Here is a 137563-nt window from a genome sequence, read left to right on the forward strand (position 1 = left end):
TCATCCTCTGCCGCCGCCTCCTCCTGTTGTCACCAATCTTTCCCAGCATCAGGGTCTTTTCTAATGAGTCAGCTCTTTGTGTCAGGTAGCCAGAGTATCGGAGCTTCAGCATCAGAAAGGATGAGATGGCTGGATGGCATCATGGACTCTTTGGACATGAATCTGAACAAACTCCAAGAGACAGTGGACAGAGGAGCCTGACGTGCTGCAGTCCATGGGGATGCAAGGAGTCGGACACGACTTAGCGACATGATCCAGCAATCTCACTTCTGGGCACAGATCTGAAGGACATGAAATCACTCTCAAACAGATATGCTGCTGCTGTTAAGTTGCTTCAGTCGTGTCCGACTCTGTGCGACCCCATAGACGGCAGCCCACCAGGCTCCCCCGTCCCTGGGATTCTCCAGGCAAGAACACTGGAGTGGGTTGCCATTTCCTTCTCCAATGCGTGAAAGTGAAAAGTGAAAGTGAAGTCGCTCAGTTATATGCCCCCTTCAAATTCATTGCAGCAGCATTCAAAATATCTAAGACGTGAAAACAACCTAAGTATGGGTGAACAGAGGAAATGCAGTATATAAATGAAGTATATGAACATCGTCATAAAAATGAGGAAATCCTGCCATTTATGACATGAACTTCAGTTCAGTTCAGTTCAGTCGCTCAGTCGTGTCCGACTCTTCGCGACCCCATGAATCACAGCACGCCAGGCCTCCCTGTCCATCACCAATGTTGAGGGTATTAAGCTAAAGAAAAGTAAGCCAGACAGATGGACAAGAACTGCATGATCTCACTTATATGTGGCATCTAAAATAATCAAACTTATAGAAACAAAGACTGTATTGGTGGTTGGCAGAGGCTAGGGAGTGGGGGAAATGGGGAGATTTTGCTCAAAATATAGAAACGCATAGTTACATGATGAATACATCTGGGGTGTGTAATGGACAGCACACTGACTAGTAAATAATACTGTATCGCATACCTGCAGGTTGCTAGGACAGCAAATCGTACATGTTCTCACCACACACACATGTAACTAGGTGACCTGATGTTAGGCAACCTTATTGTGGTTATCATCTCACTGTATATACCTATATACCGAGCAAATTATCACATCGCATACTTTAAACTTATTTGATACCATTTCATTTATCTCAATAAAACTCCTCAAAATGATTTGCTAGACTTGAAAAAAAGTTATACACTTTGACCAAGAGGGATTTGAGGCTGGTTCAGTATCCAAAAGTTATTAATGTAAAGTACTACATTAAGAGAATGAGTAAAAATGCCACACATGATCATCTCCATAGTCACACACACACCAAGCATTTGCTGAAATCCAACAACCTTTCAAGATAAAAACACCCAACAAAACAGGAATAGAAGGGAACTTTCTCAACCTGATAAATACAAGCCCCCCCAACCCCGGCCCATTTAACATCATATGTACCCTGTGGTCAAAGACTGGATGCTTCTCTCCTAAGAGCAGAACAAGTCAAAGATATCTGCTCTGCTACTTTAAAAAAAATTTTATTTTGGGGGCTACACCATGTGGCATTTAGCATCATAGTTCCTGACCAGGGATTGAACCCAAGTTCCTTACGTTGGCAGAGTGGAGTCTTAAGCACGGACCACCAGGGAAGTCCCTGCTCTGCTACTTCTATTTAATGTTGTGTTAGAGGTTCTGGCCTGGGTGAGAAGAATTAAGTGAGAAGAAATAAAAGGCATCCAGACTGAAAAGGAAGAAGTACAACGAACTGTATTCCCAGAGGTCCAGCATCTCATATACAGAAAATCCTAATGAATCCTCCAAAAGACCGTTACAAGGTTGCCGGAAACAAAGTCAAGGTCAGTGAAACCCCCCCCCGGGTCACCCTCTGTCCCTGCTCTTTCTGTGAACTCACACCCTAGCCATCAGGGGATGGTCTCCCTGCTTGCTTCCTTGTCCTTCCTACCACCTACTCTTCACCCCGCAACCAGAACGACCTCTCTAAAGGGCCAGTCACATCCTTCCTCCCCATGTTCAAAGTCCCTCATGGACTCTCCAGCTGGCCCTAGTGGTAAAGAACCTATCTACCAATGCAGGAAACCTAAGAAATGGTCAAGCCCTGGGTCTGGAAGATCCCCTGGAGGAGGGCATGGCAACCCACTTCAGTCTTCTTGCCTGGAGAATCCTATGCACAGAGGAGCCTGGCGGGCTACAGTTTATGGGGTTGCAGAGTCGGACACAACTGAGTGCGCTCGGCTTCCCATCTCAGAGAACTGGGTCACAGGTTCTTCCTGTGCAGGATCTGCACCACCCCTCCCCCACACCTCTTTCCTGCCAGCGTCCCTGGATCCCGGTTCAGCCCCTTCCCTTTTCTTCCATACCAGGCACTCCTGTCACAGGGTCTCTGCACCTGCTGTCCCCCCGCCCAGACCCCAGCTGCCCGGGTATGCGCCTGCTTGCCCTTCAGTTCCTGCAGGTCTTTGCTCAAATGCCCCCTTGCAGCTTCCCTCACCTGCCCATCCCCAGATCCGTCTACCCTTTCACCTCCCACAGATGCAGGCACACTCTTTCAGCTCCCTGGGGGCTGAGAGTTGGGCAGGGATTTGTGTTTTGTCCCCTGCTGTGAGCCAGCGTGAGGCTTCTGCCTGCACAGGACTGTGTGTGGCTGGGTCCTGGAGCCTGAGTCGCTTGACGACCTGGGTCTTCTGTGGCTGAGGACGCTGGGTGAAGTGGAGGCTGGGAGCCGTGGTGACCTTCCTCCCAGGCCCCTGACTCATAGAAAACTGTCTCTTTTCTGCTGTCCTCCAGGCCTTGGGCTCCAGAAGGCTGATGTTTGGCAGAGAAACCAGCAGCCCTTTCTTCAGTTCAGTTTCAGTTCAGTTCAGTTGCTCAGTCGTGTCCGACTCTCCGCGACCCCATGAATCATAGCACGCCAGGCCTCCCTGTCCATCACCAACTCCCAGAGTTCACTCAAACTCATGTCCACAGAGTTGGTGATGCCATCCAGCCATCTCATTCTCGGTCGTCCCCTTCTCCTCCCGCCCCCAACCTTTCCCAGCATCAGAGTCTTTTCCAGTGAGTCAACTCGTCGCATGAGGTGGCCAAAGTATTGCAGTTTCAGCTTTAGCATCAGTCCTTCCAATGAACACCCAGGATCGATCTCCCCTAGAATGGACTGGTTGGATCTCCTTGCGGTACAAGGGACTCTCAAGAGTCTTCTCCTACACCACAGTTCAAAAGCATCAATTCTTTGGCGATCAGCTTTCTTCACAGTCCAACTCTCACATCCATACATGACCACGGGAAAAACCATAGCCTTGACTAGACGGATCTTTGTTGGCAAAGTAATGTCTCTGCTTTTTAATATATTATCAAGGTTGGTCATAACTTTCCTTTCAAGGAGTAAGCGTCTTTTAATTTCATGGCTGCAATCAGCATCTGCAGTGATTTTGGAGCCCCCCAAAATAAAGTCTGACACTGTTTCCACTGTTTTTCCATCTAGGGCTTTCTAAAGTGTTAGGCGGTGAGGTCCTTAGCTGAGCATCACTTACACAGGAGGTCTGGCCATGTTATTAGCCCAACTACAAGCCCTTTGGTGGTGACTTTGTCAGGACGGAGCCAGCCCCTTTTGGAAGACGTGCCTGAGGCCCGACCCCAAGGAGAATTAGACTTAGTAGAATTAATTAGAATTAGTAGACTCGTGGGTGAGGAACGTGCAGTTTGTCTCAGGTGTCCGGACGCCCACTTTCCCCGGACTGGGCCCTGGACTCCATAGCTAGTGGCCACGCGGGGCGCTCCCAGGCGCGGATGGTCCAGGCAGGCTCCAGAAGCTGCAGAGGGAGGGGGTTTCCTTGGCTGCCAGGGCCGCTGGGTGGGGTGCGGGGGCGTGTATTCCAGAGGCGGCTCTCTCGGCGTGGCGTCCCCGGGCTCCCAGCACCCTGAGGTAGGAGGCGCCCTCAGGCTCTTTGGGTTACTTGACTGGGGGCGGTTCTCTGGGAACCGAGGTCCACTATGGGGGGAAGGCGGCTCCCCCGCCGCGATCCCAGAGTTGGCGGGGGAACCCCGGGGCTGCTCTGGGGCGCGGGGCCGCAGGCGCCGAGCGCTTCCTCAGGTCGCCGTTGGCCTCCACAGGCGCTCCGCCCTTCGGGCGGCGGCTGGGGTCCAGCGGTCCGGACGACCCAGCGCCGGGGAAGGGGGAGGCGCGGCCCAGACAAAGGGATGCTGAGGGACCCGCCGGGGCCTGTCCGCCCGCGCGCGCGGCTGCGCGACTCCGCGCCCGCGGAAAAGGGCGGGGCCTCGGGCGGCACCCACTGCGCCTGCGCGGAGGGGCGCGGCGCGCACGGGCCGGCGGCCGCTGCGCCTGCGCAAAGGGGCGGGGAGAGCGCGGGCCGGCGGCCGCGCCCACTGCGCCTGCGCCGGCCTCGGCGGGGTGTGTGTGTGCGGTGTGCGCGCGCTCCCGCCGGTGGGCCGCCTCCTCAGCCGCCGCCGCCGCCGCCCCCGGGTCCGCGCACGCGCCCCCCGCCCCGGCCCGCGGCCCCCGCTCCCCGCTCCCCGCCCCGGCCCCGCGGGCCCCGGCTCGGCCGCGCAGCATGCAGCAGCAGCACCCGCGGCGGCGGCGACGGCGGCGGCTCTGAGGTGAGGCGGCGGCGGCGCGGGCCGGGGCGGCGGGCCGGGGGGCGCGCGGGCGGCCGGTGACCGGCGGCCCCGCGCGGGTCCCGGGCGTGGCGAGGGGCGCGGCGCCTTTGTCCCGCGCGGCCCGGCGCGGCCCGCGCTGCAGCGGCCCTTTTGTGTGCAGATGGTGGACGCGGGCGGCTGCCCGGCCGGGGAGGGCTGGAGGAGGATGGAGGCCGCGCCCGACGGCGCCGTGGACATCGTGCCGCTGGACCGCTACGACCCGGCGCGGGCCAAGATCGCCGCCAACCTGCAGTGGATCTGCGCCAAGGCCTACGGCCGAGGTGGGCCGGGCGCGGGGGAGGGGCCGTGCCGGCCTTTGTGCGGTGTCCCCGCGCGCGGCGTTGGGGGGCGCGCGTCCCGCAGGTGCGCCGAGGGTCTGCGCGCCCCCCTGCACACCGCGGGCCGCAGGCGGTCCTGTGCGGGCGGGAGTCCCGGGCCGAGACCCCTGTGGCCCCTGCCCTTCTCCAGTCTGTCCGGATCCCAGGTGTGGGATTCCCTAACGAGCGTTCGTTTCGGATGGGTCGGGCTTCATCCGAGTGGCTCCCTTCGGTTAATTCCCGTTTTTAAGAAGTGGTAACCTTGTTACTGGTTAGGCCTTAAATATGCTTCGTGGATTTGAGACGCTGCTGTTCTTCCAGCTCTCGCGGGTTTACAGGCCCGAGTGATTCTCCTGATTATTGCTTGGCTCCGAAGGCTTTCTTTGATTTGTTTCAGGTGCAAAATCGAGAGGGAGTTCTGTGTCATCTTTCTTATCATTTGAAGCATTCGTTTGAAAATTGCCTTTGTTCTGGGGAAAACGGTTCTTGTTTGTGGAGTGAGATAGAAAGGGAGACAGACTCTTTTCAAAAAGAGTCTGGTTGACCGGTTTTGAAAACTTGCTGAACGGGGCGGTTCCCGGTGACAGGATCTCACCGGTTGGAGTGGCCTGTGCTGTGGATGGAGTCGGTCAGGAGCACAGACACGCCCTGCAAGTCCTGGGGAGTAAAGGCAGGGCCTCGTTTCAAGTTGGCTTACAGCTACAGAGAGAGCTTCTCTCCCCCTGCCCCCACTCCTTATTTTGTGGTTTTCAGCTTAACAGTTCTTTTTTATAGTTCCACCAAGCTTTATTCAGTTTCTGTATAGTACGATGGGGAAACAGTGATTTGGGGGAAAATATGGAATTGGTAAAAAGCATGCATGAAGTTTTTGGGACTTCCCTGGCAGTCCACTGGTTAAGAAGACCCTGTACTTCCAATGTAGGCAGCGTGAGTTCAGTTCCTGGTTGGGGAACTAAGACCCTGCATGCTTTTGGAGCAGCCAGGGAAAAAAAAAAAAAAAGCCTGTATGAAGTTTTAGAGTATGGGGTAAGGAATGGGTCATCCTACAGCGGCTACTCAGGTGTCCAGCAGTCAGTTTAAGGAAAAGGACGTGGCTGTTGAACTTTGCAGGGTAGTGGGTCCCCAGTCCGTGGCCTCCCTTTACACCTGCCTCATGTCTTGCGCTGACTGTTGGTTTGCTTTTCTTTACGTGTACCACGTATTCTTACACCACTGGACTCTCTTGGTTTAGTTCTTTGTGTTTTTACGCCTGTCGCAGCGATTGCTTTATCCTCATCAGGTTCTTGGATTCCTCCTCGCGTCCTCCTGTGTCTCCCTCCTTGCTTTTCCAGTGCTGTGTAGTATTTCACAGGAAGCCTGTTCACCGTTGCCGGGCGCTGGCTGGCTGGCCTCCAGTTCTCCTGTGCTTCGGCACAGCGCGTTCTCCGGCATGGCTCTTGGGGCGCATGTGCAGCGTCACTCCTGTGTGTATTTTTAAGATTTTTGCATATGGGGTGGGACTGAATGCTATACAGACACGAATGGTTCTAAAAAGCCCTCTCGTTGTTTGCTCTCCAATTCCTTAAGCTTAGTGAATGCGTTTTTATCCTGTTGCATTTAGCTTTGGCATCCAGCGTGGGATTTGTCAGCTCTCTGGCAATAAATATGCATCTCTCTCACTGTCAGGATTGGATTAGTGTGGCTTTATTTCCAGGACCAAATCACCCTTTATTACTTGTTGGCGCTTCAGGTAATTAATTCGAGAGCAATATGAAAACTGGCTGTAAAATTTTGAGATGACTGGGGGCATGTATTTATAGAGCAGAGCGTGAGCAGGGGCTGAAGGAGACTGGAGGCCATCTGGGGTTCTGAGGCTGGGCCGTGTGCTGCCCGTCCGCTGCCTCGGTGCGTCAAACACTAGATTTCGGGAGGTGTGCCTTCCATTCGTTCTTGCAGAATGAGGATGCTTTTCCGGTCTGTACTGTGGCATGGGGGGTCACAGCTTGGTGGGAGGTCGCGGGGTCTTGTCTTTCAGGAAACTGTGAGGCGGGGATTTTGGTAGAGGACCGTGTGGATCTTTCCCCCCAAACTCTCTTCTTTGTCCAAGGGCCTGTTCTTTGTTTCATCTTCTGGACGCCTCCATGCTCATCTCTAGCTTGGTTTTCAGTTAATTAGAAGTGATGGTTTCAGTCTGCATGCTTTGCTTGTCAGTCAGCTTTTGAGGGGGATGATGGTGAAAGTGACTTACATCTTTGCTTGTTACACAATTGTTCATTGAGTAGCTACACTGTTTGCATAGGAACCGAAAGCATGTGAACTCTCCAGGGCGACGTGCTCTGAGGCCGCCGTGTTGCATGCACGCCTTTTGGGACTTGGGTCTCCCCGGGGCCCGCCGTCTGCCGTTTGTAGTAAGTGGGGAGGCTCAGGCGAGCTCACCCTTGGCCGGGCCTGGAGGTGGCATATGGTTGTGCAGAAAGGCTTCCTCCAGTTTTCCTCATCTGTGCCACAGCCAAGAACTGTGGGCTGGCTTGTGCTTTTATTTTTAGGTTCTTCTCCTCTTTTTGGGGGGTGTAACTCTCGTTTCATTGACAGTGTCTTAATGATTTCTTCAGAAATAACATATTGGACGTGTTGAAAGTTATTCACTTAAAAGAGTCATTAGAGTAGAACCTGCTTAGCTGGAATGTTTTTGTGATGTCCTTTTGGGTGAAAGTCTTTGTTGGTCAAGTTTAAAGGGGTGACTTGACGGTTATTTTACAGTACAGGGTGCTGGACTGGAGCTACTGCATTCCTGGCTTTTGATTTCAGTCCATGACCTTAGGAACCTTAAAGGTATTCAGGCCTGAGTCTCAGGGACAGTGTGGGAGTAACAGCTTCTGCTGTCTCCTGAGGACAGTGTTGAGAAAGTAACCCATGGAAAGCACTGAAAGGCACTTGGCTCTTTGGAGGTGTCCTGCTGTGTGACCAAGGAGCCCTGGAAACCAAGTTGCAGCTCGCCACAAGCTGGGCTGCCCTGAAGCAGGCGGCCCAGGCCTAGAGGCCACCAGGGCCCGCCTTCCCTTTCTGTTGGCAGCCAGGGGGATGGGAGGGGCCGCCGGTCTCTCTCGAGCCCACTGCTGGTGAGGGGCTGGCACTCCGGTCTCTCAGCACAGTCTCTCTGTTAACTGCTGACTTGGAAACCACGCTGTGGGGCGGGAGACCGGGGTAGCCTTGAGCAGGGTCTTCGGGACCAGGCCGCTGGTTGAGTTGAGCCCAAGGCCAGCTCGGCGCCTGATGTTAGGAGCCGGACCCCCTCCCTGTGTGCTCCAGGGGGGTCACCACTTTCCTTTGTTGTCTGACATCTGGCTGAGAGGGAGCACGTGGTCAGCACTCCTCCAGGCCCCAGAGCTGGGAATGAAGTGGCCGCTGCGTCCATCCCGGGACTGGCTTGGACGCGGCCGCTCGAGTCACCTGGGAAGCCCTCGTTCATGAACAGGTCGGCAGGCTTATTGTTGTTGACAAGTTTGTTTGATATGATGATTTGTTCGGATGATTGGTTTCTGAGTTTTTCAGGAATATTTTTTAAACGTATTTAGAGAATCAGAGTCTAATTGCTTTCTAGCGTTGTTCGTTTCTGCTGCACGACAACGTGAATCAGCTGTGTGCACATGTATCCCTTCCCTCCTGAGGGTCCCTCCCTAGGTTCTGGGTTTTCATAGTCTTTTGTTTTTAGCGTGGGATCTGGGTGCCGCTGAGACGGGAGGTGACAGGGCAGCCTGGGTGCGTCTGCTCCGCGGGCACTAAGTACTCGGGGGTCGGGGCGCTGGCTGACAGTGTGGCCTGGCCCCCCCTCTGCTGGGCGTGCTGTGAACTGCCCGCGTCTGAGGTCAGGGTGGTTACGGTTGTCCCGTTCAGAGTCTGCGCTCACGCATCTGTCGGGTTGCTTAGAGCGCTGGGAGCGCCTTAGAAAGAGGTGGGGTAGGACGACTCCTGTCCTGGCGGCTGTCCGTGGTTGGATTTTTATTTCTAAAGATACAACCACTTGTACATGTTCTCTTTTCTCTCCTGATGCCACAAGTTAAACACGAACCAGAGAATGTAAATCTGTCTTTAAGTTCAAACTGTCCCCATCATTAGAATCAGAAGTCAGTCACCGTCGTGCTTTAGGCTGTTAAGTTTGTGTAAGTGTTCTTACAAAGAGCCCTGCGTATTTTCTTTGTGTTCCATTTATCCTCCTAATTGCTCACAGGCGTCCAAGCTGATTTTCTGGCGGCGGTATCCCCGTTGTATGTACCAGTCTCCTTTTTCACTTCCTACATTGAAAAATTCAGATGGCCGTCATTTTTCATCTAATGTAAAAGTGACCAGGGTGGAGCCAGTATCATGTTCATTTAGCCAGTAACAATCTCAGCTATCACGGGCATGCTTGTGTTTTGCACTGTAGCAAATACAAGGGGAGGAGTTATGTGGGGTTCTCTCCTTATTTGCTGAAAACTCACATGAACTGTTGACATATACAAAGGAAAATTAAGCAATGAATGATGAAAAATGGCAGCCTGTCCTTAGTACAGGACCTGTCTCAAGGCGGAAGATGGAATTGTCAGGTGTTCCCATGGACCCAAGTGCCAGGGCTGCAGGGCGCCGTGGTCCCTGTGGGGGCTGCTTGGAGTAGGGGGGCTTCGTGGGGAAGTGGGATTTGAGGGATGGTGGATATTTGGGTAGTCCCCTCCTGCCCCAGGAGTAGAGGGGAGGGCATCTGGCAGGTTCTGTGCAGAGGTGGAAGTGTTTGTAGGTCTGAGTCGATTAACCTTATTGTGACAGAGGATTTGTGGACCAAAATAGTAGGTGATTAGTGTGGAAAATAGTGTGGGCCAGACTGTGCGCGGGGTTCCCAGCTGGCTAGGGATTTCTTTCCCGATGGGTGCCGGGGAAGGTCTTTGCGTAGGGGTGATGGGTTGAGAGCTATCCTGGCAAGTCTTCTGAAGGCTGGAGCGGGTAGGGGCTGTGTCAGTGCAATGCCCAGGAGCCGTGTCTCAGGCCGTTCTGGGGAAGGTCTTTGCGTAGGGGTGCTGGGTTGAGAGCAAGCCTGGCAAGAGTCTTCTGAAGGTTGGAGCGGGTAGGGGCTGTGTCAGTGCAATGCCCAGGAGCGGGTAGGGGCTGTGTCAGTGCAGTGTCCAGGAGCTGGTAGGGGCCGGGTCAGTGCAGTGTCCAGGAGCGGGTAGGGGCCGGGTCAGTGCAGTGTCCAGGAGCGGGTAGGGGCCGGGTCAGTGCAGTGTCCAGGAGCGGGTAGGGGATGGGTCAGTGCAGTGTCCAGGAGCGGGTAGGGGCCGGGTCAGTGCAGTGCCCAGGAGCGGGTAGGGGCTGGGTCAGTGCAGTGCCCAGGAGCGGGTAGGGGCTGGTCAGTGCAGTGCCCAGGAGCGGGTAGGGGCTGTGTCAGTGCAGTGCCCAGGAGCGGGTAGGGGCTGGGTCAGTGCAGTGCCCAGGAGCCGTGTCTCAGGCCGCTCAGGCTGCTGTGACAAGACACAGACTAGCTGGCTCAAGAACAGCAATTCTTCTCGCGGTTCAGGAGGGTGGGCATTCAGGATCATGGTGCCGGTAGACTGGGCCTCTGGTGAGAGCCTGCTTCCTGGTTCGTAGGTGCTGTCTTCTCGCTGTGCCCTCGTGGCAGGGGGGTGAGGGAGCCTCGCCGGATGGGCTCACACCCCATTCATGGGGCTCCACCCTCATGACTTAATTGCCTCCCCAAAGCCCGGTCTCCTAACACCTTCACCTTGGGGCGATCAGGTTTCGTTCCATGAGTTTTGGGGGACACATACATAAAGCCCATTGGAGGACGCATACATGAAGCCCATAGCAGAGCTGATGTCGCTTTGACCTGAAGCACCAAGGTCTTGGCCCGTTTGTCTGCAGTGGGGATTAGGTAGGTTGAGTCAACAGATACTGAGAGGGCGGAGTCCCCGGGACTGACTGGACGATGAGGTGGGGCGGGAAGTGGGCAGGCAGAGGCAGGGTCAGCTGGGCGGCCGCCGGACCCCGCAGGACCCTTTAGGAGTATTTCTAGTCTCCATTTCCTGGAACCCCCCTGCCTTCGTGGCTCTGTTGTCACAGAGAGAGGACCTTTGAGTTTGTTTCTGTTTCTGCTTTCTCTCCTGTGCCCTTGCCTTGTCCTCTCTGTGACAGTTCATGCTAATGCTTCGGACTCAGGCAGAATTAAACTTGAATCGGTTCAGCTGAGCCTTACGTTGTGGCCTGTGGGCCCTTGGTTTCCTTCTCAGGGTTCACGGAGTGCCAGCCGTGGGTTTCACACACACAGACCTGTGCTGTGAGACCAGGAGACTGTAGTCCCTAAGAGGAGCTGGCGCAGTGGCAAAAGCCGGAAGGGAGGGCGAGCAGCTCCCCTGAGGGAATCTGGAATGTTCCATTCAGGAAAGTGAAGCCGAGTGTGTGGCTCAGGTGGGTGAGAACCAGGCCAGGGAGGGCGGCAGTGCCGCCTCCCCCAGGCTGAGGGAGAGGCTGGGGTTCTGGTTGGGCTGGAATGTGAGTTTAGCGCCTGTAAGATGACTGTGGATTGGAGAGACTGCCTGGGGCCAGATCTTGGAATGCCTGAAATAGCTGATAGTTGTTTTTGTTCTTGTATGTGAGTCGGGGAGCCGCTGAAGCTTAGGAGGGGAGAGATGTATATTAAACCTTGGTTTCTTAGAGAAATCTCTGTGGGATGGGTTCTGGTTGAGTATACAGTGAAGAATCTTATCTTGGACCTTTGAGAGAGCCAGTTTCACATCCAGTACAATGCACACATTTGTGAGAATATGCAGTCTGATGACTTTAAATCAGTGTGTTCACCCCGTGCTGGGCCACAAGCAAGGTAAGCCATTTTCATCACCTCCAGGGCTTGCCTGGAGCCCCTGCAGTCAGTCCTTTCCCAGAGCGTCCTGGAGGCTGGTTTCGCATGCATCAGGCGATCGTGTCTGCCTCCGTTTACCCCTCATAATGCTCTGGAGATGCGTCCACGCGGAGAGCCCTCTCTGGCTTAGTGCCGGAGGTCGTCTTCACTGTTTGGCTCTCCGCATTTGCTTGTTCACTCACGTGTTGGTGGACAGACATTGGGAATGCTCCCGGCTCCGTCCACTGCGGACAAAGCTGCTGTGCGGCGTTCATGAGCACCCAGGTGTGTGTGGGCCTGTGTCTTCATTGGTCCCGGCAGTTGCCTGGGCACGGAGTTCTGGGTCACGTAAGTGTGTGTAACTGCTCGGTTGTTTTCCGCAGCGGCTGTGTCATCTTTTATTTCCACCAGCAGAGCCTGGTGTGAGAGTTACAGTTGCTCTGAAGGCTTGCCAACACGTGGCACTGTCAGTCTTTTCAGTGGAGGCCGTTCTGGTGGACGGGTTATGACACCTCACTGCGGTTTAGGTGTGCATTTCCCTGCTGACTAATGATGATAAGTCTTCTTTTTTTTAAGTATGCTTATTGGCCAGTTGAATCTATTTTCTGTGGATATGCCTTTTCCGATCTTTGGCAAATTTTTCTTAAAAATTAAAGTTTTATCTTGAGAAAATTGTATACTAACATGTAGTTGTAAGAGATCATACAGAGAGGTCCTGGGCACACTTTACCAGATTTCGCCAGTGGTAACTTCTTGCACAGCCATAATATAATGTCACAACTGGGATAGTGAGGTTGTATAATTAGATGTTGAATGTTCTGCTCCCACAAGGACCTCTTCTGTTACTGTTTCCCTTTTATAGCCACATCTCCCTCCCTTCCTTGCTGCTTGTTTGAGATTTATTTTGCCCCTATTTCTTTTTTCTTCATCTAGTTTCTTGAGGTAAGGACTCAGACTATTGATTTGAGATCTGTCCACTTTTCTAGCGTAAGCATTTAGTGCTATGAATTTTCCACACGGTACTGCCTTAGCTGCATCCCACATATGTTGATAAGTTATATTTTCATTCAGTTCTATGTATTTCTCTTTATTTCCGTGATACTGCCTATCTGATTCATGAATTATTTAGAAGTGTGATTTCCAGTTGTGGAAATTTTCCTGTTGTGTGTCTTTGTTACTATTTCTAGTCTGATTCCGTGTGGTAAGATAGCATACTCTATGATTGCCCTTCTTTTAAACTTGTTAAGGTCTGTTATACGGCCCAGGCCGAAGAATTGATGCTTTTGAACTGTGGTGCTGGAGAAGATCTTGAGAGTCCCTTGGACTGCAAGGAGATCCAGCCAGTAAATCTTAAAGGAAATCAGTCCTGAATATTCCTTGGAAGGACTGATGCTAAAGCTGAAGCTCCAATACTTTGGCCACCTGATGCGTAGAACTGACTCATTGAAAAAGTCCCTGATGCTGGGAAAGATTGAAGGTGGGAGGAGAAGGGCCAACAGAGGATGAGATGGTTGGATGGCATCACCGACTCGATGGACGTGAGTTTGAATAAGTTCTGGGAGTTGGTGATGGACAGGGAAGCGTGGCGTGCTGCAATCCTTGGGGTCACAAAGAGTCAGAATTGACTGAAGCAACTTGGCATACATAATGTTCCACTTTATCTGTAGTAATTTTCTTTCTAATACTTTATCAGATGTTAACATAGCTCTTCCTGTTGTTTTTTTTAAACTATTTGCCTGATATAAGCCTTTTCTGTCCCTTTACTTTCAACCTTCTTATATTGTTGAATTCAAAGTAATTTTCTTGTAAATGACATATAATTGTATCTATTTTTTAATTCACTCTGCCAATCTCTGTCTTTCAATGTACTTAGAATATTTACTTTCAGTGTAATCGGTGCTATGTTACCTCTTAAGTCTGAGATTTCATTATTTGTTTTCTGTTGTTGCTGGGTTTGTTTGCGTGCTGGTTTTGTTTTTTGGGCCTTCTTACAGGTTACTTGCCTCTTTTTTAGGATTCTGTCTCGTCATTTTGGGGTGTATCTGTGGAGCTATCTTAGTGGCTTCTCTGGGTATGGCAGTGTGCATGTGTGACTTCCAGCAGTTGACAGGTATTAGTTTACCGTTTTGAATGAGGTGTGGAAACCTTTTTTCCATTTAGGTTCCTTTGCTCTCCCCACTTTTAAAAGAAAGTAAAAGTCATCATCGTCTTGGGTACCTAGAGGTGTGGATCTTGTCTCGTCGGATGTCATTTAGGAAATTCACAAGGAGAAGGGTCGTCCACTGTTTTACGCATGTTACCTGCTTCTTTACATTATTTTTCTTCCTGGTTCTCCAGGGTTCTTCTTTTTTTTTTTTTAAATCATTTTCTTTCTATTTGGAGAATTTCCTTTAGCCGATCTTTTAAGGTTTGCTAGAGACATCCCCCCCACCCCAGCTAATTTTCTTTTGTCTGAGAATGTCTTTAGTTCTTCAGTTCCTTAGGGATCAGTTCAGTTCAGTCGCTCAGTCGTGTCCGACTCTCCGTGACCCCATGAATCACAGCACGCCAGGCCTCCCTGTCCATCACCAACTCCCGGAGTTCACTCAAACTCATGTCCACAGAGTCGGTGATGCCATCCAGCCATCTCATTCTCCGTCGTCCCCTTCTCCTCCTGCCCCCAATCCCTCCCAGCATCAGAGTCTTTCCCAGTGAGTCAACTCTTTGCATGAGGTGGCCGAACTGTTGGAGTTTCAGCTTTAGCATCAGTCCTTCCAATGAACACCCAGGACTGATCTCCTTTAGAATGGACTGGTTGGATCTCCTTGCAGTCCAAGGGTACTCTCAAGAGTCTTCTCCAACACCACAGTTCAAAAGCATCAATTCTTTGGCGATCAGCTTTCTTCACAGTCCAACTCTCACATCCATACATGACCACAGGAAAAACCATAGCCTTGACTAGACGGACCTTTGTTGGCAAAGTAATGTCTCTGCTTTTTAATATGCTATCTAGGTTGGTCATAACGTTCCTTCCAAGGAGTAAGCGTCTTTTAATTTCATGGCTGCAGTCAGCATCCGCAGTGGTTTTGGAGCTCCAAAAAATTAAGTCTGACAGTGTTTCCACTGTTTCCCCATCTATTTCCCATGAAGTAAAGGGACCAGATGCCATGATCTTAGTTTTCTGAATGTTGAGCTTCAAGCCAACTTTTTCACTCTTCTCTTTCACTTTCATCAAGAGGCTTTTTAGTTCCTCTTAACTTTGTGCCATACTGTTGCCCGATGTGGATGTTCTTTTCCTCAAGCATGTGGAAGGTGTGCTGCTTCCCCTGCCCCCATGGCTCGGAGGAGGAACACGCTGCCCATTGAGTTGTATTCTCTTTCTTTCCAGCTGCTCCAAAATATTTTGTCTTGAGTTTTCATAAGTTTGGTTATGCAGTGTCTTGGTGTGGATTTCTTTGGGTTTATTCTATTTGGAGTTCATTCAGTTTCTTGAAATCTGTGAACTTATATCTTTTGCCATATTTGGGAAGTTTTCAGCTCTTGTTTCCTTACCTACTGTTTTAGCCCTGCTCACATTCTTTTCTGAGACTCCAGTGATGCAAATACTGGATCTCTTGATACTCTTCCACAGGTCCAAGACTGACTCACTTTGGTTTTGCGTGTGTTTTCTCTGTGATCCTGTGCTCTGTTATCGCCACTTAAACCATTGAGGCTGTCTGTGCTGTGCTTAGTTGCCCAGTCGTGTCTGACTCTGTGTGACCCCATGGGCTGCAGCCCGCCAGACCCCTCTGTCCATGGGATTCTCCGGGCAGGAACACTGGAGCAGGGATCTTCCTGACCCAGGGATTGAACCCGGGTCTCCCGCACTGCAGGCAGATTCTTTAACATCTGAGCCAGCAGGGAAGCCCAGAGGCTATTCAGTGAGTTTTGAAACTCTATTTTTCGGTTCATTTTTCTGGTTCTTCTTAGAACTCCTACGGTGAATTGTTTTCCAGTTTTCATTTGTTTCAAGAGCACTTGTGCTTGCTTGTAGTCTTTTTTCAGATGGCTGTTGTGAAGCCCTTGGTCAGATGACTCCACCGCCAGGCTCACCTTGCTGCTGGCATCAGCTGAGTCTCTTTTCTCATTAAAGTCTTGATTTTCTTGGTTCTGTGTATGATAGGTGATCTTTGATCATTTCCTGGTCATTTTGGCTGTTACGTTGGGTGACTCTAGGTGTTACTGAAGTTGTTTTTTTTTTATCATAGTAGGCAGTCTCCCTGCTTAGGCTCAGCATGCAGGTCCCGGCCCACTGTGTGGCTGTTTAAACTGCCGTTCCAGTGGCAGTTTACTGCTCAGACCTTTGTGATGCCATTTCGTTGTGTGTGGTGCGTCTGGGGTTCCCACTGCACCTGCTGGTGTTGCTTTGGGAGGCAGAGGGCAGCTCCTGGGGCTGATGGTCTGGTGCCTCTGGGTGAGGTGGGATTCTCTACCCCCAGGACGAGGAGTGTCCAGGCTGGGTGTTGCGGCAGGCTACCCCACACCTCTGAGAGTGTTTCCTGGGCTGCTTGTCATGGTGGGGTCCCACTGCTGGACTCCCCTTGTGCAGGCTGATGAGGGGGTGTCTCCGACCTGGTGGGGAAGGAGAGGCGCTTCCAGGTTGGGTGCCTGGTGGAGGTGGGTGTTCAGGCTGCCTGTCCGTGGGACTCCCTCCGTACCCCTTGCTGGTTCTGCCAGGATGGCCCGGGCCAGTAGGTGGGACTCCCTCACCTCCCTGTGCAGCAGGAACGAGCCTGCTTGACGCACCTTCTGTTTCCAGGCTGCGGGTCAGGAAGTACCGACCTGGGTCACCTTTGCTGGGTGGGAGGCGGTAAGACGCCCTGTTGCTGTGCTTTTCCAGTCTGGGGTCGTCTTCCACCTTCCCCAGTTCTCTGTGGGTTCTCCTGTCAGGTATCTCCAGGGTTTGTGGTTGTGCCCAGTGGAGAGGAGCAGGGACAGACTGGTCTGTGCATCTTGTCCTGACCAGAGGGCCGCTTCTGGCCGCTTTACAAGGTTCTCCTCCGTCTTTGGATTTTACCAGTATTACAGGAAGTTCGTGGTCTGTAGGTTTCCTCCTCCTCCTTCTTCTACATCCTGCTGGGGGAAGCGTGACTTCTGCAGGTACTGGGCCGCCCTCGCCCGTTGTCCGCCGCAGCCCTGCTCCGCCCTGTGTCCGCCCTCCTGTCCCTCCTGCGGCCGCTGTCCCTCCTTGCCTTCGCCGCTGTTTCCTCTCCTCTGTGTGTACGGCGCTGCTCAGCAGTCCAGCGTGTCCGTTCAGCCACTGTATATTTCTCTTCTGGAATTTCTTCTTGGTTCTTTTTCTAATCTGCCAAGTTCTTTTCTCTCTCTCTCTTTAAAAATAATTTCCTTTTTTCTGCCAGAATTCTTAATTTTATCCTGTGTCCTTTCATTAAGTGTAGCCATCGAAGGTCTGGCTGATACCTCCAGTCAGTGGTCCCCTGGGCCCGTCACTTCTTTGGCTTTCAGCAGTTTGATTGGGAAGTGTGTGGGCCTGGTTTTCTTCAAGTTGGTTCTGTTTGGCCTTGCTGGGTTTCCTGCGCCCGTAAATTGGTGTCTTACCAGATGTGGGTAGGTTCCGGGCACCATTTATTCACATGTTTTTCCTGCCTCAGGCTCCCCTCGGTGGGAACAGTCACCGGGTCTCTGCTTTTCATTCCATGTCTTTCTCATTCCAGAGTCTTTCTTTTTGCTCTGCAGATGGATTATTTCTGTTGATCTGTCTTCAGGTTCACTGATTGTTTCCTCTGTTTTGTTTGTATTTTTAAAATTTAAGTTAATTTTCAATTTATTTTTATACAATTTTTAAAGGTTACTTTCCATTTATAGTTATTACAAAACATTGCCATGTTCCCTGGGCTGTACAGGGTGTCCGTGAGCCTGCTTTGTACCCAGTGCTTTTTTGTTTGCAGCCCTGCTCCCCCACCTTTATGCTGCCCGCCCCCACCCTCCCGCTGGTAACCACTCGTTTCTTCTCCATATCTGTCAGTTTGCTTCTGCTTTGTTCATCTTTCGAATCTGTCATTGAACTTCCTGTTGATAACTAGATTTTGCAGTTCTGAAGGTTTTTTTTTTTTAAGCTTTTTAAAAGTTATTTGTGTATTTATTCATGGCTGTGCTGGCTCTCTGTTGTTGTGCTCGGGTTTTCTCTCGTTGCAGCGCGTGGGGGCGCCTCTTGATTGCGGGGTGTGGGCTCTGGAGCACGTGGGCGTTAGCAGTTGGGACACACGGGTGTAGCTGCCCCACAGCGTGTGCTGTCTTCCTTGGCCCGGGATCCAGCCCTCGTCCCCTACATTGGCAGGTGGATTCTTCTCAGCAGGACCACCAGGGAAATCCTGAAGGTTTTTTTTTTTTAATAAGTTCTATTTCTCTGTTAATAACTTGTGTTCTTTCCATTTGTTTCAGGAGGGTTTCATGGAGCCTTGTTGTAATAGATGCTTTGAAGTCTTTGGTGATTCTCCCATCTGGGTCGTTTCAGAGTTGGTGTGTGTTGACCATCTTTCCCCCTGAGAATCGGTCACATTTGCCTGTCTTTATATGTTGAGTAAATAATGGATCGGGTCCTGGACAGTTTGAATAATGTGAGGCTGTTTTCTGGGTCCCGCTAAAAGCCTCTGGAGGATGTTGGTGTTTCTGGTGGCTTGTTTAGCAGCCGGATTGCAGTAAACTCCATTAGGTTCCAGCACAGACGTCTGCTTGCCGTTTGTAGGCCGTGGGTTCCGAGGCCAGTTTGGTTCTTTGGGTCTATCCTGCTTGCACTTGGCACAGGAGGGGCTCACCCATGAACGAGGGTCCCCTTTGAGGCTCCCTCCTGTCCTGGGTTCTCCGCTTGTTCTGGCCTCCCCTTGGCCGGCAGGCCAGGGCCCCGCTCCCGAACTGCCCACCCCTGCACGTGGGGAGCTGTTTCTGTCCCTGGGCCTTGCCTGGTGGAGCAGGGAGGGGCACTGGGCGCTGCCCCCGCTTTCTTTCTCTCCCGACTGGCATCTCCAGTGAAGGGTGGGTGTACAGGGCCCAGAATTAGCAGACCTACGAGTGCTTGTTTCCACGACCAGCGTGAAGAAGTGAGTGAGTTCTCAGGGGAGACTGTCAGCCACCGCTGGAGCCTCTGATGTAGCAGTTCTCAGCAGAACAAACGCTGGTGCTGGCATTCCGATCTACTTGCTCTGGGGTGGGGCTGGGCACTGCGTGTGTTTCAAGGCTCTCTGTCCAGCTGTGTCATGGAGGCCCGTAGCCTGCGTTTTCCTCCACCTGGGTGGGCACCTCCTGGGGGTCTTTGTCCCCGCGTGCTCCAGGTCTCCACTGCCCTGCCTCAGGCGAGTGAGCCGGCCTCAGTTGACAGGATGGGGCAGAGCGTGACGCATAGCAACAGGAAGGCACTTCCTTGACTGTCTTTTTAGCCTGATTGATAATAAAATTGATGGCCGATGCTTGTGTGAATTTTGTGGAGCTCCAGGCTCTGCTCTCAGTGCCGTGACTTATCCGCGTGTGGTGATTTAATCCTCGCCCGACCCCAGGAGATCGGCCTTCATAGTGTCCGTAATTTGCCCTCGAGGCGAGGTTCTGACTGGCCATGAGAGGTGCACCCGGTCAAGGCCAGGCGGCCGTGCTCGGGTCCTGCTTTCGGCCCACACGTGGTCCTGCTTGCATGAGACCGTGAGCTCTGGTCCTTCTGCGTTGAGCTGTGGCCCCGTGTTAACCACAGGCTTGTCCATGTCCTCTCGTCCTTGTGGCCTTTCCCGCGGCCACCCTGGAGTCCTGAGCCTGGATCGCTGTGGCATGGCAGACCCTGGTCTGCCCTGGCTCCCGACACTCCTGGTGAATGAAGGCCGAGGTCTCTGCAGACCTTGCCCTGCAGACAGCCGTCCCCACACCTGTGTTCCCAACTTGACGTCCTCCGGCCACCGTCCAACCAGCAGCTCCAGGAGGCGGGAAACGACTGCGAGTGGCCGGTGCGGCGGCATTTGGGGGTAGTGCCCACACGCGGGGGTCTCCTGTCGCTGCAGATGACATCCCCGAGGACCTCAGGGACCCCTTCTACATTGACCAGTACGAGCAGGAGCACATCAAGCCTCCAGTCATCAAGCTCCTGCTGTCCAGCGAGCTGTACTGCCGCGTATGCAGCCTCATCCTCAAAGGGGACCAGGTGGCCACCCTGCAGGGACACCAGTCTGTCATCCAAGCCCTGTCCCGGAAAGGGATTTACGTGATGGAGAGTGACGACACCCCTGTGACGGAGCCGGACCTCAGCCACGCGCCCATCAAGATGGTGAGTGGCCTGGGCGGTGGGGGGGTGGCCGTTGTGCCCCTGCAGCGCAGCAGAGTTGCCCCAAAACTTCAGGCCTGAGACTGCTTACTTGGTGGGATGTGGCTGGGCTGGAACAGGGTGGGGGCAGCTTCCCCCTGCGTGTTCCGAGGGCAGTGCTGCCCGACCCCGGCTCTATAAACAGAGTTGCGTTCAGAGGTGGTGACATGAGTTGCTGAGCCCACTCCGAGCTTGTTTCACGTGTGTCTATGTATTTTCATGCCAAAATAAAGAAACAGACACGCCTCTCATCCCCTGAGCGTCCCCCTCCCCATCCTTCTCCGCAGCTGTTCACCAGCCTGGCGTTTCCCGGCCAGGCTGCTCCAGGTCGAAGCCACCTCCTGGCGCCTCCCACATGGCTTTAGCTTAGGCTCTTCTCGGGCGTTTTGTGTCCTCTGGTTTTTGGCCTGGCTGGGTGTGTTTTGGGTTGGGGGGATGTTACGGGTTCTGGGAAGAAAGGGCTCCAAGGCGTGAGTTCAGCGTGCAGACCCCTGACTGCCTGGGGCCAGCGGTGGTCACGTGGCCTTGGACCCATCTTGTGTCTTTTCCCACAGCTGAGCTCTCAAACGGGGTCCTTGGAGAGGAGGACGGGGGGGGCCAAGCTGACTTGACCCTGAGGAGGGCTCCCTTGTTGGTGTGGGAAGGGTCTCCACCTGACCCTGGGCTGTGGGGCAGGTGAGGGTGCCTGACTGCTGCCTCTGCCCCCAGAGTGCCCACATGGCAATGGTGGACGCCCTCATGATGGCCTACACCGTGGAGATGATCAGCATTGAGAAGGTGGTGGCCAGCGTCAAGCGCTTCTCCACCTTCAGCGCCTCCAAAGAGCTCCCGTACGACCTTGAGGATGCTATGGTCTTCTGGGTCAACAAGGTGAGTGTGGGGGCCCTGCCGGAGGCCGGCGAGTGGCCTGAATCTCAGGGGTGCCCCGTGGGTGCGGGTCCCTTCTTCCTGAGAGCGTTACCTTCCTGTGTGTCCTGCTGAGATGCGGCCCAGCCGGAGGCCCAGGAAACTGTCTGCTGTGGTTCAGACAGACCAGCTCCTCCCGCAAGTGCAGACGGAAGGGTGAGGGGGCAGCGAAGGGGCTGCATTGCGTGGTGGTGGTCCCGCTTCATAGATTCTTGTTGTTTTTATCTCAGGCACCCAGCATGCATTCATGGACATCTCAGTTTTAGAAGGCATTTTGATTAAGAGAAAAGGGTATCTTCTTGAATGCTGTTTTCTCCTTTGCCATTTAGAAGCTCACAGTGTGACCGTCTGTACGATCCATGTGAAGAATGTACGTTTTCCATGGTGTGTGATGATGGGATTCCCTTGGAACCTGTGGTTATTAAGCCCCTCCCTGCAGACAGGTGCTGCGTGCGGGACACTGCACTCACAGAGCAGGGGGGCAGGAGCCGGGCCGCGCTCGCGGGCTTGTGCTCCGTGCGGGGAGCTTGTGCGTTCCTCACTGTACGGCTTGCACACACATCCTCTGTCATGTAGGGCTTTATCCAGGGTCAGCCGAGGAGCAGGGCAGAGCCTGGTAGGGCCTGAGTGCCGCCCCGCTGGGCTGCGCGTCTCGGGGATGATATTCTGCCAGGACGTCTGCTGAGACGGTCACCCTGCTCTTGGTTCCTCCCCTGTGCAGGGCCGGGCCTCAGGGGGGTGAGGGATGCCCGGTGGGGTGGGGTCTCTCCTCGGGCTTGCTGTGGACTTCCGGGCGTGGTCGGGACAAGGCACCTGGCCAGTGCCTGTGAGATCACCTCGCTGCAGCGGCAGCCCCTCTTACACGCCCGCCAGCTTTGCGTTGGGGTGCTGGTAGGAAGTGCCCTGTGGGAATCTGGAGGCAGAGCGGGGCCTGGCCGGGTGCGGGATGAGGGTCCCGGTGTCTACCCTCTGCCCGTCTGGGGCGCCATCAGTTTTTCCGTTTAGCCATGAATGGCTGTGTAGAGATATCGCACAGTGTTAGTTGGCATTTCCCTAACAACTAAAGGTGTTTCTGTGTATTTTGTTAGGTGTCCGTTCGGATAGTTGGCCCAGGTTTAATAAGGTGGTTTCTCTTAATGAGTTTCAAGAGTATTTTATGTATATAAAGATCTAGGGATCCAGCACTTTCTTCGGTGTATTTTCTTGTGTTTTTATTGTTTCAGCATCAGGATAATGGCCAATGTCAAAAAAGTGAGTTGGGAAGTATTCCCTCCTTTATTTTGTGAAACAATTTTTGTACAATTAGTATTATTTTGTCCTGAATTCTTTGATGGATTCACTGCTGAAGCCATCTGGGCTTGGAGTTTTCTTAGTGGGAAGATTTTAATTATGAATTTAACTTCTTCAGTGTACATGTAAGGTATATAGGATTTCTGTTTAATTTCATGTCAGTTTTGGCATCTTGTGACTTTGAAGGAATTTGTCAATTTTATTCAAATTTTGACTTTATCATCATGTTTGTGTTTCTTTGTTGTCCTTTCGTGTATGTATGATCCGTAGTGATGTCTCCTCTTGTTTCCCGCTCTTAGTAATTTCTGTCTTTTTTTCTTCCCTTTGTTGGTCTAGTTTATCAATTTTATTAATGTCCTAAAAAACCTGCTTTTGGTTTTTATTGATTTCTCCAGTTATTTTCTATGTAACGTCTCTTCTTGCCATTATTGTTTTTCTATTTATTTTGAGTTTTCTCTCCTTTCTAGGTAAAGTAAATTAGTTCTTTTCCACACTGGTTCATTTAATATAATCGTTCAAAGTTAATTACTCCTCTTTAAGCAGTGCTTTAGCTGCGCTGTGCACATTTGTATTATGTGCTGTGGTCTTCTTCCTTCTCTTTAAGATATTTTATTTCACTGGTGGGTCCTTGTTTCATCAGTGGGTTGTCTGGAAGCTTGTAGTTTAGTTCCCGTGTTTGGTGGGGTGGTTCTGGATATGTTTAGGAGCGCTGGTTTCTCATTCCGGTGTGGTCAGAGACCGCGCTGTGTGACTGCAGTCCTTCTAGGTTCACTGAGGCTTGTTCTGGGGTCCACCGAGTGGTCTTGCCAGGTGTTCCCTGTGCTCTCTGCTGTCAGCCCAGCGCGCCATGTGTGTCAGTTCAGGTGGCTGTGGGTGGGGTGCATCTTCAGGGGCTGCACACCCCGTCAGGCAGTTGCCAGAGGAGAGAGTTGGAACCTCCAGGCGTAAGCGCGCCTGTCTTGCCTTTCGGTATGTCCGTCCCTGCTGTCTGTTTTCCGCGTGTTGTTCCGTTTGCGCTTTCGGGACTCTTCTGTCCTTTTGTGTTTGCAAAGTGTCCCTTTACCACAGGTGAGGGTCCTCGCCTCCAGCCTTCTCGTGACCAGCGCGTCTCTTCCCTTCCTCTTATGTTTTTAGAAAGTTATTTATTAGTTTGCAGTTGCACTGGGTCTTCATTGCTGTGCGTGGGCTTTCCCTCATTGAGGCAGGCGGGGGCTGCTCTTGTTGTAAATCACGGGCTTTTGGGCCCCCAGGCCTAGCTGCCCCTCGGCATGTGGAATCTTCCCAGACCAGGGGTTGAGTCATGTCCTCTGCGTTGGCAAGCAGACTCTTAACCACTGGACTTCCAGGGAGCCACCTGCCTGTTATGTTTAATTTCTCCTTGTTTTTCGGTTTAAAGTGGGTTTCCTGCGGATCTCTTCTAGGCAGTTGGAGTTTTAGATGAACGGCATTTAACCCAGTGCTGGAGTTGTCTGGGTTTGCCTCTCATCTGCTGCAACATGTTTTTATTGATGTACACGAAGAAAATCTGGTTTCCCGTGGATGCATAGTGGAAGAGGAGAGAGTGTTTTCACAATCTTTCCAGATAATCATACACATCATTTTCTCATTCTACCCCAAAACTTGACTGGTTTCTTGATGGTTAACTGACATGTGGAATTCAAAACTATTATTAATGAACGTTTTTTTTTAAAGTTGAGATATAATTCACATGCTTTAAACTTCTCCGTTTTAAAGTGTATCTTTCAGTGGAATTTTAAGGTCCTCACCAGGTTGTGCGGCCGTCGCCACCAATTCCAGACATTTCATCGCCTGGTCGTGTTGGCAGTCGTGCCCTGCCGCCCCGTCCCCAGCCCCCGCCAGCCCCTCCTCTGCTTTGTGTCTGTGTGGATTTGCCTGTTGCGAACGTTTCATTTAAGTGAAACCTACATGAAACTGCAATACTTTGGCCACCTCATGCGACGAGTTGACTCACTGGAAACGATTCTGATGTTGGGAAAGGTTGGGGGCGGGAGGAGAAGGGGACGACCGAGAATGAGATGGCTGGATGGCATCGCCGACTCTGTGGACATGACTTTGAGTGAACTCTGGGAGTTGGTGATGGACAGGGAGGCCTGGCGTGCTGTGATTCATGGGGTCGCGGAGAGTCGGACACGACTGAGACTGAACTGAGCTGAGCAGGATATGGCCCCTCGTGTCTGACTCTCCATTTACCACGGCACCTGCTCGGCGCATGCTTGCTGTGGCACTTGCAATACCCGCTCCTTCCTGTGGTTGTGAGATGCCGCGCTCTTCAGCCCTTCCAGGTTTTGTTCAGCCATCCCTCAGCCGATGGACAGTTGTGTTTTCCACTCTCCGGCTGTTGTGAACTCTGCTGCTAGTGCTCTTGTGTGAGTGTGTGTGGCTGTGCTTTCATCTTTCTTCGGCTTCTATCTAGGGGTGGAATTGCCGGGTCGTACGGGAACGCTGTGAAGAGCTGGCAGACTGCCCACAGCACCTGAGGTTTCTAGCTTCCCACGTCCTTGCTAATACACACTTTGTGTTTCTTTGTTTCCAGCCATTCTGGAGGGTATGAGGTGGTGTCTCATTGTAGTTTAAATTCACATTTCCCTGATGAAGGGCTTCCTTGATAGCTCAGTTGGTAAAGAATCTGCCCTCAGTGCAGGAGACTCAGGTTCAATCCTGGGTTGGGACGATCCCTGGAGAAGGGAACAGCTACCCACTCCAGTATTCCGGCCTGGAGACTTGCATGGACTGCATAGTCCATGGGGTCACGAAGAGTCGGGCACAACTGAGTGACTTTCACTTTCCCTGATGGTAGTAATGGGGAACCTCTTTTCATGTGTTTATTGGCCATCTGTTGATCTTTTTGGAGAAACATCTATACGGATCCTTTACTCATTTGAAAACCTGTCTTGTTATTGTTGCAGGGTTTCTTTTATGCAATCTAGGTACTAGCCCAGTGAACTTTTTAATTTGAAAACCACTGTAGTAGATGACGTTCGAGAGGTCCTGCTGCTGAAGGATAATTGCTTTACACTGTTGTGCTGGTTTCTGCCATGCCATCACCATGAGTCAGCCACAGGTGTACATCTGTCCCCTCCCTCTGGAGCCTCCCTGCCACCTCCCAGCCCATCCCATCCCTCTGGGTTGTCTTAGAGCACTGGTTTGAGCTCCCTGAGTAGCCCAGTGAACTTTTTGTACTCTTGTCGTGTTGAAATCTTTCTTATACTTTTCCTGGCCCTGTTCCCCGTGATTTTCTGAGGTTGCACCTTGTCACGGGGAAAATTGTTCCACTGACTTGTATAGATCTTCCCAGTGTTGTCAGACCTCATGATACAGTATCAAAAACTACATTCATTAACATTGCATCAATCCAATCAGAAAATCCTTTCCGTGTTAGGAAGCTGTCTAATTTATGACATAATCAAATTTCCCCAAATTTTAAATTTCCAGTATTTGTGAAAAATTTTAGACATGCAGAAAAGTTGAAAGAACTGGAGAATGTCCTGTGCCCACCACGTAGATTTTACAGCTAATGTTTTTACAATACTTCCTTTATCACTTGTCCATGCATGTATACATTCTAATTTATTTCAGAATATTTTTATATTGACTTTTATCTTTTTCTTTTAAAAAGCATTTTTTCCCAACTGTCCCAGTGGTCTAATGGTTAAGAATCCACCTTGTAATGCAGATGGTGTGGGTTTGATCCCTGGTTGTGGAACTAAGATCCCACCTGCCGCAGGAGCAGCTAAGCCTGCAAGATGCAACTGCTGAGCCTGTGCGCCATGACTCCGGAAGTCCGTGCGCTGTGACTCTGGAAGTCCATGCTCCCGTGACTCTGGAAGTCCGTGCGCCACAACTAGAGAATCCTTGCGGCCTAAGGGAAGATCCCACATGATGCAACTAAGACCCCTGATACAGTCAAATAAATAAATATTAAAAAAAGGTTTTTTCCCTGTCCTTGATTTGATTTGCATGAGTTCACTTATCTGTATTCTTGCTTAACGATAAGACATTCAGTTCTGTGGCATTTCATCTGATCGTAGCTTTGACCACATGCCTGTTAGCCTTGTTAAGTGTTTTTCTTCATGGTAGTATTTTGTAATTTGCAGTTTTGATCTTATCTTTGAGTTAATAATTCCAGAAAAATGTATTTTTATTTCTGAGCGGTTGTAGTAAGTACTTCCAGGTGTCTGGCGATGGTTGGTGGTGTTACTTTGGGGGTCAGGGAGTGTGCGAGCTCCTGTCGGGTGTCCGGGGTGGGTCTCAGCCAGGCCGCGTCATCGGCGGTGCTCAGTGATGGAGGCGGTGACGTTGTGCCACCCAAGCACCGGGGTGAGGCGATGAGGCGGGAAGCAGCGCACAGGCATCGGGGGCGCCAGGCCTTTCCTCCTCTTCCGTATCATGGGCCACGGGGTCAGAGTCACAGGTCACGGGGGCTGTGTGTTTACGCAAGTGCGTACTGGTCTAAACACTACCTGCATCTGAGAGTTCGAGTTCACACAGGAGAGGTGGGGTCTGGGTCGTGAAGGAGGGACATGCACCCCACTGTTGGAAATCAGTCTCAGTTGCCTTCCTAATGTATTTGATTTCTTCCACTTTAGGTAAATCTTAAAATGAGAGAGATAACAGAGAAAGAAGTTAAGTTAAAACAGCAGTTATTGGAAAGTCCAGCTCATCAAAAGGTAAAGGGTAAATTTCATTTCTCCGGAGCGCTCCGTTGCCGTAACTCCCAGTCGTAGAGAATCGTGTCCGTGTGGGCTCCCTGCTTGTTCTTCCATTTCACTCGCCAGGCAGGGACTGGGTACCCTGGGGCCCTGCCCTGGCGGCGGGGCCTCGGCAGCCCGCTGCCCTTTCTTCCAGGCAAGGGTGGCCTCGTATTGAACTTGGGAGGGTGGCGGAGTGAAGGGAGGGTGTAAGGGTCACCTGAGGGGAGTCAGCACAGGAGGGGACGTTCCTGGCAGCCAGAGGTCCCCTTGGGGCCCTCGTGGGCCCTGCGTCCAGTGTGGGCTTCAGGAGGGTAAATGTCTCGTGTCCAGTGAAATGACACTTCCCTCCTGTTTCTCCCCTTTTGGGGGACGGGGGGGCCAAGTGTGTGTGTGACTGAGTCCCCGTTCCTCCGTGTGTGCACACCGTGGTGGCCGGGGCTGCGGTCGAGAGGGCCTCCTCCCGCCCTCTCCCGGGCCCCAGGGATGCTGTTCGCGGGCCCCTTACCCCGGCCACGCTGCCGTGAGCCCCCCTCAGCAGACAGCTTGCCAAGGCCCTCTCTGACTGGGCTTGGCACCTGTCCTCTGAGGGCCTGGCCCACACGCCTCCAGAGGCTAGTGTCGTGGTGGTGCCCGTGGAGCCCCCTGGGTCCCCTGCAGTGCAGAGCGTCCCGGGCCACGTGCGCTGGACACGTCTCGCCTCTCGGGACCAGCGCACCTCCCCTGTGAACGTGGCGTGTTGAGTGTCTCGTCTGTCCTCACGGGGACCTGCCTGCTGACTCCTCTCCTGCCTTCCTTCCCTTGCTTCCTGAGCAGTCTCCCTCCAAGTGGTACTGGAAGTTAGTGCCCGTAAGTGGACGCCGCGCGCACCCGGCCGCCCTCAGACGGCTGTCTGCCGCCATCACTTGCTTCCATTTCAAGTCGCTCGCACCTGTGTCTTTGTTTGAGTGTTCTCCCTGGTGGTTTGTTGCACTTCCTGCGGGGCAGGGCTGTCCCGTTCTGGGCAGAGTGGACCGTGGCGCAGCCCTCCCAGCTCCAGGGAGGCCTTCTGTAGCCGCTACCCAGAGCGTGGTTTGCCCACTTTCTTGGGTATACGTGACAGACAGCTTCGTGCTTCTCCTTTGAAGAGGTAGTTTCCTGCTTTATGTGATGAACCTCACGGTCAGTGACAGGATCCATTCCCTTTCTTTTTTTTTTTTTTTCTTCATTCCCTTTCTTATCAATTCTAGCAGGAATGGCCCATGGCATGATTTGCCCAGTGACCCTGGGATTTGTTCTTCCTGGTGACGTGGTCCACCGGTGACTATTCTGGAAATGGACCCAGTTTGGTACACCGTTTCCCACGGACAAATACTTGGCACTCCAAGTGCTGCCCTTTAAAATGAAGTTCTGGAGAACAAATCTTTTTGAAGCTCCCTTATTTTTGCCTGTCCCTTTAGTTTAATTGTTTGCATCAAATGGTCCTTAGGATTCGATTATAAAGGAGATGCGGTGGATATAAACTGTCAGTGGGATCTGCATGGACAGTGACAGAGTCCGCTTTGTGGCTGATGGATAATTTCACTTCTTTGAAATGTAATAATCACAAAGAGGGGGAAGGCCTATTTTTTTTTTTTGAGTGATTATGCATCTCTTAACTTGAAAACTGAAGGCCAGAGAACAAACTGTGAAAGCAGGTCCAAGGTGTATGAGGACCGTCAAGGGTGCGGGTCCCCTGGACGGAGGGTGTCAGGTGGGACGAGGGCCTCACTGGGAGACGTGGCTGGGAGCAGAGCCCTCAGGGTCTCCTCCTGGGTGGTCGGTCCCCTTGGCTGCCCCAGCGCGCAGCCCGCTCGTCGGCAGCGGGCTGAGTGTGGGCGGGCCTGGGGCTGGGAGCAGGGCCCCCTTGAGGGGCGAGGGCAGCTCCCAGACCCAAGGGGTCAGCGCTTTCCCCAACGCAGATGCACACCATCCGTCCTCTGAGACACCATCTGCTTTCCTGCATGCTGTGCTCTGCCGCGTGCTGTGTGTGTCTCTGTGTGTGCGTGTGCAGGCTGGTCGGGCGCATGCCTCGGGCTGCACGCGGTAGCCCCTGGGCCTGGCCCTGGGCGGGAGCCTGTACCAGGCGGAGAAACAAGTTAAAAGTCCCTGTGGAAACTGGTGGGAGTGGTGTGCCTTGCACGGGCCCAGGTGGGGCGTGTTCTGTGCACACGCCACTGCTAACTGCCCGGCGCTGGCCCTCCCGGGGTCACTGCCGGGGGCGTTTCCTTCAGTTGATTGACTCTCCCAGGCGGCTCCCGGAAACCCGCTGTGAACAGCACGGGCTTGGTCCCTCAAGCCGGCACTGTGCTCTCCTGCCCTGGGGAAAGCGTGGCTACAGAAATGCCAGGCTTACCTGCACCGCAGGACGTGGTCACCTGGCGGGCGGCCTGTGTGTCCATGCTCTGAACAAGGCCCAGTTACAGGGCGGCACCTGTGGGCGGGGGCTCCGCTCTGAACCCTTGTTCCCTGTCGATAAAGACAGCGGTACAGAAGCCTTGGGAAACGTGCTTATGTTTCTTATAGCGCTTCACATGGCTTCAGATTCCCGATTGCCCGCGCACTTGAGGGGCTGGTGAGTGGATCAGACAGCTTTCTGTCTAAGCTGGTTGTGGGAGTTTCTCAGACTCTGTGTGAATGCTGCCTTGTGTTTTTCATAGTGTCGAGATGCATGCTGCTGGTTCTGAGAAAGACCAGTCATGTGGGTCTTCCTGGCGCAGGGCGTTCACCACGCAACTTGTTTTTCATCCATGGACTGTGTGCAGCCCCTGGCAACATAGACGTCTCCTGCCTCCTTCCCCGGGGTGCCTGGCCCTCAGAGTGAGATGGCCCCGGCGTCCTGAGCAGCTCACCATGGTTGCCCGCTGTGGCCAGATAGCCCGGTTCCCTGGGTCTGGACGCATGTTCCAGGCAGAGGGTGTAAGCCCGACCACGAGGCTTTCCCGCGTGGTTGCTGGTATTCTGGCCGTGGTCCGGCCGGCTGCCTGGACGCTGGCCACATGCTGCCTGGACGCTGGCCGAGTGCCAGCGCCATGCAGTGACCGGCCCTCTCTCCCCTGCAGGTACGCTACCGCCGGGAGCACCTGTCCGCGCGGCAGCCACCCCACTTCCCGCTGCTGGAGGACCTGATGCGGGACGGGAGCCACGGGGCGGCGCTCCTGGCTGTGGTCCACTATTACTGCCCGGAGCAGATGAAGCTGGATGGTGAGTGTGGCCTGCGCCTCTTGAGGGGACCTGGGAGCTGGAGGGCATGTGGATCGCCGTGCAGGGGATGAAGCAGGCGGCAGTAACCCCAAGTCCTCGGCGTCCACTGGGGCAGCGCGTGGAACAGATCTGGCAACAGCATGCCTGGGCTTGGCCTGCGTTGTACCTGGTGGGGAGCCGGGGCTGGGACATATATGGTAGCGTGTTCCCTATCAGTGACTGGACTTACGTCTCGGGATGGCTAAGAGCTAGTCAGTTCCACTCCAGTGGAGGTAAAGCATCCCGAATGTGGTTTGGGAAGACAAGTGCAGAATCCAGCCTGTGGACACACCGGGAGGGACGCCTGCCGGCCTGGTGTCGGCGGCATCACCAGGTCTTGTGTGTCGCCACGGTGCCTGCACCAGGGCGTGGGGAGAGGCGTGAGTGATGCCTCGAGCAGCACCGATGGGAACAGGGATGCTGATGTGGGTTTGCTTTGCGCCCTCCTCTCTGACGTGGAGCGGGGCGGGGGCGTGAGTTCCATCTATGTCCTGACCGCCGGCTGCACAGGGAGTGTCTATCAGGCTTGTGGCTGACGCAGGGCTGACCGTGGTCCCGCCCCGATCCAAGTGCAAGCAAACGTGCTGGGCTTGGTAGTTTGTAAAACACACAGCTGACTTTGAAAGAGAGGGTGAGTTTCAGATTCCGGGTGGGATCCCCATCTTTAGTGAAAACCCTTGAATTGGCACCTGATTGCCCTGGGCCTGGTAGGCCTCTGTACTTGTGTGGCCTGGGCCACCTGCCATGGGAGCTGTGACCAGCGTTCTGTGACGACTTGGGGGCACCCCCTGCCAGTGGGACAAAACCAGGAGGCCCGTTGGGTGCCCACGCCTGGGGCTGAGGGGGATCTTTCAGGGGGAACTGGCCACCAGGCTGCATCCTGGGTGGGAAGGAGACAGATGTGCGGTGAGTTTACGTGAGATCGAGTCAGGACTCGGGAGACTTGTGGGTCTCACTTAGAGTGCCGCAGTGTGGAAGTGGGCCACCGCCGGACCCCCGCCCCCGCCCCCGCGGGAAGGCAGCAGGCAGCGAGCTGGCAGCCGCAGCAGGCAGCCTTGTGCAGACAGACGTCCAACGGCGCGCAGCACTCACCATGGAGACCTCGGGGAGAGACTGGAAGGGCGCGCTTGTGTGCGTGGGGGCCTCCCTGACCCTCGGCACCTCCTGCGGCTGCCTCACGGCTCGCTGCTTCAGTAGTTCTGACTGTGGTTTTGTCCAGCCTGCTTCTCACCTCTCCTCTGGGGTCTGGAGACAGAGGTGCCAGGAGCAGAGAGTCTGTGGAAGCACAGCCTGCAGGAGGGAGAGCTGAGGCAGAGCTTACGGACGGGCTTAGAAGCGGCACGGGGCGAGATGCTGGAGGCGCGCTCGTGGCCTACCTCGTAAGACCGCCTGATGACACGGATGGGAACAGGACGGCTGGAGGGGGCTCGAGCACAGGGGCGCAGGCCGGGCCCAGCACGCCAGCTCACAGGAGACCCGCCATCTTAAATGAGAGTGCATGGAGGCGTTCACGAAAATGGGCTTGATTAAGGCCACAGAAGAAACCCCAACCGATTCCGTCACAGCACAGCAAAACGAGAGACCGGCAACAGAAGCGCGCAGCATCTCTCTCCAGACTGCTAACGTCTTGAAGGCGTGGAAGCCAAAGAACTTCCTCTAAAGTGTCCCATGGTCTACCTCGGAGTCACAGTGGGGTTCCCTTCGGGGGCTCGCCAAGGGCAGCTGTCTATCCGTCCAGCTCACTGATGCACCCCATGCTGTCCAGGACAGCATGGAGTTTAGTAGATGTTTGTGGAGTAAATGAGCGACATACATGCCTGAATGCACGGGCCGTGGCTCAGATGGCTTAAAGGGAGACTTGTTGTCTCAGCTCCAGTACTTTAGCCACCTGATGCGAAGAGGCGACTCATTGGAAAAGACCCTGACGCTGGGAAAGATTGAGGGCAGGACGAGAAGGGGACGACAGGATGAGATGGTTGGATGGCATCACCGACTCGATGGACTGAGTAAACTCTGGGAGTTGGTGATGGACAGGGAGGCCTGGCGTGCTGCAGTCCATGGGGTTGCAAAGAGTGGGACACGGCTGAGCGGCTGAACTGTTGCCTCAGTGCATGTCCTGCAGAGCAAGGAGTGTGAACATCAGTTGCCGGGTTGATCTCAGTGCATCTGATGATAACAGAGAAATAAACCTAGAAAAGCTGAAGGGAGGAGAATGAAGAGCAGCCTCCTGGCTCTGCTGGTCAGAAATCATCCGAGCACAAGCAGGAGCCAGGCTGAGCTGCAGGTTCCGCTGTGGGGGAGGCGGTCCCCCTGACTCTGGACATGACCGCTGGTGGGAGGGCGGAGCAGGGGGTGCAGAGGAGGCCAAGCGAGAGCCCCGGCCGCCCCCGGAACCGACGACCCTAGCACCAGGAGCAGGGCGTGAGAGGAGGGATCCGGCCTTTCCCTCCCAGTGGGAGTCAGGGCCCGATGTCCCCGGCCACACTGCCCAGGGTGCTGTGTCTGGGACACACCACGTTCCCTGGGTTCCGGTGGCATGTGCTGGCCTCTCTCTTCTCTGACACCACTGCTCTTTGCTTTATGACCAACCGCTGACTGGGCTGCACAGACATCGGTCTCCTGGTCTCACTTTTAACCCCAGCGTGGTCGTCAGATGGAATTTCTGGCCCTGCTTGTCGGTTGGCAGATTGGCGTTGTGGTGCCGGGGGCCTGTCTCCTTGCGTGGGGATGGCCTCCTGGATTCTTGCTTCGTTCGGCATACCGACCCATTCATCATTCTGTCGCTTTGATTGCCCCAGATTCCTGTGTGTCTCCCTTTGCCTCAGCTAAGCACGGGGAGCTGGGCAGAGGGGCACAGGTGCTGATGCTCTGTGGGAACCTGGCACCTGGCATGGCCCACAGCCTGTTGGGTGGGGGGACGGCCAGCACAGACTGTGGGGCAAGCGCCACCTGTGAGGGGTGAATGCAGAGGGACCCCGCCGCACGTGTGCCAAATACCATGCCTTGGATGAAAGTCGTAAGAGTAGAAAAGCAAAATTTAAACACTTAGGGAAAAAAATAGGAAAACATCGTTATGACATTGGTAACGGGATGGATTATTTAAATTGCAGAACAGCGCAAGTAATAGAAAAGACTCCTGCATTTAACTGTAAAATTCACTGTGGTGACAGAGAAACACCACAGACAAAACTGAGCGATAAAATATGCCACAAACAATGTGTGAAATAAACATAAATTGACAGTGGATTGCCACACTGTTGCTTTGTAACCAGCGTACACAAAGAATTCCAACAGTCAGTAGCATTTGAAGAACCCAAGGGGAAGTAAGAGCAGGCTTTTTGCAGAAGAGGCTGTCCAGGCGAGCACACGACCCAGCACAGGGAGGGACCAGATGCTGCAGGCAGGCTGGGGGTGGACAGGCCAGGGCCAGGTGTGGGCAGCGTAGCTTGTGACCCCTTCTGGAAGGGTTCCTGGTAAAGAGAACATGCAAGTTTGGTTTTTCCTAATAGTGAAAATTGTGGAATCCTAAGTGAAAGTGAAGGTTGCTCTCTCGTGTCCGACTCTTTGCGACCCCATGAACTATACACAGCCCATGGAATTCTCCAGGCCAGAATACTGGAGTGGGTAGCCTTTCCCTTCTCCAGGGCATCTTCCCAACCCAGGGATTGAACCCATGTCTCCCACATTGTAGGTGGATTCTTTACCAGCTGAGCCACCAGGGAAGCCTGGAATCCTATATAGCTATTGGGAAGTTGTGGAAACCTCTTAAAGAGATGGGAATACCATCGTGGGAAAAGACCCTGATGCTGGGACAGATTGAAGGCAAAGGGAGGAAGGGGGCGGTAGAAGGTGAGACGGTTAGATGGCGTCACCGACCTAACGGGTGTGAGTTTGCGCAAACTCCAGGAGACGATGGAGAACAGAGGAGCCTGGCGGGCTACAGTCCGTGGGGTTGGAATGAGTTGGACACCACTTAGTGGCTGAACAGCAACAAATACAGCTGTTGAATGACGAAATCTGCTCACATCAGCATAGAACCATTTGGAGACATAATTCCGGGTCTGGGGGAAATCACAGGCCGCCACCTGCTAGGCATGGCTTGTTGTCGTGAGTGCTGTGTGCAGTCTGCCAGGCCGCAGTGCGCTGTGTCCATGATTCGTGGGGCAGGCCTCACGTGCAGACGCCCAAGCGACAGGTCCCAGGGCTTAGAGGGTGCCGCCTTAGGGGAAGGTGGGTCGGCACTGGGTGCTTTACCAAGAGAAAATAAGATCTGGATCAGAGAGGGGACGATGCTAACACTTGTTCACTCGGTGGAGGGTACCTGGGAGTCTGATCTTTATACTTGTAGTATTTCGCAATCTGAATTTTAGAGTAAAAGGAACATTTCTTAGCGGTATAATTGTTACTCAACTTATGAAGGTTTTCTCTTGAGAATTCACACTGTCAGGGTGTTGCCACATAGGACAGAATTCAAGCATGAATCCCATTCGTGTGTGAGATTTCTAAACCACTGAAAATGACTTCTTAGGAGTAAAGCTATTTTAAAGTAAGTTTCTCAATCCTGATTATTTACAGGCAGAGTTACATCGCCAGTACAGCCACTTCTAGTTTAGCCTTGGGTGGTATCTGGGTGTTCTGGTCTCTCCTGAGGGTGGGCCCATGTCCCCCTCAAGAGCCTGTTGAGTGGCCCAGCGTGGGTGTCCGTGCTGGAATTTTCTGGCTGAGGGTCTGGCATCCTGCAGAACAGCATGAAATGGAACAGTTGTCCTACTCCGGGTGCAGACAGCCAGCAGAGGGAGCCCGTGCTCTGCGGGTCTCCTGACTTCTGTGATTAGCAATGTCCCACGCATTTCCGCGGGACGAGCCTGGCGTTTTCCGTGCTGTGCTCCCCTCCCCCACCCGTGGAGACTGTCACTGGAAGGACTCGGGGGAGAAGCTTGGCTCCATGTGCAGCCGGGTCTTTCTAAACCGCAAGGCGGCAGCCACAGTCCATGCTTAGAAGCTCGGGTGCTGTCTGCCTTCAGCCGTCAGCGGTTGGCTTCAGGTCCTGGGGATGCACCTGGCTCGCTCTTGGTGTCTCCTGTCTGCATTTGGCATCATCTTGGCTGTTTAATGATGCTGTTTGCCTCTTTAAGTGTCACCTCTGTCTTCACTGAAAATGGTTTTCAGTGAAAGTTGTATATGTATGTGCGCACGCAGATCTGTGTGCATGCACATCACGAAACAGCACATCTTTATAATAAATTGTAGTTTTCTTTTTTATCTATTAGATATATGCTTGAAGGAGGTGACGTCGATGGCTGACAGTCTGTATAACATTCGGCTTCTGAGAGAATTCTCCAATGAATACCTTAACAAATGCTTTTATCTCACCCTAGAAGATATGCTGTATGCTCCTTTAGTGTTGAAGGTAATAACCAGTTACCAAAAGCACATTTTTAAAGCCACGTGGGAATGAGCTATTTACTGTGTCCTTGATCTTTTCTGTTTTTTCTTTTAGCCAAATATTATGGTTTTTATTGCCGAGCTATTCTGGTGGTTTGAGAACGTCAAACCAGATTTTGTCCAGCCCAGGGATGTTCAGGAACTGAAGGATGGTGAGTGGCAACCTTCCGTAAATAGCAGTGCTCAGGAGGTGTGGTTACAGGCTCCTGCCTTTATGCAGCAGTGGGGTTTAATCAGGGCCTTCTCTAGGGAGTATCAGGGAGCTTGACAGACTGAGCAGTCTGCCTCCGAAGTCCAGATCTGACTGGCCACCAGGACTGTCACTGGCACCGTCTTTCTTGGACCAGTGTTCTGGGGGCAGCTTCAGGCTGGGCCTGACCTCTACCCCTGAGCCCACAGGGGCTTGAACTGCAGTGACCACTGAGGCTCTTGGTCACAGTCTGGGCCCCCTGAGGGTTTGGCTGCAGGGTGTCCTGGTCAGTTCCATCCACAGGCCCAGTGAGGAGGCTGTGTGTTAGGGATACGTGTGCTCTCCCGCACCGGTGCTCGCTGCTCTAGTCTGACTTGGGTCTTTTGATTTTAGTACTTATTTTGTTAAAATATTTGTTTTATTCGTTACAAAATATGCCTCATGACCTTGAAACCAGGTTTTGTTTGTTTTTTTTTTTGAGAAGTTTGGTTTCATGTAAAAGTTTTGTTTTTAGTACTTACAAAAACGAATTTTTTTTTCTTAAAGATTCTTCTCGCTGGTGTTGTAAGTAGTGGTAAATAACAAGAGTGTTATTTTAACATTGTTTTTGCAGCTAAATCGGTGTCACACCCCAAAAGCAGCCGGCCCCCCGTTCCCATCTCCAATGCCACTAAGCGCAGCTTCCTGGGCAGCCCTGCGGTGGCAAGCCCGGCCGACCCGCAGGCCCCCGCCCCGCCACACCACCTGCAGCTTGGGGAGCCCGAGGCCCCGTAAGTCCACCCCGCCTCCTGCTCCTGCCCGTCTGCTGTTCCCATTGGGGTCACCTTTCCTCAGGGCGATGGGAAGCTGCGGGGAGTCGGTAGCGAGGACCTCCTCTGTGGGTGCTCCCCATCGCCCAGGTGAGCAGGGTAGCCTTAACACGCACTTGAATTTGCTGTGGAAACTTGAAGCCTGTGGTATGATCGGCCGTGAGCAGAGGTCAGTGTGTCTGAGCTGCAGTCCGGATGTTTATCCAAGTTTGAATTCTTGATCTTGGCACATTTTGGGTTCATTTTTGCAGTAATTAGTTTTCCCAGGGAGTCTGTGAATCTTTTGCAGGTCGGTGTGAGTTCATGCTGGTCTGTTTTTGAGTGTGAAGATCGGCAGCTGGTGCTTTTTCTCTCCCGTCCTGTCTGTTTAGGGGGAAGGCAGCCTCTGCGTTCAGCCCAGCACACCCTTTACTGCCGCTGAGGCAGAAGCAGCAGAAGACGGTACAGGGAGAGGACCCCCCGGGTGAGAAGCACCCCCCGCCCCCCGCCCTCTCCCTGGAGGGCGTTACATCATAGTTCACAGTGAGCAGATTCATCACGAGGTAGCCATGTTGGTTAAGAATACTGGCAGAATGCTTTTTGCGTTTTATTGGTGTACCTTAGAAATTATAGTCTTTACGGTGACCATGTTAAACCTAATGAATAACGTAAAGCATGGCATTATATCTTGTCAGAAACTTACACTTTGACATTCACTGGTTCTTTTAATTGACATTGACATCATTTATTGATAAAGTGAAAGTCACTCAGTCGTTTCTAACTCTTTGCAAACCCATGGACTATGCACAGTCTATGGGATTCTCCAGGCCAGAGTACTGGAGTGGATAGCCGTTCCCTTCTCCAGGGCATCTTCCCAACCCAGGGATCGAACCCAGGTCTCCTGCATTGCAGGCAGATTCTTTACCAGCTGAGCCACCAGGGAAGCCCGAGAATACTAGAGTGGGTAGCCTATCCCTTCTCCAGCGGATTTTCTTAACCCAGGAATCGAACTGGGGTCTCCTGCATTGCAGGCAGATTCTTTACCAGCTGAGCTACCAGGGAAGCCCATCATGTATTGATATTGCCATGTAATTGACATTCTCATGATTTTATGACCTGGACTGAGTATACGTTACCTATTGTCGAAACCATGGAAAATTGTATTGGGATTGATTATTTGCTTCCCTAAGCAGTTTTGGTGTGCCAAGTTATAATGCATTTCCTCGAGAAGTGGTCATTATATTGAAGGAATTTCAAGTGATATAAAACTGCTCTACTTAACGCTGCGCTCATTCACTGTTTTCTCCAAACCGCAGACCAGCGACACCGATCCAATTCCTTAACCCGAGCAGACAGTCAGCCCCGAGGAGCAGCCATAGCATGGACGGAAAAGAAAAACAGGTGACCTGTCCATGTTTCCAAATGTGTTTCTGCGGGAAACGTTGGTTAGTCTAACAGAGCATTGCCCCGAATGTGGTCTAGAGACCCCAGGGTACGTCTGTTAGCAACGCTGCTGCTTTCTGCCCTGGGCGGTGTGGGGTCCCAGCAGCATGAGTCAGTCAGACCCGAGAATCTAGCCAGAGGCAGAACTGAGGCCGCTCCTTACACTCTGCCCTGGCTTGTTTTAGAAAACATGGCCACAGCTCATGTAATGGATTTCTTATCGGAATTTTTAATCATTTTAAAAACGTCTCAGTGCAAATTCCTAGGGTGTTACATGTGGACTCGTATTGATGAATCCGTGAAAGCTCGTTGGGATCCTCAGCGTGGTTACGGGGGGCTGGGCCGGAGTGTCTGAGGATTGCTGGGCTGAAAGGCTCCTGGCTTTCCTGTGCCCAGGAGCGTTGTTCTCGCGTCCTGTAAGAGTAGGATTTTCTCTCGTGACTCGTGTTCTCGTCACTCACGAGCCTTTTGCGGAGACGTGACGTGTCCCATGGCCTCTCTCCCCACGTTGCAGGCCTGTGTCTCAGCCAGCGCCCTTCGCCCTCCACCACACCGTGAGCTGTGACATGGACCCCAGTGGTGGTGACAGCGTCAGCCTGGCCCGCTCCATCAGCAAGGACAGCCTGGCCTCCAGCGTCGTCCACCTGACCCCGCAAAACCAGCCCCAGCCCGCAGTCCTCAGGACCGATGGGAGGGGCCTCCTGAGCAACGTTGACATCGAGGATGAAGATGAGGAGCTCCTGGCCATCGTGAGGACGGACGTGTCTCGCCAGGGCGGTGACCCTGGCCCGATGGCCGGTGCCCGGTCTCCCCAGAGGCTAGCAGACGCCTTCGAGAGTAAGCCTGACAGCTTCTTCCTGGAGCCGTTGATGCCGGCCGTGCTCAGGCCAGCCAAGGAGAAGCAGGTGGTCACCAAGGAGGATGAATGTGGAGAGGGGCGGCCCCGGACCTTCACGTCCAGGAGGTCTGGCGATGGCCACCAGCCTCTGGGGCGGAAGAAGGCACCTGGCAGTCTTGTTGCTCGGGACTTGAACAGGACTTTCACCCCCATCTCCTGTTCAGAGATGTCTGCGGGCTTTGACGCCGTGCCCGCTGAGGTGGGGCCCCAGGTGGCGGGGGACACGCATGGCGGGCCTCTGGCCGGCAGCGGTTTTGATCCATCGTCTCAGGGACCGTCCGCCGATGGCTTCTTCCTTCATGTAGGCAGAGCCGACAGGGATGCAGAGGGCGGGCTCTACATGAGCTGTGCGCGGAGCCCCGGCGCCCTCGGCCCGGACAGCTGGGCCGTCCTGCCGCAGGACTCTGACTCGGACGCCGCAGACCTGGACGAGGCCGAGCGGGACTTTGCCGGCGAGGACTGGCGTGCAGTGCGGGCCGGGTGCGGCGGCGAGGAGGAGTCCGCGAAGCTGCAGCAGGACCTGCAGGTGAAGGAGCACGAGCACAAGGACGACGCCAGCGGCCGCGCCAGCCCGTGCCTGAGCGCCGCCTCCCAGGCCAGCAGCGCGTCCGCGGCCAGCGCGAGCGCCAAGATGACCAGCTTCGCCGAGAGGAAGCTCCTGCGGCTCAACAGCTGCGAGACCAAGTCGAGCACGAGCAGCTCCCAGAAGACCACGCCCGACGCCTCGGAGAGCTGCCCAGCCCCGCTGACCACGTGGAAGCAGAGGCGGGAGCAGAGCCCGAGCCGGGCGGGCGGGGACCACGCCAGCCTGCTGGCCTCCGAGCTGGTGCAGCTGCACATGCAGCTGGAGGAGAAGCGCAGGGCCATCGAGGGGCAGAAGAAGAAGGTGGAGGCGCTGTCGGCTCGGCAGCGGCTGCAGCTGGGCAAGGCAGCCTTCCTGCATGTGGTCAAGAAGGGCCGGGCCGACGCCGCCCAGCAGCCCCTGAAAGCGGGGCCCCTCGCAGGGGAGCACGCCCAGCACAACGGGGACGACTTCCTCAGCAAGGAGGAGGGCCGGGGAGCGCTGCTGGGGTCTCCGGACGTGGATGGGGAGGGCCTGGCCCTCGTCCAGCCTCATAAAGCCCGGGACCCTGCCGGCCTCCCCGAGCTAGAGCACGGCAAGGCGCTGTCGGCAGTGCTCCTGGAGGACGGGGAGGGCGTGGACATGGGCGAGTGCGACCTGTCCATCGAGAAGCTGAATGAGACCATCAGCACGCTGCAGCAGGCCATCCTCAGGATCTCCCAGCAGCAGGAGCAGCTGCTGCTCAAGTCCCCCACCGTGCCCTCACCCGGGCCCCGCAACGGCTCCCAGGACCCCAAGGCCAAGGCGGCCATCCACTTTGTTGAGCCGCTGTCTCCGACGGCCCTGACCGGCCACCGCAAGCCCCCTCGCCTCAGTCAGGGCCGGAACGCCCGGTCGGGGAGGCCGGCTGAGCTGAAGGTGCCGAAGGAGCGACAGCAGGGTTCCTCCCGGAGCAAGACCCCCACCCCTGGCCTCGAGACCGCCCTACACTTGCGGTCCTTCCCGCCCCGGACGCCCCCCGAGCCGGGCTGGGAGGGGCTCGCTGAGCCTGGGAGTGAGGCTGCGGAGAAGTGCGTCTTCGACAGCTACCGGCTGCACGACGAGAGCAACCAGCGGACGCTCGTCCTGTCATCCTCCCGTGACGCCAGCGTCCTGTCTGAGCGGCGGGGCTCCAGGGAGGGGCTGGGGGGCAGCGCAAAGGAGGCGGCGCTCAGCACCCTGACTGCGCCTGGGAAGGAGGACGTGCCGCTGGATGAGGCCCCGCGCAGTAAGGCCAGCCTCATCGAGGTGGACCTCTCTGACCTGAAGGCCCCCGACGAGGACGGGGAGACGGAAGGCCGGGACAGCTCTGTGGACCTTGGCAGCGAGGGTGACCAGAAGCCAGGGGTCGGCTTCTTCTTCAAGGTAAGGCTCGTGGCATCCGCGTCCCACGGTGGGCGGGCCATCACCCACCCTGGTTGTGCGGAGCCGCTGCTGCAGAGGCTGTGGGGGGTGGGGGCTGCGGCTCCCTGGCCACTGGGTCTCTGCAGGGACCCAGTCTCCCAGAGCAGCTAACCATGCGCCAGCAGAGCTTCTCCTCAGGCCCCGAAACAGGAATTTTGTGTGGTTTTGATGTGTCACGAGATATTTTTCTCGTGATGGTTTTCCAACCACATAAGAAAGAAAGCTTAGCTCGAAGGCTCCTCAGAGCAGGTGGTGTTTGGCCTTTGGGCTGAGGTTGGCTTCTCCCTGTTGCAGTCTGGGCAGGTGGAGAAGTTTCAGGAAACATCTTGGAGCTTTTTCTTCAGGAGGAAAGGGCAGTGAGCCGTGAGACTCTTCTCTGTCTTGAGAGCATCTCCTTCTGTCCTGGCCCTCGGGGGCAGCTGACACCGACGGAGCGGTGAGGGCCGCCCTGTCAGGACACACAGGCCCCTGCTTGGCGTTCATGCACTTCAGTTGTAAACACATTTCAGCTTCTGTTGTGGAAACGTGCATGTGGTTTTTCAGGCAAATAGAGTCCGTGTCGGCACACTGAATGCCTCTTGAATGGCGCGGCTTGTTTCCTCTTTGCATTTCAGCACCTCTAAAGGTGTGCTCCTTTCTCAGTTAAAAAGAGCGAGGAAGCGTCTGGACTGCGTTTCCTGTTCTCAGTACGTTAAGCGTGGGGCCGGGGGTCCCGCGAGGGTCCGTCCAGCCGCTCATAGGTGACGTCTGCTCTGCAGGACGAGCAGAAGGCGGACGACGAGCTCGCCAAGAAGCGGGCAGCCTTCCTCCTGAAGCAGCAGCGCAAGGCCGAGGAGGCCCGCGTGCGGAGGCAGCAGCTGGAGGCGGAGGTCGAGCTCAAGAGAGACGAGGCACGGTAGGTGACCGAGGCTCCTGCCCGCCGGGTCTGTCATGACCCAGCCCCCTGATTCTGGGCGCTTGCGTGAGCTGGACGCCCCGTCTGGTTCTTCCTGCAGGCGTAAAGCGGAGGAAGACCGGATCCGCAAGGAGGAGGAGAAGGCGCGGCGGGAGCTGATCAAGCAGGAGTACCTGCGGCGGAAGCAGCAGCAGATCCTGGAGGAGCAGGGCCTGGGCAAGCCCAAGGCCAGGCCCAGGAAGCCACGGCCCAAGTCCGTCCACCGGGAGGAGCCGGGCAGCGACCCGGGGCCCAAGAGCGCCTCTCCCCGTAAGCAGGGAGGGCCGGGGGAAGGGCCGGGGGCGGCGTGCGGGCCCTGCCTCCTCTGCTCCCTGCCGCCCCTCCAGCTGTCAGCTCCCACTTCCCTTCTCCAAAGTCGGGGCTGAGCCCTGGCATCCTCAGGTGCTGAGAGGCGGCGGGCCGGCCCTTCCCAGCCCCACACAGATGGCTGGCGTGGGGGATGCGCATCTCACAGAGGCACGCCTCGTCTTGTCTCCGGCAGCTGATCACCTGAGCCGGGCCCAGTCGGGCTCCAGCCTGTCGTTGGCCTCTGCAGCGACCACAGAACCTGAGAGCGTGCACTCGGGGGGCACGCCTTCGCAGCGGTGAGCAGGCAGGGTGCCGCAGGGGTGCTATGCGGTGTGGGCAGCGGACCATCCGCTGGCCCTGGGGCAGCTCGGAGCCACGTGGGTGCCATCACAGGAGCTAATCCCTGTCGCCCGGGCTCACCCGCTGCTGAGAGGGTTCTGCGTTTGTCTTTCTCTTTCCCCATGTTCTCCCAGCCCTGGACGCGTTTTTCCTAACCGTTTAACAGTAGTAAGTTGACGACACCCTCTTTATCCGTAAACACTTGAGTGCGCGTCTCTGAGCAGGGCGCTGCCTTGTCACCACGATCATAGACCAGCCCTGCCCGTGTGTCCGCAGTCCACGCTCACCGTGGCCGGTCCCCAGTGTCCTTCTGTGAGCCTGGCCCGTGTGGGGCGCGGTCTCGCTGAGTGCTTGTGCCCGTTCCCCTGGAACAGACCCTCGCCCTCCTGTGTCTTCCCTGGGGCTGGACGCTCTGCCCAGTACGGGTCCGTTGCTTTGCTGCCCGCCCCTCAGCAGGTTTCCCGATCCGGCTCAGTCTGTGGGTTTGGCAGGAGCACCGCGAGAGGGGCGTGTGCATGTTTCAGGGCCGCCAGTCGTGTGCGCCGCCTTGATGCAGGTTAAGGTGCTGTTTCCGCAGGCACTGGCGTTTCCCTTTGTGACAAGGAGTGAATCAGGACTCCGCCCGCCAGGCTCCTCCTTCCCCCTGGTCTGTCCCGTGTCTGACAGTAGCAGCAATGTCCGGGCCCTGCTCACCTGGCCCCACACTAGCGGGGCGGGTGCTGCCCTCCTGCTCCCCGGCGCCGCCTGAGGGTGACCCTCCCCTGCCTCGGCCCCTCGGTGCCCTGGGGTGCGTTCTTTGTGCCCTGATGCCGTGCTCCCCGCCGCTGCCGTGGCCGACAACCCTCCCTGTGCTGGCGGTGCTGCCTGGCCCGTTTCGGGGTGGCGTCCCACCAGCCGCTGCCATCGGGTGTGGAGCAGGTGTGCCTCCACCCTCGCATTCCCGCCCTGTCCCCTCCCCGGCAGAGTCGAGTCCCTGGAGGCCTTGCCTGTGCTGAGCCGCAACCCCAGCAGGAGCGCCGACAGAGACTGGGAGACGGCGTCCGCCGCGTCCTCACTCGCCTCCGTGGCCGAGTACACAGGTGACAGCCCTGCGCTCGGCGGGCACGGCGCGGAGGGGAGGGCACGGCGCTGGAGGGAGGGCACAGCGCTGGAGGGAGGGCACGGCGCGGAGGGGCGCGCCTTTGTCCCTGCACGGTGTCCTGGGCATGTAGGAACCCCAGGCTTTTAAGAGTTTAAAGTCCCGCTTTTGTGTTTTCTGTGTATCAAAGAAACCGAAATTAGAAAAGGAGTAAGTTATTACTTACTTTAACCTTTTCCTTAGTTTATTTAAAATCTGTAACTTAGAATTTTCTCATAGATTTGAACTGGCTGTTACTCTGCGTTTTCAGAAAGTTACGAACACTCCTAATTCAGCCTGTCAGCTGCTTGGTTTTATAAGATTGTTGGTGTGTGTGTGTGCGCGCGCGTGCCACAGATATTCACCTTGCACATCTTGGGCTGCTTCTCACAGGTCCCAAGCTGTTTAAGGAGCCCAGCAGCAAATCCAACAAGCCCATCATCCACAACGCTATATCCCATTGCTGTCTGGCAGGAAAAGTGAACGAACCTCACAAAAATTCAATATTAGAGGCAAGTATGAAAGTTTCACATCTAAGTTTTCATGTAGAGGAAGAGTATTTGTAAATGAAGGTATCCCTAGAGGGGAGAATCCTGATGGCTAACAGAAGGGGCCGCTGTCTGACATGCATGTAACCAGGTGTGGGGCACACAGTCCTGTCTGCTCACGCCGCTTGGCGTGCCCTGGCTCTCACTTTCAGCACAGCTCTGCGAAAGAGCAGACCTTGGACCAGCAGGGTGGAGGCGGCACTGGGGTCGGGCGGGGGCCTGAGGCAGGGTGGGGAACGGGAGCGGGGTGGGGCTTCTTCCAGGGAAGCCAGCAGACTTGGCACAGTGCGAGGGGGTGTCTTCGAGCGTCATAGACCGTGTCGGGGTGGAGACGGGGCCCCGGCTCTGAATTGGGGCCACTGGAGAAGTGGAAGTTTGGGCAAAATGCTGGTTATTTGTGTTCTCTTGATGCTTCCTCCCCGGGGGCCGCAGGTCTCAGTCACTCTTCATGGTGTGTGGCGGTGGCCTCAGCAGGTGGGCAGTCCAGTCGGAGGGTTCAGGTTAGGACTGGGTGCGTGCCTGTGGCCTCACAGAGGCTCCGGCGGGGGGCCCTGCTGGGGCGGGGCTCCTCTGCACACGGGTCACCAGCTCCTCAGTGGCCCTGCAGTGGGCACCCACGGGGCGTGCTGCCAGCTCCACTCAGACGTCACAGTGCGCAGACAGCCAGAGGGCGGCCCGGCCACCAGAAGCCTGTCGACAAAAGTGGTCGGATGGATTCTGACTAGGTCTGTGGTCAGACGGTGATGAATGGTCTGGAAAGAGTGGAGGGGGCAGCATGGGGCCCCAGGGCAGCTGCATCAGGCTTGTCAGCCAGCGGGGTCTCAATGGAAGGGGTCGTTGAGCAGAGGCCTGGAGTCGAGAGGGGTTCCGTGCAGGTTTGGGGGCTCCCCAGGCTCCAGGTGGGACTGATCCCCCAGTTTGGGCTGGAGCCAGGGAGCTCAGGGTCAGAGGTCAAGGGGTTGCTACCATAGGGCCTCTGTGGGGAGTGGCCACATGGGCTGCCAGTCTGGGACAGACTGAGTGAGCCTGGGGGCATGGCGGGAGGACCTGGAGACTGCTCTGCCTCCCGTTTGGCTCGTGTTCAGACGCAGCCTTTACGTTGTTGAAGTCGCTGGGATTTTGCCTTTTACTCGTAATTTTATAAATATGTGAATTTATTTAAAATAGTAGGAAGCCCATTAGATACTGAGAAGAATAGCACCTATTTGTGAAAAATCAGTTTTCTAAAAACAAAAGTAGAGTGAGGAGGGGCACCCTTTTACGTTACAGGGATCTTCTTGGCTCCTGGCTTCCCCCGCCACCACGTGCAGTCTCATGGACTGCGGGTCCTGTGACCACTGGACAGCTCCAGTGAACAGGGCGGTGGGGGCCCAGATAAGGTCTGAGAGGGACGGGGAAGCGTCCTCATGGTGAGTGGAGGCTCTCGGAGGGTGTCGGCACCCTGGACCAGGCTCAGAGAGCTGCAGGGTAGGAGGCTAAGCATTGTCAAGTGTGCGGGCGTCGGACACCATGTGTTTGCGGTAGCGACGCTCTGAGGTTGAGAGCCAGGTACGGCAGACGCCGTAACAAGGGGCGCCCGTCACCCGCTCCAGGACCTCTCTGTGACGGCGGTGGCGGGGACGCTGCTCCCGGCGTGAAGCCCCCTGTAGCGGCCGTCAGGGCTGCGTTCCCAGGGCTGCAGTCAGCGCCAGTCTAACCCCAGGCCCGCCCCCCTAGAGGGACCCTGGAGCGGGGCTGCACCCCACGCCGCTCCCCTGGCCCCCGGCTCTGTGGTCCCCTTGGCATTTGCCTCTCCTGGTGGCGTCACGTGGAGGGGCTCCTCCCAGGGCGGCCCTTGGGTGGCGTCTCTCACTAGCAGAGTGTCGTCAAGTCCATCTGAGGAGTAGCGACTGTGGCGCTTCAGTCCCTTCTACGCCTGAAGAGCGTCCCGTTCCCGTGCAGACTGGGGCTTGTCCGTCCGTCTGCTGAGGGACGTCTGGGTGGTTTCAGCCTTTGATTATTTTGAATAACGCTGCTGGAAACATCTGTGCAAAAGTTTTACATGGATGCGTGTTTTAATGTCTCCGGAGCCTGTCCATGAGAAGAGTTGCTGAGCCCCATGGTGACTCGGTGGCCAGCTCTTGAGCACCTGCCTCACTCGTTTCCACGGCAGCACCCCTCCCCCCGATCCCCCTGGCAGTGGGCAGCAGGGCCTGTTTCCCCACGCCCGCTCCAGCGCTTGCCTAGCCTGGCGGGTGTGCGGTGCTGCCCCACCGTGGCTTCTGTCCGCCTGTCCCCAGGGTCTCGTGGTGTTGAGCGTCTTGCCGTGGGATGTTTTCCCTGGAGACCTAGACCTCGTGAAACCTGGGCAGGCGGTGGTGGACAGCGCCCCACCGAGCACACTCCCCACCCCAGTGTCATGCTTCCTGGAGAGCTTGCCCCTGGGGTGGCGGTGAGCGGGCGGTGGGCGCATGGTCTGGCTATGGGGGGCTCACGCTCCGTGTCTCCCTGCTTCACGCCCTGCCCGCAGGAGTTGGAGAAGTGTGACGCCAACCACTACATCATTCTGTTCCGGGATGCCGGCTGCCAGTTCCGGGCTCTCTACTGCTACTACCCTGACACCGAGGAGATCTGCAAACTGACGGGCACTGGGCCCCGGAGCATCGCCAAGAAGATGATCGACAAGCTATACAAGTACAGCTCAGACCGGAAGCAGTTCAGCCTCATCCCGGCCAAGACCATGTCGGTCAGCGTGGACGCGCTCACCATCCACAACCACCTGTGGCAGCCCAAGCGGCCCTCGGCGCCAAAGAAGACGCAGACTCGCAAATGACCCCGGCGCGGCGGAGTCTGTGGACGCACCGGCTGGGTCGATATTTATTACTTTCTTCCTTTTGGGTACGAAGTGTGCAGAGTCACAGACGACAACAGAAAATGCCTCCCTGAGCTCCCGGCACCGGAACAGCAGGTGGAGCCGGGGCGAACCAGCCCGATCGGTCCCAGCAGTCGCCCCGTCCCTGCTGCTCGGAGGCTCCTGGCCGGGGCGTGTCCCAGAGCTGCCGGCAGCGGCGTCCTTTTACTTGAAGCTCTCCTTCAGTGTAAATTAAATTGATCTCCTTTGCTTCCTCGCCTCCCACCTCACCCCTTTTTGCACATGACCTGACCCTCCGCTCTTGCTGGCTGGCTGTGATCTTGTGGGATCACAGGACTGTGACTTGGTCTCGGGTCAGGGTGTTTGAATGTCTGTAGGAAAGGAGTTCATGGTGGGGAGTTGTTTTCATTTGAGAAATTGTATAATATTTATTGATTGTGTCTACTGCCAACGTTTATATCCAATTCTAAGATTTCTGGGGAAAAAAAAAAATTCTTGTTTCTTGCTGCTCAGAAAAAGTTTACTGAAAATAGCAGTTCACTAAAAGCACTGACGTCTGCAGTCTGTCTTCTGCTGGAATAACGTTTACAAGTGCGGAGGGCTCTCCCGCCACGCAGTCACCAGGGAGGCACACAGCTCTCTGCTGGCATCCACCCGGCTGGAGGCAGGCGAGCCGAGCCCACAGCCCTCTCCTGGTACGTTGTGGGTAGCACGCCCGTGATTGTTCACTTTAATAAAGACAGATTTTTTGGTAAAGTAGAATATTTTTTACTCTGAGCATGTTTCTCTTAAAAAGGTGATGATGCACTTAAGCTGACAGTTCTTTCTAGTGTTTTTATCACGTCCTCACTCGTCCTGTCCCGAGCCTGGCTTCCGGAAGAGCTTCGGGCCCGCTGGGGAGCTTGTGGTTCTCCTTGTCGACGGAGTGTTTGGTCACATCGCTTGTTCAAACACAAAATGGTCGTTGGCAGCTGTCCGGGAACCACAAGTCCACGGGACGCTCCGGTCCCCCCGCCTGATGGTCGGCCTAGTGGTGCTTCTCGGGACCAGACCTTCTGGCCCGGCCTGCACACGTGCTGCCCGTGCGACTGACCCGACTGCCGGGACATTCTGGAGTCACATATTTAGTTTTGCACATATTTTTTTTTTTCTTGGGAGTGTTACTTGAATCTATCTCAAAACTGCAGAAAGAAAAAAACACTAAAGCTTGATGGAGAGAAAAAGTTAAAACCCGTAAACTGGTAATTTCCGATGAAAAGGGGAGTGACCGTGTCCACGAGGGCGGAGGGGACACGGCGGCCTCACCCTGCCCGGTTGGGTCGTCTGTAAATAGGTAGACCTGTGCGGTTTCTCCAGTGCTGAGTATTAAAACAGTCCTGAGTGAGCTTCCTGTTACATGCCGTTCACACGTGTGCTTTATTTCTCACTGTATGTTTGAGAATTATATTATTATATTTATTTTAAGAAAGCACTAAAATGTAATAAAGTAATTAACTAATTTGCTTTTTATGACCATGTTTGTGTGAGGTGGTCATGGCTGGTTCTGTGGGTCAGCGTCCCCACTCCGCACTGTGGAGAAGTTTCCAGTGGATTCTAGCTAACTTCCCTCTTATCAAGAGAAGACGCCCTTCCAGGCTCTTCCTTGATGAAGCCAGAACCCATGACATTCCGAGCACACTCACAGCAGTCCTGCTGGAGTCAGAGGCAGTGGAAGGTTTTCAGGGAAGACTGAGGTGCTTTGGCCCCTGGGCCGGATGTCCCAGGCCTGCCTAACCTCTGGGCAAACTCTGGGTCTCCTGACGTGGTCAGTCGGCTAGGGGGCATCGTGGGGGTTGTTCCCATGCTGGGCGCCCTCTGCCAAGCTCAGCGAGCACCCGTGGCACCATGGCCCCTGGGTGCTCAGCTGGGCCTGCGCTTGGGACGTGGGGCCGGATGTGCCCCTTGGGCCCCCTGTGTGTTGCAGCGAGGGTCTGACGTGTTTCCGTGGTGGGGATTTTCGTCTCTCTTGGCTTCGGTGGTGAAGTTGTCGCTTCTGCCCCTGGGACTGGGCTGCACGCACCCTGCAGACGTTCCGCCCTCCAGGGCAGCTGCACGTTTGTCTTGTTCTTAGCACGGAGGGCCGGGCATCCCTTCCTTGCCCTGCAGAGTTCCAACCCGCCACCTGTCTAGGCAGGTGAGGAGGTTCGCGTGTGAGTCCTTGGCTGGGACCTGGGATGCCCACAGCCCAGGTGAAACGGGTGAGTGAGCCACTTACTTTATAAATACACGTGCAGAGGCGTTAATTTATTTCTACACAGGCTTGTACACACCAGACGAAGGCTGTCTTCCTGTGTGTCCTTTGACTTTGCACGTCATCGCAGATCCATGTCTGATCGGGCTGTTTGGGCCCAAACTCTGTTCTCTGGCACATGGAAAAGTAGCATAATTCCAAATTTACATCTGCGTTACACGTTTTTTTTTTTTGGTGTTGTCTTTTGTTATTTTTGGTTGCACAGCTTGAGGGATCCCAGTTCCCCGACCAGGGATTGAATCCGTGCCCCCTGCAGTGGAAGTACAGAGTCCCAACCCCTGGACCGCCAGGGGAATCCCTAGGTTGTACATCTGTTCCTTAAAACTGGGTGTTACTTGGTGGGGAAAAAGTTACCTGAAATCTCCTGTCAAGATGAACTCAGATAACCTTTCGTAATTGACGCCAACCTACTTGGCGAAAGGCAGGTTGGCTTCTGAGGAGCGGGTGTGGGCGGCCTCAAAGCAGCTCTTCTCCCAATTCGTGTTCTTAATTTCTGGCGGAGGGGCAGACGGGCCGGGCTGCTGCGTCAGGGTCACAGCCAAGCCCGTCAGTGTGGGTTGGGGGCAGAGCGCTTCACGGTGGCATCTTGCCAGGCTGGGTCTCAGGTCGGGGCTGTCTCAGGCTGCGCCCCACGGGCCTGGCATTGCCAGCAGAGTCGTGTTGCATTTTCTCTCTTTCGGGGTCTCTGTGCCAGGGCCCAAGCTGTGGATCCCATTGAGGTCTTGGGGTGTGAGGTCTCGGGGTGGAACTTGCCCCAGGAAGACGCTTGTCTCCTGGCTCCCTCCCGCTTCCTGTGCTCAGCCAGCTGAGGGGTCTATGTGTTCCCTCTTCTTTAGAAAGAGCAAGTTACCGTTTTCCAAGTTACTCTCTAAATAGTGAGGAAAAGCCACTTTGGCGGGAATGAATGATAAAGTGTAGTAAACCATACAGTCTGATCTCCACGTCTTCACGCCCATATGTAACTTGTGAGAGGTGGTTTCAGGGGAGCCCTTCTTGGCCGTGAGTTTGGGGTTGCTCCTAGTAGAGAGAGAGCAACAGCACAAAACCCGACTCTCCCATGACAGTGAAGGCTATAGACTGGCGGTGTTACGAAGGTCGGAAGCTAACACACTTGCAAGCTCGTGTCTGGGCTTGTGTTTTCATCTGGTGACTGCGGGTCTCAGCTGCACTCGGCCAGGCTACGTGGTTCCAGCCCGAGCGTGCTGCCTGGGGTTGGGGCTGCTGAGACGTACTGTCGGGCATCTATCTGTACACACGTTCCACGTTTATAGCTTGAGATGCTCTGTGATGTGACTGGTTAAATTGACATGCGTGCTGCTCTAGGGACCAAGCTTTGCGACGGGACTCGCATGCCCCAGACGATGCCTGTTCTTTGCTCATTCTGGTCGGGGGCCCGTGGTGGAGGCTTGTGAGCATCCAGGAGGTGTCAGCAGCAGTGCCAGGCAGGCTGAAGCATCAAGGTTTTGGTTTTTTTTTTCCTAATTCTCAACATTTTTTCTTATATTTTGCATTTTTTTCCCTTTCAGCTATCAATTCATTACTTTTTAAATCTATTTTTAAATTTTTAATTACAGAATAATTATTTTACAATGTTGTGGTGATTTCTGCCAGACACCAACATGAACCGGCCATACCTTCCGTTTTTGATTTTTCATACATTCCTTTTTGTTTTGTTCCACTTTGGCTGTGTGGCATGTGGGATCCCAGCTCCCCGACCAGGAATCAAACTCCCCTGCAAGGGAAGTGTGGAATCCTAACCACTAGACCACCAGGGAAGTCCCAGGACTTGAATTTAGTGTTTTTATGTTCAACCATTTGTCTCCAGTTAAACTGATAAATCTCTCTAGTCTCTTATTTTGTAAGAAATGATTTTTGGGGGGCCTTTTTTTATTCCAGGTGTTAAATTTTCATTGTGTAAAATCCTTGTTCTTTTTTTTTAAATTGAAGTAGAACATACCTACAGAAAAGTAATGAATTGCATGCACAGAACTTGATATAAAGTTTGACTGTTTATTCTCATTTTAAAATGAGTGGTTCTCAGCACTTGCCAACAAAGTCACCCCTAGAGGTTTTGCTTCTACATTATGTTGACATTTGGTCCCGTTTTATTAGTAGGAGTTGGTTAGCTGAAGCATGAGATGATGGAGGGGGAAAGCAGCCGTTTGCTGCGTGAAGTACACCCTTATTTTCGTGTCTGTCTTCACACCGGCCTGCTCAGCTTGTGGGTGCTGAGATGCCTCATCCAGGGGTTGGTCGGTGCACCAGTGGGGCAGTCCCCCTGGGGCGGGTTCCACAAGCTTCCAGCGTTAGGTGTCACTCAGCTGCTGCGGGAGAGTGTGCGCCAGGCGTCCCCTGGGCTCCCTGTCCTGGAGCCTCTAGACTGCTGACGGAAGGACTCATGCTCACTGGTCTAAGGCGTCCTGAAGTTTAAGACACCAGTGTTTTGTGTCGCCAAGAGAAGCCCTGCCGTGTGACTGTGTCATGTCATTGTCGGGGAGACACCCTGATCTCAGGCTCAGGTGTGTCTGGGGGAGGAGGCTCGGGGTGGTGTCCATGCAAGGAGACCCGGTAGACCGATGAATAAAACTAGATTTCTCTGCATCAAAACCTGACCAGAGGCCCAGAAACAGAAAACTACGGTCCAGTTCCTGCTGCCGAGCATAATGTGTCCAAACCCTGGGATAAAAATGTCAGGGGAACCCAGACGAAGACATCAGGCTCCACAGCACAGAACAGGAAGAAACGTTCAGCGTGAGGACACAGCAGTGCAATTTACGTGGCGAGCCAAAGAGGAACACCAGGGGTAGAAACAAGCTGACCACACTCGGCGTGTGTTATCCAGGATGAAAAGTGCGGCGGCTAGAATCCTCACACTCTGATAACACTCAGCAGAGATTTCCAGCAGACCCCACCTTAACAGGGAAGCGCTGGGAGCGTCCCCCGTTAGGTCAGGGTGGAGCCCGGGTCGCTGGAGGCCAGACTCAGTAGCCAAGGTTCTCCTGGATATCTGAGTTGTCATAATAAGGCATCAGGATTAAAGACAGGAAAAGAAATGCCCTAACGGTCTTCAGTAGCAGAGACATGAAGGTCCGCCTAGAAAGGCGGAGAACAGGTAGCGAGTGTTGGCACCACCATGCAAGCCAGAGCGCTCCCAGACCAGCAGGTGCATTGGGCAAGGGTGGCCACAGGAAGCTGGTCGCTTAGAGTGTCCCCCCAGAGGTGTGACAGCGGAGGTTCAGTCTCCAGCTGTGCAGATGGACCTCCACCACATGCCAAGTCCCCAGGGGCCTTTCTAGGGGGTCTCATCTGCTGATTCAGGGCTGGGCGCTGGGGACCCAGGACAAGGAGCCCTGAACATGGTGCCTGCTGTCACTCTCTCTTCTGGGCTCAGACGGACTCCAGGGCCCCAGCGGGTGAGCAGGGCCACGGGCCCCCACATGGACTGCAGCCCCCTCCACAGGGTTGGAGGCCCGCCAGGGTGTGTTGCAGGGAGCCCTTCCCATGGGACTGAGCCCGTGGGTCCTGGGGTCTCAGAGCAGATCAAGGTTGGGGGGGTTCTGCTCCTTCCTCCAGCTCAGGTCGGCACCTCCATTCCTCGGAGGGCCCTCGGTGGGTGCACGGTGGGCTCACCCAGAACCCCGTGGCTGTCCTGTTGTGTCGCTGGGCATCCCCTGACGTAGAGGAGGGTGAGCATTTTAGAGGTTGACAGCCCGCTTGCGCTTCCTTTCTGGGAAATTCTTGGGGTTTCCTTTGCCCACTTGCAATTAGGCTGCTTTAACTGGGTGGCTCTTTCCTACTGATGCACAGAAACTTTTAAAATAGTCTAGACAGGGCTTTCCTGGTGGCTCAAATGGTAAAGGGTCCGCCTGCAATGTGGGAGACCTGGGTTTGAACCCTGGGCTGGGAAGATCCCCTGGAGAAGCGGATGGCTGCCCACTGCAGTGTTGTCGCTTGGAGACTCCCATGGACAGAGGAGCCTGGTGGGCTACAGTCCACGGGGTCGCACAGAGATGGACACGACTGAGCGACTGAAAACAGACAGGAGCATTTCCTTATATGCAGAGCGTGTGTGCTGAGTCGTGGCTCTTTTTTTTTCTTTTTGCCATGCCACATGGCTTGTGGGATCTCAGTTCCCCAACCAGGAACTGAACTTGGGCCATGGCAATGATAGAGTGAAGAGGAACTAAACAGCCTCTTGATGAGGTTGAAAGAGGAGAGTGAAAAAGCTGGCTTCAAAGTCAACATTTGAAAAATGTTGAGCTTAATCGTGGCATCCAGTCCCATCATTTCACGGCAAACTGAAGGGGAAAAAGTGGAAGCAGTGACAGATTTTATTTTGTTGGGCTCCAAAATCACCAGACAGTGACTGCAGGCATGAAATTAAAACACGATCGTTCCTTGGAAGAAAAGCTGTGACAAACCTAGTGAAAATAAAAGTGAAAGTGAAAGATGCTCAGTCATGTCCGACTCTTTGTGACCCCAGGGACGTCCATGGGATTCTCCAGGCCAGAACACTAGAGTGGGTAGGCGTAGCCGTTCCCTTCTCCAGGGGATCTTCCCGACCCAGGAATCGAACCGGGGTCTCCTGCATTGCAGGTGGAGTCTTTACCAACTGAGCTATCAGGGACAAACCTAGACAGCGTATCAAAAAGCAGAGACATCACTTTTCCTAACAAAGGTCCATCTAGTCAAAGCTGTGGTTTTTCCAGTAGTCATGTATGGATGTGAGAGTTGGACCATAAAGAAGGCTGAACGCTGAAGAATTAATGCTTTTGAATTGTGGTGCTGGAGAAGACTCTTGAAAGTCCCTTGAACTGCAAGGAGATCCAACCAGTCAATCCTAAAGCAGATCAGTCCTGGGTATTCATTGGAAGGACTGATGTTGAAGCTCCAATACTTTGGCCACCTGATGTGTAAAGCCGACTCCTTGGAAAAGACCCTGATGCTGGGAAAGCCTGAAGGCGGGAGGAGAAGGGGCGACAGAGGATGAGATGGCTGGATGGCATCACCGACTCAACAGACACAACTTTGAGCAAACTCCGGGAGACAGTGAAGGACAGGGGAGCCTGGCGTGCTGCAGTCCACGGGGTCGCAAAGAGTCAGACACAACTGAGCGACTGAACAACAGCATGGTAATGAAAGCCCAGAACCCTAACCGCTAGACCACCGGGGAACTCTGTGGCTTTTTTTTAACTGTTACTCTTGGTATTTGGAATATAACCCCTTCTCTTGGTGTTTACAATTGCTGTTTTCTTGGTTAGAGATGAATGCGGCATATTTCCATGTCTTTGTTGGTCATCTTGTTTTTCTTTTGTGAAATGTCTCAAGTGTTCTGCTTCTTTTTCCTTAAAATACATATTCTGTATATTAGTTATCTTATGCCTCCAGAGCTCTGCACTCTCTTGATGGAGCTGTGATGAGCAGAGGTTCTAGACTTCTTTGGCTCCCCATCCACCTCAGCCCCTCTTCCTGAGGACCCAGGCTCAGCACCAGCTCTTGGGGGAGGCCCTGGGGGAGGGTTCCCCTGGGAAGACCCCCAGTCCACCCTGTGCAGCAGGATAGCCGGGAACCAGCCACAGGGGTTGCCTCAGCACTGAGGGGGCCGATGGGCTCCCCGTGGCCCCTCCGTCCAGACACCTGGAGCTGCTGGGCTGAAGCCCCGGGCACCAAGCTGGGCTGGAGAGGGGCTATGGATGCTGAAAGCGAGTCTGCAGTCCCTGCCTGGCATCCCAGGGGCTGTGGCCTGGGACCTTGGGACAGTCGGGGCAGCAGGAAGGCTCCCTGGGTGAGCTGTTCTCCCCTGCAGAGCCCTGGAGATAATGGGGGTCCCAGCCAGAGAAGGGATCTGCAGGGGCTGGGTGGTCTCCAGGGACGTGCCCAGGGCTGGAATGGAGGTCTACTCTGAACCCACGTGGTCACCTAGAACTTGGGGGGCTGGAGTGGAGCAGTCCTGGGTAAAGATTTTTACCTGCTTTTTCTGGGCATCCCTGAGTCCTCCAAGACCACCCTGCTTGGCACTCAAGCTTCCACTGACTTCACTGGGCCTGAACATGGCCTTGGTCAGCTGGCTGCCCTGGAGAACTCCGCCCCTGGAGGCCCCAGCCAAGCCTCTCAAGCCCCATGGGGGGCGAGGCTGGTGGTAGGGCAGTGGGCTGAGGTCCCGGACTGCATGCCTGTGTGCGCCCAGCCCAGCCAGCATGCCTGTCTGGCACCAGGGACACAGCCCTGCCCGACCCACGGGAAGCTGTAGCTCACCGATCTCACAAGAAAATGCTGCAATTCCTGAGACGCACACCCGTCAGGGGGCTCAGCTGCCAAGGGTCCTGACCCGAACTTGAGCCCCCAGAGGGAGAAGGCACCTTTGAGACCATTGGTCTGGACTGGGGTGAAGACAAGATGTGAATGTCATGGGGGTGCCTGCTTTGTGGTCGTGTGAACTCCTGCCCAGCAACTGAGCCCGTGTCCATGGTGGGTGGGCCAGCATCCTCCCGAGGCTGGGCCTCTGAGGGGCTCTCTGCTGCCTAGGGGGCCGGGGGACTGGGGGTGGGGTGGCCTGTGCCCTGCTCCTGACTGTGCTGCGCATACCTTGTCCCTTTTTCTGCCTGCTCTGCTTTTAATAAGCGCTTGATATGATTCCATCTCCTTTTGTCTCCCAGCTACTGAACGCACTTCTGAGATTCTGGGTGGGTGCCCTGAGTCTGTTCACACCTGCTCCATGTCCATCCATAAATGCTCAGCTCCGGGGGGAGGCGAATGGGCACCTCAGGGCTGGCGTTCCTAGGCCACGTCATGTCACAAGCCACAACAGCCTGCTTGTCGCTGGTGCCGTTGTTGTGACCAGCATTCTACAGGAATTAAAAATCAGAGGTGTCTCTCTCATTTTATATGTCTGAAAACCTGTCAAAACATTGAGATATGTCTTCTGCCAGTCCGGTTAGGATGCCTGGATTCAGTCTCAGGACTTTGCTGAAGCCTCTGCAGGTGGCAATGGGTGTGAGAAAGCGTCTGGGTGTTGAGCGCGTCTGGTTGAGAGCGTGGCTGGGTCTGAGCGCCTCTGTGTTTGAGAGCGTCTGGGTGAGAGTGTGTCCGGGTGTGAGTGGGTGAGAGTGCGTCTGGGTGTGAGTGCCTCTGGGTGTGAGTGCATCTGGGTGTGAGCGCATCTGGGTGTGAGCGCGTCTGCTGTGAGCGCGTCTGGGTGTGAGTGCGTCTGGGTGTGAGCGCGTCTGGGTGAGAGCACGTCTGGGTGAGAGCGCGTCTGCTGTGAGCACGTCTGGGTGAGAGCGCGCCTCGGTGTGAGCACGTCTTGGTGTGAGTGCGTCTGGGTGTGAGCGCTTCTGCTGTGAGCACGTCTGCTGTGAGCGCGTCTGGGTGAGAGCACGTCTGGGTGAGTGCGTCTGGGTGTGAGCACGTCTGGGTGTGAGTGCATCTGCTGTGAGCGCGTCTGGGTGAGCGCGTCTGGGTGTGAGCGCGTCTGCTGTGAGCACGTCTGGGTGTGAGCACATCTGCTGTGAGCGCGTCTGGGTGAGAGCGTGTCTGGGTGAGCGCGTGTCTGGGTGAGTGCGTCTGGTGTGAGCGCGTCTGGTGTGAGCGCGTCTGTTGTGAGTGCGTGTGGTGTGAGCTTGTCTGGTGTGAGCGCGTCTGGGTGTGAGCACATCTGGTGTGAGCGAGTCTGGGTGTGAGCGTGTATCTGGGTGTGAGCATGTCTGGGTGTGAGCGCATCTGGGTGTGAGAGTGTGTGTGTGAGCACGTCTGGTGTGAGCACGTCTGGTGTGAGCACCTCTGGTGTGAGCACGTCTGGGTGTGAGAGCATCTGGGTGTGAGAGTGTGTCTGTGTGAGTGCGTCTGGTGTGAGCGCCTCTGGGTGTGAGCGCATCTGGTGTGAGGGTGTATGGGTGTGAGCGCATCTGGGTGTGAGCGTGTCTGGTGTGAGCGCCTCTGGGTTTGAAGCGCCTCTTGGTGTGAGCGCTTCTGGGTGAGAGCGCGTCTGGGTGTGAGAGTGTGTTGGGTGTGAGTGCGTCTGACCCAGAGGAGACCCCATTCCTCACTGCCCATCCTGTGCACCCACACTCAAGCAGGCACCTCCAGGGATCCCAGTCGGATGCCGTCTCCCCAGTGGGGTACCGAGGGGCTGCAGCCCCTCCTGGATGGAGACCCCACTCCAGGGCCAAGAAGGTCTCCTTGGTCTCCACTCCTGCAGGGGTCTCCTCCCCTTGGGGAGCTGGCACGTGGGTGCCAGAAGAGGTGGTAGGTGCGCAAGGGAACAGCCACCGGCAGGCCCCTGGGAGCCACTGACAGCCCACGTGGATGGGCCCTGGCCCCAGAGGCCACCTGAGCCCATATCAACAGCCTGTCGCCCCGTTGAGGGCCCCTGAGTTTCCCCTCCTTGACCAGACACCCTTCCTGACCACCGCCCAGCCTGCACTGTCCCAGCAGCTCCTCCCACCCTGGGTGTGGAGACCCTCTCTAGGTGGGAGGATCCCGAGAAGCCAGTGGGGGGTGAGCTGGACGTGGGGCCTTGACCTGGGAAGGGGAGGGCCGCCCTGAGTCATATCCCTCCCTGGGGGCAGGCCACTCCAGCTGCTGTGTGGCCTGGAGCCACACCACCCGGGGGCTGGGTTGGTCCTTCCCCTGCCAGACTCTTGGGGGTACTCTGTACGAGCAAGAGCCCCCAGCTAGAACCAACAGGGGTGTCTTTGTGCTGGAGAGGCGCACAGACCTGTCCCAGGGCTCGGCCGGGCTCCAGGGAGCCCTCCTGGAACCCCTGCCTCCAGCTGACTTGCTTTCTGCTTTTGGGAAGGACCTGGGCCAGCTGCATTTTGGGGGCTTCCCTGTGGGGGTCCCAGGGGTGGTTCCTAACCCTTGGGTGGCTGGGGCAGACCCAGGCCCAGAGCATGCAACCATGGAGTGAATGCCTCACGAGGGCACCTCCTGTCTGCAGAGTGCATCCATTTAATGGAAGTTTCCAGCTCTGAGCGTGCAAACCTGGCAGCAACAGTCACAAAGGAGCCGAGCTGATGCCCGGGGCCCCTCCCTTGATAAGGAGAAGCCCCTGTCCTGGAGGCGCGGGCCGGCAGCCCAGCGGCTGCGTTGTGCTTCAGATTTCTCGTTGAAAATGGTATCAGATGGTGCGGCTGCAAAAGTTCAGCATAAAAATAGAGGAAAAGGCAGTCGTCCCAGTCTCTTCCAAAGTCATGCGCCGCGGGATCCCCAGTGCACGGCAGGGCCCCACCCTGACGCTTCTCCAGAGCCCGTCCTGCTGCGGCCAGGGGCTTGGCCAAGCTGAAGACCCTCTTGTTTTCCATTTCCTTCTCAAATGAGTGCACAGGGGACCCAGGCGAGAAGCGCGGCCCCCCACCCCATGGCTTGGCCAAGAGCCACAGGCTAGACTGGTCCATGGCTGAGGAAACATGGCGAGTTCAGGCAGGAGCGTCCCTCTCCTGTCGCGGCGTGAGCCCCCGGCCTGGGCACCCGTCCAATCCACCCCAGCCTCACCCCGCGGTCCAGCCCGGCTCCTCTCCCTCCGCCGTGGCCAGATCCGGTCACGAGTTGCGGTGCGTTTGTGCGAAGGATCAGGGTTGTATAGATTTGTAAAAACAGGTTAAAAAGTCTTCCCGCCGGTGTCCGGTAGTGCCCAGGGCAGCCCAAGCCCTCACCCGGCTAAGGTCCGCTTCCTCTGGCCCAGTCCCGGGAGCATCTTGGGGTTGGGCGCCGGGCAGGGCCCAGGGCTCACACATCATGGGCTCGCGGACTCCGCAAGGTGATCAGAGCTGTGTCTCGTCCCGCGTCTCAGGGTTGCAGGAGGCCAGTTTGTTGCTGCAACTGTTCTTCCGGCTCTGGGAGCTGCTGGCCACGTGGGCCAAGGGGTCGGAGCGGATTAGATATCTGTGGGAAGGGCGGAGGGCCCTGGCATCACGGTTTGCCCAGAAGGCCAGGTTGGATACCCATGTGGGTGCGCAGTACCAGTCCATGTGGCGAAGGGCAGGTGTCTACACGTGCCTGGGGAAGCGGTACTTACACAATGTCGTTGGGCTCCAGCCGTGTGTCGGGTGGGGGGTTGATAAGCACATAGGAGAGGGTGTTCTGGTGGTCATTCATCTCATCTGCGGAGGAGACAGGGCCCGGTGGGCGGTCACCCCTCAGCCCCTGCCCACCTCTGCTCCGCCAGGCCCTGAGGAGCTGGCAGCTCCAGTCAGCTGCAGAATCCTCCTGGCCGTAGGACCGTCCCACCCGAGCCCCATCCTGGGGAACCCAGCCCAGCCGGTCTTCCCTGACCCATGTGGGCCTCAGCCCAGCGCTGCATGGGCAGGGAGCAGCCACCACCCCTGCCCGTCCCCGCAGCTTGTTGAGTCACCAAAATCTTAGGAGAAGGTGACCCTGAATGTGGAGCACACCTATGCACACCTCCATGTGTGCAAACACCAGCACAGAACAGCACATCTGCACACACACCCAGCCCAGGCTTATTCACCCTGCCCCTGCACCCCTGCCCCGTACGGGCCACCCCCAATCCCCTCAGCTGTCAACCTTGGATTTGCCCTCTGTTTCCCAAAACCTGTCTGGCAGCATCAGCCCAGAGTCCAACCGGCTCACCCTGCTGGAGGTCCCCCCGGGCATGCACAGGGCCCGGCTGCTGCCCACCATGGGTACAGCCAGCCCAGCGTCCAGCTATAGGGGTTGCCCCGGGATGTGACCTGGAAGGGTGTGAACTGGTTCTAGAGAAACCCTGGTCACCGCATAGATGTCTCTTTGGCCAACTGTGGGGTCGGGCTGGCCACTGCCCAGCAGTGACCCTGAGCTCAGTGAGTGGCAGAAGGTGGATGGCTCGTGGCCTCAGTTTACACATCTGGGGATGCTTAAAGGCACCTCCTGACCCAGGACTAGACATTGCGGGGGATGGCCCTGATGGGGGGATGGGTAGGGCCCTGGGCGACCTCTGCCCCGGCTCCTCCCACCTCCTTCTCTCTGCACCGGCCCCTCCCTTCTAGGGAGGGCTCCCTGGCGACGGGGGTCAGGGACTCAGGGAAGGTGGGGCAGCTGCCGGTGGCGGGCCAGCAAGGGGTGCTGCGGCTCACTTCCCTGAACTGGTGAGTTCAGGGCCGAATCTGACACTGGATTCGGGAACCCCACAGCAGCAGGTGGAGCCCGGCATGCTTCAGGGGACAGCCAAATGGGGGGCAGGGCTTACAGACATCACCGGGTCCAGGCTCGTGTCCCCGCCCCTCCCACTGCGCGGGGTCACCGGTGGGCTTGGCTCTTGGAGGCGGCGCATGTCCGGGGAGGGCAGCAAAGAGCAGGGCTGGGGCAGCGGGGGCGCGGGCGGGAGCCTTTGGGGGACACTGTACCCCAGAGCACAGCCAGCAAGAACAAGGGAAACGTAGAGGCTGACGAGGGACAGGGTCACCTGTCCCTCTCACCCAGGGGCAGGGCCGCAGAGGGTGGGCGTGGCCCCTGCCTCACTGGACCCTCTGCACCCAGCCTGGGCCCTGCCTCTGCCAGGGGCGGGCGGGCTATGGGCGTTCCCAGCCCAAGCCGGGCCCAGCTTGTGGGGGCGCTGGGCTGAGAGGTGGCGGGGGGAGGCACATGGGGTCCGGCTGTAGCTCCTGGGGACTGGGTGACCCACGAGGCCCTGACCCCGACTTCCCAGGCAGGGTGGCCTCATCGCACCTGCTGCGCTCCAGGAAGGGCCTGGCGTGGGGCCGGGGCCTGGCCCATGACCAAGGGGAGAGCCCCTCTGCCTCCACACCTGGCATTCCAGCCTCCGTGGGGGCTCCTCCCTGGACCCGCAGACCAGACTCTCACCAGCCCCTGGGGGCCACACCACTCCTCTGGAACCCCTGCCCCAGAACTGTGAACTGGGTGCAGCTGGACCCCTCCCCCCAGGGGTGACTGTGCGGAAGGGCTGTGTCTACATGTTACGGCTGGAGGCGTCTCGTCCCTCATCTGCACCCAGCTGGAGGGGGGCGGGCCTTGTGGTGCTGTCCCCTGGAGGACCGCCCTGCAACCCCCTGGGACCAGCCAGTCCTCTGGTTTTAGGTCCTGGCCCAGGCACCTCTCCACGCCCACACACCAGGGGGCGGGGCTCAGTAAACAGCACCCAGTGGCCCTGTGTGTGCGGCCAACCTGCCCGTGAGCCTTGGCGAGAAGTAGGGGCTCAGCCGGCCACAGGGAGGTGGCGCCGCAGCCCTCCCACTCGTGGCAGCCCCAGGCTGACTCGCACTGGCCTAGTGGGGCATGGGTGCAAGTGAGGAAAAATGCCGGGACCCGGGGCAGGGGGTGGGGTGTGGTCAGGGCTCTGCCTCCTGGGCCGCCCTGCAGCTCCCCCGCGGTGCACCCCAGAGCTTCTCAATCCTGGCTCTTGTCTGCCCCGGCTGTCCTCAGAAACCAGCCCACCTGAGCTAACACCCACCTGGGCTCAGGAGGCCTGCACAGCTCTGAGCCTGGGGAGCTCCCAGGTAAAGAAGGGGTCCCAGCAGTGAGGTCTGGGGCCTGGACTCTGCTCTGACCCCTGCTGGGGTCTTGGGGTGGGTCTGGGGGCTGTGGGATGTCTTCTTGGAAGATACAGGGGCTCAAGCAGCACCCGAGCGCCTGGATGAGAATGTGCTACAATCAAGCTTTGTCTCAAATGAAAAGGCCCCCATCTCGTGAAGCCCCAGCTAGGGAGTGGAGGTCAACTGTCCACCTGGCTTGGGTGGCCCTCAAAGGCTCAAGGTGCTGCAGATCCTAAGGCCCCAGGCGCCAGCTCAGGTCTCACTGTGCTCCACCACGCCGGGGGTGTGGGTAATCTGGCCTGGGGTACTCCATGCTAGTGCTTCTCGAGAGCTGGGTGGGCTCCCAGGGGCTGGCTGGTGGCTGCCTGGGTGTCCAGGGCAGGGCTTATTTCAGACAACAAAGTGGGCAGAAGTGCTGGGGTGCAGGGGGCCGTGCTGAAGTCAGCAGTCGGTGGGGAGAAAGGGTCCCTGCAGTGGGGCGGCCTGGAAGCTCATGGGGCCCTGCCTGCAGGGACCCTCTCTCGTGTCTTGCCCTGTCTGGCTGCCTGGCTGGGGCGGGCGGCCACTGGATGGACCGTCGGGAAGGGTTAGCATGCCCCCTATGCCAGACTCCGGCCGCTAGAGCAGAATTACCTTGCAAATATCCCAGGTTTACCCGATTCATGACATCACTGGCTGTTAAATTTGCTACATCCTCTACGGAACACACAGGAAGAGGGACAGACAGAAAGAGAGAGAGACTGAGGTCAGCAAGCAGCGTGGAGGAGGCGGCCGGCACAGCGGGGGAACGGAGGTGCACGCAGGCCGCAGGGGCCCGTCTGTCCAGAAGAGGAGTCGGCTCTCTGTCTGCCAAGCTCTGGTGGGGGCAGGCGGGGGGCGGGGAGGCCCAGGGGAGCCCCGAGGGGCAGGGGTCTGCTCTGGGGCTCAGCTGGGCTGGAGTGTCCGTCTGCCAGAGTCTGACATGGGAGCCTGAGCAACCAGCACGCCACCCGGGACGGGGGTGACAGCACCCGCCCAGGGAGAGGGTACAGAGTGGACCAGGTATGCCATGCAGCAGGGGTGTGGCCGGGAGGCGCTGGGCGGCTCTTGCAGGTGGCGATCTCCTTGGGCAGCTCTGGGTGAAGCCCGAAGCTGCTTGGTCCCACTTGGAGGGGCTTGAGGGCCCCTGACCCAGCAGGTGAGCAGCAGGTGGAGGGGTAGGGGGAGTGGGTGCCCAGTAAAATATAGCCAGGCCCGGGGTGGGGTGGGGGGCAGAGTTCCCCAGAGATGGAGCCTAGCGGAGGTCAGAGCCTCCACCCAGTCTGGGGTGTGGATGAGGCCAGGCTGCGGTGGAGGGGCTGTCAACAGAAGCAGCATCTCTGGAGCGAGGCGGGGGGCTAGTCTCCTCTGGCCCAGCTGGGGACCCCAGCCCTGTTCATGATCAGGGTCACAAACTTTTCCCCGAATCAAGCTATGGAAAAAATCTGCCGACAACAAACGCCCTGGCAGTGTTGTCCTGAAGTCGCAGGAATGGGGTGGCCTTGCCCCAGGAGCAGTGGTGGAGTGTCCTGGTGCTGGGCCCCCTGACCTGCCCCACCCCTATCCTGCACGAGCTCCGGCTACAGGGAGGGTCCGCGCCCCTGTTCCTATCCTCAGGGGAACATGATGGGGTCCTGCGTTCCTGATCCCGGCAGGACTGGCCAGAGGTGGCCAATTTGCCCCCCAGCTGAGGTCAGTGCCTTTGGCTTTCAGGAAGCCTGGCCAGGTTGTCCCCACCCACAGCCGCCTCCTCCAACACAGCTGCCTACTGGCTCAGGCAGTAGGCATCCTTTTTCTACAGATGTGGAAACTGAGGCCCCAGAGCAGAGGGTGAATGAACCCTTCCTTGCGGGGCGTGGCGCTGGAGCTAGGGGAGCCCCCTCCACACACGAGCCAGGAGAGCAGACAGATGCCCTGCCCCTTACCGTAGCCGGTAGTGGGCAGCCCCAGGTGCTTCATGCGATTCTTGACCAGCTCTGAGAGCTCCTGCCGCTCCGAGCGCCGGTACAGGCTGAGCTGCTGTTGGCTGATCCACTCGGCTGCCGCCTTCCCCGCGTGCCGGGAGCCCTTGCGGCTCAGCCTCCGCGCCCACGGGAGGCTCTTGCGCCGCAGGAGCGGGTGCTCGGCTGGGTCGCTGCCCACCGTGTGCCGGCCGTGGGTGCTGCCGCCGCCCGTGCCCGCCCGCGCGCCCCATGGCCCCTTTGCCTCCTGAGTGTCCTCGCAGTCTTCCACGCTCACCGAGACCTGGGACTGGCCGGGGAGGAGGGGTGAGGCCTGGGAGGGGACAGGTGTCCGGGGACGGGGTGGGGGGACAGGGAAGGGGAAGGGGTGCTGGGCAGAGGACCGGGGGGACCCACGGAGCAGCTGGGGTGATGGGGAGGACAGTCACAGTTTTGGGGGTACCCCAGGCCCTTCTCTCAGGTGGAAGTCCCTTCCTCTCCCCAAACCCTGGCTCAGGCCTGTCCCTGACTTGCTGGTGAGAGGCGGGCCTCCCTCCACCTCTCTGGGGCTGCGTGTTCTGACTTTACCACAGCGGGGTGGGGGTGGGGGGAACACCCCCTCCAGGAGACTCAGTTTCCTCACCTCGGGGGCAGGAGAAAACAGGGGCAGCCCCATGGTGGGCTGGGACGCGCACAGCCTTGCAAGGCTTGGTGGGTGACGTGGGGGCCTGGGGGGGTGTGGAAGTGGGGACAGATCGGGGGAGGCAGGGGTACCAGCCAGGATGGGGGCCGTGCCCTGAGAAGCAGACAGCCTGGGGGCAGGGGGAGCCTGGGTTTCCCACCCTGGCCTCAGTTTCCCCATCTGCACCAGGGAGGACAGTGATGCTAGGAGTCCTCTCTGAGCTGCAGCTTGGCCAGAGCCACCTGGGGACTTGCTTCCTAACCAACCCCTCCAGGCCTGGGTGGGGCTGGGCTCGGGCACTCCCGTAGGCTTGAAGGGACCACTCACCTGGACCCTGACGTCGTGGGGCTGCAAAGGAAACCAGAGCCACCTGGGTACCTGTGGGGTTCCTGCCCTGACCCCCGAGGCTGTCTGAGCCCCCGTGGGCTCACAACTCGTGGGCAGGCCGCGTCGCGCGGCCCCTCGGTGCTCTCCCCTCCCCCAAAGTCCCTCAAGGAACCACGTGGGCGCCTGTGAACCTGATCCCAAATGGCCTGGATCCCCAGGCCCCCGCCCCGCACCTCGGTGGAGAAGACGTGGCACTGGGTCCTGTAGATGCCGATGGGGATCTCGGCGCTGGAGGAGCACAGCTTCTGGAAGAGGCGGCCGTAGGTGCGGATCCACAGGTCGTCCTCCGAGATCTTCATCTGCAACGCAGAGCCTGGGCTGGGCCGGCCTCGGGCCGCAGAGCCTTCGCTTGCCTCCCCACTAGGGCGCGCCTGCCCGGAGGCCAGCCACAAGCCCCGCCCCTCCACCAGCCCGGGCCCCGCCCCTCCACCCCGACCACGCCCCTCTGGCCCCGCCCCGTCCTCCCCTCCGGCCCAGGCACTTACCGCACAGAGGTAGCCGGAGCCCGGCGTGGTGTCCAAGCCCAGCAGCAGCCTGGTGATGGGGATCATGTAGTCCTTCACGAAGGACTGGAGGAGAGGGGCCGCAGTGAGGCCGGTGTTGTGGGCAGTTCCACACCCCCTAGCGGGACATGGACACCCCTGGACACCCACAGTGTCCCCTTCACAGCGTGCCAGCAGATGGAGCCAGGCAGCCTTTCCTGGCCATGGTAGCTCGCCTGGTCACGCGCTTTAGGTCAGAAGGGATCAGAAACCCAAAGGCTGCCAGGAGTGACCCTAGGCCAGCACCCTCCTGGGAGGAAAGGATGGTAATACTCAGGGGTGAACCCCTGTGGCTCCCGGTCAGGGACGGGGCCCAGAGCCACAGTCCCACTGGTCTCCTGGGGACGTGGTTCAGGACCAGACGTCAGCCAGGCCCCGGGCTGACCTGATACAGCAGTGTGTCCAGCATGCTGATGCTGAAGACGCGGCCGGCGGCAAAGGGCAGGCGGAACATGAAGGCCAGGTTGGAGCCATTCTCACGCTCCCTCTGCAAGACAGGGGAGCTCAGACAGGCTGGTGCCCGCGGCTACAGCCGCACGGGACAGGCAGCCCAGGGCGTGCGTGCACGGAGTGTGTGCATGCGTGCACACGTGTGGGGAGTATATGAACATAGGCCAGCAGATGCCCCAACACAGGGGCCAAGCACCCGGCTACGTGTTGCCCAGATACAGGGGGCCACAGTCAGGAGTAAGGACTTGGGGCCCTGCTGGCGAGAGCCAGGGGCCTGTGCTGGGGTTAATGCCCGGCCGCTGCCCCCCAGGCCCTTGACACCCGTAGCAACTTGTCCTGGAGCTCGTGTCCTGTGGGTGAGGTGGCGAGGACAGCAAGGCGTGCGCGTGAGCAGTGACATGCGTATCACAGCTCCTGCCTCCCCTGTGAGCTCGGCATCACGAGGCCCCACGCGGATTCCTTAGACCCACAGCTCAGAACCACACGCTTCCTCTCTCATGGTCTCAGACTTGGCGAGTTCGATTGGCTATGTGGGGCTGGAGTCAGCTGTTGCAGGGCTCCCGCCGGTGACCCCCTCCGCCTCAGAGACTCCTTTCCTGAATCTTTCCCATTTTCTAGAAGCCAACCATGGTCCTGGGCCCTTCCTCCACCTCCAGGGCTGGCAGGATGACCTCTGGCCTCCCTCTTGCAAGGACCCTGGTGATGGTGTGGGACCCTGGGGCGAGCCAGGGCCTCCTCCACCTCAGCATCCTCCTCAGAATCGTGTTCCCCACTCCGTGCTGGTTCTGGGACACGAGCTTTTTGGGCGCGTGTCTCCACTGCGTGAGGTCGACCTATAGCTGAGGGGTGGCTCTGAGCCCGGGAAGTCATCCTTCCCTCTGGACCAGAACATGCTCCACACAGACAGAAGGTGGGACGCAGGAGTCCTCCCGGGGCCTTCTCCTGGGGCTGCTTCCTGCTGTGGCCGCTTCCGCCTTCTAACTTGGCTGGTGGCCGGCGGGGCAGACAAACACTGGGGCAGCAGGCCTCACCTCTGTCCCTCCCCACCAGCAGAGAGCCCGAGGGCGCGCTGGCACGTAGGTGTCCTTGAGGGAACAGTGTGTCAGTTCTGAGCGGCATTTTGCTGTCCCGGAAAGAACGAATCACGGACAAGCCCTGGAATCCGACCCGCGTGGCCTGCTGACTGCAGGCCGCATGCTCCCGCCGCACGCTATGAGGACAAACGGGGAGATTCCCGAGATCATTAAAGCTGTCGGTTTCCCTTCACTAAGAACAGTGAATGGTTTGAGAAGAAAAGAGCGAGGGCGGGTCCAGGGAGACTGTTGGTGAAGGAAGGCTTGATGTTTCAGTGGCTTCATGCTGCCTGTTCTGTAGTGGCCACAGAGGGTCTGGAGGCTGTAGCCCAAGCTCTGAGGTCACAGGTCACAGCGAGACATGGGAACACATGTGGACGAGCCCTTCTGAAAACCACTGGAGGGAGCAGGGGCAGGACTGAATGGGCAGGCTGGCCCTGGTCGGGGTCACCGTCACAGGTGCCGAGGCTACGGAAGCGGTGATGCCGCCAGGAACCTGAGTCTGGGGACGGGGTGGGGGGGGAGTGGGCAGTGGCCCAGCCTCTGGGAGACCTTCCTGAGAGCCTCAGGGAGATGCAGCCGCTGCCCTCCACGCCTTCCTGAATCCCCCTGCCCTAGTGCCACTTCGATCTCGGAGAAGCACGTTGATCTGAATGCCAGAAGCGTTTCCGATGTTCCTGCAGTTTCCACTCCCGAAACAGGCCTCGCCTTGTCCAGGTCGTACGTACAGCGTGCTGGCCGCGTTCCCACCCCGTCCTCTGTGGGATCTTCCGTGTGCATAGGTTGGGGGAGGCACTGACTCTGACCATCTCTCCAGAGGGGGTGGGTCGCGTGGCTCTGTGCCCCTGTCCTCAGCCCCCAAGCACTGCACACGCCTGGCCCTGCCCACCGTGGCCATCGGCATGGCCTTCAACCCCGGGCTGCAGCCTCCCCAGGTCACACGTGCTCACTTGCTGACTTCTCTCCCCATCGCAAAACCAGAGGACGAGGTGGGGAGTGGGCCACCCCCGCCCCTGCACCTGCCGGGGAGTGCAGGCGAAGGTGGAAGGTGTGGCCAACTGGTGGTGCCTGCCACAGAGGGCAGGGTAGGGGTGGATTTGCGGTGTCTGCCGTGCAAGGGCAGTGTCTGCTGACGGACCTATTTCAAGCCCACCTGCTGAACAGGTCAGGGTGCAAGGCCCGTGGGGAACTGGCGGCAAGTGAAGACCAGTGCCAGGATGTTGGCCTTGACCCCAGTTCTGTGCTGGTCAGCCTGCCCGAGCTGGGTCAGACTGGCCAAAGCACCTGGACACAGTCCTGGCTGGGGCCGCTTCCGAGGCCCACAGTCCCAGTTTGAGCAGACGGAGGATCAGCTCACGGGCTGGTAGGAAGTGGCTCTGAGTGGGCTCCAGTGGGCTGTCATGTGGGATCCAGGCCAAGCCTCCTCCGGAGGCAGGATGGCCCGAGCTCCCCGGCTGCTGACTGAGGTCTCCGGCTACAGACCAAGGGGCTCTGGGGCCACCATGGGCCTCCTGGCAAAACGCAGTTCCATCATCCACCTGGGTTCTGGGCAGGTGGAGCTCCCGTGCTGACCCTGTCTGCTTGTGGGGCCAGGCCTGGCCTGGTGTGGGGTCAGCCACGCAGATGCAAGCTGCCCCCCGACAAGGACCTCAGTCTGGCCTCGCAGGGAACGGTCACTACCCCTGACTTCATTGGCTGGGTCTCCTCGGCAGCGGCCCACCTGCTTCCTGGTCTCACCCGGGGCCACCTGAGCGCGGCCTTGCCTCTCAGTGGAGGGCAGGACTACACTGACCCAGACAGGGGGCTGGGAAGGGCCTGGGGTCCACGAACATGCCAGGGGCGGCACCACCAGTCCCTGGTGGGTCCCCATGCCCCCCAGGCCCCTGCTGACCTGACCCTGCTGACGCCCTTCATGAAGCCGAGCAGAAAGCTGGTTCCAGCTCTGCCTCTGAGCCACTGTGTGACCTGATGCAACCACTCCCCTCTCTGATCCCGACTGTACCAGGATTAACAGTCCCTGCTGGTGTTTGAGAGAATGGACACAGCTCAGATGGGGGTGTGCTGTCAGGGCTGGTGTCACCTGGGTTAGTCATTTCTGATGTAACGAGCAGCCTTGGCCATGCACAAGGCCAGGATGGACCTTGCCTTAGGGGGACGATGTCCTCTCCTGGCCAAGGACCCTAAAGTCTCTGGGCTGCACGCTCGAGAGCCTCACCCTGGGGCTAGCACCCCGCGGCAGGAGGGCAGGCACCCACGCCCTCCAGGCCTGGTGCAGGCTCTCGGCTGGGCCAAGTCAGAAGGGGCAGTTCACGTGGGCGCAGGTGGGGAGGGGTGGTTCACGAGGGGCCACTCACCTTCTCCAGTTTGGAGAGAGCCAGAGAGTAGCTGTCCTTGGCGCGAAACTGCATGAAGCGCATGTTGGACGGGTGGGTGAGCTCGGTGGTGATGCTGAGGCTGGGGAAGAGCCTGGGGGCGGGGCGGTCCCGGTCATGGACGGGGGCGGGGCTCGGTGGTGATGCAGAGGCTGGGGAAGAGCCTGGGGGCGGGGCGGTCCCGGTCATGGACGGGGCGGGGCTCGGTGGTGATGCTGAGGCTGGGGAAGAGCCTGGGGGCGGGGCGGTCCCGGTCATGGACGGGGGCGGGGCTCGGTGGTGATGCTGAGGCTGGGGAAGAGCCTGGGGGCGGGGCGGTCCCGGTCATGGACGGGGCGGGGCTCGGTGGTGATGCTGAGGCTGGGGAAGAGCCTGGGGGCGGGGCGGTCCCGGTCATGGACGGGGGCGGGGCTCGGTGGTGATGCTGAGGCTGGGGAAGAGCCTGGGGGCGGGGCGGTCCCGGTCATGGACGGGTGGGTGAGCTCGGTGGTGATGCTGAGGCTGGGGAAGAGCCTGGGGGCGGGGCGGTCCCGGTCATGGACGGGTGGGTGAGCTCGGTGGTGATGCTGAGGCTGGGGAAGAGCCTGGGGGCGGGGCGGTCCCGGTCATGGACGGGGGCGGGGCTCGGCGTGGAGCCCCCGGCCGCCGCCGAGGGGGAGCTCGGGGCTGCCCCGGCGTCTCACCGGAACATGGTCTGCACGTTGACGATGGTCTTGGCGTCAGCCATGTAGTCCTCCTCGGCGCTCATGGTGCTCTCCTTGTCCACCACCACCAGGTTGTCCGCGTAGATGATGCCGCACTGCAGCAGGCTGTCCAGGCTGCGGGGAGACGCCCTTGGGTGCGGCCTCCCCTGCTCGGGCCTGGGTGCCCGCCCGGGGAGGAGGGGAGCAGGGTTGGGGGTCCTCCTGCTGAGAGGCGCCTTACTTGTCCACGGAGCCCTCCATGTAGTAGACCATGGGAAAGCAGCAGATGGCCTCCAGGAAGTGGTGGTCGGGCCTGTGGGCACAGCAGGTCCTGCAGGCGTCCACCCGGCCCCGCCCCCGCCCCCAGCCTGCACCCCCACACCAGCTCTGACCGAGACGGAGCAGGGGCCCCAGGACCGCGACGGCTCGGACCAGGGACGCCTTTAGAGGCCAACGGGGCTGCTCTTCATTGTCCCCGAGGGGAAACCAAGGCCCTGGGAGCAGGACAGCTGAAACTGGACCCTGAGCTCTGGGCTGGCAGGCCTCTGGGGGTAGAGGTGCTGGGGGTGCACCCTGGGGGAGGTTTATTGTCATGGGGAGGATTATGGAGTGGCATCAGGGTGTAGGAAGGGGCAGGCGGGGCGCGGCCACTCCCCCCACTCCCCGCCGAAGGTGAGGGCCCCCGTGCCCCGCCCTCTGCCCCTCACTTGTTGTCCAGCAGCAGCACAATGGGGTTGAGCTCTCGGCGCGGCCGGTAGTAGGCGCGCAGTGGCACGATGAAGTTGTACAGCCCGTTGCCCGCTGTCTCTGCTGAGACGATGATCAGCTTGTTCTTGAAGCCGTAGGCCTTGGCGTCTTCGTAGCTGTTGTGCTTGCAGCCCTGTAAGGGGAGAACGCTGGAGTCAGCCATGGAGGGCGAGGGAGGGCGCTCCAGGAGAGCCTGAGGCCAAATGGTACCTGGTGTCCCCAGGGCTATAGGTCAGCCATCCACCAGGCCCTGCAGAGCGTGAGCTGGGGCCCTGCGGGGGTGGGAAGGGGGGTGTCTGTGCAACCTGGTGGCCTCAGCAGATGCAGACACAGATGTGTTTGCATGGACACGTTTGTGTTTGTGCACATTTTGTCTTGTGTGTAACATTCTGTGGTGTGTGCATGTGTGTACACGTTTTGTATGTATGTGCACATTTCTTACGTGTATAACATTCTTTCGTGTGTGCACATCTTGTGTGTAAACACATTCTCTCAAGTGTGTATACACATTTTTGAGTATGCATGTTGTCATGTGTGTATGCATCCTCTAGTGTGTGCATTTGTATACGTGTGTGTGTACACACACATTTTGTCTTGTATACACATTCCATAGTGTGCATGTGTGTATACGTGTTGTGTGCACATTTCTTATGTGTATACATATTCTCTCGTGGGTATACACATTTTGTGTGTGAATGTTTTGTCATGTGTGTACACATTCTGTAGCACGTGCATGTGTATACACACATTTTGTCATGTGTATACACATTCCATAGTGTGTGCAAGTGTGTACATGTTTTGTCATGTGTATACACATTCCATAGCATGTGCGTTGTGTACACGTTGTGTGCTATGTTCTAGAGTATGTGTACATGTTCTAGACTGTGTGTGTGTATACATGTTTGTGTGCACGTTTTCTCATGTGTGTACCTTCTGCTGTGTGTGCACATGTTCTGTCATATGTGTATACATTCTGTTGAGTGGTGGGTACATATTTTTTTGGTGTGTGCACATTTTGTCATGTGTGTACACATTCTGTTGGGTGTGGGCCCACTTTCTAGCTCTCTGCGGAGAGGCTCAGATGCAGGGCAGCAGTGAGCACCCCAAATCCCCATCTTGTTTCTAAACGTGGTTTCCACTAACAGGAATCAGGTTTCTTGGAGCAGCAGCCAGTTCCAGGACTGGAGTAGGAACAAGAATGGGGGGGCAGGCACCATTAGTTCAGAAGCACAGACATCTTCACAGACCAGGAGACGTGTTGGAAAGACCTGGAGGTCCCATCAGCAAAACCAGGAAAGTCTGAGTGTCAAAACCAGCAGGATCCGTGCAGAAAGCCGATGTTGCAGTAATGCCCAGTGGGTTTACTCTCTGAGTGAAACAGTGAGTCCACACTGATGTACACAAATGGTTAAAAAAGGGGAAGACCCTCCTCACAGGGAAGAATGGACACAAACATGGAAGGAACTGGAACCTGCGATCCATCAACTGCAGAGGAAACGCATCAGGGGTCAGTGACGAGCAGCTTATGTGCCCAGTCCCCACGTGACATCCTGACCGCAAAGGTGGAGCTGTATTTCCTCCAGGGAGACCACGTGCTCTAAGGCGGCATCGCGGGGAGGCCTCCCGGAGGATGTGGCACCTCTGGGGGGACCAGCCCCCGCCCCGTGCAAAGGCTAAGTTGCCCCCCTTCAGGGATGCTCCCCAAATCGATGACTGCACTCCCCCAGTACAGGAGAGACCCAGGGGAGGTGGGGCACGGAGACTTGAGATGGAGGGAGGCAGGCATGACGGGCACGCAGAAGCGGGTCAGGACTGGCTCTGGACTGTGGGCTGAGGGTCCGACACCACGTTCCGGTCCTGGTAGGTGGACTGCGGTCAGGAGAGGCACTCCCTCGTCTCAGACACGCATGCGGATGCAGGAGGGAGGGGACGCGGCCCCCCAACCCCGCCAACAGAAATAGACACCGGGGAGGTGGACTTGAGTCAGGATGTCCTCAGGGTCCCTACGGCCTCCCCATCTTTGCTGTGACCCACCTTGTCCAGCCGCAGGCAGCAGAAGGGGGCTTTCACGGGCAGGAGGTGGCAGAGAGTAGGGGAGCTGCCGATGTAGGGTGAGTTGGGGGGGTAGCCCTTCACATACCTGGAGGGGTGGGAGAGACAGGAACCTCAGACATGTGCCCCACACCCTGGGTGGCCACACAGGGGTGCCAGGCCTCGCAGACCAGACTGGGCTGGAGCACTCACCCCTCCCGCCCAGGAAGCCCCAGGACCCTTTTGTTCAACCCCTAGGCAGGAAGGAGGGCTGTGACCAGGACCTGTGTCTGTTCCCTGGAGATCGGAGGAGATTCCATGCAATGCACACACACACACACACATACATGAGCTCACACAGGCCTGGGAGCCATAGAATAAACTTAAGGGGTTCCCCTACCCTGGTGTTCCCAGTACCCCAACGCCGGGGCAGATGCTGGCCCTTGGCCCCTGTTCTACTGGTGGCCAGGCTGGGCTGGTTGCCCCACAGGCTGCCCCCCACCTTCCGGCTGTCCCATCAGTGCCCAGTACAGACATGTGGGGTGGTAGGAGAGGGGCTGGCCTTCTGCTCGGCCTCCAGTTGGCTTAAGGGAGGTAGTATCAGAGGCCAGTCTGCCACCTGCTCCAAATGTGCAGGAGCCCTGTAGAGCCCCCTTGATCTTGGAGCCAGTCCCCAGCAGCTCGTCTTTAAAGTGCGTTGACTCTACCTCAGGGACAGAGGCAGGAGCAGAGAGTGGCCACAGCATGCTGACAGCCCAGCTGGGAGGGACAGGCCGTGTAGGCCTGTGACTGGCCATGGCCCTGGGGTCAGGTGCTGCCTATCTGTTTGGGATAAGGCCAAGTGGCTGAGATTCTAGGACACACTGGGGTCTTTTCCGTCTCATGATCGTAGAGGAAGATCTGGACTCAAACCCAGGGCAGCATGGCAGCTCAGCGTGGGCCAGCAGTCTCCAGGCCTGGACGGCACCTCACCCAGGGCTCCGCAGGCCGGGCTCAGAGTGTAGCTGCCTCAGTCAAGTAGGCCGTGGTACTCAGGTCTGGCTGCCCGCCCAGAGTGCCAGGTTGAGGAGGATGAGGGTTGACGGGGGTACAGCACAGACTTCCTGCCCAGGAGCTGAGTCCCCAGATTCCACTTGCCAAGCAAGGTCTCCGCAGAAGCTGTTTGGAAGCCTGGTTCAGAGCGTGGATCCAGGACCAGTGCTGGCCGGCCACCTCTTCCTGGGCACCAGGCACTCCCATGCTGTACCTCCCTGTCTCCCGTGGAAAGCATCTGTCCTCCCCCACCCCGAGACACTCACTCCACCACGGATAGCCCCTCGTCATCCGACGGCGTCATCTCGTCCTCTGACTGGTCACTCAGCAGGTCGCAGGGCAGCAGGGTCGAGCTGTCGGCCACCTCCAGCACGGGCGCAATGCTGGGCCGCCGGCTGCCCGAGCCATTCTCCGTGGGGAGAGCCAGCTTGCTGCCCCCGCTGCCCCCGCTGCTCTGTGTGGGCCGGCACTCCGTGTTCTGGAGGTCCATGGCCACTGTCCCTAGAACAGAGTGGATGGACTTGGCTGGCTGCTCCTCCCGGGCCTGTCCTGGGGGTGGGAGTTCCCTCCCAGTGCTGAGTGATGTCCCCACAGGAAGGCAGGGATGACCCCACTGGACCGACGTGCACACTGAGGCCCAGAGAGAGGGGGCTTGCCCAGGGTTACGCGCAGGCCTGAGGACCGGGGTCTCCGGGTTGGGCCCCTGCCCGCTTGCCCAGCTGGGAGCGGGCGCCCGGCCTCACCCATGGAGGCGATGATGCTGTGCACGGGCAGGCGGGACGAGCCCTCGTACAGCCCCTGCCCCGCGAAGCCCTTTCTCTTCTGCTTTTCCTCCTGCTTGAAGATGAAGGCCGAGTTCTCCTCCTTGGTGATGTTGATGTAGAAGCAGGTGTCGGAGGCCGCCAGGATGTGCCGCGGGCCCGGGTTCAGCAGGATGCTCTTGTTGTCCTCGCGCTTCAGGCCGATGAGGCACACGCCGTACCTGGGCGAACGGACGGACGGGGGTGGAGCCCAGAGCTGCCCGTCTCGGGCTCCTCGTGGGGGTCGGGACCTCTTCCCGCTGGACCCAAAGATCCACCGAGGGTCGAGGGTCGCCTCAGAGTGAGGTGCCAGGCGCCGGTCTCACGCTGAGTGGGCGTGGCGTCCGGCCCCAGGCCCCGCCCACCCACCCGACGGCGCGCGAGGCCCCGCCCACCCCGCCTCCGCGTCCCGCTCAGCGCCCGCTCCCTCCCGGGCCTGGACTGGGTGCAAGGGGCCGTACTTCTTGTGCGCGTGGAAGGCGGCATAGGTGAAGCTCTTGCCCTCGTACTCGCGGAAGAACTTGCTGTCCCCCATGCGCACGTGGTAGACTTCGTTGCCCGAGCAGCGTCCGTACATGCGCTGCCACTGTTCTGGCGAGTCCTGGCCTTCCCTGGGGCGCGGGCAGGACGTCACCCCCACCGTTGCCCTGCCTGGGCTGGCCTGGCCGCTTCCAGGCTTCCAGGGTGGGTGGAAGCCAACGTGACCCCTGACCCCGCCCCTCTCCGTCTGTGGGAAACTAGACTCGGGTGTGGCCTGATGGGTCCCTCGGCCAGTTTTAAAGAGCTGTGAACATAATGGTCCGGCTTTTAGGGGGTGTCAAAAGGTTTCAGAGTCAAGACCGGCCTCTGTGGCCTGTGGGTCCTCCGACATCTGCTTGGTCCCTCCCCGAGGGCCGCTCAGGCCCCACAGGGAGCCAAGCCCACCCTTTGGGGTGTCTTGCTAGAGAGAAGATGACACCCCCCCTCTGTCCCAGGGCAGCCCCTCACCTCCCGCTCTACGTGGGACCCCAGCTCGGGTGCCGAACACCAACACGCCTTCTCCCACAGGCCAGGCGTGTCCCCCCAACCGCCCTCCGACCCCTGCCCCTATCGCTGTTTCTAGACTCGGTGGCTCTCCTGAGCCCCAGCTTCCACTAGGCCCTCTGCTCCATGGAGCGCCCTGCCTGTGATTCCCTGCAGCCCTAAGGCCGCCCCCAGCTCCCACTCCTTGAGGGACAAGGCACCTACTGCTTCCCAGCTGGGTCCTCCCAGGTCGCCACCCCCTCCCATCTCGGGCTCCTCAACACGTCCCTTGCCCCCAGGGTCGTCTCCTCTGCCGGGCAGCACTCACTGGCCGCGGGACGTGTGCACCAGCAGGGTAATGAGGGTGGACGTGGCCGGGCAGATGCAGTTGAGCGCCAGCATGGCGTACTTGCACTCCTCCTCGCATACCACGTGCTCTGCGGGCAGGAGGCTCAGCATCACTGAGCGGCTCTCACCGTCCCCTGCGGTAGGCGCCCCCTTTTCTCCGGAGAAGGCTCCCTCCAGCGCCCCACCTTCCCGAGCCTGTTAATTCTCCTGGCCCTTCTGTGCTTGTTTCCCCCGCTTGGCCGAAAGCTCCAGGGCTGGTGGTGGGGGGACAGAGCCAGCAACACCTTTGGTCCCCCAGGTGTCCAGCATAGATCTGCTCACCTTAGAGGTGCTCATCAGACGGTGTTCCTGCCCGTCCCCCGCCCTTGGCCCCGGCCCTCACTGACCCCCAGGCTCCCAGGTGCAGCACCTGCATGGGCTCTGCCTCAACTCCACTCCTACCCCCAGCATGCTCCCCTTGGAGCCCCCCTTCTGGCCAAACGTACCTGCAAACTTGACATGAAACTTGTTCTCAGGCTTAAGGATCTGGACATAGAGGGGGCAGTTCGGGGCGAAGTCCTTCACGGCCCAGGCACGCAGGATGGTCTGGTGGTCCTGAGCAGGGAGGCCATGGTCACTGCTGAGGGCAGCCAGCAGGCTGGGGAAGGGGTTCTGCCCTGGGCACCTGCCCCCTCTGGCTGGCGGGCAGGTGGGGGGCTGGTGGCCGGGGGGCACTCACCGCTGCGGTGCGGTCCACCTCGTTCCGGCTGCTGAGAATAAAGCAGGCCTCCCCGTTGTCCATCCTGCAAAGCACCAGGTCTGGGCACCACAGGACCAGCCGTCCCTGTCTGGGCCATCAGGATCCCGCCTCACACTGACCAGCCCTGAACGGGCTGAGGATGGGCCCCTACACACCAAGGGTGGGGCTGGGGCATGGAAGGGGGGTGCACTTGGTGGCAGAGATGCTGGACCCCGCCTGCTGTCCTGTCCTCTCCTGGGACAGGCTGCCAGAGATCTGGGGATGGCCAGGTCTGCTCCCCTCATGCCCCGCCCCCAACCCTGGCTGCAGAAAGGCTGCCTGAGAAACAGTGCACTTGCCCCGGGGTAGGGAGGCCTGACGCCTCCCTCCCCATCACCCCGCACCTGCTACTTGTCCCTGTCAGGCCCCTGATTCCTGGGCTCAGGAGATGGGTGGATGGGGGCCCTGGCTACCTGGGCTCCTGCCGCCTTGGCCTCCATACAACCCACATTTCACCGTTTCACCACGAAGGTTACATCAGGCTCCGTATAAAATGGTGATGACTGGCGGGGGAATGGAGGGCCCTCCGGGGGTGGGTGGGCCCCCTCCCGGGTGTCTCAGAATGTGCTGCAGCAGATTCTGGAAAGTTCTGTTCACAACTCAGTCTCCTTACCTCAAGTCACCCTGTCACCTCGTCTTTAGAAGAATATCCACCCACAGCCTTGGCTTCCCACCCGAGGCGCAGCATAGCAACCCCCGCCTCACCCCCAAACAGCCAGGCAGGTGGGAGAGGAGCTGGTAGGCTTGCCCGGGAGGCTCTGCGGGGGTCAGTGAGGGGCCTGGCTGGCCTGGGCGGGCAGCAGGCACAAAGCTGGACCTGCCGCCCGGCAGATGGCCCCTCCCGGCTGGCGCAGTGCTCAGGGCCGCCGCTTAGGCTGGCCGGCACAGGACTGCACCCGCCCCGCAACCAGGCACTCACTTGGCCCGCATGAGGTCCTGATCCTTGAGTGCGGAGCCCTGGAGGTAGATGACCCGCTGGGACCACAGGGGGATCTGCAGGACCCTTCGAACCTGGATGTCCATCTCCGTGGGGCACAGGATGACGACGTAATAGTCCTGCAAGGAGGGCACCGTCAGCCCCTGGCAAGCTCACTGGCGCCCTGCCCACCCTGCCTTCCTACTGGTTTCAACTCCGTTCAGCCTCTCGGGACCCCCAGCCTCCTCTGTGAGGGCAGGAAGGAAAGGTAGGACGCCACAGACCCACCCGCTACAATGTGGGAGACTCTCCAGACTCCAGCCCACAGGCAGGGAAACAGAGGCCCAGAGGGCTCAGGGGGTTCTGGGTCCGGATGGGGCTGTGGGTGGAGCCTCAGCGCAGCGGTGGGTGGGTCCGTGGGCGGGGCCTCACCTGCAGTGGAGCGATGGGGGGGAGGCTTGGGCGGGGCCTCACCTGCAACCGTGGATGCGCATAGAACTCGTTCAGAAAGTCCATGAGCAGGTCGATCTTGAGGGAGCTAACGCACAGGATCACATGCTTCTCCGTCTGGGCCCGGTGGCGGCTGTAGTTGCCCCCTGACTTCTGACGCTCCATCCACAGGTAGACGAGTTCCTCAAACTGCAGGTAAAGCATGTGAGTGCCAGGTGGCCTGGGGCTCCAGGAACTGCGACAGCACAGGGCAGGACAAGAAGGCTGATAGCCAGCCCGTGCCGGGCACGAAGGGTGGAGACCAGAGCTGGCCAGAGGAGGTAGGGTGAGAATGGAGCCCCGTCCTGACCACGTCTCAGAAGGCCTTGGATATTTGCGGCACAGGTAACCCAAGGGGCCAGGTGGGGGCAGTGGATGGTCTGGCCCGTGTGTGGGGTAGCAGATATGTGGCTGGTCCAGCTCCTGGCCCCAGATGGCCAACTGACCGTTCAGTTCAGTTGCTCAGTCGTGGATGCTAAAGCATGTACTCTGGATATCCAGGTAACTACATGACCTTTGGGTCTCTGTCCACACCTGAGACACATTTGGAGAAACCTGGATGCGTCTTGGGGAGTTCTCAGCCACAGAATTAGGGACCCAGACTCCCCATGTGGAAGGAACACTTTGAGCACCGTGATTCTGAGCCCAAGTCAAGGTTGTGGGTGATTCGCGGCAGCAGCCTGCGCCTGGTGTGGCCCACACCTCCTGACTACGAGCTTTGGGTGTTGGGAACCCTTTTTAGAAATAGGACAATGACAGAGGCATAAAGGTGGGCGGGGTGAGGGGGGATGCCAGGGCCCTGCAGAGCTGTCCGCGGTGCTGACCCGCCCAGGGCCTCCCTCTACAGTCTGATTCCATGTCTGTAGGTGACAGCTAGGTCCCATGAAAGTCTCTGACTGTTTTCATCCCAAGCACTGAGGTCGTTCATTTTTCCCACATGATTTAAAATCAGTGCCAGCAGCCACCCCCGCTCATGCTCACCTGCTCTGGTCAAGGTACTATATTTAGATTGAGATCATCTCATTGAATTTATTGAGTTATTAGAGTCTAGTAACAAGACCCTGTGGCCTTGAAGCACAGAACTGGGTCCTGCTGGGAGGGGCCAGAGACCCCAGGGTGATCCCTGAGACCTGTGCAGAGTCGGGGCTCTGACAACAGACACTTGGGTTCCAGCCCCACGTGGCACAGGTGCTCAGCTCATCTGCAAAATGGCCCGACAGTGCCTGCCTCCCAGCACTGCAGTGAGGGGCAAATGGCCTAGGTGTAGAGGATCCAACAACGACCCCTGAAATCCTGTCCACCCAGAACCTCTGAATGTGACCTTATGTGGAAATAGGGTCTTTGCAGAGGTAATGCATTAAGATGAGATCAGACAGAATTAGTGAAGTGAAAGTTACTCAGTTGTGTCCGACTCTTTGCGATCCCATGGACTATACAATCCATGGAATTCTCTAGGCCAGAATACTGGAGCGGGTAGCCTTTCCCTTCTCCCAACCTAGGATCTTCCCAACCCAGGAATCGAACTGGGGTCTCCTGCATTTCAGGGGGATTCTTGACTACTGAGCCACTGGAGAAGCCCGTAAGAGATTGGATTCCTCTGGTTCAAGCCCCCACCCTTCATTTGTGGGGTGCTTTGTTCCAACAGCTATAGGAAGCACCACATGACAACTCAGCCTCGAGTGGGGAGGATATTGTCAGCTGTTGTCACTGTTACTCTGGGAGGGACATTTACTGGTTTGCGTTTTCACTGTCATCATCTGTAAGGACACTAACTAGTGAACGTGGTTTAAGGAAGAATGAAGGACAGGGGGCCTGGGTTTGATCCCCGGTCAGGGAACTAGATCCCGCATGCCACAACTAGAGATCCCGCATGCCACAATGAAGATCCCGCATGCCACAATGAAGATCCCGCATGCCACAACTAGAGATCCCGCATGCCACAACTAGAGATCCCGCATGCCACAACTAGAGATCCCGCATGCCACAACTAGAGATCCCGCATGCCACAATGAAGATCCCGCATGCCACAACTAGAGATCCCGCATGCCACAACTAGAGATCCCGCATGCCACAACTAGAGATCCCGCATGCCACAATGAAGATCCCGAATGCCACAACTAGAGATCCCGCATGCCACAACTAGAGATCCCGCATGTCACAGTGAAGATCCCGCATGCCACAACTAGAGATCCCGCATGCCACAATGAAGATCCCGAATGCCACAACTAGAGATCCCGCATGCCACAACTAGAGATCCCGCATGCCACAATGAAGATCCCGCATGCCACAACTAGAGATCCCGCATGCCACAATGAAGATCCCGCATGCCACAACTAGAGATCCCGCATGCCACAATGAAGATCCCGCATGCCACAACTAGAGATCCCGCATGCCACAACTAGAGATCCCGCATGCCACAATGAAGATCCCGCATGCCACAACTAGAGATCCCGCATGCCACAATGAAGATCCCGCATGCCACAACTAGAGATCCCGCATGCCACAACTAGAGATCCCGCATGCCACAACTAGAGATCCTGCATGTCACAGTGAAGATCGAAGAGCCCCATGCTGCAGCTAAGACCCGGTGCAGCCAAACCAAGAAAGAGTAAATAAAAAGAAAGAAGAATGCCGGATGGTAACTGGGACCATCCTTTTTCATCACTGATAGACGGTGACACTGGCTTTCCTGGCAAGTACACTGTACTCTGGATTGGGGGATGTGGGGAAGCGAGGGTGTCAGCTGGGGCTGGGGTTCTGAGCTATCGGGTGGGGGTGGGAATGGGCGTGAGGAGTTGAGCTCAAGGTCAGCAGAGGACCCCCTGGGTGGACTGGGCCCTGTTACAGCCACAGTTAGGTGCCTCCCCTGCCCCCATCCCTCCAAACCCCAAGTATCCACCATGAGGTCTGGCTCCCTACAGTCTGTGCTGATCCTTCGCTGGACCTTTTCCTGCCCTCTTAAGGGCTGCAGGGGGCAGTGCCTACAGCTGCCTGGCCCCGCCTCTGGGCCTCTACCTTTTATCTAAACACAGGTGGAGTCCTGCACTGCCCCCATAGTGCTCAGCTTGCAGATCGGCCTTGGTGACAGATGACAGGAGACAGAAAGCAGCTTCTGCTGCACCAGCTGAGGACTCCTCTCAGCCTGAGGGAGACCCTGGCAGCCCCTCCCGCTCCACACTCGGCAAAGGTCCTGGGGAGGCGTCTGAGAGTGCCACTCCCCGCCCTGTCCTGACACAGCAGCCTCACTGATTACAGACCCCCTCCCAATAAGCCATGTCCCCCGCCCCCATCGGCTCTGCTCCTGGGCGGGGCTCACCTGCAGCGGGAGCACCACCAGGGCCACGCAGATCATGATGACCACCAGCAGCTGGGACGGCCAGATCTTGGGCGTCACGTCCCCGTAGCCCACGGTGGAGAAGGTGACGATGCAGAAGTAGAAGGACGTCAGGAGGGACAGGTTGTCGCCCGCGCGCTCCAGGTGCTGAATGCCGCAGGTCCTAGAGCCAGGGAGGGGCGGCGATGGGGCCTCGGCCACCCGGCTCCCGGAGTGAGGCTCTGCCTGCCCGCGGCTCGTGGTCATTCGTCACCCATACAGCCCCGGCCTGGGCCTGAGTCCAGCCGGGCGCTTCCCGACCCCGGCCTACAGAGCTGGCACACCCAGCACGTCCCTCCTTCCCGACCTTCTTTTCTGGCCCCGAGGCTCCTTTGAGGCCCTTGGGAAATTGGCTGCAAGCGTGGACGTAGCACTGTGTGGGCTCAGTGTGAGCTTAAGGTCCGAGGGGGCGGATGTGGCCACCCAGGCTGTGAGCCCCACCTGCTACCCACCTCAGAGCCTCATCCTCACCCAGGGGTCAGACGGCATGGGGCACACGCAGGCCCCTGCCCAGAACAGAGCTGGACAGTCCTCCTTGCCACTCCCGTGGCCCCACGTCCTGTCTCCAGGCTGGGAGGTGCTGCTGGCAGGGCCTGGGGGGCCCACAGTGCACACACGGGCCCTTCCCAGGGTGAACGCACTGGCTGCGGGGAGGGGGCAGGCTGAATCACCCTGGAGTTTCCCACCCTGCAGACACCCCAGCCTGCTCCACTCAGGTCTGTGTGGTTTTTTTTTGGCGGGGGGGGAGGGAGGGTAGGAGGCACTTGGCCTTGGGGCCTCCCCTGCCCTGGCCTGGGGCAGGCATGCAGGGGGACGGGGTCTCCCCTCCTGGCCCCCCCACCTCTCACTCCAGCGGCTCCCAGACCTGATTCTCAGCTGGGCCTTGAGCCCAGGGTCCCCACCCAGCCGAGAGCCAGTGCCCCTCCCCAGGCTGTGTCCCGGACCCCGGAGAAGCTGGGCTCGGGCAGCTCTGGTTTGGAAGGCGGGCTCTGAGCTGCCTCCTGGCCCTTCGTCCTGGTCGGGCTGCCTCCTGCCACCCTGAGGCCCGCCTGGCCTCTTGGATGTGAGGGCCCAGCTCTGCCCGGGACAGGCAGGCAGCTGCCTGCAGGGACTCACCCCGTGAAGACCAGGCACAGCAGGGTGCAGAAGAGGATGAGGACCTGGTTGAACATGGCCGACTGCGAGCGCAGGATGGCGCGGTGGAAGTCATTCTGCGGGACGGGACACAGTTCTCAGCCTGGGCGGGATGGAGCCCAGGGCCCTTCCCGCCGCAGGTCCCGGACACACACAGGTGAGCGAGCAAGGGAAGGACTCCATCTGACCTCAGCTCTCTCACTCCCCGCCACGTATAGGCCAGAGGCCGTGACCTCAGCCCTGGCCCCTCCCTTTGCAGCTGGGATGGGGGTGAGCCGAGGCCTGGGCCGGTGGGCGTGTTGCTCTGGGAAGAAGTTGTCCTTGCCCAGCACAGGGGCTGCCCGGAACCCTCGGTCTCGGGGCCCACACACTCCCGCGTGCATATTCACCCTCTTCCTCCCCAGCCATGATTCCGGGGTCAGGGACAGGCCTGGGTGACCGTCCCTGGGGCATCAGGGATGGGGCTCCGGCCAGCCAGGAAGGAGGCGCGAGGGCATCTCGTGGTGACAGGCACGTGTGTCCGCCGGTCACTGGCCTCCTAGGCACCAAGGGAGCAGGCCAGCTCCCCTGGGCCAGGACCACGGCATGGCAAGCAGTGCCCCGGGGTCCTGGGGAACCTCACACAAGTGAGGCAGTGGTGGGGGTGGGGGCAGAGGGTGGCTTACGATCATGTTCTCCAGGGCGTGCTTGGCCAGCCAGCAGTTCAGAAACACGGGGATGAACAGGTTCCGCAGTGGTGGCCAGAATATCTGTGGAGGAGACGGGTCAGGGGGCGGGGGTCTCAGCAGCCCCCGCCTTGGTCGGCGGCTCACCCACCGTGATGATGAAGGGCAGCGTGTTGATCATCTCCAGGATGAAGGACACACGGAAGATCTGTTCCCAGATGTTGCCCTAGGGAGCCAAGGGGGTAGGCTTCAGAGCGGGTAGTGGGGAGGGGTCACCAGGGTGGGGCGGGGGCTGAGGAGAGAGACAAACTGAGCCAGTGGGAGGTCAGGGGGTGAGACCGGGGGCTGGAAAAGGGGTGCAAGGGGCTGGGGGTGGGGGCTGGCGGAGGGTGTCAATGGCAGGGGCCTCTGGGGCAGGGCCAGGCCTGGGGGCACTCACTTTGTAGCTGAGGTAAATGAGAAGCATGGTCTCCAGGAAGCTGATGATGGCCACGAGTACCTGGGGTAGGGTGGGAACGGAGCCTCTGAGCAGGGCCAGGGGGCAGCAGGGCCCACCCGGAGCCGCGCCCCCCAGCGCCCCACTCACCTGAATGGCCCACAGAGCCACCTTCCTCTCCACCCACAGGATGGGGGCCCTGGGGAGAGAGGGAGGTGAGCCCCAGGCCAGGGGTCCCCAGCCATCTGGGCCTCTGCTGATCCCAGGCTGTTCCTTGAGCTGGACAGTGGGCGGCAGCCTTGCCCTCCAGGGGCCGAGAGCAGGAGGGGAGGGGGGCTTCCTCCAGAAAGGAGGCCTCGGGGAGGGGTCTGTGAGACCAGGGCCTGAGCAAGGCTGCTCTGGGGACAGGCTTGGCGGCCCCAGGTGGCCACTGTTCCTGTGCCCCTGCACGGGGGCTGTGCTGGTCGTCCATGCTCTCAGGGTTCCTGACCTCAGGTCCCCTGACCTCAGGTCCTTCCTTGACTATAACCCATGTGGCTCCCTTGAGGGGAGTGACATGGGGGAAGGGTGTCCCTGCCCAGACGCAGCCTCTGGACAAAGGTTGGGGTGAGACCAGCAGGAGGGGCCAGATGGCCGAGCTCCACGCTGACCCTGCCCACCCTCCCCAGGCCCAGATGGCCAAGGCCTGACCCTTGGGGGCCCCTGCTGCAGCCGGGGTGTCGGGCAGTGACTTTCTCCACTGAGGGGCAGAGACTGAAATCCCCAGGCCTTCCTTCGAGCAGGAGTCGGGCTGGGCTCAGAAGCTGTCCTGCCCCCACTGGGCCAGAAAGGAAGGGCTTCCAGGGCCAGATGTGAAGGGAGGGCCTGGCGTGTTCCTGCGTGTCCCTACGATCCTAACCCTCTTGCCTCCCAGGGACAGGTGACCTGCCTGGGAACAGTGGCCAGGGTCTGGCAGATCCATCCTGCTGCTGTGGAGGGTCAGGACTGACCAGCAAGGCTAGGCCGGGGTGCCAGGGGAGGGGCGTGGGTGAGGGAGTAAGGCCGAGAGTGCGGCTGCGGGTTTGGGGAGGCTGGAAGGGAGAAGCCTCCATCCAGCTCAGGCAACCCCGCCGCTCTGGGGTCACCTCTCGCTGCCTGACCGTGGCACCTGCTCTCTTTGGCCAAAGGCTCATGAACCACAGAGTCAGTGGCCAACCCTCTGGCAGGCCCTCCCTGCCTGTCTCCTCTCACCCAGGGCCCCTGGGGCTGGGGGGCGTCACAGAAAGGCGCTGGGCCAACCTGGCTCCTGGTGACACCCGCTGTCACCCTCTTGTTGCTCCCAGGGTCTCAGGGGCTGTACCCCACGGGGTCACCCCAGTGTTGTTACTGCTCGGACAGGTTCTGCAGATCCCAGGAGGCTCTCTGGCTGTGACTGGGCATCTGTCCCGGGGGCCCGGGCAGCATCACCCTCTGGCCACCCCACCCTGCCCCGGACCTCCGAGCGGGAACTGGGAGGCACACTCACCAGTTGATCTCGGAGGACGACTCATTGAAGGTATAATTCTGCTTCGGGCAGCCCCAGCTGTGGAGAGACAGAGCTGGCCACCTCAGCCCCTCCAAGCAACACCCCCGAAAGGGACCGGACCCTTCCAGGATTGCCACGAGCTCAGGGCGTGTGGGGGGCACTCTCCCCAACCCAGGGCCAGGCCCCACATCTCAGATGGACATCTGAATTCTAATACTCGGGGATGAGGAAGCCTGCTCCCAACCCGCAGAGGCTGTATGGAGGGTCTCTGAGGAGGGGGGTCTCTGAGGAGGAGAGTCTGTGCAGAGGAGGGGCAGGGGGAGGGTTTCTGAGAAGGAGGGGCAGGGGGAGGGTATCTGAGGAGGAGGGCAGGGATCAAGACCATCCCCAAGGAAAAGAATTGCAAAAAGGCAAAATAGTTGTCTGAGGAGGCCTCATAAATAGCTAAGAAGAGACGCAAAAGGCAAAGGAGAAAACGAAAGAGACACCCATTTGAATGCAGAGTTCCAAAGAATAGCAAGGAGAGATAAGAAAGCCTTCCTCAGTGATCAATGCAAAGAAACAGAGGAAAACAACAGAATGGGAAAGACTAGAGATCTCTTTAGAGATACCAAGGGAACATTTCATGCAAAGATGGGCTCGATAAAGGACAGAAATGGTATGGACCTAACAGAAGCAGAAGATATTAAGAAGAGGTGGCAAGAATACACAGAAGAACTGTACAAAAAAGATCTTCACGACCCAGATAATCACGATGGTGTGATCACTCACCTAGAGTCAGACATCAGAATGTGAAGTCAAGTGGGCCTTAGGAAGCATCACTACAAACAAAGCTAGTGGAGGTGATGGAATTCCAGTTGAGCTATTTCAAATCCTAAAAGATGATGCTGTGAAAGTGCCAATATGCTAGCAAATTTGGAAAACTCAGCAGTGGCCACGGGACTGGAAAAGGTCAGTCTTCATTCCAATCCCAAAGAAAGGCAATGCCAAAGAATGCTCAAACTACCGCACAATTGCACTCATCTCACACACTAGTAAAGTCATGCTCAAAATTCTCCAAGCCAGGCTTCAGCAATACGTGAACCGTGAACTTCCAGATGTTCAAGCAGGTTTTAGAAAAGGCAGAGGCACCAGAGATCAAATTGCCAACATCAGCTGGATCATGGAGAAAGCAAGAGAGTTCCAGAAAAACATCTATTTCTGCTTCATTGACTATGCCAAAGCCTTTGACTGTGTGGATCACAATAAACTGTGGAAAATTCTGAAAGAGATGGGAATCCCAGACCACCTGACCTGCCTCTTGAGAAACCTGTATGCAGGTCAGGAAGCAACAGTTAGAACTGGACATGAAACAACAGACTGGTTCCAAATAGGAAAAGGAGTACGTCAAGTCTGTATATTGTCACCCTGCTTGTTTAACTTATATGCAGAGTACATCATGAGGAACGCTGGGCTGGAGGAACCACAAGCTGGAATCAAGATTGCCGGGAGAAATATCAATAACCTCAGATATGCAGATGACACCACCCTTATGGCAGAAAGTGAAGAGGAACTAAAAATCCTCTTGATGAAAATGAAAGAGGAGAGTGAAAAGGTTGGCTTAAAGCTCAACATTCAGGAAACTAAGATCATGGCATCTGGTCCCATCACTTCATGGTAAATAGATGGGGAAACAGTGGAAACAGTGACAGACTTTATTTTTTGGGGCTCCAATATCACTGCAGATGGTGACTGCAGCCATGAAATTAAAAGACGCTTGCTCCTTGGAAGAAAAGTTATGACCAAACTAGACAGCGTGTTAAAAAGCAGAGACGTTACTGTGCCAACAAAGGTCCATCTGGTCAAAGTTATGGTTTTTCCAGGAGTCATGTACGGACGTGAGTTGGACTATAAAGAAGGCTGAGCACCAAAGCATTGACGCTTTTGAACTGTGGTGTGGAGAAGACTCTTGAGAGTCCCTTGGACAGAAAGGAGATCCAACCAGTCCATCCTAAAAGAAATCAGTCCTGAATATTCATTGGAAGGACTGATGCTGAAGCTGAAACTCCAATACTTTGGCCACCTGATGTGAAGAACTGACTAATTAGAAAAGACCCTGATGCTGGGAAAGACTGAAGGCAGGAGGAGAAGGGGATGACAGAGGATGAGATGGTTGGATGGCATTGCTGACGCAATGGACATGAGTTTGAGTAAAGTCTGGGAATTGGCGATGGACAGGGAGGCCTGGTGTGCTGCAGTCCACAGGGTTGTCTTAGAGTCTGAGAGGCTGAACTGAACTGAACTGAGGAGAAGGGTCTCTGAGGAGGGGGAGGGGCGAGGCGGGGAGGGGCCAGCCAGGTAGGCGAACACCAGCGGGGAGCCTGGGAGGGGGCTGGGGGCTCCACCTGGGCTGCCGGCAGGGGAAGGGCTGTGCTCGGCCAGAGATGGACCTGGAGCCCTCGGGGCCTCCCAGAGGCCAGAGCTGCCGAAAGGAGGCTGGGCGGTGTGCGTGCGGCACGGAGAGAAAGCCACGCTCACGCCCAGTGTGCTGCCTCTAAGAAGCACGTTCCCTAAGTCACTCCTGAGGAGGAGCCTCCCAAGCCACCGGGATGCCCACCGCTGGGAAGGCGGCAGGGGCCTGGGCGCCATGCTGGTTCTGCCCCAGATTATAACCAGAGGCAGGGGCGCCCCTCTCATGGAGTCCCACGGTGACAGCTGGCTCCCTCCCCATTTCCTCAGTTGGCCCACTCCCTGCTGCACCTGAGCCTGTTGTTGCAAACTCGGTACCTACAGGAGCCACGAGCCACCCTTCCATCCTTCCGCCACCCACCCACCCATCTATCCTATCCATCTGACCCATCCATCCATCCGTCCACACCCAGTGTCCTCACATCACCCACCATCCACCCTCCTATCCACTCATCCATCCATCTGTCCCTCCAGCCAGCCTCCATCCATCCACCACCGTCCGTCCACCCCTTACCCATCCATCCATCCGTCCATCTTCCACCATCCATCCATCCGCCATCCATCTGCCATCATCCATCCACACACTACCCATCCATCCATCCGTCCATCTGTCCATCCATCCACCCTCCACCATCCATCCATCCGCCATCATCCGTCCACACACCACCTATCCATCCATCCGTCCATCTGTCCGTCCATCCACCCTCCACCATCCATCCATCCGCCATCATCCATCCACACACCACCCATCCATCCATCCGTCCATCTGTCCGTTCATCCACCCTCCACCATCCATCCATCCGCCATCATCCGTCCACACACCACCCATCCATCCATCCGTCCATCTGTCCGTCCATCCACCCTCCACCATCCATCCATCCGCCATCATCCGTCCACACACCACCCATCCATCCATCCGTCCATCTGTCCGTCCATCCACCCTCCACCATCCATCCATCCGCCATCATCCGTCCACACACCACCCATCCATCCATCCATCCATCTGTCCGTCCATCCACCCTCCACCATCCATCCATCCGCCATCATCCGTCCACACACCACCCATCCATCCATCCATCCATCCATCTGTCCGTCCATCCACCCTCCACCATCCATCCATCTGCCATCATCCGTCCACACACCACCCATCCATCCATCCGTCCATCCACCCTCCACCATCCATCCATCCGCCATCATCCGTCCACACACCACCCATCCATCCATCCATCCATCTGTCCGTCCATCCACCCTCCACCATCCATCCATCCGTCCATCTGTCCGTCCATCCACCCTCCACCATCCATCCATCCGCCATCATCCGTCCACACACCACCCATCCATCCATCTGTCCATCTGTCTGTTCATCCACCCTCCACCATCCATCAATCCACACCACCCATCCATCCATCTGTCCATCTGTCCGTCCATCCACCCTCCACCATCCATCCATCTGCCATCATCTGTCCACACACCACCCATCCATCCATCCGTCCATCCACCCTCCACCATCCATCCATCCGTCCATCTGTCTGTTCATCCACCCTCCACCATCCATCCATCCACACCATCCATCCGCTCTACCCACGCCTCCACCAGGCCCCGTCTGTCCATTTGCTCTCCCACCCACCCACCGTGTGCCAGCTGCTGTGCAGTGAATACAACAGACCTGGTCTCCCTGGGGATGTAAAGCCAGATGCCTCGATGTCTCTGGAGGTGGGAGAAGGTGAGATGAATCCAGAAAAATGCTCTCAAATTCCAGTTAGAGCCCTTCTCAAACCACCACGGTGGGACCTGCCCTCCCACACTCAGGATGAAGACGAGGTCTGTTCTCAGGAGCAGGTGAAAGAGTCTGGCCTGGTGACCCCGTCCCACTGCACATGGGGGTGGGGAAGATGCAAGCTTGCACAGCGACCTTTCACCCCTGCCTCCTTCCCAACTCAGCCAGCAGGAGCCCAGTGGCCAGGCCCCATCCTCCAGTGAGGAGGGGAAGGATCTGCTCTGAGGAGCTGGGGAGAAAGTGACGGACCACATCTTGACTGCAGGGCCCTCGGCCTCTGGACGCTCACCCTTAATGTGAGTGGCTGGACATTTGAGGCAGTCCCCTGCCCACGAGCCCAGAGACTGAGCAGAAGAGAAACATGTAAGAAAGGAAAGGGTTTCAGACAAACCCCAGAGATGCCGATGGCAGGATACCTGCAGCGGGGCTGACACCTGAAGATGAAGAGTTCTTGGAAATCACAAAACACAGGAGCGGAAGTGAACACCTCAGCTAGAGGGCTGGAGAGGAAGCCGAGGAAACTCCCAGAAAAAGGAGAAACAGGAGAGAGGACCACTCCCGAACCTTCTGGAGCCCCAATCTGGGTGTGAGGGAGTCGAGGGAGGCTCCCAGGGCAGATGGGGACCCAGTTGCAGACGAGCCCAGCCCTGCGTGCCCCCATCTCGGTGTCCACCAGGACCAACGTGGTGCTGAGAAGGGACCACGCCAGGCGTCCCTGAAACGTGCAGACATGGGCACAGAGAGCCAGCCCCGCCGGCTTCCAGGGCAGAAAACTGCTCCCCACCATCGGCGTGAGCAGGAGTGCGGAACCCTCCGGACAACACGAGGTGGGAAGCGCCTCGTCCAGCTGTGGGATCTCGGGCATCAGGAGACGCAGCACTGCGCCCACAGCCCCCGGGAAGCCCCGCAGCAGGCGTTCTGTGTAATGGAGAGGCCCCAGGGCCGGGAGGGGCCAGGGGAGCCCGAGAAAGGGGCTCACCTCCTTTCCTACTGAGGCCTGCTACCCCCACCCACCCAGGAGGAGCTGGGGCAGCCAGAGCCCCTCACCAAGACCCCTGGGCGCCACTGGGCGGGCAGGGAGGGGGCATCCCAGACCCTCTGGGAGAGCTCCATCTGGGTGCCGCTGCAAGTGCAGCCACCATCCACGGCAAGGAAACTAGTGTCAGCGCCAGCCTGAGGGCTGTGTCCCAGCCACGGCTCTGGGGGCAGGGGTTCCACACACAGACCCCTGTGCAAACCCCATCAGCCTCTGTCATGGCACCAGGAAGGCCCAGCCCCTGGCCCGCGGGTCACCCACCATCCGATCCCCAGGGCCGGGTCGTCCATCAGGACACGGACAATGTACAGCAGGCAGGTCAGCAGCTTCAGGGAGAAGTTGAACAGCCGGATCCTCAGGCCTGTGGGTTGGGGTGGGTGGGGGAAGCAGTGGTCAGGGCTCCTGGAGCAGCTGGGACCCTGCACCTGGGCCGCTGTACCCGGCTGTTCCAGCCAACACTGACCAGGTGGCTCTGCATTGGCGGGGGCTCTGCCAGGCCGGCCTCCAAGAGGCTCCATGCCCTCCAACCTCATAGACGAGGTGCAGAGTGTCCCTGAGCTGCTGGCCCTGGGGGCGGGCCTGGGGGTTGGGGGAGCAACCTACAGATCGAAGGGCCAGAATCCACAGGCACCACCTCTGCACCCCATCCTGCATCCCAGGTGGCCAGGCTCCTGCTGGGAAGGCAGGTGAAGGGAGCCCACAGGGCAAAGGGGAGAGCCACACGGTGGTGCCAGGGAGCCCCATGGGGTGGGGGGGCTTAGCTGGTGCCCCTGGTGGCCGTGGCTAGCCCTGCCTCCAGGAGGGGCACACTCCCCAAGGGTCCCAGCATCTCCCACCCTGAAAGGTGACAAGGATCTGAGACAAGGAGCATGCCCATCGCCCCGCCCACTCCAACACAGCCCCTCTGCCCTGCCCCGCCACAGACCCCACTCACTGGATCTTTGGTTTTTGATGAAGAACAGCTTAAGCCTCTCCTTGAAGGTGTTCTCGTTGACGTAGAACTCCACCTGGACCCTGGGGGGCAGGAAGGCATGGGCTTGGGGCCATGGGGCTCCAGCCAAAGCCCACATCCCCATGTGCCCCCAGCAGACCTGCCAGCCGGCTGCCTTCCTCCCAGCGCCCAGGGCCTCCAGGCCCCACAGACACACACACTCACGGCCCCCAGCCTGGGCCGTCATGGTGGCTGCCAGGACTACAGGTGGACTGAGTGGCCGGCCCTTGGCTCAAAACACACCATATGCTTTGCACAGAATGTTCCAGAAGCTAATGGCCAGGTGCTTTTCTGGGGGCCCTTGGTGACTGTGCCTCGAAGCCCACTGCAGCCTGTGGGATGGTCAGGGCTGGCAGTGGGGCCCCTCCAGCCGCGGCTGTTGCCTCGGACAATCCTCAGACACCCTGAGCCCTGGGTGGGTGCCCAGCCTCTGGGGGACAGACTGCACAGACTGGCAGAGCAGCCTGCTGAATGAGGTGGCAGACGGGGGAAGGGCCATCTGGTCACCCAGGGTGAGGTGGGGCCTGGGAGAACGGGGGGCTGCCCATACCTTAGGCACAGGCCCACTGTGGCCGGCCGGGGCATCATGTTCCACCATAGTGAGAACTCCGGTGTTGACGGCAGGCAAGACGGCCACGGACCTGTCACCAGGTTCTTGCGCAGGAAGGGTCTAGCATTGCCTTCCTCCGGGAAGTGGGTCTGGGGCTGGGACTGCCTTGCTCTGGGCTGGCACCTGCTGGCCCCCACACGGCCTCCATTCCAGGCTACCTCAGCCGCAATGGAGGCTGGTCTCAGGATCCCAGAGTGGCCCGCGGGCATCATCACTGTGCCCCGCCCCTTGACCAGACAGAGGCACCGGTAGCCTGGGATTTGGGATGAGGCTTTGGGCCGGAAATGCCTGGCCCAGGTTACCCAGATGTCAGGTGCAGGTGAGCCAAGCCACCCCAGGAGATGTTGTGGAGGTGGGACAAGGCCATTCAGGTGAGGCAGTGGCTCACCCATGGCTGTGTGTGACGGTCACGACACACACAGAGAAGAGGCAGGGACATCGAGCACCCTGGAGGCAGAGTTGTGCTGCCCAAGGAATCCTGGAGGGCTGCGTGGAGGAGGTGGCGGTTGAGCAGCTGGGGTGCAGGGCAGTGGTCCACAGGCAGAGGTGAGGCGCACGCTGGCCCCAGTCCCTGCTCCCCACCCCTGCCCCCATTCAGAGCGGGGGCTCTGAACATTCTCCCCCTCTGACCAGGCTCCAGCTCTGATCAATGCAGAAATTAATACCGCTGTCACCCTGAAAGTTTCATGACACTGCTCTGTCAGGGGCTGGTGACCCCATCATTTTCGAGAAGTGTTTAAAATATTCATTGTTCCCCAAAGCCTGTTCGACCCAAAGCACGTGAAACAGACCTGACGTGCCGGCAGCAGCCGTCTGCACCCACCCAGGTGGTGGACCCGAGGGAGGGGCCTTAGGCAGAGCCCCAGCACCTTCCTGACCTTCACAGACCGGGGGGCCCCAGCCTGATCACAGTGGCTGCCCCTCGTCACAGGGCTCAAGAAGGGCCCGGGGGAGTGACGGTGGTGTGGGCCTCCCCACCCTCAGGTCCGGATGCAGTGTGGTCAGCAGGGCAGCAGGTCAGGCCTCCCGTAGAGCAGGGTCCAAGCCCAGAGCACGCCTGCACACTGTGCAGCCCGGCACCTCTCTGATAGCCCTCTGTGAGAGGGGAGGGGCCCGCACCACCAGCGCGCCCGATGATACACCCCACCCCGCACACTCCTCTGCAACCCAGCACACCTCTGTGTACCCCACTGTCCGCTGTCCCCAAGCTCACGCACTGTACATCACAGCCCAGCGTACTCCTAGCAAATGTGAGCCACTCAGTCGTGTCCGACTCTGTGTGATCCCATGGACTGTAGCCCACCAGGCTCCTCTGCCCAGGGGATTCTCCAGGCAAGAATACTGGAGTGGGTTGTCATGCCCTTCTCCAGGGGATCGTCCTGACCCGAGGATGGAACCTGGGTCTCCTGCACTGCCGGCACATTCTCTACCATCTGAGCCACCGGGGAAGCCCGCGTGGCTCCTAGTACCCCAGTATATCCCTGAGCACACCACCGTACCCTGTGTCCCGCAGTGTAGATCACACCCCAGCACACCCCACTGTACATGGCACCCCAGCACACTGCACCGCGCCTCTGCAAGCCTCGCTGTACACTACACTCCAGTACATCTGTCCACACCCCACCACACCCCAGTGTACCACACTAGACCTGAACCCCAGCCCCCTCTGTAGGTGCTGCCTGGGGCCAGGTCAGTGGAACTCCTGAGGGTCCCTGGGGGGAGCTGGTCAAAAGCCTTCTCTGTGAAGGAGGGGCTCAGACAACCCAAGCTGGGCTGGGGCCAGGTCAGGGGCAGATACCCCTGAATGGTGCCCACATGTTCCGAGGGACCACATGCCCCCCACCCTCCTGCCTGCACAGCGAAGCCTCAAGGAGGGGTCCCCACCCCTCGTGCCCTCCACTTGGGCACTCCTCCCCTGAAAGTCCTTGCCTAGACCCAGGGGTCAGGATGGCTGACCTGGTGATTAGTGGACTAGGGACTGCTCCTAGTGACTGATGTGGACAAGAAACCCACATCACCTGTCAGTCCCTCCGCCCAGGCAGCTATGGACACCCAGACAGGCCTGGCCCGGGAAGTTGAGCCTGGGTTCTGGGGAAACCCACAGAGCTGCCTCCACTATTTTTTTTTGTTTGTTTGTTTGTTTTTTATTGGCTTCACCGTGTGGCATGGGGGATCTTCCCTGAGCAGGGATTGAACCTGTGCCCCCTGCACTACAAGCATGGCATCTTAACCACCGGACTGCCGGGGACGTTTGTTGCCTCCACGAGCTGTGGCTGCTCACTTCTCCCACCAAAGACGCAAGTTGCAAGCTTTCCCTTTAACCTGAAGCTTAAGGCGGTGGGTGTAATTCAACTGAGGGCGTGCTGCTGGCTCAGCAAGGCTCCTGAAGGAAACGGCCACCCGGGGGGCATGGACCATCTGGCCCGACAGACAGAGTCCTGCTCCTCACCTGCCTGGCCCCACCTGTCTCAGCCTCAGCTGCCTCACCTGGGGGACAGGCAGTGACAGGAACTGATTGCCCCGGGCATCCTGAGGGTGACTGGCAGGGCTGCTGCCACTGTGGAGAAATCAAAACAGTCTCCTCTGTACCTTGGGTTCTTCCCTGTAAAGTCGGGCTGTGCTGTGCTGTGCTTAGTCACTCAGTCATGTCCAGCTCTTTGTGACCTCGTGGACTGTATGTAGCCCTCCAGGCTCCTCTGTTCATGAATACTGGAGTGGGTTGCCATGCCTTCCTCCAGGGGATCTTCCCCACCCAGGGACTGAACCTAGGTCTCCTGCATTGCAGGCAGATTCTTTACCATCTGAGCCACAAGGGAAGCCCCCAAATCTGGCTAACCGTTGGTTTTCAGAGGAGGATTAAGTGAGAGAGGACCCCCGCCCCTGGCCCTGCCCTGCCACTCTCGCTCAGTGGTGCCAGCGATCAGGGCTGGTTCTGCTGAGTCTTGACAACACCCACCACTCACGTCACCAAGAGAAGATGGCCCCGTGCTGTAAGCCCACGTGTGTGGCCGCAGGTGGCACGTGGTGGATGGCCACCAGCTGTGGCTCGAGGCCCCTTGGTGGCCCCATGGTGGAGCTGGCTGCCAAGCCCGTGGGACGTTGCTCTGAGGAGCGGGGGTGGGGGGCTGGGCGGGGGCCAGGAGCTGGGACACCACCAAGTGCTCACATGGCGGGGGCCCTGCTAACAAGCTCAAGAGCCCTGGGCAGGGGCAGGTGAGGTGTCCACCCCTACACACCTGCTCCTGTTCAGCCACTCATTCCTTCAGCGGGTGGCCAGGGGGAAGGGCTGGGCACAGTAGAGGGACCACTGCTGCTTAGCCTGGGGCGCAGGAAGGTGTCAAGCCCTGGGCAGGCCTAGTCATGGGGCCCTGAGGCTTCTGGGACCCTGGCCTCAGATGGGCCCTGGGGTATGCCCTGGGGTTAGGCCACAAGCCCCAGGCCAAACCCACACCCCATCCTGGGACAGTCCTCAGCCCTGGTCTGTTTGTCTGGCTCAGAGCGAGCAGCTCTCTGACTGTGAGGTCAGGGACTCAGGCTGGGCAGCTCAAGAGCCATGCCCCCAGCCCCTCACCGGGCCTCTCGGGGGGCTCCTGCCAGCCTCATGCCCACACTCATGGAAACGGAGGCCCACCCAGGCCGGGTGCTGGCTCACGTCACCCAGCGGGCTGAAAGAGATGGGCCTCTGGGCTTCCCCCTGAGCCCAGGGCTCTCGAGTTTCGGGTGCCAGCAGTCAGCTCTGGCCCATCCCCACGCGGCTTGCCTTTGAGTGGCCCAGGCCCAGGCCCGCGGCTGGTGTGCAGGGTCTTGTCCATGCTGGATGGACCGGAGGGGGCCCCCTTGTGCCAGCAAAGAGGCTCAAACCCCACCCACCCCACCCCACACCCAGACGGGACCTGCCAGGCACGGCAGGTCAGGACACTGCAGCGCCACCCCGTTGACCGGGGCGCTGACCGGCGGGCTGGGGAGCGGCCTTCCAGGGATTCCCGGCAGGCGGTTCCGGTACAGATGGCCTGTGCCGGGAAGCTGCAAATGCAGGGCCAGGCAGCCGGCCCCGGTGGGAGGGTGGCCAGGCACATGGCCGCGGGCAGGCCCACCCGCCTGGCTGTGACAGCCGTGCACTCACATGGGGCCAAGGTCCGGCGGCCTCCTTCCTGGGGGCCTGCTGCAGGCTGGTGGCTGTCCAGCAGGTGCCCGGGAGCTCCAGGCAGGAGTCCGAGGAGCCCGCGGGCAAGATGGAAGAGCAGAGCCTGGGCCCAAGCGCCAACTCCGAGGCCGGCTATTCTGAGACTGAGCAGAGCCTGTGACCCGCCCAGGGGCCCAGGCAGGACAGACACGTGGCCTGCTCCGCTCCAGGTCCTGGGCTGGACCGGCAAGGAGCCGGGCTGGTCTGGTTTGGGGGCAGGGCCCTTGAGCTGACGGTGGCGCTGGGACCGCTCTGCCCCTGCCACACTCAGCCCCGTTGCAGATTCACCGGTGGAGGCGTCGGGGGGACACGGGGCTCTGCTGTAGCCCCCCCATCCCCCACTGCACAGGGTGGGGCATAGGCCAGCCTGTGGCCACAGGCCTCCTCTTTGCCAGTCACCCCTCCCGGGGTCTGGGATGCCAAGGAAAGCAAGGGCTCCAAGCTGCCAGGCAGGGTGGGCAGCGACCTCTCAAAGCAACAGACAGTGTTGTCCTGGGCCTCCCCTGTACTGGCCTGGCACCTTGGCTGGGCCAGGGCCCCGGCGAGCCTCCCTGGGCCTCTGAGGGCCCAGGGACATTTGATCTGCTGGTGACCACGCAGCTCTGGGGCTAAGGACCACAGCCTCAGCCCCTCAGGCGGCTGCAACAGTCCATTCCCCCCTCACCTCGCCAATGCCCTGGGACCCACCCCCAGGGGGCGGTGGAGGCACCGTCCCCCACTCTGGTCACCCGCTGAACTGCGACTGGGGGACGGAGGTCCAGGGCTGGCCTGGGAAATGATGCCAGAGACTCGGGCTGCAGGAGACAGTGTGGAGAAGCCCCAAGTGAGTGCTGGTGGCCGCTGCCAACGGTGTTAATTAACGAAAGAATAATCAGGCCCCACCTGGTGGGAAATCTGGACTCCTTGGGCATGAGCAGGTGAGGGGCTCCTTCCCAGGAATACGCCCGGCGGGGGTGCTGAGGGGCTTGGGTCCCCTGACCTCAAAGTAACCTCCGCGGCCCTAACTGAAGCCAGGAAAGCCTGGAGGGGCTCACTTGGGGCAGCTGGGCCAGGCGCCTGGGGTCCCGGATCTGCACAGGTGGCCGCAGTGGGCTGAAGCCCGGGTCCCCAGCGGTCACCTGCCTGCCTGTCCCCACACCAGTACCATAGCGGGGTACCCATCCCTTCCTAAGGGCTGTCGTCACCACCGTGGGGCCATGGGGTATCTGGCTCTGGACACCCCATTTCCCACTCCTAGGCCCCTTCCCAGAGAGCCACACTCCGTTCTGCCCCAAGCCTCAGCCACTGTCAAGGTCCAGCAGCCCAGGCCGTGCCCTGCTCTGGCCTGGCTGCAAGACAGATGGTGCTGGGCACGGCGGACCCTCCCCTGGGCAGTCACGGCCCGAGCCCCTCCCCCCAGGGTCTGCTTGGGGCCAGGAGGACACCTGTGAACCAAGCACTTACTGAGACAGAGAGGAGTCCAGGCTGAACTCTTCCACATGAAGCCTGGGGGTGGAATGGAGCGGACACGTCAACGCAGACAGCGAACAGATGGATAGATCGGGGAGTCTGGGCTCCCGGACACAGAGGGAGGACTCAGGCAGGGGCCGAGGGGAGCAGGGGCACGCCCATGAGCACACCTCCTGGCGGGGCCTGGCCCCTGGAAGCCCCAGAAACAGCACGGCGCCTGCGGGAGTGTGGGTACATGCACCCCGCCCCCACCCGGCAGTGGGACAGGGTGACCCTCCCAAGGGACGGCACGCAGGACGGGCCCCCGCCTGCAGCCAAGCAAGCAGCTGGACAATAGGTTCTGGAGCGCCCACTGCTCTGCTCTACACTGAGATTGCCCCAGGCCCCGTGTGACCCCAGGGTCCAAGAAGGAGCAGGTCAGCCCCCCTTCGACACCCAGGAAGCTGATGGCAGCGAGGGGCGCCCCCCACACACGGGCCACCAGCCGGACATGACAGTCGGGCTCCTTGTCGTCAAGCCTGCCCACCTCTCCTCGTTGCTCCTGCCCTCCACAGGCCCTGGTGCCACACCACTGCCCTGCCCCCTCGGCTTCCTGGTGATGAGACAGTCCGATGCTTCTTAGGGACCCCCAGGGGCACCCCCTCTCCTGGGCCAGCAACACACACCTGCTGCCCTTGAGGCCGCCTTGGCCTCGGGTTCTTCCAGACTGGCTGCAGCCAGAGGACGCCACGGTGGGCGCGGCCTGCACTAAAACTGGGAGGGAGAAGCTGGTGGGAGCATCAGGGACTGGGTGGGCGGGCAGGGCACAGAGGGTCTGCTCTTTGCTGCTGTCCCTCCTGTCTGGCCCAGCGTCTCCAGCTTCATGGGGCCTCTCCTTCAATCCTTGAAGCGAACATCTTCCAGAAGAGGAAACCTAGGTTCAGAGAGGACCGCTGCCTTCCCAAGGCCACAGGCAGGGCGGAGGGAGCCAGCCTGCTTTGCCTTGTGCAGGGCCCTCTGGGTGGGGCCCCAGGCTACATCTCCGGGTGTCCCGCGGGTGGGCCGGGTGCTGGCTGGGCCTGCAGACAGCAGGGCGGCCAGGGTTTTTCTGGGTCTGGGGTCTCTGGGAGCTTCTGGCAGGTTCTGTGTGTTGATCTGGCTCAGATCCCCTGTGGCCCAGGCGCTGCCCGAGTGCTGAGTCGGGCGACAGCTGCACCCCTGGGGGCGGGAGCCTGGCAGGGCCACAGCCTGTCCCAGCGTCAGGTCAGGGCGGACCAGGAACTCGCTGGGAGCAGGTCGCGGAGGGGGGATGAGAGAAAGGCTGGGTTCCTGGCCAGGGGGTGGGGGGCACATGAAGATGTGTATCTGCAGGGGAGGACGGGGCCCCTGGGTGAGGACTCCTGGGAAAAATACGGGGGCAGGGGGAGGGAGACTCGGGCAGGCAAGCGGGAGGCCGGCCACAGGCGAGGGATCCGGGAGGAACAGCAGGAGAGCAGGTGGCACCAAGGAGCAAAAGGAGAAGGCAGGCTTGGCCCCCAGAGCCAAGTGCACAGCCGGTCCTAGGCTGGCCAAGCCGCTGTTTCCTGCAGCCCTCGCTCTCCCTGCCTGCCGCGGCCCCCACCGTCCACAGAAGCCCCCAGGGCCCCACACGCAAAGTTGGGTCCGGAGCCCCCAGGCCGGTCCTTGGTGGGATCCAGGCTGAGAGGGGCCGTCCTGAGATCGGGGACCCCGCGTGTACGGCTGCCCCCAGCGGCCACTCACTGCAGCTGCCGCCCGGGTCTCCAGCTGATTCTGATCCCGCCCAGGCCCTGCACCACCTGCGCAGGCTCTACCTGACTCCACCCCTGACTCCACCCCACGCCCCAAGACCCCACCCCTCCTCCCTGCCTTTCACGAAGAGCCCCTGGGCTCGAGTTTCGCCTTTGTCTCCAACCCCTCCTTCAGCCCAACTCTGAGCGAGCGCCTTCCTTGGCTGCCCCTCCCGGTAAGGGTCCTAGGTTGGCGAGCCCTGCCCCTGAAACTACCCTGGGGAGGTGCAGCAGCCCCAAAGGTCCCGCTCACAGGCCTCCCCTGCTGGCGGCCCCTCACTCCTTGCCTAGGCCCTCCTGTGCCTCCCCTGCCTTCCCCGCCCTGGACCCTCTTGCCCTCTTTCTGCCCTGGGACTCCCTTGACCTCTGCAAGCAGCCTCCAGTGGGAGCTCAGAGCTCATCCTGGCCTCCGCTGCCCACTCTTCCCCTTGCCCCTGTTCCCCCCTCCACAGCGTCCAGGAGAAGGACGGCAGGGTGGCAGGGGCAGGCAGTGGGGGGCGATCTGGGCAGGGTGTTGAGAGTCGACCCCTCCCTGTGGCTCAGTCCCCTGAGAGCAGTGGAGACCCCTGCCTCTGCTGTGCTACCTCCCCGGCAGTGGTGAGGCCTCTGGGAGGCTCTGGGCCTCCCTGGCTCCAGACACTGCACGCAGGTTGGGGCAGGAGCTACAGCCATGGGCTCCTCCGGCAGAGGGCACCCACCTGCCTGCTCTGGTCTTTTCAGAATTGAAACCCTGCAAGTCCTCGTCTGCTCCTGAACCCGCCATGGCTCCCCACTGCTCCCATCCGGAGCAAACTCCACAGCGTGCACCTAATGTTTGCAGAAACGAGCTGCAGGTACTAGCCCCCGGTGCTGCTGGGCTGGCTGTGCAGCTGCTCTGAGGACCCTGCCCCTCAGGGGCGGCTTGGGGACCGAGCCAGGCTGCTCACACGAAGGGTCTGTGCAGGACTGGGGGTGGCAGGGGTGGGAGTCGGGGGAGGGCTTCCTGGAGGAGGTGTACCTGCCACCGCAGCTCCCATGCTGCACTGCGGGTTCAGATGCAGCTTGGACAGGACCTGCCATCCCTGTGTCCCTGCAGGAACAGGGACAGCAGGAAGCCAATCATTTGCAGGGGCCAGGCTCTCCGTAACCTACAGCCTCCAGGAAGGGAATGAAGGGAGGAATCTGGTCTCCAGGGCCTTGGCCAGCACTCGCCTCCCTCCTGCCCAGGGGCTGCCCATTAGCTGTGTGAGTCCAGCAGGAGTGCCCGTTAGAGCACTTAGTCTTCTGCCTTAGCAGTCTCCTCCGGCAAATGGGAATGACAGCGGGGCAGCTGCCCCCTCGGGGCGTGTCAAGGAGCAGGAGATGGGGTGAGAGAGTGCGGAGGGTCCAGAGGGCCTGTGGTCAGTGGGGAGGGCCAGGGAGGCTCCCCAGGCACCCGTGGTCTGCCATCTGCCAGACTGAGTCTCTGCCAACGCCTCATCCCAACCCTGACATGGCACCACACCCCAGCACCCCCCCGGCTCTGGCCGTGGCTGTCTCCTCTGCCCGGAAGCCGCTGCCCCTCTCCCGGTGCACCGCCTGCAGGGCCAGTGCCCCAGGAAGCCTCCACGCTCCTTGTCCCAGCCCAGCCCGCACAGGTTTTTGTGCCCACGACGTGTGCCCACATTAGGGGGGGTCTGATTCATCTCAGTTTCCCCCGCAGCATCTAGAAGGGCTCCTGGCACGGGAAAGATGCTGGCTAAGAGTTAGTGCTGCAGACTGAGCCTCAGTGTCCTCACCGGTGAAATGGGGGTGTCATGCTGCGCCCGTGCCCAAGGAGGGGCCGGCAGGACCCTGCCGGACCGCGAGGACCAGCCTCCTGCACATTTACTGCCATGGGTTCCAGGCCTCAGCCCCAGGGAGCCTGAGCCCCCAGCCTGCGCCCCAGCTCCCATCTGCTCTGCGGCCGCCCTGGGCCTCACACTGCTTACCTCTGGAGCGGGACACAAACGCTGGCCCTGCCTCACCCCAAGTGGCTGCTGGGGACCAACATGAGTGTAGCCTCCAGCGGGACAGGGCTTGGGCAGGGGTCAGCAGGTCCCCACCTCCTTTCTCTCCTCCGATTTCACCTGCAGGCCCACTGTGCTCAGCCTCTCGGGGCAGGAGGGAGCAGGGGTCCCACAGGCGGACGGGAGACACAGCGGGCGGGGCGCTTGGGAGGGGGTCCCCAGGGGAGACCCCAGCCGTCCCTCCCCTCCCCGGGGCTGCAGGCAACGCGGCAGGTGCAGAGGAGCGGAGCCCGTGCGGGAAGCGAGCGCAGAGAGCAAAGCCCCTCCCTCGGCGCCCCGCGCCCCCGCCCCTACCTCTGGCCCACGTCGCTGCCCACGGAGCCCCCGCCGCGGGCCGGCAGCAGCGGGCTGAGCCCGTGCGGCTCCTCGGGGGCCGAGGCGCCGGCCGGGGCGCCCCCCGGGCCCGCCTTGCCCTCGGACGGCGAGCGCGGCAGCTTGGCCCGCGCCATCCTGCCGGAGCGCGCGGCGGCGGCGGCGGGAGGCGGGGGCGGAGCGGGCGCTACCATCTCCGCGCGCCACCCTCTCCGCGCTCCCCGCGCTGCCGCCGCAGTGGAACGGCCGGAGCGGGGGCTGGGAGGCTGGGGGGAGGCTGGGGGGCGGCCGGGCTCCCTCCCGCTGCGACCGGGGGGCGCCCCGGCTCGGCCCCCTCCCCATCCCGGGAGCGCAGAGGGCGCCCCGGGAGCGAGAGTCTCTGCGCCCCGGGCATCGAGGGGTCTGCCTTCCCACCGAAGGAGTAGTAATAGTCACGCTGGCCCGCACGGCGCCGGGGGAGGGGAGCAGTAGTAGCGCCGTGGCAGCTGGTGGCTCTTGGCCGGTCATCTCCGCAGGCGGGGGCTGCTGGAGGAGGGGACCCCAGGCGGCCTGTGGGTCCTGGGGACCCGGAGCCACGCGCACCTCCCAGCTCCCACCCCTGCGCCCAGGTCGGGTGGGCCCAGCCCCACAGTAGTGGGGGGGCGCCGCTGTCTGTCTTCCCTCCCGCAGGCACTCAGGGGTCGCCCCTGCCCCCACCCGCTCCCCCAAAGCGTCCAGGTTGTCCACGAAGTCCTCCTTTACCTGTACCGGCACTCGAGGCTCCATTCGGCGCGGGACATGGGATCCCAGACGCGGAGGAGGCAGCTAACAGTCCCGGAGCCCGGTCTGCACCCGACCCCCTCCCTGCCCTGCACCCGACCCCCTCCCTGCCCGGTGAGCTCAGACCATCTCACGGAATAGACAGCTTGAGGAAGTATGCAGATTTCTGTCCGTTTACAAAGCGGGGAAACCGAGGCGCTGAGGGAGGAAGTGGCTTCCGCCCGCGGGAGACCAGACAGGAAGGCAGGGAGAGGCCTCCCAGCTGACAGAGACTCTGCTCCCTGTTGCCACATTATGAGGCTTTTCTGCCCAATTCCTTCCATTTTTGCAGACGAGGGAGGCCCGGGACTGGGGGGCGGTGGGGGGTAGAGGTGACTCGCCCAGGTGTTGGTGCTGGGAGGACCCAGGTTGTGGGCTGGCTGCCCTGGAGCCCAGCTGGGTGCAGGGTGCTCAGAGGACAGCTATGCAAGTTGCCTGGGGGCTCCAGGCCCTCCTGTCCGGTCCAAGCCCTGATGCCAGACCGGAGGCTCCAATATGGCCAGCTGGCCGGCCTCTATTGCTTCACCCCTCTGTGGTCCAGCAAACCACCAGGGCCTGGCGCGGACAGAAGGTCTGTGAGAGGAAGGTGGGCCTCTGTACACCCAGCTCCTGGCTTGGCCTCCCCCCAGACAGTGCCAGTCAGGATGAAGCCACTGGGTGATCTCAGCAACACTGATACGTGCACTTCCCTGACCACCTTCCATGTCCTGTCCCGTCCCCTGTCCCAAACCTCCCCCGACAACACAGGAGGCGGGAGGGGATAAACTGATGTTAGCCCCTCCTTGCCCCTCCTGTGGAGGGGATGACATGGGAGCGGCTGCAAAGAGGGAGGGCTTGAAGCACCTCCGGCCTACTGGTGAGTGAGACGCTGCAGTGCCTGTAAAACAGGGCCAGCAGGACCGTGGGCACGGGCGGTACCCTCTCTGGGGCCCCGCTGAGGCCTCTCTGCCTGTGTGTCCATGTGAGCCAGGCTGGGACCTGGGACCCTTTGCTGAATTGCTTTCACCTGGACACACCTCTCCTTCAACAACAAAATACAAAGAGACTAAACAAGGCTAAAAACAACTGCGTGCATGCTCAGGTGGGACAAATTATGAACAAAAGCTAAAGAAAGACCAAAAACCCAACGGCCACATCTGAAGAGCCGAGAGCAAAAGCAGGGTGTCAGGAGCAATGCCTCTGTACTCAATACCACCAAAAAGGGGTGGGGAGCCATCTAAACCATCCCCTCTGGCCCATGTCCTGGACACACGCCTACCCTCACCCCATATAAGGACCCTGGGGCGTGCTAAGTCACTTCAGTCATGTCTGACTCTTTGCAACCCCATGGACTGCAGTCTGCCAGGGTCCTCTGTCTGTGGGATTCTCCAGGCAAGAATACTGGAGTGGGTTGCCATTTCCTTCTCCAGGGGATCTTCCCGATCCAGGGATCTAACCCGTCTCTTAACGTCTTCTGCACTGGCAGGCAGGTTCTTTACCGCTAGCGCCACCTGGTGAGCCCAAGTCAGAAGGGAAATGACTGACCGTGGAGTTAGAGAGGGATGGCCCTGCTGCCACAGAGGCGGACGCGGAGCAGCGTGTCCAGGAGCTGAGAGCTGCGGGAGGCGCACACCCGAAGAACTGCTCATGCCCTGCGAGGGGCCCCGGCCCGTTTGAAGTATCTAAGGCAAATTTAGGAAATACTGAGAAACAATGATGAAAGGACTGCACACGGAGTCCCAGGAAAGGGAGGCACAGATGCGCCGCACCCAGCCATCGATCCCACCCATCTGCTGGGCTTAAAGGACGAAGAAAGAATTCTTCAGGCAGTAAGAGAGACAAAGCAAATCAGAGGAAGGGAAGAGCACGCTGGCTTCAGGGGCTGGGCGAGGGGGTGGGGAGTGAGTTTAATGGGGATGCCTTTCGGTTCGGGAAGATGAAAGCGGTGGATGGTGGTGTCAGCTGCCCATTAAGAATATGCTTAGTGTATTTGAAAACAAAGACTGGAATGAGAGGCAAAGGAGGGACGCTGCCCAGTGATCCAGGGGTCCCTGCAAGAAGGCTGTATAACAGTTGTAAGTGCATGTGCACCCAGCGTCTGTGCGGGACCAGTCACGTCCATGACCCCAGGGACTGTAGCCCACCAGGCTCCTCTGTCCACGGGATTCTCCAGGCAAGAATACTGGAGTGGGTTGCCATTCCCTCCTCTAGGGGGATCTTCCCCACCCAGGGATTGAACCCGCGTCTTCTCATTGGCAGGTAGATTCTTCACCACTGAGCCACCAGGGAATCCCTAAATCAACTATACTTTGATTAAAAAAATTTAAAAAGACTATTCTATCACAGAACTGTACACTCAAAAATGATTAAGGTGGTGAGTTTTATATCGTGCGTATTTTTATTTTTGGCTTGCTGGGTCTTTGTCGGTGTACACAGGCTTTCTCTGTACTGTCCAGTTGGCGTGCACAGGCTTCTCGTTGCGATGGCTTCTCTTGTTGTGAAGCATATGTGTTTTACACAATTTTTTAAAAATTGTGAAAAAAAGAACTACGAAATCCAGTTGAATGGGCTCCCCACTAGCCCAAGAAGGGAGAACTGAATATTAGACGGGACGAAGATGGGACTCCCCTGGCCGTCCAGTGGTGAACACTTCGCTTTCCAACACGGAGGCTGAGGGTTCGCTGCCTGGCTGAGGAGGTAGGGCCCCACACGCCTAACAGCCAGAAACCCCGAACCAAAACAGAAGGGGGGAAGGTGAGCACACGGTGTGTGGGTCTCTCTTGATCTGTAGCAAGTGCTGCAAATACAGTGGCTTGAAGCTTGTCGTCTTCAACACTTCTGGAATTCTGGGTCCTAAAGTCTACCTGTGGGCAGGCTGGTCCTGCCCTCTGGAGACTCTGGGGAGATGCCTCCGTGTCTTCTCCAGCTTCTAGAGGCCCCCGTGCCCCCTGTCTGGGGCCCCGGCCTCATCCTTCCGTCTCTCTCTCTCTGACTCTGGCCTTCCACCTCCTTCTTCTGAAAAGCCCTGGGACCCCACGGGGCCCCCCAGGTGACTCAGGATTACCGCCTCATCTCAAGATTCTTGGCTTTGGACTTCCACGGGTTCGGAGTCCACGGGTTGGGACTCCCACCTGCCAATGCAGGGAACACGGGTTCAATCCCTGGTCCAGGGAGATTGCACACGCCATGGAGCAGCTAAGCCCGTGCACCGCAGCTACTGAGCCTGTGCTCTGCAGCGAGAGGGGCCGCCGCAGTGAAGAGTAACCCCCACCCGCTGCAACTCGAGAAAGCCCGTGTTCAGCAACCAAGACCCAGAGAGGCCAAAAGTAACTAAAACATATAAGTGATCATTCTAAGATGTTAATCTTTCTTCTAAGGGAAGTGCTTTTTTTTTTTTAAGATCCTTAACTTCAGCATATCTGCAAAGCCCCTCTTGTCACTTAAAAAACTCAAAGGTCACACCCAGAAAGAAGAATCCAGAAAAAACACCCTCAGTTGTCATCCTGTGAAGCTGCTGTAATACACTTTGAAAACTAGTAAAATTAAAGGCAAAGGATTGAGCGTGTTTTCCTGCTTTTTTTCAGCAGGAATTATGTTTCAGAGCTTACAACCAGCCCCCATTGATGCAGGAAAACCACCAGTTAAAGAAGCACGTGGCTTATACTCAAGGAGGGTGGAGCAAAACAGGAAAGGAGCTTGTCCAAGCCTCCACAGAATGCGGGGCTCAGGGAGGCTGTCCTGGGGGGCTGCAATATAGAGGAGGAATGCCTGGTCACATATTGATGGATCACCGTGCCTAACTGCCCAGTGCAAGGGCTGGGCTGTCATCACTAGCCAGAGTGTCCATCTGGCCATCTCTAACGGAGAGACAGCCAGGACACAGGGCAATATGGGGACCACAGTGGAACTGAAAACCTTTTGCCTGAGACATCCGAGCTCCATCCACCAGGCCTTCAGAACCAACATCCAGTTTATGAAAAATACTAGGAGAGGCAGCCAGACACACAGACAGCAGAACCTTCTGCAGGACGAGAGGCCTGGCGTATCAGCCACCTGTGCTGTGTGACAAATCACCACTGACTTCACAGCTTAAAGCAACACATTTATTCTCTCTTGCCATCTATTAGAAGGCTGGGCATGGCTTAGCTTGGTGTCCTGCTTCGGGTTCCATGTGCATGAAATCAGCATCACCAAGGCTGGACTTCCACTTGGAGCCCTGGGGGAAATCCACCTCCAGGCTCATCCAGTTGGTGGGATTAATTTCCTGGTGGTTGTAGGACTGAGTTTCCCTTTTCCTGTTGTCTGTTGGTGGCTCAGCCCCTAAAGGCTGCCCGCATCCCTCGGCCCCTCCATCTTTAAAGCTGGCAATCGTGGCTCAGATACCCCTATGTCTCAAATCTTTTCTTCCACTTCTAGCCAGAGAAAACACCGTTTTCAAAGGCCCACTGTGCTTAGAAAGGGCCCACCCTCCTGTTCATTACCTCAGCCAACTGATCAGTAACCTTACTTATAATGCAAAATTGCCATGGGTATGAGCTTCCAGGAGAAATATCAACAACCTCAGATATGCAGATGATACCACTCTAACAGCAGGAAGTGAAGAGGAACTAAAGAGCCTCTTGATGAGGGTGAAAAAGGAGAGTGAAAAGGCTGGCTTAAAACGCAGCATTCAAAAAACTGTGATCATGGCATCCGGTCCCATCACTTCATGGTAAACAGATGGAGTAAAAGTAAAGGCAGTGACAGATTTTATTTTCTTGGCTCCAAAATCACTATGGACAGTGACTGCAGCCATGAAATTAAAAGACGCTTGCTCATTGGAAGGAAAGCTATGACAAACCTAGACAGCATATTAAAAAGCAGAGACATCACTTTGCTGACAAAGGTCTGTATAGTGAAAGCTATGACTTTTCCAGAAGTCATGTATGGATATGAGAGTTGGACCATACAGAAGGCCTTGGCCAAAGAATTGATGCCTTCAAATTGTGCTGGAGAAGACTCTTGAGAATCCCTTGGATAGCAAGGAGATCAAACCAGTTCATCCTAAAGGAAATCAACCCTGAATATTCATTGGAAGGACTAATGGTGAAGCTCCAAAACTCTGGCCACCTGATGCGAAGAGCTGACTCATTGGAAAAGACCCTGATGCTGGGAAAGATTGAAGGAAAAGGAGAAGAGGGTGGCAGAGGATGAGATGGTTGGATGGCATCAGCAACTCAATGGACATGAATTTGAGCAAACTCTGGGAGGTAGTGAACAACAGGGAAGCCTGGTCTGCTGCAGTCTATGGGGTCACAAAGAGTCAGTGAGCGACTGAACTACAACATGAGCTTCCTAGGGCTGGGTGGCACAGTCTGGATGGCGTGAACAACAGAAATTCGTTCTCTCCCAGTTCTGGAGGCCGAGATCAAGGGGTCAGCAGAGCCTGCTTCTTCTGAGGCCACAAGGGAGGATCTTTCCAGGTCTGTCTCCAAATTTCCCTTTTTGAAAAGGACATCAGTTGGACCTTCTCTGGTGTTCCAGTGGCTAAGACTCTGAACTCCCAGTGCACGGGCCCTGGGTTCGATCCCTGGTCAGGGAATCAGACCCCACATGCTGCAACTAAATACCCCGCATGCTGCAAGGAAGACAGAAGATCCTGTGTGCCACAGCTAAGACCCAGCTCAGCCAAAGAAACAGAAACAAACACTAAAAAAGACACTAATTATGTTGGGTTAGGGCCCACCCCCAGTGACCTCCTGCTCATGGAAAAGATCCTGCTTCCAAGTAAGGAGACATCTCGCCATCCTCATGGGCTTGGGGATTAGGGCTGGGGACCTGGGCGGGCTTACCTGGTAGGAGCCATTCTGGGTTAAAAGGAGTTAGCGAACCCTGATAACCAGATGCAACACAATATTCCTGGATGGAGCAAACCAGCTGTGAAGGTCAGGTTGGGGCCACCAGGGCAATGTCCTCCCCAAGCCAGGTATGTGCTGCCTGCTCCCTGGACTCTGCCGTGGCTGCAGACCCAGATCTGGGAGCCTTCTCCCCTCCCCACAAGCCCTCTGATCACCTCATGGGCACCACTTGGGGGTCCCTGACTTCTCAGGGAAGATGCCTCCTCTCCTGCTGCCCCCTCTCCAGCCCAAACATGAGTCTCAAAGTTAAAGTGCAGTGTTAGTCGTTCAGTCCTATCTGACTCGTTGTGACCTCGTGGACTCTAGCCTTCTAGGCTCCTCTGTCCACCGGACTCTCCAGGCAAGAATACTGGAGTGGGTGGCCATTCCCTTCTCCAGAGGATCTTCCCAATCCAGGGATCAAACCTGCGTCTCCTGCGTTGCAGGCAGATTCTTTACTGTCTGAGCCACCAGGGAAGCCCTGGTCTCGGGAGATGCCCCAAATGCCACATGAGATCTGTGCTTCTCAAGGGAGTCTCCCTTCCTAACAATGGCCTGGGGACTGGCCTGGCCACTGGGCTGGGGGTTGGGGGTGGGAGAGGCTTCCTCAGACTGCTCAGAAGGTGGTACTTTTCTTTCCTAGAAAAAAACGAGGTGACTTCTGACATTCACTGTCCCCCAAATGACTGAGATTTCCTGACGTGTGTGTATCCTGGGGCAGCTGGAACAAGGGACCACGGATGAGAGACTTAACACAGAAATTTGTTCTCACACAGTCCTGGAGCCCAGAGGTCCAAAGTCAGCATCACTGGGCTGAAATCAAGGTATCACAGGCCCCGGTCCCTCCAGAGGCTCCAGGGAGGGTGCCTCCTGCCTCCTCTAACTCCTGGAGGCCCCAGGCGGCTCTGGCTTGTGGCCATCACCTGTCTCTGCTCGGCTCTCACACAGCTTCTCCTGTGTGTGGGTCTATTCTTATAAGGACACCAGTCAGTGGATGCAGCTGCTGCTGCTGCTAAGTCACTTCAGTCGTGTCCGACTCTGCAGTGGATGCAGGGCCCACCCTAAATCTGAGATCATCCCATCTCAAGATCTTTACCTTAACTACAGCCGCAAAGACCCTATTTCCCAATTAGGTCACATTCCCAGGTGCCAATGGACATGAACTTGGGGGACACCATTCAAAGCACTGCAGGCCCCCTCCTGAGATTCCTCTTCTCAGCTGGAGACCTTGAGCTTCTGGAGACCTGGAGGCCTTCTTCCTGCAGGATCTGCCTCCACTCACCAGGGGCCTGCACCTCGTGGGTGTGGGGGAGGTGAGAGAGGCAGGCTTTCCCTCCAGGGATCCTGGGATGCCCCAGGGCTTAAGGAATTTGAGATCGAGGCACACCTTAACCCCCGGAGAGGGTACCGGCCATCGATTTCATAGTGTCCACTTTGTTCCCCAAGCCTGTTGTGGATGGAATGTGTTGTGTCCCCCCCACCACCACAAACTCACACTGAAGCCCCAACCCCCAGAGTGATGGCATTCAGAGGTGATGAGAGTTATTAACAGATGAGGTCCTGAGGGTGGGGCCCCGAGACGGGGTTAGTGCCCTCATGAGAGAACTTGCTCACTCTGTCTCTCATGAGGACAGGCAGGACGGTATCTGCACAACAGGAAGAGGCCCCATCTGGAACCGCTGCCCCCTCCCCAGGCTGGCATCTGATCTCAGACTTCCGGCTGCAGAACTGACCAGTAAGCGTCCGCTGGTGAGGCCCTGGGTGGGGGTTCTTGCCACTCAGCTGGAGCTGCCCGAGCCGCAGCCTGGGCACCCTCACCTTTTTTCACTCCGAGTGCACAGCATCGTCCACGGCAGTGGCACACGGTGGGCAGCATATCATGAGTCTGATAAACTGCAGTTTGAGACTGAAACTGACCATGGTTTCCGAGACCCTGGAGGATGCTGGCTGTCCTCTCTCTGGGCATCTGTGTCCTGCTTTGCACTAATTGGCAGGAATTTAATTTTGAGCCGTGCACACAGGCCCCCAGGATGCAGGCTTAGAGGCAAAGAGATGCTCTGGGATGTGCAAGGCCAGAGGGTGGGATGCGGCCAAGGCTCCTGGGGAGCCTGGCACCTGATTTGCCATCTTAAGCGTCTCCCCCAGGATCCCCGGGGCGTGGGCAGGGGGAGGCCAGGCCTCGCCTCATCACAGAACTGCTGACACCTTCACTGATGTTCTCCTAATCCTGATCACCGAGAGCGGACCTGTCTTACAATGGAGACTCGAGTCCAGGAGCCCTGCTGAACGCCCTCAGCACCCACGGCTGGGTGAGATGGCCACGCTGCTGCTCATGTGTGTGTGCGTTCCCCGTCGCCCTCCTTTGCTCCTTTCTCCTCCATCTCACTACCTATTCTGCCCACTCCCGGCCTCCCAGGTCTGGGGGTGACCCAAGCTCCCCACCCCCACCTACAGGGAGGGAGTTGGGGTAGGAGGGAAGTGTGACCTGTCCCTGGGAGCCCCGGCTGCCCCCTCTGTCCACCTCCCAGGACCCTGCTCCCGGGCGCAGACCCCAGGTGACAATGGGGCACAGAATCAGACCTGGCCCTAGTCCCCCGGTGGAGTGGGGGAGATGCAAGCAAATGAGCCCCAGACCTGGAAAATGCTAGAAAAATCAGGATGCAAAAATCAGAATACTGCCTCGGGACACAGCACACAGACTCAGTCAGGACCCGGCACCACCCGGGCCTGTCCTTGATCTAATCACGCAGAGGAAAAGTGAGTCCCAGAGAGACAGGGACGCCGAGGGAGCAGCCTGGCGACGTCCAGGGCCAGCTCCCAGTGTCCATGCTCCCAGCACCCTCGCCACTGTTCTGTTTGTGGTTGAAGGACCCTTGGCCTCGGGTGGGCAAGAGCTGAGTGGGCACAGCATTTCAGGCCTGGCATGGGGGGGAGCTGGGAGCGTTGGGGGCCTGTTGGAGAGGCTGCAGTGAGGGCGGCAGCTGTCCAGGGAGCTGGAGCAGCGCCCCAGGGGTGACCAGCTTATGCAGGGAGCGGGTCAGGCCTTGGGCCTGAACACCCACAGGGCTGCTCTGGGCTGAGGAGGGCCTGTAGTGGGGAGGTGGGGGTTTTGGCTTTAGATCTACACTCTGGGGTGCTGGACGTGTCTCCACTATCACCCACCAGTCCTGTTCTGTGTGGAGCTGAAGGTGGCAGGGGACCCCCAGCCTGCCTGGCCCCACCAGCCTGGGTCACAGTCATTTCCCATGCCAGTCATGTCCTCCGAGGCCTTCGGGTCTGTGATGGAAAAGGGGCCCTGGCCAGCGCAAGGCCAGGGCAGGGAAGCGTGACCTTCCCCTGGGAGCCCCTCACTCCGTCCTGATCACAGCTGAGCAGAAGGAAGGCTCGGGGAGTTTAACCCTTGGAGCCTGGGCTCAGCCCCGAGCAGGGAGAACCCTGGGTCCCTGGGTGGCTGGCTCTACTCCAGAGCTAGCCTGCTTCAGTCTGGCCAGCATGGGGGTGGTCACCCTGCACGGTGACAGCACCCTCCTGCGTGCAAGGCTCAGGCCCAGGGGCACTGTGGGCCCCAGGCCCTGGTCCTCACCCCGGGTCAGGCCCAGCCGTGACTCCCTCCTCCCCTTCCTCTCCGAGACCCCTCCAGTCCTCCACCCCAGGGGCCAGAGGCTGTACAGGCAGGTCACAGGACACTCAGAGGTCAACATCGTCCCCCATGGCCCCCACCTCCTCCCTGAACAGCCCCGGCCCCAAGCAGTGAGACCCCCTCAAGTTCCTGCCATCTCGGGTCCTCAGGAAGGTCCTGGGCCCTCAGGAGCCAGTGGAGAATGGTGTCCCTCCCCAAAAAGGGCTTCCCTGGTGGTTCAGACGGCAAAGAATCTGCCTGCAACTCGGAAGACCCAGGTTCGATCCCTGAGTTGGGAAGATCCCCTGGAGAAGGGAATGGCAACCCACTCCAATATTCTTGCCTGGAGAATCCCCATGGACAGAGGAGCCTGGCGGGCTACAGTCCATGTGGTCACAAAGAGTTGGATACAACTGAGCAACTAAGCACAGCACCCCCTCAATCCTGCTGCCCCCAGCCTCCCCTGCCCCCACCCTCTCCAGGGAGCCACTGGGGTGGGGGTCACACCTCCTCTCTGGACCTGGGTGTCCTCTCAGGACACCAAGTTGAATTAGCTCCAGGCACTGGGCTGGGGGGTGGCCGTGTGCCCAGCTGCGACTCCCAGGGCCTCGCATCCCTGGCCTCCTGGGCAGAGTCCACCACCTGGTGTCCTAAACACAGGGCCTGTTCCCAAATCCCTGGACTGCCCTAGGCACCCACCCCTGGGGAATGCACCACCCAGAAAGGCTCCGGGTCTGACACAGGCCCACTTGCAAGGGTCTTAGGGGTCTTCCAGGCTCAAGGACCCCCGGGACCCCAGGTGGACCTCGTGGATCTGGGGCAAGGGGAGAGCCTGGGGCAGGCGGCCCTTGGCTTCGCTGGATCCCCTGTCAAAGCCCAGCCCTTGCATCTCTCCTGAGGAACCTGGGGTCTAGTGGGGTCCTCTCAAGGCCCTCAAGGCAGGGGCTACCCCAGGGTCCCCAGAGCACCCCTGAAGGACAGGTGACAGTGCCCCAACACCCCCAAAGCTGCCCATGCCTTCCTGCAGAAACTAGCTGTGTGACTTTGGGGAGCCTGCGGCCGGCCCAACCCAGACTCCCGGCTAACTGTCCTGGAGGGTCTCAGAGAGCCCAGGTGGGGTTGGGGCACCCTAGAGAAGCAGACCACCCAGCAAAGCTCCCTCCCAAGGAAAGCCGTGGGGGGGAGGCTGGCGGTTCCTCTCTGCAGGCTGGGGCTAAGTCGGAGCGGGCAAGCAGGCAGGATGGGGGAGGGACGATGGGGAGGTGGCGGTGGAGGATGGGACACACGTGGCTGTGCCCAGGACACAGGGTGGGGGCAGACCCAGGTAGAGCAGAATGGTGCAGGCGAAGGTGCGCCTCCTGCACTTCAGCACCTAAGGCTGCTTCTAAAGCTCCTCTACCCCCACTCATGCCTGGCTTGCAGCACCCTGCAGCCCCGTCGGAGACTGCTGTTTGAGCAACGGCAGGTGAGGGCTCGAAGGGCGGGCTGCTCCTTGAGACCCCCATCCCCACTTTGACTCGCCCGCACGGGGCTTCCCAGATGGCGCTAGTGGTAAAGAACCCACCTGCCAATGCAGGAGACGCCAAGAGATGCAGGTTTGATTCCTGGGTTGGGAAGATGCCCTCGAGAAGGACATGGCAACCCACTCCAGTATTCTTGCCTGGAGAATCCCATGGACAGAGGAGCCTGGCGGGCTACAGTCTGTGGGGTTGCAGAGAGTCAGACACGACTGAAGCAACTTAGCACACAGGGGCCTGGTAGGCCTTTCCTCTCCGGGAGGGGCCTGGCTTTGCCCCTCAGCGCCCCTGGAGCCTGGGGCAGCGGATCCACTTCTGCTCAGCTGAGGGAGAGGGGCGGAGGGGGTGCACCTCCCGCAGAGACCCCAACTCTGAGCCCCGCCCGCCCCTCCCAGCAGCCAGAGGGGGGGCCACAGCTGCTAACGGTGGCCCCTGCAGGGTGGGGTGGGGGTCTGTCCTCAGGTCTCCCCCAGGCTTCCCATAGGGCGGGCCTGTCTCTTGCTTCAGCTTGTGTGAAACAAGAGTGTTGCTCAACCTCACAGGGACGGTCAGGCTGTTGTCGGAGGAGTTTAGGGAAACACGGGACGGGCCCTTCTGGGCAGTGCTCTGACCCCTTGAGGCCCGGCCTCCTCACCTCCTTGCAGGAGGCCAGCACCCGCCCAGGAGAGGGGCATACCCCCCGCCCATCCCCCACTAGATGTCTGGGAGCAAGGGGACATGGACCTTGACAGAACCTCCCACAGTGGTGAGGGGTCCCCGCAGGCCAGGCCGGGTCCCAGCTGGACAGGCAGCTGGCGACGGCACGCAGGCCAGGAGCCCACCCGGCCGCCCCAGCTCAGCTGCGGTTCTGCCCACCCCAGCCCACTGCAGATTCTGCCGCTTGTTGGAGATGAGCCTGTGGTGTGACAGCCCTGTTTCCTGCCCTGCAGGGCACAGAGAGGCCCCTGCCCAATACAGGGCATCTCCCTGAGCTGGGGGAGGGCGCGATGCCTTGTGTCCATGTTACAGACCAGGACGGGGAGGAACACTGACTGACCAAAGCCCCGTCTGAAAAGTGCTTTTTCAATCTGCTCACTGCTGCCTTTCTGGGCCAGGCTGTTGTTAGCCCTCTGAGGAGGAGGGACAGGGGTGGGGGTGGGCGGGCTGGGAAGGCTCACCACCTGGCCAGGCCTGCGGGCCCTGAGCCACGCAGGAGGCCCTCAGACCCCCAAGTCTAACCCCCAGGACCAGGTGCCCCAGGTGCTCTGGAGGGGCCGCTGCAGGTGGGAGGGGGATCCCTGGAGCTGCCCCTTGGCTCCTGGGATGAAGGCGCAGTGAGCTGTCCCAGGACAGGGCAGGGAGCCCCAAGCCTCAGGCCTTGGAGGGTCCAGGTGCCCTTGTGCCCAGAGCCCTGCTCCCCAGGAACCTCGAGATCTGGCTTAGAGGCCGTGAGGAGGGTCCCCTGGGAAGCCGGCTGCCCCGGAAGGCGCGCCAGTCCTGGCTCTGCTCGCCTCCTTGGTTGCTTCTCCCCACCAGGAGAGGCGGGGGCCGCGGGGGTGCAGCTCCTTCACCCACGTGGGCCGAGCCCCTCCTCCCAGCCAAGGCCGCAGTGTGTGAGGCTCTGGTGACTCACGGTTGTGGCTTTATTCCCCTGGAGAACAGGAAGCCCACAGCCCTGCCCGCCCACTCACAGCCTGCCAGGAGTCGGGCAGCAGCGCCCCCGCTCAGCCCGCAGAGGCCGACCCGGGCCAAGGGAGCGGGGCCTGGAGAGGAGCCAAGCAGCAGGGACCCAGGGGCACACCGGGGGGCAGGGAGCCCTGCACTGAGCCCCTCTGCGCCCTGCCCTGCGCCCCCGCCCCGTGGTGCAGAGAGGGCACAGCTCACCTCCCCAGACCCACAATGCACCCCCCCAGGCAATGCTGACTCACCTGCAGCCTTCACCCTCCTCCTGCAGCCCCAGGAGCCTGTCCTAGGCCCACCCTGTGCCCCGGGGGGCTATTCTTGGGGCACATGGATGCCTGCCTGAGCCCCCCAGCACCCACTGAGTGCACCTGGCCTGGCTGGACAGACGGGCTGGCCTTCTTGGCCTCCAGCCTCTCGGACCCAGTGCCTGCTCCCTTCTCCCCTGACCAGGACACACCTTACCACCTCTCCACCCACCTGCAGGGGCCCCCGCAGGTCAGGTTCTCCACTCTGGGACCAGTGATGGGGGTGGGGGCCATGGGCACCGAGGAGGAGAGGGAACTGAGGGAGGGGAGGTGTCTCCACACACGTGGTCTTCAAGATGAGGGGCTCAGGTGATCTCAGGACCCCCCCCCCAGGAACCCCAAGCTGGTTTTCGGCACTGCCTGCCCCCATGAGACCTGTGAGCACGAGGGATTCATGAGAGGCAAGACCTGTAGTCGCCTTTGGGCAAAGGTTTGAGAGAGAAAAGTTCCTCTGGCGGGGCTCCCTGAGCTGTCTGCTCGGAGGACTGTCCCTTTCCAGGCCCTCACCTGACTCACTGCTCATGCCCCTGCCCCTCAAGGTGGTATGTGGTATGTGGTGAGGACAGCACCACGCCTCAAAGAGCCCCCTCCAGCCCCCACGGGGAACAGGGGCAGAATCACCTTGTGCAAACCAGCAGCCCCTGCCCCACCTGTGGGCCCCCTGGCCGTTCCAAGGGCCAGCCAACTGCACCCAGGCCCTGTGCTCCTCTGTGGGGTGGGCAAGGGGCCCTTCCCCCAACAGCCTGGCAGAGGCCAAGCTCCCCCTCTTTCTCGGTGACATCCCCCAGGGCCAGTCAGTCCTGCAGACACCAGTGCAAGGTCTCCATGCCCACCCGGGGACCACAGGGGTCTTTCCTCTGCAGGATTCACACACACACACCCCGGGTCTCCAAATACCACATGCACACAAGCAGGAGGTCCCTGGGCCCAGCACACAGGACAAGGAGAACGGAAAACAAGGCCAAGGAGAACGGAGACTGGGGTTTTGCCACAAGTCAGGGGGTGGGACTGCTCATGGGGACCAGGTTTCCCCATGGGTTGATGGAATGCTCTGGAAGTACATAGTGGTGATGATGTAAAGTTACCAAACTTCACTCTATATTTTAGGTTTTGTGTATTTTATCATGATTTAAAAAATCCCAAGCCATAGGGTCCAGAACACAGTGGGGTTTTCAGTGCCAGCCTCCCAGGTCCCAGGAGATGGGGACAGTTTCCTCCAGGCAGACACAAGCCACCCTCGGCTGAAGGCGAGGACCTGCCATCCACTCCTGAAATCCGAGGGATGCGTCACTGCAATTACGTCAGCTGCAGTCACTGGCATTTCTGGAGCATTCGGAGGCCCCAGGCCCACTCAGGAGATGGATGCCGTTTCCTGCCCGACATGGAAAGAACCTCCGGGGCTGCTGTTTTAGAGAAATAACAGTCCCAGTGGAGCAGGCAGGGAGGGGCTGGTGCTGACTCAGGAAGGTGCTGAGCCTGCGCTCAGCTTAGGGAAGGCCCTGGCCCTGCCCTCCTCCGCCTCTGCCCACGCAGGGAGCGACGTGAACTCTTCACCTGGGCGTGTTCTCTGGTGGATCTACCTATCACCTCTCCACTCAGTCTGACAAAACTACACGGCCTTAAGAAGCCCCTCTGCTGGGCTCGCATCCACTGGTCTAAGTGGGTGAAGTCTTTGGGTTCCAGCTCTCCTCCCGATTCTATCCAGGGAATGCAAGCGAATGCCATCTGAGGTCTGGAAGGATGTTCTGTTGCCAGCAGGCAGAGAAGATTTCAAACTCATCTCCACAAGCCTCATGCATAGTCCTTACGTCCTGGCCTCATTCACAAGCCTGATTTCTCTCCCAGCTGCAGTTTCAGCAGTAGATTATTCTGAAAGCCCCATCTTTGTCCTGACAATTTTCAACCTCATGGACTTTGTGTGCTAACTTGAATCACTGCACCGCTGGGGGAACACTGCAGATTCATGAGCCCAGTTCAGGGGTGGGTGGGGAAGCAGAGTCGCAGATACCAGGCCACCGCCCCCAACACACTGCAAGGGAAGCAGTTCCGTCTGAAGTCCCTCAGGCTCCAGTGTGAGTCCCTGCAGGCATAGAAGCACCTCCCTGGAGGCTGACAGAGCTAAAGTGCTGGGTGTTTACTGAGACAGCTATTTGGGGAAAAGGCAGAGAAAAGCAACATTTCTCCCAGCTTCCTGCCAGCCCCCTCAGCACATGAATTATTTCCAAGGGCTCAATTTGCTGGTCCTTTGCCGAAAGACTCAAGTTTATTTTGCTTTATGTTACCTCCCCCCAACCCCGCCCCAGAATAATCTGAGGCTAGGGTATGTTGTCAACCTTGGTAACTGACCACGGCATGAGCTTGAAGGACACATCCCCCGATTAATAATAAATGGCCAGAACCAGCGTCTGGAGGACGCCAGTCCTCAGCCAGCCCGCGGGGCTCCAACACAGAGCGCTTCCGGCCCTGGCTTGTGCCCAAAGTCAGCAGAGCTGCTAGCCGGGCTGGGGGCCTGTGGGCAGACCCGGGGAGGACAGCCTGAGAATCGGTCTCTGGGGCGACTGCCCAGCACACAGCATCCCGTCCCACCTTCCAGGACCCTCCCGGGAAGATGCTTCCCCTCTCCTCCACCCGCCGCAACCCAAACTTCTCCAGTCCCGGAAGCCCGGGAAAGTTGAAGGGCGCGGGTCGCGGGCGCACCGGCGGCCTTCGGCACCGCGGACAGCTCCGCGCGCCGACCCCACCCCTCGCCCGCCCTACCTGTCGTCGTTCTGGAAGGACTGGTCGCCCAGCAGCAGGTCCCGGAAGCGGTACCGCGGCGGCAAGGGCAGCACCTCCGAGTCCAGGTCGCTCATCTTGAGGCCGGCGGTGTCCAGGCGCGCGCCGTCCCCGCGGCCGCCGTTCCCGGCGCCGGGCTGCCTGCGGGCACACGCCAGCGCCCCCTCAGCCCGCGCCCGCGCCCGCCCGCGCCCAGCGCCCCCGGCCCTCCTGGCCGGCACGGCCCCCCCTCCCCCGGCCCGTCCTGCCCGCGCAGCGGCCCCCATGCCCACGCGCCTGGCCGCGCAGCACAGCCCGGGCCACTGCACCGGCCCCCCGCCCCGCCGCCCCTGCAGGACTGTGAAGCCCACTGCAAAGCACCTCCAAGGTGTGGGGGAGGTTCTCTACTGCCCACATCAGGGGCGGGCACTCACCCCACCCCTGGACTCCCACCAGGGCCACGGAAACCCTCCCAGCAACCCCCACATAGACTGCCTACTCAGCCTTCCTCAGGATCCAGAACACTCATCTCCCCGTCAAAGACCCCCACTTCCAACCCTCAGACTGATGGGCTCCGGCTGGGGGTGAGGGGTGTGTGTGACAAGGAGGCTTAAGAAGAGGCCCTTGTCTGTGGCCTCCATGGGGCCAAGCGGCTCAGGTGGGATCAGAACCCGGGAGGGGGTGGCAGTGGGGATGGCAGGATCCTTCTGGCCCCCAGCTGCCCTTTGCCCAGTATCGCCAGGACTCTGGGCCCCTGTCCCCACCTGGCAGGACAGAGCAGAGGAATGGGATCAGACCAGGTAAACTGGGAGGGCCTTTGGTGGTCTGCAACCTTCTGGGGCCCAAACATTTGTCTCCTGGGGCACCTGCCCCTTTCCCGCTCCCACCCCAGATCCAGGTGAGTTTTGGCTGCGGTCACCCTCAAGGCTCCCGGTTCCTAGCTTCCTGGGGGGACAGCCTCATCAAGATCTTTCTGCCCACCACGCAGAGGCTTGCTTGCCAGCCCCGGGGCCCCGTCCCCACCCAGTGGTGCTGGACACAGCAGGGTAGCTGCATATCATTAACTGAATGCCCTGGGGAGCCTTACCTCCACGGCGCAGACGGGCAGGGGAGGCGCGGCCACCAGTGCAGGTGGGAGGCTAGGGCAGACCCCCGGCTCCCAAATCTCTGGCAGCCACCTGACCTCCCCCCAGGTGAGCCCAGCCCCAGGCCACCCCTCGGTGGTGCCCTCAGCCCGTGATGGGGAGGTGGAATTCTCTCCCCGCGGCCTCCACCGCTTGGGCTGGGTGCTCACCCGGCTCTTCTAAGAGCCAAGACCCCGGGGTCGGGGCGGGGGGTGGTGGGCAGTGTATCAGCTGGGACCCTCTGGTGGTGCACCCATGAATGGGCCTCTTGGGGCCTTCAGAGGCACTCCAGTGGCAGCAGACCAGCTGCAGGGCATGGGGTCGGGGGTTCTCTGCCCTGTGAGGCCCGTACCCACCAAGGGATAGGAGATGGAGTGAGGAGCCTGGCTCTGCCCCTGGGCAGGTGCAGGGCTCCGCTGACCACACTCATTCCCAAACTGAAAACTCATGGACAGGCTGTGCGAGAGGCTGGGAGGCCAGGCCGCTCACCTGGAGCACAAGGTCCACGTTGGGGAGTGGGCGGCGGGCAGTCTGGTCCCCTCCTCTCCCTCCTGAAGCTGGGAAGGGCAGGCGCATTCCCCAGGCCCCCACTGAGCACCTAGCCCATGCCTCCCGATCCCCGGACAAGCGGCAGGCAGGCGTCAGCCCCTCGTCCCGTGGCGTTGGGAACTGCTCGAGGGCTGTCCCGGGCCCAGGCTGCGAGTGGTCTTGTGGGCCCAACACACCCGTGTGCTGTTCTCCGGGTCACGGGGTCAACCCCGAGGATCCAGCAGTGTTTGTAAAACAACATTTTCCTAATCGCATCAGTGTGGCCGTATGTTTTTCCTTAGTCACAAGCTGGTGGGGCCCCGGGGAGGAGCAGGCGGGCGGGGGAGCCACGTGGTGGGAGGCTGGGGTTGTGTTTTCTTGCTTTTGCCCCCCTCTGGCCAACTGCCTCTTGCGACGGCAGAACCCCAGAGCTCCTTGGGCATGGCTGCCTTTGACCCCTTCTCCACTTTGACCTGTTTTGGGTTTTCTCTCATGTTCTGGCCTTGAGACCCGGACACAGCAGGGTCTCTGCTTCGGGAGAACATGGTGAGGTGGAGGGCGGGGGGGAAATTGTGCCAGGAAGGCCAGGTTCCCGCCACCACCACCCCCGGCCGATGTGGTCTTGGGGGGTGACCGGGAATGCGGCCCCTCCTCCCTCGTGGTGCGGCCGGGACACTGGACCCTGGAGGGAGCACGCAGCGGGGAGCAGATGCCCCGCAGGCCTCGCGGCGTCCTGCCTCGTTGCCCCAGCAGAGCTGAAAGCCCACACGAAGCTGAGTGGCTGTTGTGCTGGCCGAGGGCCAGGCCCCAGGGCTCTTGGAACGGTGCCCCTTGTAGGAGGGACATGGCCGGGCAGCTGCTCCCTGTGTCCAGGGGCTCAAGGCCTGTCTCTACGCCCGAAGGCTGGTGTCACTGAGAGCTTCTGGGCATTTGGGGCGTGGGGGTCCTGTCCCCGCCCATGCCCACCCCCCACCCCCAAGGCTGGGCTGGTCCAGGTGGCCCCTCGTCTCCCCTTCCCTCTCCTCCTTGCACAGTGACGCGAGGGGCCGAGGACCCAGGGAGGAAGTCCAGGATCCCCAAACCACGCCCAGTGTCTTTTCTGTCTGATGGCTGCACAGAACACAGGGCTTCCACGGCACAAAGGAGGTGTCCATCTCCCCGGCCCATGATTGCCCTCAGGACAAGACATGGAACTTCACTGTGGGACTCACTGCCCCCACCGGAGCCAGGGCAGAGCACCCCCCCTCCCAGGCAAGGCCTTGAGGGACTCTCAAGGCCCCTCGACATGAACCTGCCAGGCCCAGGAAGCTGCCCAGGGTCCTGATGGCTGAGCAGGGCTCAGCCCTGCCCCTTTGGTCCATGTCGGGTGGCCCCAGGGAAGTCACCTGACTCCTCTGAGCCTCAGTCTTTTCTTTCGTAAGCGAATATCCTGAAGCCTTCTACCATTATGAGGCGATGGTTGGGATGGAATGTGACAGCAAGTTTGAGGTGGTCAGTGCATGTAATCCATGCCAGTTTTTAATCTGGGGCTGGCGAGCCAGTTGTTTGGCCGAGTTCTGGGGGACAAAGGTCCTGACCCCAAGTGTCAGGTTCCTGGGATGGCCAGCTCTCCGTCCCTATCTCCCCAGTTCAGCAGGAGGCCCCTTTGAGGGCCTTTTGGGATGCTGATCAGGAAGGCCAGGGCGATAGGAAGACCAGTCCCAGCACACACAGAGCAGGAAGTCACCTCCCAGTTTGGGGCACATGAGCTTGGGTACCCTGACCCTCTGGTCCCCGGGGACAGACAGCCTGGGCCACAGCACTGCATGCAAGCCGTGTGCCAGGCACTGTGACTGCACTGTCTAGCACAGAGTCCTCAGAATCCCACCTGCAGCTAGGACTCCCCGTCCCTCTGATAGGAGCTGAGGACATCTGGGCTCACAGCTTAAGAAGAGGCCCAGAAGGTGGGGGTGGGGAGGCCAGGTGCACCTGAGGCAGAGCCCTGCTGTTTACCACCAGGGCTTTCCCAGTGGCGCTAGTGGTAAAGAACACGCCCGCCAATGCAGGAGACACAGGAGATGCGGGCTGGATCCCCAGGCTGGGAAGATCCCCTGGAGGAGGGCATGGCAACCCACTCCAGTATTCTTGCCTGGAGAATCCCATGCACAAAGAAGCCTGGAGGGCTATAGTCCATGGGGTCACAAAGAGTCGGACACGACTGAAGCGGCTTGGCACACACACACTGCCTACAGGTGGCCAAGGGGCATCCCTCTAAGGGGCAGGACTTCCACTTCTCTCCCCTCCCAAATCCAACCCCTTGGGTGGTCAAGGAGTTAAGCACGACTGAGGAGGGCAAAGTGGTCAAAAACCTCCTTCTCCCACCAAAGGCACCAGGCCCTGGTGGTTGCATAAGTTTGCCACCTCAGTCAAACTGTGCCAAAGCACAGAAAGAAGCAGAAGTGACTTTGTTCATTTTCCTAAGTGGACCTAATCCCATCACCAACATCAGATGCAGACATCACCAGGGTGTTGATACATATGAGACCGCCCTGAAGGCTCTCAGTGCAAAACTCCTAAGTAAGCTGTTAGTAAGAGAAATCCAGGAGTGCATTACAACACCACAACACCAGCATCCAGGAGGATTTACCCGAGTGGGACGTACTTCACAACGCCAAGGAACTGAAAAAGAAAATCTATACGATCTTGTGAGCAAATACAGAAAAAGCATCTGTGAAGACCCCAAATCCGTTAGTAAAATTAGATATAGAGGGAAATGTTCTTAATTTGATTAGCAAAACCAACAGTGGAATCTTGGGGGCATTCCCGCTCCAGGGGGAACACAAGTCTGTCCGCCGCAACGGGCCCGACGGGCCTCGTGGGTGCCCACCGAGATGAAGGGAGGCGTCAGAGGAGGAAGACGGGGCTCCTTCTGTTGTCCGCAGCAGCATCCCCATTTGCCTCAAAACCCCAAGAGTCAACTGAAACCTATCAGAACAAATGAGGGCTTCTAACGAGGCCGCCAAACCAGAAAGCGCCGAATGCGTGAAGCGCGGGCAGGAGCAGCATCACGAGGGAGTCCCTGCCCCATTCTCCCTGGGCCTCCGGGTCGCTAGGAGAGACCTCCCACCGCTCCCTGGACCGTCTAACGGCGGGAGGAGGTCGCGCTCCCAGCACTCGACAGTCCCTTCCCCAGGCGAGGGGGCAAAGTCAATCAGCACACAGCCATTTCGAGTCTGACAAACCGTTTCCAAGATTGACACTGAAGAATAAACATGCGAGACCGGCCAGGACGGGTCTGAGAGAAAAACAGAGAAGGGACGGGCCTTGCCAGCTGTCAGGGCTAATTTACAGCCACAGCAGAGGGACCGGCTGGAGCTTGGCGCGCGCAAGAGCACGGAGCAGGGGAATTCAGGACGAGAGGCAGGCGGTCTCGGGAGGGAAGCGGAAACTCGGGGCTGGGGCTGGAACGAGGGCCGCTTGTGGGATGCTCACGGAGTCCTGCGTGGTGGAGTTGGCGTTCCCTCATTTTTCTGATGGGGAGACAGAGACGCAGAGAAGTGAAGGAACTCAGCTATCCAGGCGGGCCCAGCCCCGGAGCCCTGAGACCCTCAGTGGCAATGCCATCCTGCCCGCCATCAGCTAAAAGAGAAAAACCCACTTTTCAGCCCCAAACCAAGGAGGAGACCAGAAGACACAGCAAAGATGTCTGCGGTGGGGAAGGCCTATTGTTAAGCAGAACAGACATATAAATGCTTCCGCGTGGGAACAAGACACCTCCGTTTAAAGACACAACGCTGACAGGGAAGAGCAGAGACAGAGATCAGGTCAGTGCACGGATGCCTGGGAGTCAGCCAGGAAAGACAGCCGGGCAAGAGCAGGCCACGGACAGAGGGGTGGCCACTCTGAGGAGAGGAAACACAAGTCAGCTCTGCACGCGCGCAGGGCTTCCTGCCTTCCTGGTCATTAGGAGACAGACCAGCGGGTACCGTAACAGGGCGGGGGGGGGCTCTCCAACTCCAAGCCTCCGCCCGGGACCCTTCATCTACACAGGGGACACTGGGCACAGACCCCCACCCCGCCTCATGATGACACCTTAGACGGCCCAGATGCTCAGGACGGGGGATGTTATTGCCCTGTGAACACAATCCGCTCCAAGAGAACCCCAGGGAGACAGGCTTTCTCTGCAGGCCTGGCTCACACCAGGTGTGTAGGTTGTCCCCACCGCATGGGGACCGTTCCAGGGAGCTGGGGGTGGGGGTTCCGGCCTGCGCCTCATCCTTGGCGCTGCACCAGGAGACATACTGAGCGGGACTCAAGTTATTGGACATGAGATGAGCTAGCGACCACCTGCCTCCCCCACATGTCACGAGACTGGAGCCGCAGCCCCAGGTGGGTCTCTGGGGAGGAGGGGCACACGACTTCCTGGGACAATGTCCCTCCCGCCCAGGCTCCTCTAGGCAGGAGCCCAGACAGCTTGGAATGCTCAAGTCGACCCACAGTGTGACTGATGGAGCCCCCTTTGGCTCAAGGATGTGATCCTTCTCCTAAGATGCATCCTTCAACACGGGAGAGCCCCGACCGACAGAGGGACAGCGGATGTGTGCATGAACCGGTGTGTGCACGCCGATGTGTCGTGAACACACAATGTGCACGCGCACACACGCACATGTTCACACCGCCCAGCACCCAGGAGAGTCCTCTGACACTGCAGCACCACCAGGGGGCTGGAGGGCAGTCCAGCGCTGGGCTCGGTGCCCAGGGAAGCCGAAAGCCGCCACCACTCTCTGCTGACCACTACAGAAAAGCTAAGTGCTTCCTCTGTCCTGTAATTAAAAAGCCAGAGCTGCTCAAGCTGCCCAGCAGCTAGTGGTAGCTGTGGGGGGAGGGGGGCGGTCTCCGGGAAATATCCACCCTCTCACTAGGGGAGGGGGCTTTGAGTCAACGCTGAGGGTGGCCGCTCACCACCCCCTCCGAGGGGCATCAGAATCCAAAGTTGAAAGCTCAGAATGCATCATTGAGCCTAGTTCAAGCTCTGGAACCACCAAAGAGGCTCCTCCTAGAAACTTCTCCTGGGCGCCAAGCAAGCCCAGGGACAGGAGGAGGGGCCTGGCATCCCTGTGGACACAGGGCCTCGGGCGTGTCCGTCACCTCCCCCCTCCCCAGCCTTCCCCAAGCCTCGGGCCCACCCCCAAGACATGGGGAAGCAGAACCAACAGGGACTGCAGTGCCCACCCCGCCCAGCCACCCACCTGGCCTGGGGCCTGCCTCTGGGGAGGGCCCTGCTGCAAGTTCCCCCCGAGTGGTTGCAGCGTGCCCAGGCCCCTTGGTGCCAGGCAGTGCATGCACATCCAGGTCACAGGCCCAGCACTCACCACCTGGCTGCCCATCGCCTGGCTGGACATAGGGTGGCTGCTGGCAGTGGGGTGGGGATGCTGGGGAGACCACAGACAGGCCTGGGCTGAGCGGCCAGGGTCCACCTGGAGGTGGAAAGCTGCCCTGCCTGACCCATTCCCACGGCTGCAGGAGGCACCACAGTGTTCCTGCTGAGCCCCAGGCCCTATGGCTGGCACAGCTTGCAGGGGTGCCTGGGCCTCATCTGGGGTGTGGGGCCTAGGTGGGGAGACCCTGCCCCACACGGGACACCTTATACCCACAGTGCCCTCTCCTTAGAGCCCCGAGTCCCTGAGAATCTGATCCCTGCTGGCATTCTTGCCCCCATCCTCCAATCTGCCAACATGTTGGGGCTCCCTCTCCCCATACCCTAGGGGCTCCCGTGTCTGCCAGATGGGGTTAAATTCTGTGTTCACCTGGCACCTCGGGCCTCTTCCTCTGGTTTGAGACTCTGAGCTCTTCCCAAGACCAGACACCTGCCAAGACGTGTCTGGCAGCGGCCTCTGGCCCGGAATCTGGGTCTCTGTGAAGGCGGCTGGAGGCCCAGGCAGGGCCTGTCCTGGGGTGGAGGCAGGAGCGGGGTTTCTGGTCACGTCATTGTCAGCGTGCGGGCAGCATCCAGGCCCGCAAGGCTGGCACTGTAGGGTGGTTTCCGGGCCTCATTGGCCCACAAAGGACAAGCTGACCACAGCCAGAGAGACTACAGGAGGGACCCGGGAACACGCCCCTCCGTAGGAAGTCCAAAGCACAGAGCAGACCTCCTGGGACAGGCCTTTCCAGGCACCGCAGTCCAGAGTGAGCCTTCTATCTCAAGTTTGAACTTGCTGGCACCTGGTACAGGCCAGACCTCGCAATCCCCAGCTTCGCAGGAGGAAGAGATTTTGGCAAACGTGGACGGCCCATCTGAGCACACAGCCTGGGAGAGTTCCCACGACTCCTTTAAAAACACCCGTGTCATCAGGTGCTGCTCCTGGGCCACACTGTCTGCAGGCTCCACCCAGAGACTCCACGCACCCGGGAAGGGCCACCGAAGCCCCACGGTCATGGGGATGGAATGAGAAACCTCAGGGAAGAGGTCACAGTTCAGTCACGAAACCCTCTGAGAAGAGGGGAAGTTGTGCTAACAAGGCTGGACTCCTGCCACGCAGGGTAACTCGGGGTTAGTCAGACTCTCAGACAGGCCTCCCTGTTGGTAAAGAATCCGCCTGCAATATGGGAGGCCCTGGTTCAATTCCTGGGTCGGGAAGATCCGCTGGCAAAGGGAACATCTACCCCCTCGAGTATTCTGGCCTGGAGAATTCCATGGAGCGTACAGTCCATGTGGTCACAAAGAGTCGGACACGACTGAGTGACTTTCACTTTCAGACAGGCTGGGACACCCATGAGACAGGCCGGGACACCCACATGGACAGTGGTCAGAGCCGGGCGTGAGGACACGGTGACACCCGCAGACCCGCACCTGAACACAAGCAGAGTCCTGTGCAGGTACCCCCCCCATCCCCTTCTCACTCACCTCTGCCCTCCCAAGCTGTGGCCAAAGGCAGACCCCCAAGTTCCCTCCAGCACCTACACCAGGAAGCCGGCTCTCTGGCTGGACAGGGCTGCGTTGGACCTCAGGCCTTGTGAACCTTTTCCCACGGAATCTTGGCCACTTCCTGCTGCCCTGCAAGCACGGCTCCCTAATATGGGCCTGGAGGGCTGGCCCGGACCTCCAGCCAGACATGGACCCTGGCAGGATGCCAGCCCTGGATCCGTGCCCTCTGCATCAGGGCCCAGAGGGTCCCACGCTGGCCCTGGGGGGGAGTTCAGTCGGGAAACCCTCCAAGAAGAGGGGAAGTCGTGCTAATAAGGCTTGACCCCTGCCATGCCAGGGTAACTCGGGGTTAGTCAGACTCTCACACAGGCTGGGACACCCACATGGATGGTGGGTAGAGCTGGCATAAGGACACGGGTGACACACACAGACCAGCATCTAGACACAAGCAGCGCCCTGAGGCCACTGGCAAGAGGTGGGCACCGGCCAGCTCCGGGGCAGCGGGGGATGCCCCAGCCACTCCCTCTCCCACCTGCAGGACAGAGGCGTCAGGACCTGGGGACAGAGCAGGGCTGGAAGGACAGTGCCCAGTGACCATGGGGGATGGCCAGGGCAGGGGACCCCTGGGCACAGAGGGGAGCCCTGGGGTTCAGACAGGGAGCCAGGCCCCAGGGCCAAGACTCCTGCAGCCTGGAGTCCTCCTGGCCTCACAGCCTGGGGGAAGCCCGGGGACCAGGCAGGGTCAGGGGCCAGATGGGGGTGGAACGTCCCCCACTCCCCACCTGTACCCTCCCCCAACTCCTTTCTCAGAGCCGAAGCCCATCTCCCTGAGCTGCTGGCCTTGGCCACAGCGGCCCCACCGCAGCCCAGCCAGGTTTCCCCCTCACCCGGCCTGACCTTCCTGGGGGGTCCCCACCTGGCCCGCCTGACGTGCCCTCGGCCCTGGCAGCCACCCCAGATGCCTGCAGCACGACCGGGAATGCTACAGGAACCAGGCTGGCTCCAGCCAGGGGGAAGGCACTGTCCGGGGGGGTGAGGGAGGCGTCCAGGCCCTGAGCCCACCTAGCCTAGACCTCAGGATACAGAGCCCCCGCCTCATCTGGAACAGGCCATCTAGCACAGCAGGAGAACCGGGACATGGGTGACCAGGAAGATGGGTGACGCCCTTCCGAGCAGGGAGACGGGCAGAGGGGCAGTCAGACCGTGATGGTGCAAGATCCCCTCTCGGGGTCACTTACTCTGCGCCTGATGGATGTCACCTGAGTGACCCAGGGGAGGTCCAGACTGCCTACTTTGTGTGGTTAATTTCGGTTCCCAAGGACATCACCAGGCGGCCTGCTCTCAGAGAACTCGCCCCAAGCTGTACCCCCAGGACCCCACAGGTGCCAGGCTAGTGCCATCCCTGCTGAGGAACCACCCTGACTCTGGATATGTGGCCAGAAGCCTCCCCTCCCGACCCTGGTCACTCAGCACACACGACCTTCCCTTAAAGATCATCCACTCCATTCCTTACTTGACAAGCCGGGAAACTGACTCCCGCAGGAAATGGCCACAGCACTTGGCCTTGAACCAGGTGTCCACCCCTTCTCTGGCCTTAGAATGGCTGACCGAGGGGGACCCAGAGGCTGGGGTGCTGCTGAGCTGGGAGGCTCGGGCAGTGGCTGTGGCTGACCTGGAGTCTGGCTCCTGGCCGAGGGTGAGGAGTACATGTGTGGTCCAACCCTCCGGGGGCTGGTGGGGTGAGGGGAGGGTCCCAGGACAGGGCCCTGGGCAAACCCCCTTGGGATGGTCACTGCTCTGCCCTTCCAGGGCCCCCAGCAGCGCTGTGCCCTCACTGATGGTCACTGGGGGCCACGTGGCACCATGGACACAGCACCAGCAAGGTCACCTCCCAGCCACCCGAAGGCTCTGCCAGTCAACCCTCTCCTCACACAGGTGGATACACAGAGAAGCGACTGGCCAGCAAGCACCACGGGACTAGACCCCAGCACCCCTACCCTTCACCTGACAGCCCGCCTGCATCCCCCACACCCCCATGGGGCTCTTCCTAGGAGGAGCTGCCCCTGGAAACCGGGGGAACCCCACTCCTCTGCCCTGAGCCTTGCTCGGCCCAGCCAGGACAGGCTCCTCCCCCAGGCCTGACCAGAGAGGGAGCTGGGATGCCAGCACAGCGCCGGGGCCCTCTGGCACAGAGGGCACCCCAGCTTCCTGCCTACAGGGTCTGTACCTCCTGGTGCCTGTGAGATGTATGTAAGCCTGGCCATGCCGTGGCCACCTTCCACCAAGGGTGCAGAGAGACAGCAGCCTGGGCACCTGCTGGTGATCTGAGTGTACGTGCCCAGTGTGCTGCCACCCGGCCACGAGGGGCAGGTGTCTCCCCACGCTCCCCAGGTTCAGTGGGGACGTGAGCTCACGGTGGGGGTGGGGGTGAAGGGTGGGGGTGGGGGGCCTAGGGAAGTGGGGATTTTGAGGAGAGGGGTCCTGGGAGGGTGGCACGAACTCCACCCGGGGCCCCTCTGAGTGGGGGGTCGGTATGGGGGCCCGGCAGACCGTACCTGGGGGCGCACTGGCCATCGTCGAACACGAAGGTCCTGTTGGTGTGGCCCCCGCCTCGCGCCCCCCTGCAGACATCCCCTGGACCGCGCGCCCCGTCGGGAAGCGGCATTGGGCTGGCGGCGGCTGCGGCTTGGAGGCAAGGGACAAACCGGGAGCGACAGGAGACTTCTCCCCCCCACCCCCCCTCCCCGCGCTCTGCCCTGAAACACTTCTCTGATTTCGGTGGGGGTGGAAAAAAAATCCTGTTCCAGGGCTGGCTTCGGCGCCGGTGCGGGCGCGCCCCCTGCCGGCCACGCCGGGAACCGCGCGAGGGACGGGGCGGTGGTCCCTCCGCGTCCCACATGCGGACCAGCCTCGAGATCCCGCGTAATCCTGAGACCGGGGCACAAGTTCTTCAAAGGATTAAAAAATAGAGAGAGAGAGAGAAACCCAAGACCAGCACCCCCGGGGGCAGGGTCACACAGTGAAGGGGCTGGGGGCCTCTGCGCGCTTCATGGGTGAGGGCGCCCCCGCGGCTGACCCTGCCCGGCTCTGGGGCTGGAGGGCGGCCAGTCAGCATCTGTCCCGCCCCCATCTCTCCCGCCCCGGCACCGGTCACTCCTGCGGACACTGGCAAACAGACCCCGTGTGTCCATCCTCATCGGCCTCACCCCTGGGAGGCCCCTGGGCCTGGAGAGGGAAGGGACGTCAGAGCGCTGGAAGCGGGAATGAATGCCTCCCCCCACCCCCCCACCGGGGCCTCTGCCATGAGCCCCAGCCCCACCCCAAACATCCTGCCAACAGGCAGAGGACATGCGGCACCTTGCTGCAGCCCCACGACCCAAGGGAAGGCGCCCAGGAAGCAGAGGGGTTGACTGGTGACACCTGCCACAGGCTAACAGGGACATCCTGGCTCAGGGTCCCCCCAACCCCCGCCCCCACGCAGAGTCCTGCAGGTGGAGCCCCGGTCTGTCCCCACCCTCAGTGAGCCAGGAGCACGGCAGAGAAGCAGAGACAGAACAGAGAGAGGGCAAGAGAGCAGTCTCTGAAAAAAGGGTGAGGGGCTGGAGTGTCAGATGGGGCGGGGCCGCTGAGCCAGCACCACCCCGGCAGCTCTCCTCAAGGCCCCGGGCACCACCCCGCCCCCCACCCTGGGGCAGTCAGGGCAGGGGCGGCCAGGGAAGGGCTGGGCCCGCCAACTGGGAGGGTGCATGGCAGGTACTTTGTGGTCCTGGCGCCTGCGTCACTCCTGAGGTCCCATCTCTGTTTACTCCCAGGAGATGGCAAGCTCAACAACATGCTTTTCTTGGAGGGGGCGCTCGGTGAAGGCATGGATCGCGCCAAAGTCCTCCGGGGGGCAGCGTGCACCCCCAACTGTCTCACCAGCAGTCTCGCACCCTGGGCGCTTTCCCTGCTCCCTCCTGAGCGGTCACCCCCACCCCCAGCCGGACTCTAGCCAGTGTCCATCTTACAGACCCTTGGAGGTGCCCTGCTGGTTGGTCAACGAGATGACTGGTCTGCTGAGTCAGTGATGGGAAACAGACAAGCCTGGTAACATTCCTGACATCATCAAGGAAAAAAAAACACGGCTTCGCTCTGCCACAGAGAAGCCAAGCCCCCAAACAGGCCTGTCCATCAATCCCCAGCTGGGAGTAGGGAGCCCACCTGCTCCAGGTGCCCCCCCCCACCCCCGATGGGCTCCTGCACACTCGCAGCCAACCTTCTCTGCAGCACCGCCCTCCCTTGGGCACCGGGAACCCTCCCAAGGCACAAAGCCTGGCTTCTCACACCTCCCATAAACGCCGGGCCCTAGGTGCTAGCAGAACCGACTGTCCCCAGCCTTTCTTGGGTTCAGCCCAGAAGCTGGGCTGTGGGCTGAGCGTGACCGGGCAGCAGGGGCCCCCGAGTGCCTTCTGTCGGGAGAGCTGGCCTGGGTCCTGGGCCCGGGTCTCCCTGCTCCCAGACTTGACGTCAGGTCCACCCACCCTCTTAACATCACCCTTGACTGTGACTTGGGTCCCCTGCCCAGCTCCCCCTTCGTCCCAGGCCCTGGCCTCGGGGCTCCTCCCTCTTCTCCTGCATGGTCTGACACCGCGGGCCCTGGGTCACGGCCCCTGCCCGTCCTCCAGCATCTGACCTGTGGCCTGGCCTGTGCTGGCCGGCCCCTCCTCCATGCTGCCTTCAGACTGTGGAGCTGAGCAGGGCTGGAGAGACAGGCCCAAGCCATCAGCTCTCAGGACCTCCCAGGGCCACATTTCAACCATCTCCGGGTGCCTCCACAGTCCAAAGTCCCGCCCGAGGACACCCTCCTGCAGCCCCCAGCCCATCCTCAGTTGCAAACAGGTTTCTCGCTTTCCTGGGACAGAGGCTCTGCTCTGGCCCCTGGCCGTGTCCCAGGACGACCACCTGGGGTGGACTCCACCCACTGCAGAGACACTTGCCCCAGCTCCCTTCTGCTTCCCCTCCTGGGGGACGAGGTCTCCCCCAGTCCATGACCTCCCCCAGGAAGAGCCCCGCACACCCCCAGCAGCCCCCTTAAACATGAGCTCTGACGTCCTCCCAACTGAAACAAGGGCTTAGTGCCCTTTTCTCCACTACAAGTCCGCCTCCTTGAAAGAGGCGGCGTCTCCACTTTCCCCTCCATCCCTCCTTTCTTCCATCATCCCTCCACCAGACTCAGTGGGCTGCACGCCCGGCACTGGGCCGGCCCCCGGAGATCCAGTGAGAGGAGCACAGGCCTGGAGACCCAGCCACTCAGGAGTGTCAGGAGCGGGCAAAGGGAGGTTTGCCCGCACCAACCTGCTAGAGACGGCAGCTACGTGCAGCGAGGCCTGAGCTGTGGGTGAAGAGCAGGAGCCAAGGCCCCTGTCAGGGCAGGAGGACCGGAAGGCAGGTGGAGGGCAGGCGGGTAGGCCATGGCCTGGGTGGAAGGGGCAGGAAGGCCAGCCAGCCTTCCGGTAAGCCAGTAGCTAGGGAGGGCACAGAGAGGGTGGGTGGGACCACAGGCAGGCCTGGGAGGTATAGGGATGCCCCTGGCTGCTAGGTCGGTTGTGGCACTGGCTTAAGCAGAAGCCTCCTGGACAAGGATGAGATTTGGGGTAGGGGCACATGTGAACCTTGGACCTGCAGGCCCTCAGAGGCAGGTGAAGGCTCTCTGCCCATCCTCAACCAGCCGAAGTCCCGCGATCTCTGCTGACCAGCCTCGGGGCTCCTCTTTCATGTAGCTCCCCCAGCCTCTCATCCCTGCCCCCAGGGGGGCCCACAAGGATCCTAAAAGCTTCCGCTAATCCCCCAGGCCCTGTAGTTCCCTCCTCACGTAAGACCAATGCTTCCTGTCACAGAGGCGGTCCTCCCTGCCCACCAGGCCCACGTGCCCGCTCAGGAACCCACCTGGGCTCCTTCCCTGGGATGCTTTGCCCAGTTCGGCCCTCACCCCGAAGGACCCCCGTCCGGCCCCTCCCTCCACCCTCAGTCCTTGCCCCCCACCCTCAGCTGTGAGATCCTTCAGGGGAACGCCCCAGCTCGGGACTGGCACCTGGGGGTGCCCGCGGAGGCCAGGTGAGAGGAGACCCCCACTCAGTGGGAAGCGGGGCTGCCCAGCCGGAAGCAGTGGCAGAGGACGGTCCACCTCGAGCGCTAACCCAGGCGCGCCTTTCTGGCCATTTCTCCAACAGAGGGACCTCACGGCAGGAAGGGGCGCAGAAGTGGGGCAGCGCGGTGGGGGCGGGCGCAGGGCACGCGGAGGCGGGGCCGACTCCTCCGGGCGGGAAGCACGTGGGGGGCGGGTGGGCCGCACGTGAGGGGGCGGGGCTGGGGGGGACGGCGTGCGTGGGCCGGGGCGCACGTGGCATGGGGCAGGGGGGGCGGCGTGCGTGGGGCGGGGCGTGGCGTGGGGCTGCGGGGGGGACGGCGTGCGTGGGGCGGGGCGCACGTGGCATGGGGCAGTGGGGGCGGCGTGCGTGGGGCGGGGCGCACGTGGCCGGGGCCGGGGCCGGGGCCTTGCGGCGCTCTTCCGCGGCTGCGCGCGCTCATGGCGTCCGGGGCTCCTGATCCCGGCGCTGGGGTTCCGCGAGTTTCCGGGGGATGCAGGTGAGAATTGGGGAGCGGTGGCTGGAGGGGGTCAGCTGGGACGCCCTTGCCCAGGGATGCTCCGGGGGTGGGGGCTGGCGGTGGTCCCGCCCGACTCTTCTTTCCAATTCACATGAAACTGAGTCCTAGCCCCGCCCAGCAGGGCCCGCTGGGGGCCCACCCGGTGCCCGGGCCCTTGGGGGCTGGCGGGGAGGAGGCAGGGGTGCCACGAGGCGGGACCTACAGGGCCGCGTTCCAGGCCTGTCCTGCGCCCACCCTCTCTAAAGCGTTCATCGCCGCCTCTGGGCACTAGGGGCGTTTTCTGCGGTCACAGAGCCCCACGCTCGCGTCTTTTCTCGTGGCAGTGGCCCTTTCCCATCGAGCACCCACCTCGTCTGTTGCGAGGACCACCCCGGCCAGGGTTCGGGCCAGACCAAGGGGCCTGCGGTGGCGGAGGGTCCCGGCTCCCGCCTGCCACGGAACGTGCTCAGCGAGAGGGAGCGCAGGTGGGGGCCGTCGTGGCGGCCGCGCGGTGGGGGCGGGGGTCCGAGGGGGTCAGGCCTGCGCCCGCCGCCTCCTTTCAGACAGCCCTTTGGTGAGGGCACGCTGTGGCGTGTTTGAAGGTAAATATAGCCCACGTGCTGGGGGAGTGCTCCCAGGGGCCACCAGTGCAGCCCTTTCTTTGACGTGGGGTCCAGGAGCACATGAGGTTGTTCATTTGGGACCGGTCCCCGTGCCAGGCAGTGGTGGTGGTGGCCCATGGCAGATGCCCTGCTAAGCCTGCAGCTAGGGTCCAGGGCCCCCGGGGCCGGTGCAGTTCTCTAACCTGGTTTCTGAAGGGCTTAAGGTTTCCTGGGGCTGCGCTATCGTCTCCTGGCCAAGCCAGACAGCGCTACGGTCCGGGGTCCCTTTTCTGCGAGCAGGAAGAGGATCTCCTTGAGCTGTGAGCACCTGCGGGGACTGCTGCCCCGGTTTGATGGCCGGCGGGAGGACATGGCCTCGGTCCTGGAGATGGCAGTGCAGTTCCTCCAGCTGGCAGGCACCCTGGTGCCCGGCTGGGAGCAACAGGCTGTGAGTCGTCCTGTGACCACCGGGTCAGCCCTCTGTGGAGGAGCCATGGGCATCTCCCTGCTCCCAGTCCCCCTCTGTCCCCTGGCAGCTCTGACCACTGGGCGGCCTGGCTTCCCTGTGTTCCCGCCCCATACGCCCAGGGCTGCTGTTTCCAGTAGACACGCCTCCATTTGCATATCACATCTCCTCTGGGAACCCTGGGGGTGAGGTGCGGTTTCCACTTAGCATCCCTTGCCTTTGCCCATGGTGCCAAAGCTGGCATGGGTAAAAGTCCCCCCCCCTCCGGGGCACCATCTTCAGCCTCCCTCCCCCCCAGTCCGGAGCACAGGGTCTGCGCTCAGGGAGGATCTCTGCGACCCCAGGCGGGCGGCCAGGGGCCAACCACAGCCCGCCTTTCGTGGGGGTTTTCCGGTTGATGGTCTCGGTGTGTTTCTCCTGTTTGTCTCCGCTTCAGGCTCTTGCTTCCTCCAAGGAGCCGTGGCTCGCGTGGCAGACGGATGTCCTGCAACTGGCCCTGGCGAGTCAGGCCCCGGCAGGCACCCTGGATGCCGGCGTGGGAACATCCAGTGTGATGTCAGTGTCCCCGTGGGGCTGGGGGCCGTGAGGGGGGTGCATGCGGACCACTCAAGGGCTCTACTTTTGTTTTTGCACACCGTGCAGGCATCAGGCCCCCCCAAGCTGTGCGGCCGCGGTTGTGGACGAGGGTGAGGCCCTGTTGGGGGTGGCCGACGTGCTGGACAGGCCGCCGGCCCTGCCTGGTGAGTGTGAGTGGGTCCCTGTCCTCCCCTCTTGCCATCCCCAGCCAGACCCATAAGGCCACCACGATGACCGTGTCCCCCTTGTGCTGGACGCCCGGCCGTGGGTGGCTCCCCAGCCGTGACTGCGGCTCCCTGAGTGCCCGGGGGGCGAGACTGCGTGCCCACCCAGGCAGGAAGGGGTCCTGCTGTCGTCAGGGCCAGCAGGAGAGCTGATGGTGGTTTAGCTGCTGAGTCGTGTCCGACTCTCACGACGTCATGGACTGTGACCCTCCAGGCTCCTCTGTCCGTAGGATTCTCCAGGCGAGAATATGGGAGTGGGTTACCATTTCTTTCTCCAAGCAGACCTGGACTTCCAGGGAAAGTTGAGAGCTGCCTGTGGGGCGTGGGGATGGAGGGGTTATACAGCAGGGTAGATAGGGGTCCTGGAGATAGAGGAGGCAGTGGGGCGTGAGGGTTCTGGGGTCTGAGCCCCACATGTTTGGCCTGAGGCCAAGCAGCCACATCCTGCAGACGGTCTCCCTGGCCCCAGGTGTCGGGTGCTTCACTTCTGGACTCCTGTCTTCTCCTGGTTGCCTCTTGGCTTCTTGTTCCCGAGCGTCACGCGTTCCCGGTGCAGAATGCAGTGGGCAGGGGCGGTGGTCTTCAGGGGGTGGTCACTCTTTCTGACCCACTCCTTGCTTCCCTCATAGAGTCACCCAGCCTCGTCCCCCAATCCCCAGGCCCAAGACCACCCAAGGTCCTGAGGCCATCCCCTCTGTGGCCGGTCCGCTCGCAGCAGCCCCCCTCCCCGCTGGTGAGTGAGGAGCCCCGGAGCTGCCTGGGCCAGTTGGGGCCCTCCACTACAGGGGCCGACAAGGCCCTGATGCTGGACTCCAGGTGGGTGCCCGGCCACGTGTGCATAGGCTGCCAAGGCCTCCTCCCAGCCCCCAACCCTGGTCCCCAGCTGCCTGGACCCACTGCGCAGGAGGTCTCTGCCCATCCCGTCCTTGCTGTCTGCCCGCATGGCAGGACTCTGCCATGTGGCTTTGTAGCGTGTGTGTGTGTGTGTGTGTGTGTTGGGAAACAACTCCTGTCTTCCTAATTGTCTGTTTTGGCTGATGGTAAATGAGTTTGTGTTTTGTGAGCTCTACCAGCTGGGGCGTGGGCCGAGAGCTCTCAGGGGGCTGGAGAGGAACTGGCTGCGGGCTGGGTGGGTGGGTGGGCAGGCTCAGGGTCCAGCGGGAGAGAGGAGCCCGTCAGTAAGCTGCCTTCCAGGGCCCACACCCTCCTCTCAAGGTGCAGGGCCCAGGATCCACCTGGGACGATTGGGGTGGGGCTTTCTTCTCGTCCCGTCCAGGTCTGTGTTGGGATGTGACGTGGCAGATGGCGCATCCTTTCTGCTGACCCCTGGTCCCGACTGGTGGCTGGGTGAGTGGGCCTCCTCTCCTCCGCCCCCAACCTGGGGCCTGGGTTGGGCCTCAGGCAGGGCTGCAGGCAGGCGGCTAGGAGCATAGGGAGATGGGCCTCAGCTTGCCGAGTGACACCGAAGTTGCAGTGTCTGAGTCTGAGTTCTCGTTCCCTTCTCTGCCCGTGTTTGGTGGGGGATGGCCGGTGAGGCGCGTGTTTGTCGGTGGGGAGGCATCTGCGGGTGAGAGCATGTGAGTGCTGGATATTGGTGGCTGCGAGTCGGTTTCGAAGCTTTCCCCCGAGGCCTCGTGCCCGCAGAGGCACGTGGGTGTGGGGTGAGCCCAGCGTGTGCAGGATCTGGCGTGGAGGGGGCGCACCTCCCTGCTTCTGGCCCTCCCGGGGGTCTCAAGCAGGGCCAGCAGGAGTGGGCCCACCCACTTGGTCAGGGGCCCTTCTGTAGATGAGCAGGGGGCTTCTTGGTGGGGTGGGACAGATGGGTGGTGGGGAGGGGGGTCATCTCCTCTACGCTGACCCTACCCTACCGGCCCTGGGTCCTGGGGTCCTTGTCTGCTCTGCTGACACATCCCATCTGCTTCCAGGGTCCCTGGAGGGCAGAGGCAGCGGTGCCCCTTCTCGGGTGGCCGCCAGGAGCAGCCCACTGGACAGACTCGAGCCGGGCTTCCTGGGAGACCCTGAGTCTGGCCCCCAGGA

At 59.2% G+C, this 137563-nt stretch overlaps 3 protein-coding genes across 6 annotated transcripts in view; 2 read left to right on the plus strand and 1 right to left on the minus strand.

The window, feature by feature from the left end:
* The first annotated feature begins 4414 nt into the window (after nt 1–4414).
* CAMSAP1 (calmodulin regulated spectrin associated protein 1) lies at nt 4415–48671 on the plus strand. Of its 3 annotated transcripts, XM_055399523.2 has the most exons (19): nt 4415–4621; nt 4782–4941; nt 19837–20099; nt 20844–21005; nt 26939–27019; nt 27857–27889; nt 30121–30262; nt 35572–35711; nt 35802–35898; nt 36550–36706; nt 37117–37208; nt 38041–38125; nt 38682–41031; nt 41829–41965; nt 42066–42274; nt 42507–42609; nt 43616–43731; nt 44163–44281; nt 46827–48671. In XM_055399523.2, exons 2-19 carry the CDS (start codon nt 4782–4784, stop codon nt 47127–47129), a joined length of 4749 nt encoding a protein of 1582 aa, XP_055255498.1. In that variant the 5' UTR covers nt 4415–4621; the 3' UTR covers nt 47130–48671. The 3 variants fall into 3 exon arrangements, with proteins under 3 accessions (XP_055255498.1, XP_055255497.2, XP_055255499.1); XM_055399522.2 differs by lacking the exon at nt 27857–27889 and having other exon boundaries at nt 42381–42609; XM_055399524.2 differs by lacking the exon at nt 27857–27889.
* A 9634-nt stretch (nt 48672–58305) lies between these two features.
* Nucleotides 58306–118636, minus strand: KCNT1 (potassium sodium-activated channel subfamily T member 1). 2 transcript variants are annotated; one of them, XM_055400699.2, is made up of 31 exons: nt 118482–118636; nt 91544–91623; nt 90871–90970; nt 85349–85405; nt 83995–84043; nt 83848–83907; nt 83560–83634; nt 83409–83492; nt 82726–82820; nt 81553–81733; nt 78222–78386; nt 77751–77887; nt 76772–76835; nt 76539–76647; nt 76034–76142; nt 75165–75314; nt 74647–74885; nt 74170–74404; nt 72875–72980; nt 70801–70973; nt 70335–70406; nt 70094–70228; nt 69393–69504; nt 65901–66002; nt 65459–65542; nt 65147–65272; nt 64914–64934; nt 63890–64214; nt 62580–62642; nt 59474–59558; nt 58306–59340 (listed from the first exon to the last, which is right to left on the minus strand). In XM_055400699.2, exons 1-31 carry the CDS (start codon nt 118574–118576, stop codon nt 59220–59222), a joined length of 3609 nt encoding a protein of 1202 aa, XP_055256674.1. In that variant the 5' UTR covers nt 118577–118636; the 3' UTR covers nt 58306–59219. The 2 variants fall into 2 exon arrangements, with proteins under 2 accessions (XP_055256674.1, XP_088697170.1); XM_088841044.1 differs by lacking the exon at nt 62580–62642 and having other exon boundaries at nt 58366–59340.
* Nucleotides 118637–133599: 14963 nt separating this feature from the next.
* Nucleotides 133600–137563, plus strand: part of SOHLH1 (spermatogenesis and oogenesis specific basic helix-loop-helix 1) — a 4073-nt gene continuing 109 nt past the window's right edge. Inside the window, exons 1-8 of the mRNA XM_055401160.2 lie at nt 133600–133658; nt 134003–134143; nt 134561–134708; nt 135163–135281; nt 135369–135466; nt 136156–136342; nt 136803–136873; nt 137452–137563. The exon at nt 137452–137563 is cut by the window's right edge and continues 109 nt beyond it. Coding sequence (XP_055257135.2) covers nt 133600–133658; nt 134003–134143; nt 134561–134708; nt 135163–135281; nt 135369–135466; nt 136156–136342; nt 136803–136873; nt 137452–137563 — 935 coding nt within the window. The remainder of the gene's footprint in view (nt 133659–134002; nt 134144–134560; nt 134709–135162; nt 135282–135368; nt 135467–136155; nt 136343–136802; nt 136874–137451) is intronic.

Source organism: Moschus berezovskii, chromosome 11, assembly GCF_049115385.1.
Source record: "Moschus berezovskii isolate FMDL1 chromosome 11, NW_MosBer_1.0, whole genome shotgun sequence".
In the NCBI taxonomy this organism is placed as follows: Eukaryota; Metazoa; Chordata; class Mammalia; order Artiodactyla; family Moschidae; genus Moschus; species Moschus berezovskii.

Excerpts from the sequence above, each read along its gene's own strand:
- CAMSAP1 (XM_055399522.2), top strand. The coding sequence starts at position 4,782 with ATGGTGGACGCGGGCGGCTGCCCGGCCGGGGAGGGCTGGAGGAGGATG. Across the intron at positions 20,100-20,843 it reads GCCACGCGCCCATCAAGATG|AGTGCCCACATGGCAATGGT; the intron begins GTGAGTGGCCTG and ends CTCTGCCCCCAG. Across the intron at positions 38,126-38,681 it reads TGGACGGAAAAGAAAAACAG|GCCTGTGTCTCAGCCAGCGC; the intron begins GTGACCTGTCCA and ends CCCACGTTGCAG.
- KCNT1 (XM_055400699.2), bottom strand. The coding sequence starts at position 118,576 with ATGAGCGACCTGGACTCGGAGGTGCTGCCCTTGCCGCCGCGGTACCGC. Across the intron at positions 70,407-70,800 it reads GTGCTGCTGCTGGACAACAA|GCCCGACCACCACTTCCTGG; the intron begins GTGAGGGGCAGA and ends CTGTGCCCACAG. Across the intron at positions 64,215-64,913 it reads CCCACGACGTCAGGGTCCAG|TCCCAGGTCTCGGTGAGCGT; the intron begins GTGAGTGGTCCC and ends CTCCCCGGCCAG.